Source organism: Pseudophryne corroboree, unplaced genomic scaffold (genome assembly GCF_028390025.1).
Source record: "Pseudophryne corroboree isolate aPseCor3 unplaced genomic scaffold, aPseCor3.hap2 scaffold_805, whole genome shotgun sequence".
NCBI lineage: Eukaryota > Metazoa > Chordata > Amphibia > Anura > Myobatrachidae > Pseudophryne > Pseudophryne corroboree.
The window spans coordinates 11,864-156,042 of NW_026970384.1; the positions used below are offsets into that span (position 1 = coordinate 11,864).

At 46.0% G+C, this 144,179-nt stretch overlaps 15 non-coding genes and 4 pseudogenes across 15 annotated transcripts; all 19 read left to right on the top strand.

Annotated features, from left to right (window-relative positions):
* The first annotated feature begins 42,334 nt into the window (after positions 1–42,334).
* Positions 42,335–42,497, top strand: LOC135041932 (U1 spliceosomal RNA). Its single transcript, XR_010235280.1, has one exon. It is a non-coding gene; the product is annotated as a U1 spliceosomal RNA (small nuclear RNA).
* A 152-nt stretch (positions 42,498–42,649) lies between these two features.
* Positions 42,650–42,791, top strand: LOC135041940 (U1 spliceosomal RNA; annotated as a pseudogene).
* Positions 42,792–43,483: 692 nt separating this feature from the next.
* On the top strand, positions 43,484–43,647 carry LOC135041925 (U1 spliceosomal RNA). Its single transcript, XR_010235274.1, has one exon. It is a non-coding gene; the product is annotated as a U1 spliceosomal RNA (small nuclear RNA).
* A 152-nt stretch (positions 43,648–43,799) lies between these two features.
* On the top strand, positions 43,800–43,935 carry LOC135041934 (U1 spliceosomal RNA; annotated as a pseudogene).
* A 698-nt stretch (positions 43,936–44,633) lies between these two features.
* LOC135041942 (U1 spliceosomal RNA) lies at positions 44,634–44,797 on the top strand. Its single transcript, XR_010235286.1, has one exon. It is a non-coding gene; the product is annotated as a U1 spliceosomal RNA (small nuclear RNA).
* A 152-nt stretch (positions 44,798–44,949) lies between these two features.
* On the top strand, positions 44,950–45,103 carry LOC135041939 (U1 spliceosomal RNA; annotated as a pseudogene).
* Positions 45,104–45,758: 655 nt separating this feature from the next.
* LOC135041926 (U1 spliceosomal RNA) lies at positions 45,759–45,922 on the top strand. Its single transcript, XR_010235275.1, has one exon. It is a non-coding gene; the product is annotated as a U1 spliceosomal RNA (small nuclear RNA).
* A 152-nt stretch (positions 45,923–46,074) lies between these two features.
* On the top strand, positions 46,075–46,237 carry LOC135041933 (U1 spliceosomal RNA). The gene has a single exon (XR_010235281.1). It is a non-coding gene; the product is annotated as a U1 spliceosomal RNA (small nuclear RNA).
* Positions 46,238–46,908: 671 nt separating this feature from the next.
* Positions 46,909–47,072, top strand: LOC135041927 (U1 spliceosomal RNA). The gene has a single exon (XR_010235276.1). It is a non-coding gene; the product is annotated as a U1 spliceosomal RNA (small nuclear RNA).
* Positions 47,073–59,664: 12,592 nt separating this feature from the next.
* Positions 59,665–59,821, top strand: LOC135041935 (U1 spliceosomal RNA). The gene has a single exon (XR_010235282.1). It is a non-coding gene; the product is annotated as a U1 spliceosomal RNA (small nuclear RNA).
* Positions 59,822–60,492: 671 nt separating this feature from the next.
* On the top strand, positions 60,493–60,656 carry LOC135041929 (U1 spliceosomal RNA). Its single transcript, XR_010235278.1, has one exon. It is a non-coding gene; the product is annotated as a U1 spliceosomal RNA (small nuclear RNA).
* A 152-nt stretch (positions 60,657–60,808) lies between these two features.
* Positions 60,809–60,950, top strand: LOC135041941 (U1 spliceosomal RNA; annotated as a pseudogene).
* A 692-nt stretch (positions 60,951–61,642) lies between these two features.
* LOC135041943 (U1 spliceosomal RNA) lies at positions 61,643–61,806 on the top strand. Its single transcript, XR_010235287.1, has one exon. It is a non-coding gene; the product is annotated as a U1 spliceosomal RNA (small nuclear RNA).
* Positions 61,807–61,958: 152 nt separating this feature from the next.
* On the top strand, positions 61,959–62,121 carry LOC135041937 (U1 spliceosomal RNA). Its single transcript, XR_010235284.1, has one exon. It is a non-coding gene; the product is annotated as a U1 spliceosomal RNA (small nuclear RNA).
* A 671-nt stretch (positions 62,122–62,792) lies between these two features.
* Positions 62,793–62,956, top strand: LOC135041928 (U1 spliceosomal RNA). The gene has a single exon (XR_010235277.1). It is a non-coding gene; the product is annotated as a U1 spliceosomal RNA (small nuclear RNA).
* A 12,587-nt stretch (positions 62,957–75,543) lies between these two features.
* Positions 75,544–75,700, top strand: LOC135041936 (U1 spliceosomal RNA). The gene has a single exon (XR_010235283.1). It is a non-coding gene; the product is annotated as a U1 spliceosomal RNA (small nuclear RNA).
* Positions 75,701–76,371: 671 nt separating this feature from the next.
* On the top strand, positions 76,372–76,535 carry LOC135041931 (U1 spliceosomal RNA). Its single transcript, XR_010235279.1, has one exon. It is a non-coding gene; the product is annotated as a U1 spliceosomal RNA (small nuclear RNA).
* A 152-nt stretch (positions 76,536–76,687) lies between these two features.
* On the top strand, positions 76,688–76,850 carry LOC135041938 (U1 spliceosomal RNA). The gene has a single exon (XR_010235285.1). It is a non-coding gene; the product is annotated as a U1 spliceosomal RNA (small nuclear RNA).
* Positions 76,851–77,493: 643 nt separating this feature from the next.
* Positions 77,494–77,657, top strand: LOC135041924 (U1 spliceosomal RNA). Its single transcript, XR_010235273.1, has one exon. It is a non-coding gene; the product is annotated as a U1 spliceosomal RNA (small nuclear RNA).
* The last annotated feature ends 66,522 nt before the right edge of the window (positions 77,658–144,179 follow it).

Sequence of the window (144,179 nt, forward strand, 5' to 3'; positions counted from 1 at the left end):
GCTATGTCGTGTAGATGATGGCCTAACAGGAGGCTTTAAAATTTTCTTTCTAGTGTCCTTCGTTTGGGAGAAAAATGCAAAGGTACAAGACAGCTTTTCCTTGCCAATATCTCTCTTTTGCAAAGAGCTGCGCATTGGAAAATTCAGGGATAAGTCGTGTAGATGATGGCATAACAGGAGGCTTTAAAATTTTAATTCTAGTGTCCTTCGTTTGGGAGAAAAATGCAAAGGTACAAGACAGCTTTTCCTTGCCAATATCTCTCTTTTGCAAAGAGCTGCGCATTGGAAAATTCAGGGCTATGTCGTGTAGATGATGGCATAACAGGAGGCTGTAAAATTTTAATTCTAGTGTCCTTCGTTTGGGAGAAAAATGCAAAGGTACAAGACAGCTTTTCCTTGCCAATATCTCTCTTTTGCAAAGAGCTGCGCATTGGAAAATTCAGGGCTATGTCGTGTAGATGATGGCCTAACAGGAGGCTTTAAAATTTTAATTCTAGTGTCCTTCGTTTGGGAGAAAAATGCAAAGGTACAAGACAGCTTTTCCTTGCCAATATCTCTCTTTTGCAAAGAGCTGCGCATTGGAAAATTCAGGGCTATGTCGTGTAGATGATGGCCTAACAGGAGGCTTTAAAATTTTCTTTCTAGTGTCCTTCGTTTGGGAGAAAAATGCAATGGTACAAGACAGCTTTTCCTTGCCAATATCTCTCTTTTGCAAAGAGCTGCGCATTGGAAAAATCAGGGCTATGTCGTGTAGATGATGGCCTAACAGGAGGCTTTAAAATTTTCTTTCTAGTGTCCTTCGTTTGGGAGAAAAATGCAAAGGTACAAGACAGCTTTTCCTTGCCAATATCTCTCTTTTGCAAAGAGCTACGCATTGGAAAATTCAGGGCTATGTCGTGTAGATGATGGCCTAACAGGAGGCTTTAAAATTTTCTTTCTAGTGTCCTTCGTTTGGGAGAAAAATGCAAAGGTACAAGACAGCTTTTCCTTGCCAATATCTCTCTTTTGCAAAGAGCTGCGCATTGGAAAATTCAGGGCTATGTCGTGTAGATGATGGCCTAACAGGAGGCTTTAAAATTTTCTTTCTAGTGTCCTTCGTTTGGGAGAAAAATGCAAAGGTACAAGACAGCTTTTCCTTGCCAATATCTCTCTTTTGCAAAGAGCTGCGCATTGGAAAATTCAGGGCTATGTCGTGTAGATGATGGCCTAACAGGAGGCTTTAAAATTTTCTTTCTAGTGTCCTTCGTTTGGGAGAAAAATGCAATGGTACAAGACAGCTTTTCCTTGCCAATATCTCTCTTTTGCAAAGAGCTGCGCATTGGAAAAATCAGGGCTATGTCGTGTAGATGATGGCCTAACAGGAGGCTTTAAAATTTTCTTTCTAGTGTCCTTCGTTTGGGAGAAAAATGCAAAGGTACAAGACAGCTTTTCCTTGCCAATATCTCTCTTTTGCAAAGAGCTGCGCATTGGAAAATTCAGGGCTATGTCGTGTAGATGATGGCCTAACAGGAGGCTTTAAAATTTTCTTTCTAGTGTCCTTCGTTTGGGAGAAAAATGCAATGGTACAAGACAGCTTTTCCTTGCCAATATCTCTCTTTTGCAAAGAGCTGCGCATTGGAAAATTCAGGGCCATGTCGTGTAGATGATGGCCTAACAGGAGGCTTTAAAATTTTAATTCTAGTGTCCTTCGTTTGGGAGAAAAATGCAAAGGTACAAGACAGCTTTTCCTTGCCAATATCTCTCTTTTGCAAAGAGCTGCGCATTGGAAAATTCAGGGCTATGTCGTGTAGATGATGGCATAACAGGAGGCTGTAAAATTTTAATTCTAGTGTCCTTCGTTTGGGAGAAAAATGCAAAGGTACAAGACAGCTTTTCCTTGCCAATATCTCTCTTTTGCAAAGAGCTGCGCATTGGAAAATTCAGGGCTATGTCGTGTAGATGATGGCCTAACAGGAGGCTTTAAAATTTTAATTCTAGTGTCCTTCGTTTGGGAGAAAAATGCAAAGGTACAAGACAGCTTTTCCTTGCCAATATCTCTCTTTTGCAAAGAGCTGCGCATTGGAAAATTCAGGGCTATGTCGTGTAGATGATGGCCTAACAGGAGGCTTTAAAATTTTCTTTCTAGTGTCCTTCGTTTGGGAGAAAAATGCAATGGTACAAGACAGCTTTTCCTTGCCAATATCTCTCTTTTGCAAAGAGCTGCGCATTGGAAAAATCAGGGCTATGTCGTGTAGATGATGGCCTAACAGGAGGCTTTAAAATTTTCTTTCTAGTGTCCTTCGTTTGGGAGAAAAATGCAAAGGTACAAGACAGCTTTTCCTTGCCAATATCTCTCTTTTGCAAAGAGCTACGCATTGGAAAATTCAGGGCTATGTCGTGTAGATGATGGCCTAACAGGAGGCTTTAAAATTTTCTTTCTAGTGTCCTTCGTTTGGGAGAAAAATGCAAAGGTACAAGACAGCTTTTCCTTGCCAATATCTCTCTTTTGCAAAGAGCTGCGCATTGGAAAATTCAGGGCTATGTCGTGTAGATGATGGCCTAACAGGAGGCTTTAAAATTTTCTTTCTAGTGTCCTTCGTTTGGGAGAAAAATGCAATGGTACAAGACAGCTTTTCCTTGCCAATATCTCTCTTTTGCAAAGAGCTGCGCATTGGAAAATTCAGGGCTATGTCGTGTAGATGATGGCCTAACAGGAGGCTTTAAAATTTTCTTTCTAGTGTCCTTCGTTTGGGAGAAAAATGCAATGGTACAAGACAGCTTTTCCTTGCCAATATCTCTCTTTTGCAAAGAGCTGCGCATTGGAAATATCAGGGCTATGTCGTGTAGATGATGGCCTAACAGGAGGCTTTAAAATTTTCTTTCTAGTGTCCTTCGTTTGGGAGAAAAATGCAAAGGTACAAGACAGCTTTTCCTTGCCAATATCTCTCTTTTGCAAAGAGCTACGCATTGGAAAATTCAGGGCTATGTCGTGTAGATGATGGCCTAACAGGAGGCTGTAAAATTTTCTTTCTAGTGTCCTTCGTTTGGGAGAAAAATGCAAAGGTACAAGACAGCTTTTCCTTGCCAATATCTCTCTTTTGCAAAGAGCTGCGCATTGGAAAATTCAGGGCTATGTCGTGTACATGATGGCCTAACAGGAGGCTTTAAAATTTTCTTTCTAGTGTACTTCGTTTGGGAGAAAAATGCAATGGTACAAGACAGCTTTTCCTTGCCAATATCTCTCTTTTGCAAAGAGCTGCGCATTGGAAAATTCAGGGCTATGTCGTGTAGATGATGGCCTAACAGGAGGCTTTAAAATTTTAATTCTAGTGTCCTTCGTTTGGGAGAAAAATGCAAAGGTACAAGATAGCTTTTCCTTGCCAATATCTCTCTTTTGCAAAGAGCTACGCATTGGAAAATTCAGGGCTATGTCGTGTAGATGATGGCCTAACAGGAGGCTTTAAAATTTTCTTTCTAGTGACCTTCGTTTGGGAGAAAAATGCAAAGGTACAAGACAGCTTTTCCTTGCCAATATCTCTCTTTTGCAAAGAGCTGCTCATTGGAAAATTCAGGGCTATGTCGTGTAGATGATGGCCTAACAGGAGGCTTTAAAATTTTAATTCTAGTGTCCTTCGTTTGGGAGAAAAATGCAAAGGTACCTGACAGCTTTTCCGTGCCAATATCTCTCTTTTGCAAAGAGCTGCGCATTGGAAAATTCAGGGCTATGTCGTGTAGATGATGGCCTAACAGGAGGCTTTAAAATTATCTTTCTAGTGTCCTTCGGTTGGGAGAAAAATGCAATGGTATAAGACAGCTTTTCCTTGCCAATATCTCTCTTTTGCAAAGAGCTGCACATTGGAAAATTCAGGGATATGTCGTGGAGATGATGGCCTAACAGGAGGCTTTAAAATTATCTTTCTAGTGTCCTTCGTTTGGGAGAAAAATGCAAAGGTACAAGACAGCTTTTCCTTGCCAATATCTCTCTTTTGCAAAGAGCTGCGCATTGGAAAATTCAGGGCTATACCGTGTAGATGAAGCACTAACAGGAGGCTTTAAAATTTTCATTCTAGTGTCCTTCGTTTGGGAGAAAAATGCAAAGGTACAAGACAGCTTTTCCTTGCCAATATCTCTCTTTTTGCAAAGAGCTGCGCATTGGAAAATTCAGGGCTATACCGTGTAGATGAAGCACTAACAGGAGGCTTTAAAATTTTCATTCTAGTGTCCTTTGTTTGGGAGAAAAATGCAAAGGTACAAGACAGCTTTTCCTTGCCAATATCTCTCTTTTTGCAAAGAGCTACGCATTGGAAAATTCAGGGCTATGTCGTGTAGATGATGGCCTAACAGGAGGGTTTAAAATTTTCTTTCTAGTGACCTTCGTTTGGGAGAAAAATGCAAAGGTACAAGACAGCTTTTCCTTGCCAATATCTCTCTTTTGCAAAGAGCTGCGCATTGGAAAATTCAGGGCTATGTCGTGTAGATGATGGCCTAACAGGAGGCTTTAAAATTTTCTTTCTAGTGTCCTTCGTTTGGGAGAAAAATGCAAAGGTACAAGACAGCTTTTCCTTGCCAATATCTCTCTTTTGCAAAGAGCTGCGCATTGGAAAATTCAGGGCTATGTCGTGTAGATGATGGCCTAACAGGAGGCTTTAAAATTTTCTTTCTAGTGTCCTTCGTTTGGGAGAAAAATGCAATGGTACAAGACAGCTTTTCCTTGCCAATATCTCTCTTTTGCAAAGAGCTGCGCATTGGAAAAATCAGGGCTATGTCGTGTAGATGATGGCCTAACAGGAGGCTTTAAAATTTTCTTTCTAGTGTCCTTCGTTTGGGAGAAAAATGCAAAGGTACAAGACAGCTTTTCCTTGCAAATATCTCTCTTTTGCAAAGAGCTACGCATTGGAAAATTCAGGGCTATGTCGTGTAGATGATGGCCTAACAGGAGGCTTTAAAATTTTCTTTCTAGTGTCCTTCGTTTGGGAGAAAAATGCAAAGGTACAAGACAGCTTTTCCTTGCCAATATCTCTCTTTTGCAAAGAGCTGCGCATTGGAAAATTCAGGGCTATGTCGTGTAGATGATGGCCTAACAGGAGGCTTTAAAATTTTCTTTCTAGTGTCCTTCGTTTGGGAGAAAAATGCAATGGTACAAGACAGCTTTTCCTTGCCAATATCTCTCTTTTGCAAAGAGCTGCGCATTGGAAAATTCAGGGCCATGTCGTGTAGATGATGGCCTAACAGGAGGCTTTAAAATTTTAATTCTAGTGTCCTTCGTTTGGGAGAAAAATGCAAAGGTACAAGACAGCTTTTCCTTGCCAATATCTCTCTTTTGCAAAGAGCTGCGCATTGGAAAATTCAGGGCTATGTCGTGTAGATGATGGCATAACAGGAGGCTGTAAAATTTTAATTCTAGTGTCCTTCGTTTGGGAGAAAAATGCAAAGGTACAAGACAGCTTTTCCTTGCCAATATCTCTCTTTTGCAAAGAGCTGCGCATTGGAAAATTCAGGGCTATGTCGTGTAGATGATGGCCTAACAGGAGGCTTTAAAATTTTAATTCTAGTGTCCTTCGTTTGGGAGAAAAATGCAAAGGTACAAGACAGCTTTTCCTTGCCAATATCTCTCTTTTGCAAAGAGCTGCGCATTGGAAAATTCAGGGCTATGTCGTGTAGATGATGGCCTAACAGGAGGCTTTAAAATTTTCTTTCTAGTGTCCTTCGTTTGGGAGAAAAATGCAATGGTACAAGACAGCTTTTCCTTGCCAATATCTCTCTTTTGCAAAGAGCTGCGCATTGGAAAAATCAGGGCTATGTCGTGTAGATGATGGCCTAACAGGAGGCTTTAAAATTTTCTTTCTAGTGTCCTTCGTTTGGGAGAAAAATGCAATGGTACAAGACAGCTTTTCCTTGCCAATATCTCTCTTTTGCAAAGAGCTGCGCATTGGAAAATTCAGGGCTATGTCGTGTAGATGATGGCCTAACAGGAGGCTTTAAAATTTTCTTTCTAGTGTCCTTCGTTTGGGAGAAAAATGCAATGGTACAAGACAGCTTTTCCTTGCCAATATCTCTCTTTTGCAAAGAGCTGCGCATTGGAAATATCAGGGCTATGTCGTGTAGATGATGGCCTAACAGGAGGCTTTAAAATTTTCTTTCTAGTGTCCTTCGTTTGGGAGAAAAATGCAAAGGTACAAGACAGCTTTTCCTTGCCAATATCTCTCTTTTGCAAAGAGCTACGCATTGGAAAATTCAGGGCTATGTCGTGTAGATGATGGCCTAACAGGAGGCTTTAAAATTTTCTTTCTAGTGTCCTTCGTTTGGGAGAAAAATGCAAAGGTACAAGACAGCTTTTCCTTGCCAATATCTCTCTTTTGCAAAGAGCTGCGCATTGGAAAATTCAGGGCTATGTCGTGTACATGATGGCCTAACAGGAGGCTTTAAAATTTTCTTTCTAGTGTACTTCGTTTGGGAGAAAAATGCAATGGTACAAGACAGCTTTTCCTTGCCAATATCTCTCTTTTGCAAAGAGCTGCGCATTGGAAAATTCAGGGCTATGTCGTGTAGATGATGGCCTAACAGGAGGCTTTAAAATTTTAATTCTAGTGTCCTTCGTTTGGGAGAAAAATGCAAAGGTACAAGATAGCTTTTCCTTGCCAATATCTCTCTTTTGCAAAGAGCTACGCATTGGAAAATTCAGGGCTATGTCGTGTAGATGATGGCCTAACAGGAGGCTTTAAAATTTTCTTTCTAGTGACCTTCGTTTGGGAGAAAAATGCAAAGGTACAAGACAGCTTTTCCTTGCCAATATCTCTCTTTTGCAAAGAGCTGCTCATTGGAAAATTCAGGGCTATGTCGTGTAGATGATGGCCTAACAGGAGGCTTTAAAATTTTAATTCTAGTGTCCTTCGTTTGGGAGAAAAATGCAAAGGTACCTGACAGCTTTTCCTTGCCAATATCTCTCTTTTGCAAAGAGCTGCGCATTGGAAAATTCAGGGATATGTCGTGTAGATGATGGCATAACAGGAGGCTTTAAAATTTTAATTCTAGTGTCCTTCGTTTGGGAGAAAAATGCAAAGGTACAAGACAGCTTTTCCGTGCCAATATCTCTCTTTTGCAAAGAGCTGCGCATTGGAAAATTCAGGGCTATGTCGTGTAGATGATGGCCTAACAGGAGGCTTTAAAATTATCTTTCTAGTGTCCTTCGGTTGGGAGAAAAATGCAATGGTATAAGACAGCTTTTCCTTGCCAATATCTCTCTTTTGCAAAGAGCTGCACATTGGAAAATTCAGGGATATGTCGTGGAGATGATGGCCTAACAGGAGGCTTTAAAATTATCTTTCTAGTGTCCTTCGTTTGGGAGAAAAATGCAAAGGTACAAGACAGCTTTTCCTTGCCAATATCTCTCTTTTGCAAAGAGCTGCGCATTGGAAAATTCAGGGCTATACCGTGTAGATGAAGCACTAACAGGAGGCTTTAAAATTTTCATTCTAGTGTCCTTCGTTTGGGAGAAAAATGCAAAGGTACAAGACAGCTTTTCCTTGCCAATATCTCTCTTTTTGCAAAGAGCTGCGCATTGGAAAATTCAGGGCTATACCGTGTAGATGAAGCACTAACAGGAGGCTTTAAAATTTTCATTCTAGTGTCCTTTGTTTGGGAGAAAAATGCAAAGGTACAAGACAGCTTTTCCTTGCCAATATCTCTCTTTTGCAAAGAGCTGCGCATTGGAAAATTCAGGGCTATGTCGTGTAGATGATGGCCTAACAGGAGGCTTTAAAATTTTCTTTCTAGTGTCCTTCGTTTGGGAGAAAAATGCAAAGGTACAAGACAGCTTTTCCTTGCCAATATCTCTCTTTTGCAAAGAGCTGCACATTGGAAAATTCAGGGCTATGTCGTGTAGATGATGGCCTAACAGGAGGCTTTAAAATTTTCTTTCTAGTGTCCTTCGTTTGGGAGAAAATGCAAAGGTACAAGACAGCTTTTCCTTGCCAATATCTCTCTTTTGCAAAGAGCTACGCATTGGAAAATTCAGGGCTATGTCGTGTAGATGATGGCCTAACAGGAGGCTTTAAAATTTTCTTTCTAGTGACCTTCGTTTGGGAGAAAAATGCAAAGGTACAAGACAGCTTTTCCTTGCCAATATCTCTCTTTTGCAAAGAGCTGCGCATTGGAAAATTCAGGGCTATGTCGTGTAGATGATGGCCTAACAGGAGGCTTTAAAATTTTCTTTCTAGTGTCCTTCGTTTGGGAGAAAAATGCAAAGGTACAAGACAGCTTTTCCTTGCCAATATCTCTCTTTTGCAAAGAGCTACGCATTGGAAAATTCAGGGCTATGTCGTGTAGATGATGGCTTAACAGGAGGCTTTAAAATTTTCTTTCTAGTGACCTTCGTTTGGGAGAAAAATGCAAAGGTACAAGACAGCTTTTCCTTGCCAATATCTCTCTTTTGCAAAGAGCTACGCATTGGAAAATTCAGGGCTCTGTCGTGTAGATGATGGCCTAACAGGAGGCTTTAAAATTTTCTTTCTAGTGTCCTTCGTTTGGGAGAAAAATGCAAAGGTACAAGACAGCTTTTCCTTGCCAATATCTCTCTTTTGCAAAGAGCTACGCATTGGAAAATTCAGGGCTATGTCGTGTAGATGATGGCCTAACAGGAGGCTTTAAAATTATCTTTCTAGTGTCCTTCGGTTGGGAGAAAAATGCAATGGTATAAGACAGCTTTTCCTTGCCAATATCTCTCTTTTGCAAAGAGCTGCACATTGGAAAATTCAGGGATATGTCGTGGAGATGATGGCCTAACAGGAGGCTTTAAAATTATCTTTCTAGTGTCCTTCGTTTGGGAGAAAAATGCAAAGGTACAAGACAGCTTTTCCTTGCCAATATCTCTCTTTTGCAAAGAGCTGCGCATTGGAAAATTCAGGGCTATACCGTGTAGATGAAGCACTAACAGGAGGCTTTAAAATTTTCATTCTAGTGTCCTTCGTTTGGGAGAAAAATGCAAAGGTACAAGACAGCTTTTCCTTGCCAATATCTCTCTTTTTGCAAAGAGCTGCGCATTGGAAAATTCAGGGCTATACCGTGTAGATGAAGCACTAACAGGAGGCTTTAAAATTTTCATTCTAGTGTCCTTTGTTTGGGAGAAAAATGCAAAGGTACAAGACAGCTTTTCCTTGCCAATATCTCTCTTTTTGCAAAGAGCTACGCATTGGAAAATTCAGGGCTATGTCGTGTAGATGATGGCCTAACAGGAGGGTTTAAAATTTTCTTTCTAGTGACCTTCGTTTGGGAGAAAAATGCAAAGGTACAAGACAGCTTTTCCTTGCCAATATCTCTCTTTTGCAAAGAGCTGCGCATTGGAAAATTCAGGGCTATGTCGTGTAGATGATGGCCTAACAGGAGGCTTTAAAATTTTCTTTCTAGTGTCCTTCGTTTGGGAGAAAAATGCAAAGGTACAAGACAGCTTTTCCTTGCCAATATCTCTCTTTTGCAAAGAGCTGCGCATTGGAAAATTCAGGGCTATGTCGTGTACATGATGGCCTAACAGGAGGCTTTAAAATTTTCTTTCTAGTGTCCTTCGTTTGGGAGAAAAATGCAAAGGTACAAGACAGCTTTTCCTTGCCAATATCTCTCTTTTGCAAAGAGCTGCGCATTGGAAAATTCAGGGCTATGTCGTGTAGATGATGGCCTAACAGGAGGCTTTAAAATTTTCTTTCTAGTGTCCTTCGTTTGGGAGAAAAATGCAAAGGTACAAGACAGCTTTTCCTTGCCAATATCTCTCTTTTGCAAAGAGCTGCGCATTGGAAAATTCAGGGCTATGTCGTGTAGATGATGGCCTAACAGGAGGCTTTAAAATTTTCTTTCTAGTGTCCTTCGTTTGGGAGAAAAATGCAAAGGTACAAGACAGCTTTTCCTTGCCAATATCTCTCTTTTGCAAAGAGCTACGCATTGGAAAATTCAGGGCTCTGTCGTGTAGATGATGGCCTAACAGGAGGCTTTAAAATTTTCTTTCTAGTGTCCTTCGTTTGGGAGAAAAATGCAAAGGTACAAGACAGCTTTTCCTTGCCAATATCTCTCTTTTGCAAAGAGCTACGCATTGGAAAATTCAGGGCTATGTCGTGTAGATGATGGCCTAACAGGAGGCTTTAAAATTATCTTTCTAGTGTCCTTCGGTTGGGAGAAAAATGCAATGGTATAAGACAGCTTTTCCTTGCCAATATCTCTCTTTTGCAAAGAGCTGCACATTGGAAAATTCAGGGATATGTCGTGGAGATGATGGCCTAACAGGAGGCTTTAAAATTATCTTTCTAGTGTCCTTCGTTTGGGAGAAAAATGCAAAGGTACAAGACAGCTTTTCCTTGCCAATATCTCTCTTTTGCAAAGAGCTGCGCATTGGAAAATTCAGGGCTATACCGTGTAGATGAAGCACTAACAGGAGGCTTTAAAATTTTCATTCTAGTGTCCTTCGTTTGGGAGAAAAATGCAAAGGTACAAGACAGCTTTTCCTTGCCAATATCTCTCTTTTTGCAAAGAGCTGCGCATTGGAAAATTCAGGGCTATACCGTGTAGATGAAGCACTAACAGGAGGCTTTAAAATTTTCATTCTAGTGTCCTTTGTTTGGGAGAAAAATGCAAAGGTACAAGACAGCATTTCCTTGCCAATATCTCTCTTTTTGCAAAGAGCTACGCATTGGAAAATTCAGGGCTATGTCGTGTAGATGATGGCCTAACAGGAGGGTTTAAAATTTTCTTTCTAGTGACCTTCGTTTGGGAGAAAAATGCAAAGGTACAAGACAGCTTTTCCTTGCCAATATCTCTCTTTTGCAAAGAGCTGCACATTGGAAAATTCAGGGCTATGTCGTGTAGATGATGGCCTAACAGGAGGCTTTAAAATTTTCTTTCTAGTGTCCTTCGTTTGGGAGAAAATGCAAAGGTACAAGACAGCTTTTCCTTGCCAATATCTCTCTTTTGCAAAGAGCTACGCATTGGAAAATTCAGGGCTATGTCGTGTAGATGATGGCCTAACAGGAGGCTTTAAAATTTTCTTTCTAGTGACCTTCGTTTGGGAGAAAAATGCAAAGGTACAAGACAGCTTTTCCTTGCCAATATCTCTCTTTTGCAAAGAGCTGCGCATTGGAAAATTCAGGGCTATGTCGTGTAGATGATGGCCTAACAGGAGGCTTTAAAATTTTCTTTCTAGTGTCCTTCGTTTGGGAGAAAAATGCAAAGGTACAAGACAGCTTTTCCTTGCCAATATCTCTCTTTTGCAAAGAGCTGCGCATTGGAAAATTCAGGGCTATGTCGTGTAGATGATGGCCTAACAGGAGGCTTTAAAATTTTCTTTCTAGTGTCCTTCGTTTGGGAGAAAAATGCAAAGGTACAAGACAGCTTTTCCTTGCCAATATCTCTCTTTTGCAAAGAGCTACGCATTGGAAAATTCAGGGCTATGTCGTGTAGATGATGGCTTAACAGGAGGCTTTAAAATTTTCTTTCTAGTGACCTTCGTTTGGGAGAAAAATGCAAAGGTACAAGACAGCTTTTCCTTGCCAATATCTCTCTTTTGCAAAGAGCTACGCATTGGAAAATTCAGGGCTCTGTCGTGTAGATGATGGCCTAACAGGAGGCTTTAAAATTTTCTTTCTAGTGTCCTTCGTTTGGGAGAAAAATGCAAAGGTACAAGACAGCTTTTCCTTGCCAATATCTCTCTTTTGCAAAGAGCTACGCATTGGAAAATTCAGGGCTATGTCGTGTAGATGATGGCCTAACAGGAGGCTTTAAAATTATCTTTCTAGTGTCCTTCGGTTGGGAGAAAAATGCAATGGTATAAGACAGCTTTTCCTTGCCAATATCTCTCTTTTGCAAAGAGCTGCACATTGGAAAATTCAGGGATATGTCGTGGAGATGATGGCCTAACAGGAGGCTTTAAAATTATCTTTCTAGTGTCCTTCGTTTGGGAGAAAAATGCAAAGGTACAAGACAGCTTTTCCTTGCCAATATCTCTCTTTTGCAAAGAGCTGCGCATTGGAAAATTCAGGGCTATACCGTGTAGATGAAGCACTAACAGGAGGCTTTAAAATTTTCATTCTAGTGTCCTTCGTTTGGGAGAAAAATGCAAAGGTACAAGACAGCTTTTCCTTGCCAATATCTCTCTTTTTGCAAAGAGCTGCGCATTGGAAAATTCAGGGCTATACCGTGTAGATGAAGCACTAACAGGAGGCTTTAAAATTTTCATTCTAGTGTCCTTTGTTTGGGAGAAAAATGCAAAGGTACAAGACAGCTTTTCCTTGCCAATATCTCTCTTTTTGCAAAGAGCTACGCATTGGAAAATTCAGGGCTATGTCGTGTAGATGATGGCCTAACAGGAGGGTTTAAAATTTTCTTTCTAGTGACCTTCGTTTGGGAGAAAAATGCAAAGGTACAAGACAGCTTTTCCTTGCCAATATCTCTCTTTTGCAAAGAGCTGCGCATTGGAAAATTCAGGGCTATGTCGTGTAGATGATGGCCTAACAGGAGGCTTTAAAATTTTCTTTCTAGTGTCCTTCGTTTGGGAGAAAAATGCAAAGGTACAAGACAGCTTTTCCTTGCCAATATCTCTCTTTTGCAAAGAGCTGCACATTGGAAAATTCAGGGCTATGTCGTGTAGATGATGGCCTAACAGGAGGCTTTAAAATTTTCTTTCTAGTGTCCTTCGTTTGGGAGAAAATGCAAAGGTACAAGACAGCTTTTCCTTGCCAATATCTCTCTTTTGCAAAGAGCTACGCATTGGAAAATTCAGGGCTATGTCGTGTAGATGATGGCCTAACAGGAGGCTTTAAAATTTTCTTTCTAGTGACCTTCGTTTGGGAGAAAAATGCAAAGGTACAAGACAGCTTTTCCTTGCCAATATCTCTCTTTTGCAAAGAGCTGCGCATTGGAAAATTCAGGGCTATGTCGTGTAGATGATGGCCTAACAGGAGGCTTTAAAATTTTCTTTCTAGTGTCCTTCGTTTGGGAGAAAAATGCAAAGGTACAAGACAGCTTTTCCTTGCCAATATCTCTCTTTTGCAAAGAGCTGCGCATTGGAAAATTCAGGGCTATGTCGTGTAGATGATGGCCTAACAGGAGGCTTTAAAATTTTCATTCTAGTGTCCTTCGTTTGGGAGAAAAATGCAAAGGAACAAGACAGCTTTTCCTTGCCAATATCTCTCTTTTGCAAAGAGCTGCGCTTTGGAAAATTCAGGGCTATGCCGTGTAGATGATGGCCTAACAGGAGGCTTTAAAATTTTCATTCTAGTGTCCTTCGTTTGGGAGAAAAATGCAAAGGTACAAGACAACTTTTCCTTGCCAATATCTCTCTTTTGCAAAGAGCTACGCATTGGAAAATTCAGGGCTATACCGTGTACATGAAGCACTAACAGGAGCCTTTAAAATTTTCATTCTAGTGTCCTTCGTTTGGGAGAAAAATGCAAAGGTACAAGACAGCTTTTCCTTGCCAATATCTCTCTTTTGCAAAGAGCTAAGCATTGGAAAAGTCAGGGCTATGTCGTGTAGATGATGCACTAACAGGAGGCTTTAAAATTTTCTTTCTAGTGTCCTTCGTTTTGGGAGAAAAATGCAAAGGTACAAGACAGCTTTTCCTTGCCAATATCTCTCTTTTGCAAAGAGCTACGCATTGGAAAATTCAGGGCTATGTCGTGTAGATGATGGCCTAACAGGAGGCTTTAAAATTTTCTTTCTAGTGTCCTTCGTTTGGGAGAAAAATGCAAAGGTACAAGACAGCTTTTCCTTGCCAATATCTCTCTTTTGCAAAGAGCTACGCATTGGAAAATTCAGGGCTATGTCGTGTAGATGATGGCCTAACAGGAGGCTTTAAAATTTTCTTTCTAGTGTCCTTCGTTTGGGAGAAAAATGCAATGGTACAAGACAGCTTTTCCTTGCCAATATCTCTCTTTTGCAAAGAGCTGCGCATTGGAAAATTCAGGGCTATGTCGTGTAGATGATGGCCTAACAGGAGGCTTTAAAATTTTCTTTCTAGTGTCCTTCGCTTGGGAGAAAAATGCAAAGGTACAAGACAGCTTTTCCTTGCCAATATCTCTCTTTTGCAAAGAGCTGCGCATTGGAAAATTCAGGGCTATGTCGTGTAGATGATGGCCTAACAGGAGGCTTTAAAATTTTCTTTCTAGTGTCCTTCGTTTGGGAGAAAAATGCAAAGGTACAAGACAGCTTTTCCTTGCCAATATCTCTCTTTTGCAAAGAGCTACGCATTGGAAAATTCAGGGCTATGTCGTGTAGATGATGGCCTAACAGGAGGCTTTAAAATTTTCTTTCTAGTGTCCTTCGTTTGGGAGAAAAATGCAATGGTACAAGACAGCTTTTCCTTGCCAATATCTCTCTTTTGCAAAGAGCTGCGCATTGGAAAATTCAGGGCTATGTCGTGTAGATGATGGCCTAACAGGAGGCTTTAAAATTTTCTTTCTAGTGTCCTTCGCTTGGGAGAAAAATGCAAAGGTACAAGACAGCTTTTCCTTGCCAATATCTCTCTTTTGCAAAGAGCTGCGCATTGGAAAATTCAGGGCTATGTCGTGTAGATGATGGCCTAACAGGAGGCTTTAAAATTTTCTTTCTAGTGTCCTTCGTTTGGGAGAAAAATGCAAAGGTACAAGACAGCTTTTCCTTGCCAATATCTCTCTTTTGCAAAGAGCTACGCATTGGAAAATTCAGGGCTATGTCGTGTAGATGATGGCTTAACAGGAGGCTTTAAAATTTTCTTTCTAGTGACCTTCGTTTGGGAGAAAAATGCAAAGGTACAAGACAGCTTTTCCTTGCCAATATCTCTCTTTTGCAAAGAGCTGCGCATTGGAAAATTCAGGGCTATGTCGTGTAGATGATGGCCTAACAGGAGGCTTTAAAATTTTCTTTCTAGTGTCCTTCGTTTGGGAGAAAAATGCAATGGTACAAGACAGCTTTTCCTTGCCAATATCTCTCTTTTGCAAAGAGCTGCGCATTGGAAAATTCAGGGCTATGTCGCGTAGATGATGGCCTAACAGGAGGCTTTAAAATTTTCTTTCTAGTGACCTTCGTTTGGGAGAAAAATGCAATGGTACAAGACAGCTTTTCCTTGCCAATATCTCTCTTTTGCAAAGAGCTGCGCATTGGAAAATTCAGGGCTATGTCGTGTAGATGATGGCCTAACATGAGGCTTTAAAATTTTCTTTCTAGTGTCCTTCGTTTGGGAGAAAAATGCAAAGGTACAAGACAGCTTTTCCTTGCCAATATCTCTCTTTTGCAAAGAGCTGCGCATTGGAAAATTCAGGGCTATGTCGTGTAGATGATGGCCTAACAGGAGGCTTTAAAAATTTCTTTCTAGTGTCCTTCGTTTGGGAGAAAAATGCAAAGGTACAAGACAGCTTTTCCTTGCCAATATCTCTCTTTTGCAAAGAGCTGCGCATTGGAAAATTCAGGGCTATGTCGTGTAGATGATGGCCTAACAGGAGGCTTTCAAATTTTCTTTCTAGTGTCCTTCGTTTGGGAGAAAAATGCAAAGGTACAAGACAGCTTTTCCTTGCCAATATCTCTCTTTTGCAAAGAGCTGCGCATTGGAAAATTCAGGGCTATGTCGTGTAGATGATAGCCTAACAGGCGGCTTTAAAATTTTCTTTCTAGTGTCCTTCGTTTGGGAGAAAAATGCAAAGGTACAAGACAGCTTTTCCTTGCCAATATCTCTCTTTTGCAAAGAGCTACGCATTGGAAAATTCAGGGCTATGTCGTGTAGATGATGGCTTAACAGGAGGCTTTAAAATTTTCTTTCTAGTGACCTTCGTTTGGGAGAAAAATGCAAAGGTACAAGACAGCTTTTCCTTGCCAATATCTCTCTTTTGCAAAGAGCTGCGCATTGGAAAATTCAGGGCTATGTCGTGTAGATGATGGCCTAACAGGAGGCTTTAAAATTTTCTTTCTAGTGTCCTTCGTTTGGGAGAAAAATGCAATGGTACAAGACAGCTTTTCCTTGCCAATATCTCTCTTTTGCAAAGAGCTGCGCATTGGAAAATTCAGGGCTATGTCGTGTAGATGATGGCCTAACAGGAGGCTTTAAAAATTTTTTTCTAGTGTCCTTCGTTTGGGAGAAAAATGCAATGGTACAAGACAGCTTTTCCTTGCCAATATCTCTCTTTTGCAAAGAGCTGCGCATTGGAAAATTCAGGGCTATGTCGTGTAGATGATGGCCTAACAGGAGGCTTTAAAATTTTCTTTCTAGTGTCCTTCGTTTGGGAGAAAAATGCAAAGGTACAAGACAGCTTTTCCTTGCCAATATCTCTCTTTTGCAAAGAGCTGCGCATTGGAAAATTCAGGGCTATGTCGTGTAGATGATGGCCTAACAGGAGGCTTTAAAATTTTCTTTCTAGTGTCCTTCGTTTGGGAGAAAAATGCAAAGGTACAAGACAGCTTTTCCTTGCCAATATCTCTCTTTTGCAAAGAGCTGCGCATTGGAAAATTCAGGGCTATGTCGTGTAGATGATGGCCTAACAGGAGGCTTTAAAATTTTCTTTCTAGTGTCCTTCGTTTGGGAGAAAAATGCAAAGGTACAAGACAGCTTTTCCTTGCCAATATCTCTCTTTTGCAAAGAGCTGCGCATTGGAAAATTCAGGGCTATGTCGTGTAGATGATGGCCTAACAGGAGGCTTTAAAATTTTCTTTCTAGTGTCCTTCGTTTGGTAGAAAAATGCAAAGGTACAAGACAGCTTTTCCTTGCCAATATCTCTCTTTTGCAAAGAGCTACGCATTGGAAAATTCAGGGCTATGTCGTGTAGATGATGGCTTAACAGGAGGCTTTAAAATTTTCTTTCTAGTGACCTTCGTTTGGGAGAAAAATGCAAAGGTACAAGACAGCTTTTCCTTGCCAATATCTCTCTTTTGCAAAGAGCTGCGCATTGGAAAATTCAGGGCTATGTCGTGTAGATGATGGCCTAACAGGAGGCTTTAACATTTTCTTTCTAGTGTCCTTCGTTTGGGAGAAAAATGCAAAGGTACAAGACAGGTTTTCCTTGCCAATATCTCTCTTTTGCAAAGAGCTGCACATTGGAAAATTCAGGGCTATGTCGTGTAGATGATGGACTAACAGGAGGCTTTAAAATTTTCTTTCTAGTGTCCTTCGTTTGGGAGAAAAATGCAAAGGTACAAGACAGCTTTTCCTTGCCAATATCTCTCTTTTGCAAAGAGCTGCGCATTGGAAAATTCAGGGCTATGTCGTGTAGATGATGGCCTAACAGGAGGCTTTAAAATTTTCTTTCTAGTGTCCTTCGTTTGGGAGAAAAATGCAAAGGTACAAGACAGCTTTTCCTTGCCAATATCTCTCTTTTGCAAAGAGCTACGCATTGGAAAATTCAGGGCTATGTCGTGTAGATGATGCACTAACAGCAGGCTTTAAAATTTTCATTCTAGTGTCCTTCGTTTGGGAGAAAAATGCAAAGGTACAAGACAGCTTTTCCTTGCCAATATCTCTCTTTTGCAAAGAGCTACGCATTGGAAAACTGACTCGCTGTTTATCCTCTACGCACCAAACAAGATGGGTGCTCCTGCTTCAAAGCAGACTATTGCTCGCTGGATATGTAGCACAATTCAGCTTGCACATTCTGCGGCGGGACTGCCGCATTGTAGATCAGTAAAAGCCCATTCCACGAGGAAGGTGGGCTCTTCTTGTGCGGCTGCCCGAGGGGTCTCTGCTTTACAACTTTGCCGAGATGCTACTTGGTCGGGGTCAAACACATTTGCAAGATTTTACAAGTTTGACACCCTGGCTGAGGAGGACCTGGAGTTCGCTCATTCGGTGCTGCAGAGTCATCCGCACTCTCCCTCCCGTTTGGGAGCTTTGATATAATCCCCATGGTCCTTACGGAGTCCCAGCATCCACTTAGGACGTCAGAGAAAATAAGATTTTACTCACCGGTAAATCTATTTCTCGTAGTCCGTAGTGGATGCTGGGCGCCCATCCCATGTACTTGTACATAGTTATTGTTAACAAAAGGGTTATTGTTGAGAGCCATCTGTGCAGAGGCTCCGTTGTTGTCATACTGTTAACTGGGTATAATATCACGAGTTGTACGGTGTGATTGGTGTGGCTGGTATGAGTCTTACCCGGGATTCAAAATCCTTCCTTAGTGTCAGCTCTTCCGGGCACAGTATCCTAACTGAGGTCTGGAGGAGGGTCATAGGGGGAGGAGCCAGTGCACACCAGGTAGTCCTAAAGCTCTCTTTAGTTGTGCCAAGTCTCCTGCGGAGCCGCTATTCCCCATGGTCCTTACGGAGTCCCAGCATCCACTACGGACTACGAGAAATAGATTTACCGGTGAGTAAAATCTTATTATATATATATATATATATATATATATGACTTGGGGTTTGTTTTATTAGATAGAGCATGTCCCTGTGAAGTGCCTTTTGGGGTTGTGGTTTTTCAGAAAGTTACAGGTTTTTTTTAATTAAGAGAAATATGCCCCATTATAGAGATCGGGCATTTCAATTTGTTGCGCCTGCGCAGTGGCCGCCAGCAGGGGGTGTACTAGAGTGCCTTCTCTTGAGAGCCGCAATATGGCCGCCTTCTCCCCGGTTATTCTGTAAATAGGAAAATAACCTCACAGGTTCACATAGGGCAGAGTTGCCACTACTAGTGCAGGGCTGTAACTTACAGTACTAAGGAAAAGCCATATACTAAAGCGGCACGGTGACCTCACCCCTCTCAGAGACACCAGGGCGCAGCACACTGGTACACACACCTGTTAGCTCAGGGCAGCACTATAGGACCCTCCTGTAATGCTGTGCTGGCGGCGTGTAGTGATCAGGGCACTGGGAGACTGGCTGGCTGGTCTCCGTCTCTGCTGCCTATAGAACTTCCACCTCTGTTATATATCAGGGCTGCTGTCCTGTTGTTATGATTCCAATACTCTGGTCTGGGGATATCTTATAGCAAGGACCTGAGTACTGGAACGTAATGCTTGGAAAGGGAGTGGGAACGGGAATAGCCCCTGGCGCCCTATCTCCGTTGTCTCGCCCGTGCTGTCAGAAATCTCTTGCGAGACTATGGTTGCTTGGGCCCATGGCAGCCGCGTTTGAAGGGCGGATTACGTCTGCCCAACTCCGATGCCCCCTCAGGTCTTAATGGGAGACAAAGAGAAATCCGAGACAGGGTGATAACAAGGGGCCCTCTACTAAACAACAAAGCCAGGGGCTCAAAACTAACTTTAAACTAGAGTATGTGCGGAAAACCGCCAGGGAAAAGGACAACCAAAATACCCACTTGTCCACTCTTCTACCCATCACCGGCGAGTTCCGGAGAGGAGTGTGGGAGAGTAAACCTCCGCAAATGCACCAACACAGAATACAAAATAAAGCGGCCTAGGCCGCAGCACGCGGCAGAGCCGCCACTCACGAAAACCACACGAGATCCTCTAGCGACTGTTGCGGGTAAATGAGGACTGGAAGACTCCTTTGGAAGAGATGACAACACTAAGATTCAGGAACTCTGAGGACAGGAATGACCGGACACAGCAGAACTGGAACAGACGTCAGCAAACCAAAGCAGCATGCAGGAAGCTATTACCGGCGTCTGTGTGAAGCACTGAGAAGGTATTTAGCAGGGAGTCCTTCAATCAGAAGTTCAGAGCCTGATTAGCACAATGCCGTGCAGCTGCCTTGCTGCACGACCAGAAGACAAGTGTGTGTAGTTCACTTGATTGACCCTGCAAGGGGAGCGCAGTCCGTCCGTGGCGTCCCCGTTGCTAGGGTCCAGGCGGCTCAGCGCGCCCGGCGTCCTAGCGTTGCTAGGGAGCCGGCGGCTAGCACGCTCGGCGTCCCTAGTTGCTAGGCGCCGGGCCGCGAGGACATCGCGGACCACGGCGCCTAACACCTGTGTGTTCTCTTCCTCTCCTACCTCACACTGGAACTGGCCGCCCAGAGAACGAGAGGGCAGCGGCTGACATCAGAGAGGGTGCAGCAATCTGTGTGGGCAGAGCCCCTCACAGCAAGGTGTCCTTATGCTGTGCCCCGTGTAATCACTGTGATCCATACAGACTCTCACCCTGGTATGCTCTCTGTTATTTATTTTTTTACACTGCGGCATGCTCGAGGGAAGGGAGCAGGCACCACCCCACCGCCACTACTCCTCCGCCAGCATCACTGCCGAGCCGGTCAGTGTTTCGGCGGCAATGAGCAGTAGGCAGCCACCAGCAACAACAGTCAGGAAGCTGTTACTCCCGGCAGCAGTAGCGTCAAGCTGCAATTCAGCCAGCGGCACGATGATCCGGGAGACAGTGGCAGCACAGGGAAGCAGTACCCCCTCCAATCGCAGCACCAACTAGGAGACTGAGGCAGCAACCTGCCCCCAGCAGCAGCACCACCCTGATGATAGGTAAGATGCATTTTGGTGTCACAAGAAGGTGGCCGGAGTAGTGGCTGGCTGTGGTCACACCCCGGGGAAAAGTGATAGTGATTTCAGTGTTCCCTTGCGCGGGGATTGGATGTGTAGATGTATGGAGGCTATGTATGTATAGATGTGAGCGGCAGTGTGCGGATGTATGAGAGCGGCAGTGTGCGGATGTATGAGAGCGGCAATGTACGGCTGTATAACTGCGTCGGTGTGCGGCTGTATGAGTGCGATGGTGTGCGGCTGTATGCGTGCGGCGGTGTGCTGCTGTAAGAGTGCGGCAGTGTGCGGCTGTAAGAGTACGGCTGTAAGAGTACGGCTGTAAGAGTGCGGCTGTAAGAGTGCGGGGTTGTACGGATGTATGAGAGCGGGGTTGTACGGATGTATGAGAGAGGGGTTGTACGGATGTATAAGAGCGGCAGTGTATGGATGTATGTGAGAGCAACAGTGTACAGTTGTGTGAGAGCGGCAGTGTGCGGATGTATATGAGTGGCGGTGTACGGATGTATGAGAGCGGCAGTGTATGGATGGCAGCGTCATAGGGAGGGATGTCGGAATGCTGTTATAGGGTTCCTAATACAAAATGCCACGTTGGGCTTGATGGGCAGGTAGTGCGGCAAGCACACCCAAATTGGCATCTGACGTCGCCTGCAGTCCACACTGTTGTGAGGAGTCAGAGTTAATTTTGACTGTGTAGTGTACTCACAGAGGACCTACCGCCTGTCCCCTCCTCGCATCTGAGCAGCAGGTCAGGCTCTTATTTTCTTTTTAATCAGGAGAGGCCGAGTGAACTGTGAGCAGGGGGGCAGAGCTACATGGGACCCAGAGGGGCTGCTGTGCTGTCAGAGAGGGAGAGGAAGAGAGAGATGAAGCTACTGCAGATCCCCAGCTGATTGTGAGGTGCCGGGTTGAAGGGTGATGTGATCACCCTTCTCCCTCGCTGCCGCTGGGGACCGCATCTAGGCTTCCTCCATCGAGGGCATGCGGCGCAGCAGTGGGCAGCGTGTAATGAGTTTGTCTGACTCATTATACTGCTGCCTGTTGTGGACACCTCCGTCCGTACGGACTGGTGTACATGCCCAGCACAGAGGTGACAGTGTTGGTGGAAGTGCTGCCCAGTTCTGACCCTGCAGGCTTCCCTCAACTGACTGCGGCCGCTGCTACTGCTGCGGCCCGAAACCCCTGCCGGTCCCCTCCATAGACTTCTGCCTGTCCAGCGCTGAGGTACTAGGGGTATCCCAGCTGCGGGAAGGGTATGTCTCTGGCTTTCTCTCCGGCAGGGGAAGGTGACAGCGGCGGAGGAAGTGTTGCCCACCTCAGACACTGCAGGCCTCCCCGATCCAGCTGCGGCCACAGCTGATGCTGCCAGAACCCCCTGCTGGTCTCCTTTGTTGACTGCCGCATGGCCAGTGCTGAAGTACTGGGGGTAGGCCAGCTACGGGAAGAGTGTCTCTGCCTCGGGCTCTCTCTCTCTGTCAGGGGAAGGAAGGGCTGATTCTCTGGCACAACAGGGAGGGCTAGGCTGCAGGAACACAGCACTGGAAGAAACAGGAGGCCGAACTCATGACCAAAAAGTGAGCAGTGCAGTGATCAGCCCCCTAGTCTTTCCCTCTCTCTGGGTGCAGAGCTGTATTCTACAGAGAGAGCTGGGATGGGAAGAAGGGGAACGGCACCTGACACACACATACACGCGCGGCACCTGACACACACATACACGCGCAACACCTGACACACACACATACACGTGCGGCACCTGACACACACACACGTAGCATCAGACACAATAAAATAAACATGCAGCACCTGACCCACACATACACGCGCAACACCTGACACACACACATACACGTGCGGCACCTGACACACACACACGTAGCATCAGACACAATAAAATAAACATGCAGCACCTGACCCACACATACACGCGCAACACCTGACACACACACATATACACGTGCGGCACCTGACACACACATGTACCATCAGACACAATAAAATAAACATGCAGCACCTGACACATGCATATACACGCAGCACCTGACACATGCATATACACGCAGCACCTGACACATGCATATACACGCAGCACCTGACACATGCATATACACGCAGCACCTGACACATGCATATACACGCAGCACCTGACACATGCATATACACGCAGCACCTGACACATGCATATACACGCAGCACCTGACACATACATATACACGCACACCATCAGACACACACATACACACGCAGTGCCTTACTCACACACACATAGACACGTGCAGCACCTGAGGCACACACATGTACACGCGCAGCACCTGACGCACACACATGTACACGCGCAGCACCTGACGCACACTCATGTACACACGCAGCACCTGACGCACACTCATGTACACGCGCAGCACCTAATGCACACTCATGTACACGTGCAGCACCTGACGCACACTCATGTACACGCGCATCACCTGACACAGACATACGTATTCATGCACAGCACCAGACATACACTTGTACACACGCGGAGCACCTGATACTCACACACATATACACCCGCAACACCTGACACACACACACACACACGTGCGGCAGCTGACGCATACACACGCACCATCAGACACACTCATATATACACGCAGCACCTGACACACACATACACACAGGAGCTGACACACACATACACAGGCAGCACCTGACACACACACACATATACACGCGCAGCACCTGACACCACGCACTCACACGTACAAGCAATGCATTTCACGCCTACCTCCAGCCTCAGTTACAGGCTGCTGCCGCCTACCCCCCTCCCTGCATCAGCTGCAAAGGCAGCAAAATATTTTGACCAAAGTCTAAAGGCCCGTACACATTAAACGATGTCGCTCTGTGAGCTACATCGTCTAATGTTTCCCCTCCCGGGCCGGCCGGCGGCCGACTGTACACACTGAGCGATATGACCGCTCATATCGCTCAGTGACGTCACGCCCCCGCCAGCCCTGCATGAAGGTCGTGGACGACAGTCCACATCCTTCCTGCATGCCCTACCGACAGCGAAGATTGTTGCCGACCCGCGGGGCCGCGCATCGTTTGTCGCTGGCTGCATACACACTTAACGATAAAATGAGCGACGTCGCTCATTAAATCGTTAAGTGTGTACGGACCTTAAACAATTTGGTTTGGTTAATAAAATAATTTTGCACAGAACAGTGATGTTATACGAACATTTTCATTAAACATTTAAAAAATCAAATGTTTATTCTTACAGTGAAATTTTACATTTCTGAATAAAAATTTTTTTTTTTTTAAAAAGCGATGAAATTCCATAGACAAAAAACCTTACGGTTTCACATGTCCCATTAAGGCTTCTTAGACATGATCGAAATTTCAGAAACCTGTTGTAACTCTTCCACTCAAACTCCAAAAAGCAATGAAATTCCGATCATTAAGGCTGACGCCTTAATGGACGTGTTCCTTGCGTAATACAGATATGGTATGCCTTCACAGCCTGTGGGTAAGTGCAGATTCAGCACTCTCACAGAGTGAGATTGCTGTCACTCACACAATGGTGGAGCTGCTAATTCACAGATTTGTGTGCTCATTGGAATACACACATGCAGTCTATGCAACTGAAGGTCTGAGCGGAAGACAAAGCTGCTCAGATGAGGTAAGAGTGTTGTTGATTGGAGGGAGGAGAGCGGTGTGGATGGGGGAACAGAAGTGTGTGGATAGAGGGAACACTAAGCAGCACTAATGGGGGGGACAGAGAAACACAGGGGGTAATTCAGACCGCAGCAGCAGCAGCGATTGCAGTCTGAATTAGTTTGTGAGGTGCGCACGTGCAATGGCCGCACTGCGCGTGCGTACCCCAGGAGCCCAGTGAGATGCTATCACCCTGCCTGATTGATAGGCAGAGGTGGTTGCGGGGAAGGAGGGGGGCGTGCAAACAGCGTTAGAATGCCATTGGCAGGGCATGGTCTGCACAACGGAGGCGTTTCCGGACCACTGGGGGGTGGGCTGTGGCGGTTATCCCCCTGCCAAGAGCGCAGGATCCACTAAATTTACCTTCAGGATGTCAGCTACATGAATAGGGTAAGAGTGGTGTGGATAGGGGGTAGATTAAGCAGCAAGTATGGGAAGGGAGACAGAGCGGTGCAGATGGGGGAAATGGTGCAGATGGGTTGAAAACACTGGCATGGATGGGTAGAAAACTGGTGCAGATGGGAGAGAAGACAGTGTGCCATGTACTGGAGGAGGCAGAGTGACGTTGAAGAAGGAAACACTGAGCAGCACAGAGAGAAGGAAACGGTGGTACAGACAATGCACAGGTGGGGAAAGACAGATGGTACAGATAAGTTAGTACAGACTAGCACAGATGGGAGAACACAGCAGTAGGGATTGGGGAAGACCGGGCAGCATGGGGGTGTATAGGGGACGTAAGTGTAGATGCATAGACCGTAGATGGGGTATTATAGTTTAGCAATTAACCAAGATGTTTGAGGGAGCTAAATGTGTATACTAAGTGAGATGGATGTATGGAGTTAGAAGGATGTTGTAACAAGGTGGCTTTGTTGTGTTGACTGAATGGGATGGTTGTGGGCACTGTGTGGGATGGGAGCACCACAAAACTGCTCAGACCTTCAGTTGCATAGACTGCATGTGTGTATTCCAATGAGCACACAAATCTGTGAATTAGCAGCTCCACCATTGTGTGAGTGACAGCAATCTCACTCTGTGAGAGTGCTGAATCTGCACTTACCCACAGGCTGTGATGGCATACCATATCTGTATTGCGCAAGGAACACGTCCATTAAGGCGTCAGCCTTAATGATCGGAATTTCATTGCTTTTTGGAGTTTGAGTGGAAGAGTTACAACAGGTTTCTGAAATTTCGATCATGTCTAAGAAGCCTTAATGGGACATGTGAAACCGTAAGGTTTTTTGTCTATGGAATATATATATGTATCACAAACATATATGATTCATACATATATCACACACACATACATGATACATACATGAGAAAGACCTGGGATGGTGATGAGGCCAGGGCCCCCTGCTGATGTTGCGTTGAGGAAGGCAGTGTTCCAGGGCGGATGCCAGTCGGGGAGAGCGCCGCGCAGCCCGGGAAAAATACTGCTGAGGAGCTACATCTGGAAGAGCCCCTGGGAGGGAGAGTGCCACATGCCCCATCCTGCGCGGCAGACTCTGCAAGCCTGCACATGGGAAGGGAGGTCTCTGGCCACACATACTCACCCTTCTGCTGAAGCCCAGCTGCTGTCCCCATCAGCGATCTCCAGCGGGGAGCGGGGCCAGGATGAACCTCAACCTGTGAGAACTATCTTCATGATCAAGAGATCTCATATGCAAGATAAGTATGTTTTGGGATAGGGCTGGGGAGGGCGGCTGCTCGGGCACAGCCCCGTCAAGTTAAGGAGATTTAACTGAGGAAGCACAAGGGAACTCTCGTCTGGGGACAACAACTGCAGGGAGACCACATCTTTTCAGATGAACATGGGAGGGCGGAAGGCTGCCTAATACTGAAGCACCCTCAGACATTAAACCATATGCAACAACTATTGCAAGCATTCCTGGGGGAAGGTCTGCAGCAGACGGATTTGCATACGGTGATGTCATCCAAGCAGTGGGCCAAAGTTGGCTGGAACCCTCATCTGTATATGAAAAGAGAAAAGGGGCATGCAGGGCATGGCGGCCTTTTGCGGCGATTGGATAACCCCAAGTTTGCATTAAACACCCCCACCCTCCTTCGGTGTGGGGCTCATGTTAGCCATGCCCAAGCCCCTGAAGCATTCAAGCTGATTTCTTGCAGCAGCTGGGCACTGTAACAGCTTCAGAGCTGCTCTACAAGACAAGTAAAAGGGTGTGGGCCCTGCAGCACCACCTGTAGTTTGCATACACACATATATAGGACAGCATCTCTTATATGCCCCAGGGTCAATAAAATAGTATCCTTGTCTAGGCTATCCATCCCCTCAGATAAGGTATTTGTCCATGCCGCTACAGCACTACACACCCAGGCCGACGCAATTGCCGGTCTGAGTAAGGTACCTGAATGTGTATAAATGGACTTCAGGGTAATCTCCTGTTTGCGGTCAGCACACTCTTTGAGGGTAGCCGTATCCTGGGACGGGAGGGCTACCTTCTTGGATAAGCGTGTTAATGCTTTGTCCACCCTAGGGGAGGATTCCCATCGTAACCTATCCGTTGATGGGAAAGGATACGCCATAAGAAGCTTTTTCACATAACTCGTTCAGCTCGTGTGAGGGGGGAAAGGTTACCTCAGGCTTCTTACCCTTGTACATATGTACCCTCTTGTCAGCGACAGGGGGTTCCTCTGTGATGTGCAAAACATCTTTTATTGCCATAATCATAAATCGAATGGATTTTGCCAATTTTGGCTGTAACTTTGCATCATCGTAATCGACACTGGAGTCAGAATCCGTGTCGGTATCTGTGTCAACAATCTGGGATAGTGGGCGCTTATGAGACCCTGACAGTCCCTGCAACATAGGATCAGGCATGGGTTTAAACCCTGACTGTCCCAAAGCTTCTGCCTTGTCTAATCTTTTGTGCAATGAGTTTACACTAGCATTTAAAACATTCCACATATCCATCCAATCAGCTGTCGGCGGAGACACCACATTCATTTGCTCCCGCTCCTCTCTAATATAGCCTTCTTCCTCAGACATGTCGACACACGTGTGTGTCACTACACACACAGGGAATGCTTTTTCTGAAGACAGTTGCCCCACAAGGCCCTTTGGAGAGACAGAGAGAGAGTATGCCAGCACACCCCCCAGCGCTATATAACCCAGGAATAAAACAGTAACTTAATGTTTGCCCAGTAGTGCTGCTGTATGTAATTTGCGAATTATGTGCCCCCCCCCTCTTTTCAACCCTCTTGTCTAACGTGGTATAAGCAGGGTAGAGTCCGGGGAGCTTCCTCTCAGCGGTGCTGTGGAGAAAAAATGGCGCTGGTGAGTGCTGAGGGAGAAGCCCCGCCCCCTCGGAGGCGGGCTTCTGTCCCGCTTAAACTGTAAAATTGGTGGGGGCTTATACATATATAAAGTGCCCAGGTGTATATATGTTATATTTTTGCGAAAGAGGTTTATATTGCTGCCCAGGGCGCCCCCCCTGCGCCCTGCACCCTTACAGTGACCGGAGTATGTGAGGTGTATGGGAGCAAAGGCGCACAGCTGCAGTGCTGTGCGTTACCTCAGTGAAGATCATGAAGTCTTCTGCCGCCTCTGAAGTCTTCTTTTCTTCTCATACTCACCCGGCTTCTATCTTCCGGCTCTGCGAGGGGGACGGCGGCGTGGCTCTGGGACGGACGGCGAGGGTGAGATCCTGCGTACCAATCCCACTGGAGCTAATGGTGTCCAGTAGCCTAAGAAGCAGGACCTTGCAACTCAGAGAGTAGGGCTGCTTCTCTCCCCTCAGTCCCTCGATGAGGGAGTCTGTTGCCAGCAGTGCTCCCTGAAAATTAAAAACCTAACAAAATACTTTCTGTCAGAAAGCTCAGGCGAGCTCCTGAAAAGCACCCAGTCTCCACTGGGTACAGTATCAAACTGAGGTCTGGAGGAGGGGCATAGAGGGAGGAGCCAGTGCACACCCAGAACTAAAGTCTTTCTTAAAGTGCCCATGTCTCCTGCGGAGCCCGTCTATCCCCATGGTCCTTACGGAGTCCCCAGCATCCTCTAGGACGTTAGAGAAAATAGGATTTTAATACCTACCGGTAAATCCTTTTCTCTTAGTCTGTAGAGGATGCTGGGCACCCGTCCCAGTGCGCACTGTGTCTGCAGTTATTAAATGGCCCTTAACTCCAGAACATTTATGTGGAGATGAAAACATCCAAGGAAGACTTGACCATCTTCCTTGGATGTTTTCCCCCTGTGTGACTGCTCTCCAGCCTCGGAGGGTTGCATCCGTGGTCCCTAGGATCCCGTCCTGGATCCCGAACCATCGCCCCTCTAGGTGGTGAGAACTGTGCAGCCACCAATGGAGTGAGATTCTGGTCTTGGAAGACAGGATTATCCTCCGGTGCATGTGTAGGTGGGATCCGGACCACTTGTCCAACAGGTCCCACTGGAACACTCTGGCATGGAACCTGCCAAACTGAATGGCCTCGTTGGCCGCAACCATCTTCCCCAGCAACTGAATGCATTGATGGATTAACACTCTTGCTGGTTTCAGAATTTGTTTGACCAGACTCTGGATCTCCAGAGCCTTTCCACTAGAAGAAAACCTCTTCTGTGTCCAGTATCACTCCCAAAAACAACAACCGCGTCATTGGGACCAACTGCGATTTTGGCAAGTTTAGGAGCCAACCATGTTGTTGAAGAACTGTCAGGGAGAGTAGATGTTTTGCACCAACTGGTCCCTGGATCTCGCCTTTATCAGGAGATCATCCAAGTACGGGATAATTGTGACTCCTTGCTTGCGAAGGAGGACCATCATTTCCGCCATCACCCTGGTGAAAATCCTCGGAGCCGTGGACAGACCAAACGGCAACGTCTGAAATTGGTAATGACAATCCTGAATTGCAAACCTCAGGTAGCTTGATGCAGTGGCTAAATGGGAACATATAAGTAGGCATCCTTTATGTCTACCAAAACCATGAAATCTCCTTTATTCCCCGGACTGGAGATCACTACCCTGAGAGATTCCATCTTGAAATTGAATTTCTTTAGGTAGAAATTAAGGGATTTCAGATTTAAGATTGGTCTGACTGAGCCGTCCGGCTTCGGGACCACGAAGAGGCTTGAATAAAAACCTTCTCCCTGCTGACTAAGGCTGATTTGAACAATCGGTGAGGGGGAACGTCTTGAAACCCCAGTTTGTACCCTTGGGACACTATTTGTAAAACCCACGAGTCCAGGTCCGAATGAATCTAGAACTGACAGAAGAGTTTTAGACGTGCCCCCCACTGGTGCGGGCTCCTGCAAGAGAGCCCCAGCGTCATGCAGTGGATTTGGCAGAAGCAGAGGACGATCTCTGCTCCTGCGATCTTGAAGAGGCTACAGACCTCTTCCCTCTTTTCCTTCCTCTACCTGCAAAGAAAGGGGAATCTTAACTTCTTGCATATCTATTGGGCCGAAATGACTGCGTCAGATAATGATGCGTCTTCATCCGTTGAGAGGGAACATAGGGCAAGAAGGATGACTTACTTGCGGGAGCTGCCGAGATCAAATTAACTAGGCCGTCGCCAAACAAGGCTTCACCTTCATAGGGAAGAGACTCCCTTTCTTCTTGGAGTCAGCATCAGCATTCCCTTGGTGAATCCACAATGCCCTCCTATCCGAGACTGCCATGAAATTGGCCCGTGAGCACTTGTGCCCGGTGTAGGATTTTTAAATATGTGTAGTTTACTGTATGCAAGGGTTTAAAACCTTTTAGGAACTGAGCTCTAAGGTGTATTACATGTAGTTTAAAAAAAACAAAAAAGGTTTATTTTATTGCAGTAGTTTCCAAACTGGGGTTCTTGCACTGGTAGCATAGTTTGGTGGTCCAGGACCAATTAAAATTATTTATACTTTATTAAATTGGCAAAACCATTCCCTCACAACATAACTGAACCTGAGGATGACATGCTATAAACACAATTTACTTAATTTTATATTTTTTTCTGAATTTCTCAATAAAAAAAACTTTGGCCTAGGGGTGCCGTGAAACAAATTTTGATACTCTAGGGCAGGGGTGTCAAACCCATGGGCCGCATGCCGCCCCCAATGCATCCTTTTGTGGCCCACAGGCCGGGGTCCGGCAGGGGTCCGACAGGGGTCCTTTTGTGGCCCGATCACCTTGCTTAGAGCGAGGGCAGGAGAGTGCAGCCAGAGTCTTTGCTTTCTATGTGCGGCACCATCTTCCCGAAGAGATCACCGGGAAGATAGTGCCCCTTCCACTGGCTACAGCACAGGTATACTGGGGTGGGGTAGCAAACTGGGGGCCCCAATGGGCCCCTCCAGCAGTCCCTCTACCAAAACACGTCTTTTGGTGGTTTTGCGGTGTTGTTATAACTACATGGTGACGATACTGTAGCACAGAGATTTTCAACCATTTACAACTCACGTCACACAGAACAAGATTTAAATATTGACAAGGCACACTGAAATATAATGGTGATGCATGGTGCAGTATCGTGTCCTAGGATGTCATGTCGCAGCTTCTCCATAGGTAACGCCTGAACAGGCCCGGTGACAGGGGGGACCAAGGGGACACTTGTTCAGGGCTCCAAGTATTAAGAACTGAAATAATGGGGCCACAGTGCCAATATTGCTTTTTAAAGTGTATCCACCAACTGCTCAATTTAAGCAGGAAAACAATTAACAGGCCAACTAAACCCTCCCCCCTCCTTTTACCCCATCACTTTGTCCAGTCCCTGTGGTCCATACTGTATTGCCATTATTATGCATGTTGCTGTGCTGGCCCTTTTCTGAATGTCCCTGCCACCGCCACCGAAGAGCTGGATAGCCCAGTATGAAAACCACCTGCCGGCCTCACTGACGGTCCGAGTCAAAGGCTCCATTTTTTTTTTAAAGATCCCTCTGCCAAGTTAAGGGGGGGTTGAGGGGGCCCCAGAGATATCAGTGTACTGGGCCCCGAGATTTCTGTTTCTGGCCCTGACCCTCAGGGGCGTATCTACCCCTTGGCCAGGATGGCACTTGCCAGGGGCACCATCCAGCTGTGCCAACCGTGGCTAAGGGATAGAGTTCTGCAGTCTCGAAAGGGCGCTATGGCAATCAGCGTGGGACTGACCAATTAGACGGTGAGGGAAGGATACTGAAATTGTCCCAACCCTGTTACAGTTTGAAACGCCCCTCAACTGCTGTCCACTGCTTCACTCCTAGCTCTGCCCCTTTGAAATTATTAATCCCTACCCCCCGGTAGGCGGAGTTCTCCAGGCCCATACTCAGGAGTCACCACTGCTGTACATTATGTGCCGGTTGTAGAGGCAGAGCGGGGAACATCAGAGAACGCCACAAATTACACAGTGGGCAAGGAAATGGCTGGAGACAGCTGCACAGCCATGCCTTGCAAGTTCGAGAGAGCTGTTGAATTTCAGCACTTCAAGTCAGAGCCTGCCCCCTGCTGCCCAAGCAGTCCGTGACAGTTAGTGTCGAGGAGGGGGGGATTTGTGCATGTGTGCTTTCAGTGTGTGTGTGTGGGGGGGGGGGGTGGGGGGGTGGAGGATGTGTGTGACTGTGAGGGAGCTGTCAGTGTCAGTGGGGAGAGGAGCAGGAGGGAGTTGTCAGTGTGTGGAAGTGATGAGAGTTGTCAGTACTGGGGAAATGTGTGTGTGTGTGTGTGTGTGTGTGTGTGTGCTAGATTTAGGAGTGTGTGTTTGTGAGAGGTTTCAGTTGGGGAATTAGAGTTCATACAGTAATTAAATGTTTTCATATTGAGAACTACATCTCCCAGCATATACAGTGTGCTGGGGATGCTAACAAGCTTTATTTAAAAGTTTAAAAAACATTGCTTTTATGACTGCAATGGTTAAAAAGGGAGAGCTATAAATCAATTTATCAGTGAATGATCGCAGTTTGAGCTGTTACATTTTACTGAACCACCTATCCCTCCACACTCACTACCTGTCCTCAGGATACATTTACCATCCCGGCAGACGGTATACCGGCGGTCATTTGACCGATGTTGGAATCCTGACACCACTTGGGAGACTGGTGCCGGCACACAGACAGCCAACATCCCGAAGGCGAGTATTGGAGGGAGGGTTAGGACCGGGGGAGGGGGTGTTAGGGAAGGCACTAGGAGGGGGGGGGGGTTAGTCCTAGCTGCCACCCCCTGAGGGTTAGCCCTATCCGCCACCCCCCCAGAGGGTTAGGATTAGGATTAGGTATCATGTGACTGCTGGAATCCCGAGCGCCGGATGCCATACCCAACCCCCTTTACTTTTTCAGGCATTTCTATCTCTCCTCTCTCTATGGTGTTCCGATTGCCCACTTTCCCTTGTGCTTTTCTCTCTCTCTCCTTTGTTTAGAGCATCAGTTTCTGTAGTCCACTTTATCCTTATTTTTTCCAGTGTTTCACTATCTCTCTGATGTAATGAGGATGTATGGTCTAGAGGGATCAGTAATGCATTGTACTGTATAGAGGCGTCAGGGATGTAGCGTAGGGTATAGAGGCGTCAGGGTTGTAGCGTAGGTTATAGAGGCATCAGGAATGTAGCGTAGGGAATAGAGGCATCAGGGATGTAGCGTAGGGTATAGAGGCGTCAGGGATGTAGCATAGGGAATAGAGGCATCAGGGATGTAGCGTAGGGAATAGAGGCGTCAGGGATTTAGCTTAGGGAATATAGGCATCAGGGATGTACTAGCAGGTATATAGAGGTCAGTGTACTGTATAGAGGGGTCAGTAATGCAGTGATGGTTATAGAAAGGTCAGTGATGTAGTGTAGGGTATAGAGGGGTCAGTTATGTAGTGTGGGGTAAAGAGGGGTCAGTAAAGATACTAAGCTGAAGTACTTAGAACACTTCTTGAATTAAGACACAACCTGCAAGAAAAAGTATGCAATATGGGTGAAAAGGCAAATGTCAGAGGTCTGATACAAGTGACCAGCTCCACACCTTGCACCACATAGCGTTATGTTAAACTGGGATATGTTCTTTTTTGGTGTGTGTGTGTGTGTGTGTGTGTGTGTGTATGTGTGTGTGTGGGGGGGGGGGTGCCAAAGGAAATTTTTGCCATTGGCTCCTTTGGTCTAGAACCAGCCCTGATCACAAAATATTTTTGTCTGAGCAGACTGGACACTGATCAGCGTTGGCTCATTCTCAGCCCCCCGCCCAGCCTCTGCTGCCAACAGACTGCTATTAGCTAGTTAACCTTCTGCCTTCCCTATCTATGACACAGACTGCTGCTAATGCTACCAGGATGTTCCCAGTGGCTTCACACCAACAGTGAATCCCAGCCGATGATGTAGGGCAGCGTGTGGGGGAGGGGGTCAGTTGCTGTGGCTCCAACATGGTAACCGCCAATGGACTGCAATGCTTTATCGAAAGGGGGGGCGCCAGTCCCTTACTTTGCCAGGGGCGCTTGGACCCCTAGCTACACCTCTGTTGACCCTAACCGATACCCCTAAACTAACCATAATTCCTGCAGTAAAAATCCATGTTTCTATGTATATAGGGGGTCATTCCGAGTTGATCGCTTGCTGCCGTTGTTCGCTGCGTAGCAATCAGTTGAAAAAAAATGGCTAATCTGTGCATGCGCATGCTCCGTAATGTGCATGCGCATCGTACGGGTACAAAGTCCATTGTGGTTTTGCACTAGTTCTAGCGATTATTCCAATCACAGAACAGGCCACAAGGAGATTGACAGAAAGAGGGCGTTTCTGGGTGTCAACTGACCGTTTTCAGGGAGTGCTTGGAAAAATGCAGGCGTGGCAGAAGAAATGCAGACGTGGCTGGGCATTCGCTGGATGGGTGTGTGACATCAAAAGCCGTCCCTCGGTTGTTAGAATCAACGCACACGAAGTGTAACTACAGTGCTGGTCTTATTTTGAAACGATTTTGCAGGCGCTCTGCTGCTCAAGTGTTCGCACTTCTCCAAAGTGAATATACACTCTCCAGTGGGCAGCGACAATGCGTTTGCATGGCTGCTAAAAACTGCTAGCGAGCAATCAACTCAGAATGACCCCCATAGTGTATTGCAAGAAAATATCTGTAAATCCAATGGTACCGTAAGTGCGGTATATACTCGCACTTCTTTGCGGGGTGAGAACATCTCCCCTAAGTGAAGTCAGCCCTATGAATAGAGTTTGTGTGATCCCTGTGCAGCAGTCACAGAAAGGGTTCATCTCTGCAGTTTGTCACTCAAATTACATTGCTGCATTTTTTCTAGAAGTGGATCTGAGAGCTGTTACCCGCAGACCAGCTACAATAATTATCCTGGGTACTCACTAGACCAGTGGTTCTCAAACTGCACCCTGGGGTGCCTCAGGACACTTGCAGGGGTGCCTTGGATTGGTGGTCCAGGACCAATTCAAAATATTTATAGTTAGTGTTATAGGCAAAACCAGTGCTGTTGGCTGGCAATCATAACATATGTGCACAAGCAGAAGCAAATCCTGTCCCCTACCAAAGGGCCAGTGCTAGGGTGTTTGGCGCCTCTCTGCAAACTATTAATTTGGGCCCTCTCTCCAATACTTAATAAAGGGACAGTGCGCTCCTTAAAAAAAGAAGGTGTGGTATCACAAGGAAGGGGCATGGCCACACAATAGCACCCCAAATCAAAATACGCCACACAGTAGCACTATCTTATTGTCATTACACCGCATGTAATAATAATAATAATAATAATAATAATACCCACAGTCGCAGTGCCCTTTATACACATAACCACCATATCAGTGCAGCTTACACACATAATGCCAACAGTAGCAGTGCCCCTTCTACACATGCCCACGGTGGCAATCCTTTACATGGCAAATATCAACCTGGTTTTGCCATGTAAAGGATTGCCACTTTAAAAAACAAACAATAAAAAAAAAAAAAAACAGGAAAAAACACAAAATCTCTCACTTTCTGATTCTCACACCCTATTACATTCCTCCCTATATATTTAAATGTTTCTATTACTGTATGTTCCCTCTTCCCTTCTCCAAACTATACACATCAACATTTTTTTGTATTTCCAGGTAAGTTTTGTGATGTAGGCCATGCACAATTTTAGTTGCCCTAATGTATTTACAGCCTTCTGGAGATATGGCTTCTGGAACTGAACACAGGATTCTAAATGTGGCTGTACCAAGGACCTATACAGTGGCATTACAGGTTGAGTATCCCTTATCCAAAATGCTTGGGACCAGAGGAATTTTGGATATCGGATTTTTCGGTATTTTGGAATAATTGCATACCATAACGAGATATTATGGTGATGGGACCTAAATCTAAGCACAGAATGCATTTATGTTTCATATACACCTTATACACACAGCCTGAAGGTCATTTTAGCCAATATTTTTTATAACTTTGTGCATTAAACAAAGTGTGTGTACATTCACAGAATTCATTCATGTGTCATATACACCTTATACACACAGTCTGAAGTTCATTTAATACAATATTTTTAATAACTTTGAGTATTAAACAAAGTTTGTGTACACTGAGCCATCAAAAAACAAAGGTTTCACTATCTCAGTCTCACTCAAAAAAGTCCGTATTTCGGAATATTCCGTATTTCGGAATATTTGGATATAGGATACTCAACCTGTATTACTTTTTTCTGCTACTGGTTCTTTAACCTATGCAAACAAGCATCTGACTTGCCTTTCCTATTGCTTTGTTACATTGCTCACCTGAAATAGTAATACTTAGATAGCTTTCCTCTTGCCATTATAATGCCCTTAATATTATAGTTAGCCTTTGCATTTTTGAGACGTGTATGATTTTGCATTTTTTGGCATTAAATGTTGCCATGTTCTTGACCATTCCTCTAGTCCAGGGGCAGAACTGCCAGAGACAACGGAGTCAGTTGCCGCCGGGCTCCAGCCCTGAAGGGGCTCCAGCCCTAAAGGGGCTTCCTCCATTGCCCCCCGGCTGTTACGTGCCCTTCCTACTAAATAGACAAAGGCGCTACCAGCAGGGTCTCGCAGTTTGTACATTCCATGCCGTAACACCCTTCTTTCCACCTTTTTCAAGACCCAGCCCAGCAGCCTCGCCGCTGCCACCACCGCTAGCTGCAGCACTGCCAGCGGTGGGGTGCCCCTGCTTCTTCTCACACCACAGATAGCTGGGCAGCACTGCAACTGCCTGCCTGATTGCTCCGCCCCCTTCCGGCTCCCAAGCACCTCTGCTGCCCAGTGATCCAGGAGCCTGCTGCTAGGAAGAAGTGGCCGAGCTTCAGCAAGCGAGTCTGGACACTGGCGGAGGAAGCCATGATAACCAGATAATGGGGAGTGGAGAGCCAGTTCCAAGGTAATACTTTATACAGCTGGTTGAGATCCTGGTCGGTGGATATGGATTCCAAGAAAACCCTGGAGGTGCTTCCTTTCAAGGGAGACACTCTCTTTGGAGAAGACCTCAATAAGATTGTAGCTGATCTGGCTACTGCTAAAACAGCTTGCCTACCTCGTATGACTCCTACCACGCAGAAGGCTAAAAGTACTTTCCCTTGGCCCTTTCATCCCTCAGGTAAAGCGTACCCAAGGTCAGGCATACCCAAAGCAAGCTCATGCTTCCAGACCTGCCAAGCCCAGACTGAAGCAAGCCTGGGCTGCCCATCAGCCTGCTTCCAAAACGGACAAGCCTGCCGCATGACGGTGCAGGCCTCCCTCTGGGGGATCCCAGGGTGGGGGGCCCGACTTCTAGGTTTGGCATAGAAAGGTATAATTCTAAGCTAGAGAATTCTGTTTGGAGCTCACCTTGTACTTTGTGAAGAAATAATCAGCATTGTGGCTGAGCAGATACATGTAGTGTGTGGCTGCAAACTGCATGGATCTGCTGCGTTGTAATGCTGATACTTTTTTTTTGCAAAGTACCAATAGCTTCATATAATGTTCACAATTTTTATGCAGGATCAAATAGCTCAATAGGTAGGGTGTTTGATTAGAATTCAACAGGTTATAGGTTTGAATCCTGGGTATGGTAGTTTGAGATGTGTTATTTAATAAAGTATGTTGTTCTGACTGCTGGGATATCATACTAAATAAATGGAGTTGATCAATTTTTTTTTTATTTTTTTTTTAAACTAGGGACAATTTCCAGATACTTTTCTTTATAACTGAGATTGCCCCCTGGAACTTCACATCAGTTGACAACTATGCATGAGTGGGCAGTGCTTGCTCTGGATCTGCCCACCCATTTATGTGCCGTCATAAAAGAAAGCACAACTGACAGTTATCCTGGGCGTACACTACACAATTATCTGTCAGGCTATCTATCCAGTCTGGATGGATGGAATGAAAATCTGGTAATGTATAGTAGCAAATGTCAATTAACCATTTGCTCCCAAACACTAGAAAAGTGGTCAAAAATGGTCATTACACAAATTGGTTAAACCCAAAATTTAACCAATTTGTTTAGGGGACCATGTTTGTCCATTTTCTAGTGTTTGAGAGTAAATCGTTGATGGTCATTTGCTCACATAGATAACCGGATTTCTATTCCAACCAGCCAGTGTTGGAGATATGGTCTGCCAGATTACATAATGCATACCAGAGCCATAACTAGACTTTTTGGTGCCCTGTGACAGAGAATTATATGCCCCCCCCCTCCCCTCCCCATTTTTGCAATATGGACAAAAGGCGCATGCCTTGTGGGGAAGGGGCATAACAAGATTGGTCTCAGAGAAAGCACATGAGATATGAAGATATATCTAGTATACTTGACACTCAATGGTTTGTGGTATTGCCGGGGTGCCCTCCTTAAATGCATATACAGTCACACATGGCGTGTTTGTGCAAATGGCATATCAGCAGTCAGCACTAACTGGTGACATGCCATTTGTACAAGTAAGCCATGTGTGACTAATATATAAACATACTTTATTAAATAACACCTCAAACTATCATACCCAGGATTCAAATCTATAACCTGTTGAATTCTAATCAAACACCCTACCCATTGAGCTACTTGATCCTGCATCTATTCTAACCTCCAAAAACAGATTCGGTTGCATTTTCCAGCGTGTTTTGTTTGCGCCTTTGCAAATGTCTTACATCGACAAACTTATTTAGTACTATTTTGCAAATAGGGTTACATTGTCGCAACATTGTGTTCCCTAATTGCTTGATTTTTTAAATGCAACAATTGATAAAGACACCTGATAATTGCTCTGTGGAGTGTTATTTTGTGTCTACTTCTTATCTACATTTAATTCCCTACCTCTAATCAAGGCATTTTTAAATGCTGGGGGCTGCCAGGACGTGAGGCCTACCTAGACTTTAGATCGGAATTTGAATGTACTTGTGAACTAACTTAATTTCCTACTTCTAAATTCATTCCTAAATTCACTACTTACATTAATCCTGTAGTTGGGCATTTTGAGCCTTCAATTGTGGGTATTGTTTTGTGTCCAGACCAGCAGCTGGTGGTGTGCATTTGCTGGAAAGGCATCGAAGACCTCCGATATGCTGCATCTCCTGATGTGTGTCTCCCTCAAGTGGCTGTCAGCAAATGCATGCTAGACACCCCATTCCAAGCTGATTGTGACATCACGGAACATGCATCATAGAACAGGCATGCTAGAATATGGGTCTTCAACCTGCGACCCTCCAGCTGCTGTGGAACTACATATACCAGCATGCCCTGCCTCAGTTTTAGCATACCTTAATAGCAAAACTGTGGCAGGGCATGCTGGGATGTGTAGTTTCACAGCAGCTGGAGGGCCACAGGATGAAGACCCATGTGCTAGAGCCAAGCCGCAGGTACATTGAATGCTAGCAAGCTGAATGTTTAAATCCTTTTTGTTCCGCAGCATTCCAATGCGGAAGATTCCATGGAACCAGAGATTATTCCATTGAGAAGGACATGCTGCCTGGATGACTGCACTGTGCAAATTAAATCACGGAGCCAGTTGGCTTGTGGGTGGCTCTGGTGACTGGGTGGTTGGGTGGGCGGTGTGTCAGAGGTGGAGCACATGCAAATGAATGTGTATCATCCTGCTAGTGAGAGTGAAAACTCATGCAGGAGTGTGCCTGCTTGTCAGTGGGTTATGCACCTTGCCAGGCGTCAAATCTACATGGAGCAGCTGGAGGGGACAAGAGCAGGTTTGCAAAATATAGATAGAAGAGCATATATGCTGGCGCATTCTCCATGATTGTGTCAGCTTATGTTTTGGTGCACTGCACTTTCCTCCACTAAGTTTTAGCCATTTTGGTTAAACGCAAGTGTAGTTGCTTCTCGCCCTTTTGGCTGTGATCTTGTATCGTGGTTGAAGAGTCTGCTGGAGGGATTGTTTTCTTCATTGACGAGAGACTGAAGATATTACAGGATGGAAGGCTTGGGAACACTATCTGTTTTTCAGTTGTGGAAGAGTTGAAAGACAGCTTTTCCTTGCCAATATCTCTCTTTTGCAAAGAGCTACGCATTGGAAAATTCAGGGCTATACTGTGTAGATGAAGCACTAACAGGAGGCTTTAAAATTTTCATTCTAGTTTCCTTCGTTTGGGAGAAAAATGCAAAGGTACAAGACAGCTTTTCCTTGCCAATATCTCTCTTTTGCAAAGAGCTGCACATTGGAAAATTCAGGGCTATGCCGTGTAGATGATGGCCTAACAGGAGGCTTTAAAATTTTCTTTCTAGTGTCCTTCGTTTGGGAGAAAAATGCAAAGGTACAAGACAGCTTTTCCTTGCCAATATCTCTCTTTTGCAAAGAGCTACGCATTGGAAAATTCAGGGCTATGCCGTGTAGATGATGGCCTAACAGGAGGCTTTAAAATTTTCTTTCTAGTGTCCTTCGTTTGGGAGAAAAATGCAAAGGTACAAGACAGCTTTTCCTTGCCAATATCTCTCTTTTGCAAAGAGCTACGCATTGGAAAATTCAGGGCTATACCGTGTAGATGAAGCACTAACAGGAGGCTTTAAAATTTTCATTCTAGTGTCCTTCGTTTGGGAGAAAAATGCAAAGGTAGCTTGTGCCATCGCCACTCTGCTCCTTGTGCCACCTTGGCGGTTTACATGAGCCACTGCGGTGACGTTGTCTGACTGGATCAGAACCGGTTGGTCGCAAAGTAAGGTCTCCGCTTGACGTAGGGCATTGTATATGGCCCCTAGTTTCAGGATGTTGATGTGAAGACAAGTCTCTTGACTTGACCAAAGACCTTGGAAATTTCTTCCCTGTGTGACTGCTCCCCAACCTTGGAGGCTTGCATCTGTGGTCACCAGGATCCAGTCCTGAATGCCGAATCTGCGTCACTCGAGAAGGTGAGCACTCTGCAGCCACCACAGGAGTGATACCCTGACCCTGGGGGACAGGGTGATCAACCAATGCATCTGTAAATGTGACCCAGACCACTTGTCCAGTAGGTCCCATTGGAAAGTCCTCGCATGGAACCTGCCGAATGGAATGGCTTTGTATGATGCCACCATCTTTCCCAGGACTCGAGTGCAGTGATGCACTGACACAAGTTTTGGTTTCAATAGGTTCCTGACAAGAGTCATGAGTTCCTGGGCCTTTTCTATCGGGAGATAAACCCTCTTCTGGTCTGTGTCCAGAATCATGCCCAAGAAAGACAGACGAGTCGTAGGAACCAACTGCGACTTTGGGATATTGAAAATCCAGCCGTGTTGCTGTAACACTTTCAGTGAAAGTGATACGCTGTTCAGCAACGGCTCTCTTGATCTCGCTTTTATGAGATCGCTCAAGTACGGGATAATTGTGACACATTGCTTGCGCAGGAGAACCATCATTTCCACCATTACCTTGGTGAAAATTCTCTGGGCCGTGGAGAGACCAAACAGCAACGTCTGAAATTGGCAATGACAGTCCTGTACCGCAAATCTGAGGTACGACTGATGAGATGGATAAATTTGGACATGAAGGTTTGCATCCTGTACACAAATGCGGACAACAGGTGTCAAGCCGTGTGTTGCCTTTGTCAAGCTGTAATAAGTAGGGGTAAGGACGTTAACCACCTCAGAACATCCTCCCTTATACGTCACCTGCAGCGCATTAATCATAAGTCAGTGACAAGTTCAAAAACTTTGGATGACAGCGGAAGCAGTCCACTGACCACTAAATCCCTTCCTCTTGTAACCAAGCTCCTGCAAACCACACCACCAACTCCCTCAGTGTCAATTTCCTCCTTAGACAGGAGAGCCAATAGTCCTGCAGGCCATGTCACTGGCAAGTCTGACGAGTCCTCTCCTGCCTGGGATTCCTCCGATGCATCCTTGAGTGTAACGCCTACTGCTGCTGGCGCTGCTGTTGTTGCTGCTGGGAGTCGATCGTCATCCCAGAGGGGAAGTCGGAAGACCACTTGTACTACTTCCAGTAGGCAATTGACTGTCCAGCAGTCCTTTGCGAGGAAGATGAAATATCACAGCAGTCATCCTGCTGCAAAGCGGATAACTCAGGTCTTGTCAGCCTGGGTGGTGAGAAACGTGGTTCCGGTATCCATCGTTAATTCAGAGGCAACTAGAGACTTGATTGAGGTACTGTGTCCCCGGTACCAAATGCCATCTAGGTTCCATTTCTCTAGGCAGGCGATACCGAAAATGTACACGCTTCTCCCAGGGCAAGGCTCACCCATTGCACTCTGGGTGTGCTGCTCCTGCGATTTCCCCAAATGTGGGACACTTGACTGCATAATTTGTGTTTCCTCTGGTCGGCTCTCGTATAATTCAGATCTCTTTGTCTCAGGTCTCTCTCCAGCCTAGTTTGCTGTCTGTTTCCACTTCTCTTTTCTTCAGCCGCTCCCTTCTATGCCCTTGCGCACTATCCTGACTTCTCCCGTCTGCTTACTTTGTGCCTTCCAACGCACAATGCGAACTACAGGTAGTGCTGCAGGGCCCACACCCTTTTAGTTGCCTTACAGAGCAGCTCTGGAGCTGTTACAGTGCCCAGCTGCTGCAAGAAATCAGCTGGAATGCTTCAGGTGCTGGGGCATAGCCAACATGAGCCCCACACCGAAGGAGGGTGGAGGTGTTTAATGCGAATTAGGGGTCATCCAAGGGCCGCAAAAGGCCGCCATGCCCTGCACATCCCTTTTTTCTTTTCATATGCAGACGAGGGTTGAAGCCAACTTTGACCCACTGCTTGGATGGCATCACCATATGCAAATCCATCTGCTGCAGGCCTTCCCCCAGGAATGCTAGCACTAGTTGTTGCATTTGGTTTGTTGTTTGGGGGTGCTTCAGTATTAGGCAGCCTTCTGCCCTCCCATGTTCATCTGAAAATATGTGTTCTCCCTGCAGTTGTTGTCCCCAGATGAGAGTTCCCTTGTGCTGCCTCAGTTGAATCGCCTTTACTTGACAGAGATGTGCCTGAGCAGCGGCCCTCCCCAGCCCTATCCCAAATCATACTTATTTTGCATAGGAGATATCATGGTCATGAAGATTGTTCTCCCAGGGTGAGGTTCATTCATTGCATTCTGGGTATGATGACCCCTGTGATTTCCCCAAATGTGGGAAACTCGACTGCATTATTTGTGGTAGTGGGGGACTGTGTTGTGCTTTCCTCTGGTCAGCTCTGGTAAAAGTCAGATTTCTTTGTCTCAGATCTTCCTCTAGCCTTGTTCTTCTTTCGAGAGTTCCCTTGTGCTGCCTCAGTTGGATCTCCTTCACTTGACAGGGGGGTGCCCGAGCAGCGACCCTCCCCAGCTCTAGCCCAACTCCTACTTACCTGCCAGGTGAGATACTATGATCATGTAGGTGCTTCTCCCAGGGCAAGCCTCACCCATTGCACTCTGGGTGTGCTGCCCCTTTGATTTCCCCAAATGTGGGAAACTTGACTGCATAATTTGTGTTTCCCCTGGTCGGCTCTCATATAATTCAGATCTCTTTGTCTCAGGTCTCTCTTCAGCCTAGTTTGCTGTCTGTTTCCACTTCTCTTTTCTTGAGCCGCTCCCTTCTATGCCCTTGCGCACTATCCTGACTTCTCCCATCTGCTTACTTTGTGCCTTCCAACGCACAATGCAAACTACAGGTAGTGCTGCAGGGCCCACACCCTTTTACTTGCCTTACAGAGCAGCTCTGGAGCTGTTACAGTGCCCAGCTGCTGCAAGAAATCAGCTTGAATGCTTCAGGGGCTGGGGCATAGCCAACATGAGCCCCACACCGAAGGAGGGTGGAGGTGTTTAATGCGAACTAGGGGTCATCCAAGCGCCGCAAAAGGCCGCCATGCCCTGCACGCCCCTTTTCTCTTTTCATATGCAGATGAGGGTTGAAGCCAACTTTGACCCACTGCTTGGATGACATCACCATATGCAAATCCATCTGCTGCAGGCCTTCCCCCAGGAATGCTTGTACTAGTAGTTGCATTTGGTTTGTTGTTTGGGGGTGCTTCAGTATTAGGCAGCCTTCTGCCCTCCCATGTTCATCTGAAAATATGTGTTCTCCCTGCAGTTGTTGTCCCCAGATGAGAGTTCCCTTGTGCTGCCTCAGTTGAATCTCCTTTACTTGACAGAGATGTGCCTGAGCAGCGGCCCTCCCCAGCCCTATCCCAAATCATACTTATTTTGCATAGGAGATACCATGGTCATGAAGATTGTTCTCCCAGGGTGAGGTTCATTCATTGCATTCTGGGTATGCTGACCCCTGTGATTTCCCCAAATGTGGGAAACTCTACTGCATTATTTGTGGTAGAGGGGGACTGTGTTTGTGCTTTCCTCTGGTCAGCTCTGGTAAAAGTCAGATTTCTTTGTCTCAGATCTTCCTCTAGCCTTGTTCCTCTTTCGAGAGTTCCCTTGTGCTGCCTCAGTTGGATCTCCTTCACTTGACAGGGGGGTGCCCGAGCAGCGACCCTCCCCAGCTCTAGCCCAACTCCTACTTACCTGCCAGGTGAGATACTATGATCATGAAGGTGCTTCTCCCAGGGCAAGGCTCACCCATTGCACTCTGGGTGTGCTGCTCCTGCAATTTCCCCAAATGTGGGACACTTGACTGCATAATTTGTGTTTCCCCTTGTCGGCTCTCGTATAATTCAGATCTCTTTGTCTCAGGTCTCTCTCCAGCCTAGTTTGCTGTCTGTTTCCACTTCTCTTTTCTTGAGCCGCTCCCTTCTATGCCCTTGCGCACTATCCTGACTTCTCCCGTCTGCTTACTTTGTGCCTTCCAATGCACAATGCAAACTACAGGTAGTGCTGCAGGGCCCACACCCTTTTACTTGCCTTACAGAGCAGCTCTGGAGCTGTTACAGTGCCCAGCTGCTGCAAGAAATCAGCTTGAATGCTTCAGGGGCTGGGGCATAGCCAACATGAGCCCCACACCGAAGGAGGGTGGAGGTGTTTAATGCGAACTAGGGGTCATCCAAGCGCCGCAAAAGGCCGCCATGCCCTGCACGCCCCTTTTCTTTTTTCATATGCAGACGAGGGTTGAAGCCAACTTTGACCCACTGCTTGGATGGCATTACCATATGCAAATCAATCTGCTGCAGGCCTTCCCCCAGGAATGCTTGCACTAGTTGTTGCATTTGGTTTGTTGTTTGGGGGTGCTTCAGTATTAGGCAGCCTTCTGCCCTCCCATGTTCATCTGAAAATATGTGTTCTCCCTGCAGTTGTTGTCCCCAGATGAGAGTTCCCTTGTGCTGCCTCAGTTGAATCTCCTTTACTTGACAGAGATGTGCCTGAGCAGCGGCCCTCCCCAGCCCTATCCCAAATCATACTTATTTTGCATAGGAGATACCATGGTCATGAAGATTGTTCTCCCAGGGTGAGGTTCATTCATTGCATTCTGGGTATGCTGACCCCTGTGATTTCCCCAAATGTGGGAAACTCGACTGCATTATTTGTGGTAGTGGGGGACTGTGTTTGTGCTTTCCTCTGGTCAGCTCTGGTAAAAGTCAGATTTCTTTGTCTCAGATCTTCCTCTAGCCTTGTTCTTCTTTCGAGAGTTCCCTTGTGCTGCCTCAGTTGGATCTCCTTCACTTGACAGGGGGGTGCACGAGCAGCGACCCTCCCCAGCTCTAGCCCAACTCCTATTTACCTGCCAGGTGAGATACTATGATCAGGAAGGTGCTTCTCCCAGGGCAAGGCTCACCCATTGCACTCTGGGTGTGCTGCTCCTGCGATTTCCCCAAATGTGGGACACTTGACTGCATAATTTGTGTTTCCTCTGGTCGGCTCTCATATAATTTAGATCTCTTTGTCTCAGGTCTTTCTCCAGCCTAGTTTGCTGTCTGTTTCCACTTCTCTTTTCTTGAGCCGCTCCCTTCTATGCCCTTGCGCACTATCCTGACCTCTCCTGTCTGCTTACTTTGTGCCTTCCAACGCACAATGCATACTACAGGTAGTGCTGCAGGGCCCACACCCTTTTACATGCTTTACAGAGCAACTCTGGAGCTGTTACAGTGCCCAGCTGCTGCAAGAAATCATCTTGAATGCTTCAGGGGCTGGGGCATAGCCAACATGAGCCCCACACCGAAGGAGGGTTCATCCAAGCGCCACAAAAGGACGCCATGCCCTGCACATCCCTTTTTTCTTTTCATATGCAGACGAGGGTTGAAGCCAACTTTGACCCACTGCTTGGATGACATCACCATATGCAAATCCATCTGCTGCAGGCCTTCCCCCAGGAATGCTTGCACTAGTTGTTGCATTTGGTTTGTTGTTTGGGGGTGCTTCAGTATTAGGCAGCCTTCTGCCCTCCCATGTTCATCTGAAAATATGTGTTCTCCCTGCAGTTGTTGTCCCCAGATGAGAGTTCCCTTGTGCTGCCTCAGTTGAATCTCCTTTACTTGACAGAGATGTGCCTGAGCAGCGGCCCTCCCCAGCCCTATCCCAAATCATACTTATTTTGCATAGGAGATACCATGGTCATGAAGATTGTTCTCCCAGGGTGAGGTTCATTCATTGCATTCTGGGTATGCTGACCCCTGTGATTTCCCCAAATGTGGGAAACTCGACTGCATTATTTGTGGTAGTGGGGGACTGTGTTTGTGCTTTCTTCTGGTCAACTCTGGTAAAAGTCAGATTTCTTTGTCTCAGATCTTCCTCTAGCCTTGTTCTTCTTTCGAGAGTTCCCTTGTGCTGCCTCAGTTGGATCTCCTTCACTTGACAGGGGGGTGCCCGAGCAGCGACCCTCCCCAGCTCTAGCCCAACTCCTACTTACCTGCCAGGTGAGATACTATGATCAGGAAGGTGCTTCTCCCAGGGCAAAGCTCACCCATTGCACTCTGGGTGTGCTGCTCCTGCGATTTCCCCAAATGTGGGACACTTGACTGCATAATTTGTGTTTCCTCTGGTCGGCTCTCGTATAATTCAGATCTCTTTGTCTCAGGTCTCTCTCCAGCCTAGTTTGCTGTCTGTTTCCACTTCTCTTTTCTTGAGCCGCTCCCTTCTATGCCCTTGCGCACTATCCTGACTTCTCCCGTCTGCTTACTTTGTGCCTTCCAACGCACAATGCGAACTACAGGTAGTGCTGCAGGGCCCACACCCTTTTACTTGCCTTACAGAGCAGCTCTGGAGCTGTTACAGTGCCCAGCTGCTGCAAGAAATCAGCTTGAATGCTTCAGGTGCTGGGGCATAGCCAACATGAGCCCCACACCTAAGGAGGGTGGAGGTGTTTAATGCGAATTAGGGGTCATGCAAGCGCCGCAAAAGGCCGCCATGCCCTGCACATCCCTTTTTTCTTTTCATATGCAGACGAGGGTTGAAGCCAACTTTGACCCACTGCTTGGATGACATCACCATATGCAAATCCATCTGCTGCAGGCCTTCCCCCAGGAATGCTTGCACTAGTTATTGCATTTGGTTTGTTGTTTGGGGGTGCTTCAGTATTAGGCAGCCTTCTGCCCTCCCATGTTCATCTGAAAATATGTGTTCTCCCTGCAGTTGTTGTCCCCAGATGAGAGTTCCCTTGTGCTGCCTCAGTTGAATCTCCTTTACTTGACAGAGATGTGCCTGAGCAGCGGCCCTCCCCAGCCCTATCCCAAATCATACTTATTTTGCATAGGAGATACCATGGTCATGAAGATTGTTCTCCCAGGGTGAGGTTCATTCATTGCATTCTGGGTATGCTGACCCCTGTGATTTCCCCAAATGTGGGAAACTCAACTGCATTATTTGTGGTAGTGGGGAACTGTGTTTGTGCTTTCTTCTGGTCAACTCTGGTAAAAATCAGATTTCTTTGTCTCAGATCTTCCTCTAGCCTTGTTCCTCTTTCGAGAGTTCCCTTGTGCTGCCTCAGTTGGATCTCCTTCACTTGACAGGGGGGTACCCGAGCAGCGACCTGATAAAGCTAAATATTTATCGTATATAAAACACTTTAAGAGGTCTAAGAACACTATACGCTATCTACGTAAGAAGTACCGTAAGGGTACGCAAGTTGTGTAGCGATCGCTCAACCGTAGTCGAGACGCTCAAGCGTCACGTTCGCTTACGGCCCAGTGATCACAGGCAGGCACGCTATTGGCTGCCGACTAACGTAATGATTCGCTATAGCGTAGCGTACGCTCGGGACCACGAGGAGATCACCAGCGGTGCAGACGCTTACAACGTTTAAACCTTTATCTCTATACCTTTAACGATGAGATACACAGTATACCTTAGTGTAGAGACAGAGTGTAAGTGCAACCTGGTGTAACCTGATTAACTACAAAGCTGCTTGAGCGTCACCGGCGCTCAGAGAATACTTAACACTATAAAGAATACACAGATACCTGGGCTTAGGGTCCGAAACCTATTATATGTATTATGACTATTATACTTGCAAAAAGAATCACAGTACAAAGCATACACTACAATATAACATAAACCAACTAACCAGATAAACTACACAGGAAATACAATACAATACAATACAATTAAAGGAAAATACGAGAGAAAGAGAAGAGAGAGAGAGATAGAGAGAGAGAGAGATGGCTCACAGTAAGACAATATGATTACGGAGAAAACTTACGCACAAGGGGAACGATCGCATGCGCCTCGATATCCAGCTCCCGATTATCAGCAATGAGAACCGTTGAAGAGAGAGAGAACTGGATACGGTCGGCCTGCCTATTTATGCCCCACACACAATACAATTCAATGGTCCCTACAATCTCATTGTTCATTGGACACAGGAATTCGGCTTCGCATTATAACAAAAGGTCATAGGTTGATTCATACAGGTGGGCTGTGACTATTTCCAACTGCTCAGGTGGGAGGGAAACTGGGTATCCCGCCGCATGGGTAATAAAGTGCAAATAAAGTAAATGTTCATAAACTTCTTATGTCCATAACTATTCGCACGAGCGATTGATCTGCTTCAAACCAACACCGGAATATTTCTAATTAAATATTCTTCCGATGGATACTAAACACCACTGTATTACTCCTGTCTGACCCTTCGTATCAAACAAAGAGGGATTCCTCTGTTCATAAACATTCTATATTAACCAAACTTTCAGAATCTATCAAAGGGACCATGATCTACAAAATACATTATTAGTGAAAATATGTTACGATTGAGTCGCACGCTACAACCACATAAACTCTACCGTAAATACGCATACCATGCGCCTGCGGGTGCCCGCGACTGTGAGTATGCGCACGTACGGGAGAGCGTACGCATGCGCAGCACGGACCTGGGTGAGGTGCAAATATGGTAGTGTGCATAGAGATATTTTTCTGACTTTGACAGTCCACCCTTTGGCAGTCAATAATAACTGCCACTTCCTGAAAACATTTCAAAAGGAGAAAAATATATGTTAGGGGTTAATTCATTTCCATGGTTGGGTAAGGGAGGAGAGAGGAGTAGGTGTGAAGAGGGTATGACCTAGTGAGATAGCAGAAGCATGTGTGTATGAATCCGTGTTTGGGGGGTCATGTATCATCGTGCCGTACGTGTTGTAAATCAAGCTTCGAGGTATTGCGAAGTATACATTTGAATTCCTTCTTATCCCGTGGTACGGGTCTGTGGATGGGCTGTCAAACTTTACCGAGCTCTTTTCGGATTTTGAACAAAATGGGGAGCACATTTTAGTTGATGATACATGAATGGGGGAATATGTGATTGCTGATATCTGTGCCTGTATTCCCTATACTATGTGTGTCATTACCTGAGGGTTGTAGAAATGAAGAAAAGACATAATTACGGTAAATGCGGTGGTATTCTATGTCAGGTTAATGTATATCTGTCGGTTGAAGTTTTGTTCGGTATCAGTTGAAAGTCGTCTTCTTTGCGCTGTGTTGCCCATTAGGGGTGAGCAAAAAGCTTAGTCAATGCCATTAGATTTACAAAAAATGTTGGGCTAGCGTAAGTTTAAGAATTCTAGGGAAACTGGGGATCCCTGGCAAAGTTCATCAAATGTCCATATCTCAAGTGGTCAAAACTTCTTCTTTGGTCTATCCGTTGTCTGTATAGCGTCTCGTCAACTTCCTCGTCCAAGTGGGTCTTTTTATCTTGGAGAAAAACCAGAAAAACAGGTGAAAGAAACGGACCGTAGAAATCGCATTTTCATCACATCATTGTTTCTATCATTGGGTCATAAATCAAATCCAGGTTAATTACAGTTTCCTCACTCCTCAAACTCATTACCTTAGTACGACGATTGCACCTCATTAAAGCCTGACCGCATCTAAATATCAAGCCAATGGTTATGATAACACCTAAGATACATAGGAGAAACTTCCCAACATCCATTATGACTCCTTGAGCCCAGTCTCCCAAACCGGAGAACCAATTTCGCGGGTTCAACCATGACACCCAACCAGTCAGCTCATTACCTACAGCAGCAAGAGTGAGATTGTGTTTTCGGCGAAATTCCCACTTCAATTGGAGAATATCGTCCATCTTTTGGTCTATGACCTCGACCGGATCCTCGGTGCTATTCGTGATATACGTGCAACACTTCACGCCGTACTGTGTTGCCAATGTAACACAATATCCGCCTGTCACTGCTGTGAGGTAATTAAGAACCATTCTATGCTGCACCAGTTCTGTTTTATAAGCTTGAAGTTCCCTTCCCGTATATCTAAATGTGTCATCATACATTTCAGTGATATTGTCTAACAAATTTGCGAGCGCCAATATGTATTTATAATTTAGCACTCCTCTAGCGGTGCGGGTGAAATCTAACGCGATTAAGAATTGAATCCCGGTGGATTCACTTATCAGATCAGAGGCCGGATGCTCTGTCTTCTCTATCAGGTGTCTTTTAACAACGTGCTCGTAGTGGGTGTGAGTATAAGGAGCTTGGGCACCACGATGTATGTCCTTCATTTTGTCATGTGTTACAGTCATTACTTCAGGCAATACTTTTCCAATATAACACAATCCTTCAGAGTTTGGGGCAAGCCACTTGTACGCCTTTCTCCCGCATATGAAATATGCATCATCGGGGAGAACATATGGGACGGAGAAGGACATAACCATATTACACACCTTCCAGGTGAAATCTCCTAACCCTAATTCTTCCATCTGCTTAATACACGTATCAGGTTGTACGATATGTGCACAGTATCCTGGTGATACTTCTCCAACTCTCGTAATCCTATTTCCTAAGGTGTACCTATACCGGAAAGATTTTCCTCTACTGGCTATGTGGCGTACAAGCTCTGTATCTGTAGGCATTCTATCTGCTCTATGCGAAAAGGTCATGGTGTGGTTACTCCATGACACTTCCCAATTTCCCGGCTTTCTGGGATTGGAGATGTTGAAACATAATAGGGACCTATCCACATGGTATTGGTGGAGCTTCAAACTAGGAGGGCTGGAGATATTAAACCTCCTGTCCACCGGTCTCCCACCATTTAACTCAAGTACCTCCCCTATCGTTAAAGGAAATGGTACTAGCCCTGATTTGCTATGACCTTGAGGTACTTGAGAGCATACCCAACAATCTGTTTTGTTTAACACATTACCCACTAAGGAGTGATAGTCACTCAATGGATGCCGGTCCATATGGATATTAAAACTGGATTGGCATTTCTTAATGCACCCATCTTCAATGACATTGTTACAGAGCCTACAGATACAGTTTTCTTCAGCTAACAATCCGTCACAATTTCTTCTATGGTCAATGCTATTGGATCGTTTTCTGATACTCGCCTTTGCTTGTTGGTTAGGTTGATCCTGGAAAACTACGCCTCCATCTTTATCATCAGAACCCATTCCAGAACCTCTATCGACCTCCATGGTACTCTCGCCGGAACAGACTGCTCTGGTCAACATCATGGTCAACAGGAAAATCCGGATCACAGTCTCTTGGGGCAAGTCCATCTTATAGGAGGAAATGGAGAAGAATGAGAAGGAGGAAAAAGAAATTTGAGGGAGAGGGGATGGGAAGTGGAGGAAAATAATAAAAGGGAGTGGGGAGTCGACAACAGCTCTCGGTCTTCAAGGCTCAGGTGCCGCCTCAGTCCTCCTGGAACAGACACTCCAGTGATACAACCTCTACCGTCTGTTTCTTATCACGGGACTTCTCTGGATCAGCAACCTTCTTGCAGTGGGATGAATGGACCCAAGTCTCTCTCTCAGCAACCTTCAATGCCGTAGTGCTAGTCAATAAGACCTGGTATGGTCCTTCCCATCTGTCAATAAGGCAACCTGAGCGTAGAAAATTCCGTATCATTACATAATCCCCAGGTTCAATGTCATGACAATTACTATCTGGTAAATCAGGAATCACTAACTTCAGATTATCATTTTGATTCCTCAACTGTTTACTCATGTTAATCAAGTACTTTACAGTTACTTCATTGTTACATTTCAAATCATCCTGAGGGTTAATCATGGCATGCGGTTGTCGACCAAACAAGATTTCAAAGGGAGACAGATTAAGAGGGGACCTGGGAGTGGTTCTGATACTGTACAATACAATGGGTAAAGCTTCTGGCCATGTCAATCCTGTCTCTGCCATCACTTTACTCAATTTATTTTTAATAGTGCTGTTCACTCTTTCGACCTTCGCACTCGCCTGTGGACGGTACGGAGTGTGCAGCTTGCTATCAATTCCCATCAACTTACACATTCCTTGAAAGACATCACCTGTAAAATGGGTACCCCTATCACTTTCGATTATTCTAGGGATACCATATCTACATACAAATTCCTGCACAATTTTCTTAGCAGTAAACATAGCGGTATTTGTTGTCGCTGGAAATGCTTCGACCCAATTTGAGAAAACATCTATACAAACAAGTACATATTTCAAATTCCGACAAGGGGGTAATTGTATAAAGTCAATTTGTATTACCTGGAAAGGGCCGCCGGCAGGTGGGATATGGGATGGTTCTGTAGGTATTGCCTTTCCAATATTCTTTCTCAAACAGGTAAGGCATGACATTGCTCTTTTACTCGCATGAGAGGAGAATCCTGGGGCGCACCAGTATGCTCTTACCAATTTGCACATTCCTTCCTTGCCTAGATGAGTCAGCCCGTGAGCTGCTTCAGCCAGACATGGAAGATATGCTCTGGGGGCCACTGGTTTACCATGTCCATCCGTCCAGAGTCCTGAGGACTCCTGGCCACATCCCTTTGCCTTCCAGACTGCCCTTTCCTGTGTGGAACACAAATTTTGCATTTCACACAACTTCTGTGTGTTAATGGTATTAAATACCATTAATTGTGTGGTGTCTGTCTGTATGGGGGTAGCAGCTGCTAACTTAGCAGCTTCGTCTGCTCGGCTGTTACCAAGTGATACCGGGTCTTGGCTATATGTGTGTGCTTTACATTTGATAACAGCCACTCTGTCGGGTTCCTGTATCGCTGTTAGAAGCCTTTTTATGTGAGCTGCATGCGCTACCGGTGTACCAGCGGCCGTCATGAAATTTCTGAGGCGCCATAGGGCTCCGAAATCATGGACTACCCCGAATGCGTATCTAGAATCGGTGTAGATATTGGCTGACTTACCCTTAGCCAATTCACATGCTCTGGTTAGGGCGACCAGTTCAGCAACCTGGGCTGAGTGAGGTGGGCCTAGCGGTTCCGCTTCTATGGTGTCTTGGTCATCTACGACTGCGTATCCAGTACACAAGTCTCCCGAGTCTGACTGTCTATGACAACTACCGTCCGTGTAGAACGTGAGTTCTGCATCTTCCAGTGGGTTGTCACTGATGTCAGGCCTTGCGGTAAAATTTTGGGTCAAATATTCCATACAATCATGTGTATCTTCCTTTGTATTAAATCCTCCTTCCCCATCACTCTCACCTTCCACCCTTTGTGCCTGACCAGGCACACCTGGGAGATACGTTGCAGGATTTAATGCACTGCATCTCCTTATGGTGATGTTTACGGGGGCCATTAGTGCCAATTCCCATCTTGTAAATCTCGCTGATGAGACGTGTCTGGTTTGGGCAGAATTCAATAAGGCTGATACTGCATGTGGCGTATGGATTGTGAGGTTGTGGCCTAGCACGACGTCTTCGCTTTTTGTCACTAGCAATGCTATTGCAGCAACGCTTCGCAAGCATGTGGGGAGGGATCGCGCTACCGTGTCTAGCTGAGCGCTGTAGTATGCAACTGGCCTACTGGCATCACCGTGTTTTTGGGTTAGTACACCTGCCGCGCAACCAGCACTTTCTGTTCCGTATAGTTCAAAGGGTTTCCCATAGTCTGGCATACCTAGTGCTGGTGCCTGCGTTAGGCACTGTTTGAGTCTCTCAAATGCTGTTTCGGACTCGTCTGTATGCGAAATCCTATCAGGTTTGTTTGAGGAGACCATTTCCTGCAAAGGTAACGCCAAAATGGAAAACCCTGGGATCCAATTACGGCAATACCCACACATTCCTAAAAACGTTCTGATCTGTTGCTGGGTTTGTGGCAGAGTCATGTCTCTAATTGCTTGGATTCTATCAGCGGTCAGGTGTCTCAGTCCTTGTGTTAGACAGTGTCCCAAATATTTTACCTTAGTTTGGCATAATTGTAACTTGTCTTTGGACACCTTGTGTCCGGTGTCTGAAAGATGAAACAGGAGCTGTTTCGTATCCTTCAGAGATGCTTCCAGTGAATCTGAACACAGTAATAAATCGTCCACATACTGTATCAATACTGATCCACTGTCTGGTTGCAAAGACTGTAAACAATCATGCAAAGCCTGAGAAAATATACTTGGACTATCTATGAAACCTTGGGGTAATCGAGTCCACGTGTATTGGACTCCTCTGTATGTGAATGCAAACAAATATTGGCTGTCAGGGTGCAGAGGTACCGAAAAGAAAGCGGAGCAGAGGTCAATAACAGTGAAAAATTTGGCAGTGGGAGGGATTTGCATTAGGATGACAGCTGGATTTGGCACTACGGGGAACTGACTCTCAACTATTTTGTTAATCCCCCTTAGATCCTGCACTAGTCTGTAACCCCTCCCCCCACTCTTTTTCACAGGGAAGATGGGACTATTAGCAGTGCTGGACGTTCTTACCAGAATGCCCTGTTGTAGCAAGCGCTCTATTACTGGGTAAACTCCTAACTCCACCTCTGGCTTCAGAGGGTACTGTGGGATTTTTGGAGCTATCCTACCATCTTTTACTTGTACAACTACTGGAGCTACGTTTGCCATTAATCCAGTGTCTTGTCCGTCTTTTGTCCAAAGTGACTCTGGTATCTGAGATGTCATCTCTTCTATTTGGGATGGATTCCTATTTGTCATAATGGTATGTGACATTAATTTTGATGGGGAGTCTAACATGTCTCGCACTTCCTGAGCGTGTTTCTCAGGTATGTCCAAGAATACACCTTCAGGAGTACAATAAATGACGCACCCCATTTTACACAGTAAGTCTCTTCCCAGGAGATTGGTTGGTGCCGATGCAGCCAGCAAAAAGGAATGCTTGGTATGCAAAGGCCCTATTGTAATCTCGGCTGGTTTGCTAACAGGGTAGTGCTGGACTACTCCTGTTACTCCCATGGCTGGAATTGTCCTACCAGTGGTTCTCATGCCCACTGTCGAATTTATCACTGACCTGTGTCTACAAGAAAGTTTAAAGTTTTACCAGCTACATTAATTGCGATCTCGGGTTCACTTCCAAGATTGGCAATTAATTTTACTGGCTGCAGATTACAGGTATGGCCACACCCCTATTGGGTATGGTGACCTCCCTGAATCCCGCTGGCAGCAACTACTTGTGAGGGAGATAGTTGGGAACTACCAGAGGCATGCCAGTCTCTGTTTGGGGGATATCTTTTTGTTTCCCCTGTATGTGGCTCATAACTCCGTTTCTGCAGACCTTGCTCCCAATGTCGTGTGTCGTGTCGTTGTCTAGGGGTTTGGTATGAGTTTCGTGGATTCTTTACTCTACAATCTCGTGCCATGTGTCCCTGTTTGTGACAAGAATAACAAGTAACCATACTTGACTTACCCACAGGATTTGGTGATACAAACAAAGGCTGCCTTGTGGTCAGAGCCTGTATACTTACTGACATTAATTTGTCACCTTGTTGTTCCCTGTGTCTGGTGATGTTTCTGTCGTGATCAATAGCAGCCTCTCTCAAAGTAGCCACAGACAGACCTCGCCAACATGGTTGCGTGGTCTGTACCCTAGTCTTCAATGACTCTTTTAAACCATCCATCAGTACCGATACTGCTACTTCCCGATGGTTTGTGTCTGTTTTAATGTCCTCTATGCCTGTGTATTTGGCATTTCTAATAATGCTCTGTGAAAATACTCTGCAGCTGTCTCTGACTCCTTCTGTTTAATGGAGAATATCTTATTCCATTTAGCTACTGCTGGGAAATACTCTTTTAACTGCAAGTTCATTCTTTTCACATTATCTTGGTTGTACACATCTGTAAGAGGTACATCATGACCTAGTCCGCAATCAGCTAAAAATTGAGTTGCGTCGACATTTGAGGGTAAACATGCTCTCAGCAATATCTGCCAGTCTTTATTGTTGGGCTCTACAGTGTTACCTAAGTCTCTGATGTATTTTTGACTGGCAACTAAGTCTTTTCTAGGGTCAGGAAATTCAGACACTATGGTCCTTAATTCCATTCGGGAAAATGGAGTGTACATGGCAATGTTCCTAATGGGAGTGGCTCCTGATGCGTCTGTTTTCCCATTTGGCACTGCTATTACTCTAACAGGTGTAATTCTAACAACCTCATTCTGTGTAGATTCTACAGGCTGTGGTGAAATAGTTTCAGCATAATGCATGGTGCCGTACTTACCAGTTGATACGACCTCACCTATCCCTCCGCTAGGGGCCTTTACTAATCTCGTGGGTGGAGCTGTGCCTACTGTGGTCTCTGCTATGGTGGCTGCTAGAGAGAGCGCTGAAATCGTTGCCGATTCGTCCTCTTGATCACACTCCTGAGGAAAGTTCAAAACAGGGTACAACTTGCACGGGTTAATACTTGCATGGGTTAATGGGTTAACATTATCATTAACATTTACACAGTTACTAAGTGATTTTGTGTTACACCTTAGTGCGTCTTTCTCCGCAATCAACTTCTCTCCTGATATGTATGGTGGCGGCGGGGCCGTGGCAATCAGTTTTCTGTTAGAGCCAGATCCCGCCGCCTGAGCCAAACCTCTCTGTATCTCACCTTCCTGTTGCCACAACTGTAAATAATCATAATGCTGGATTCGTCTCTTTGTTGATTTTATGAGACATATCCTCCTCCTTAAATTTTGTAACACTTCTGAGCTGAAGCTCCCTACTCTTGGGAATTTCTCCCCGTCATGTACAGTCATTCTCTCCCATTCATCACATAAAGTTTCTGTGTGACTTCCATATTTCTCACACATTATATACCTGGCCGACCCAATTGGCCGGACCACTGAATCAACCCGAACCGAGGTTGATCGCCCCCTACCTGAACAAGTGGCCCCCATAGTTCGAAAGTGTTGCTTTATTTAGCCAACCCTTTACGCAAAACCAAATGCCAACAATAGGCTGACGGTGGCGGTTTACCGAGTACCCCACTCACTCGCCCACGCCGACCAATACGACCTGATCACACCGATATGGTGCTGGCGTACTCGACCTAGGGCCCCTGCGACCTGAACCTCTATTTACTGGAACCTGCGAGGGTTATCCGAAGAACACTTACTCTTTCCAGTAACTATTGGTTGCTGGATAGTTCCTGAGTGAGCAGCGAACTTCCCTTAAAATAAAAAAATTACACAAATCACGTTAGAGTGTACAGATAGCGTTTGTGACCCCTTTACTCTAATGGTATTAGGTCAGATTACTAACTACTGCACACACTTACGTGCGGTCCAGTCGTTCAGTACACAAACAACTAAGCTTATGTACGGAAAGACCAATGGAATCGAAACTTACGACTGCGAATTCCTTCAGCCAGAGCTTATATGGCCTATATGGGTGTTGCACCAACCCTTTTCGGTGTTGTGCCTGTGAACTGTATAGCAGACTTCCTTGTCAGCTGTACCTGGACCTCCTGGTCTGTTATGACCTCCTGGTCTTGTTACAGTATGACCTCCTGGTCTGCTATACTCTAATGCTCAAAATTGTATATTTAACCAGAGATGCCTCCCTAGCCACCGTGCACGTCACTTACACGCATGTACCTCACGAGTACTCGACTTTTCTTGTGGTTCAACCTTTAAAAATTGTAAAAACACTCACTCATCACATGTACACTTTTGTTTCTATTTCTATTTCTGCGCAGAAATTTTTCTTCAGATCAGGTGTGTTACCAATTAGGAGCAGGATCTGTTAACTAAATTTCGGACACCCAAAAATAGACTTGCGTTATTTCTCGCCTCGCGTTATTTATCGCTTTGCGTTAAAAATCAACTTATCGTGACTTGAGCTACGTGGGCGTAACCGGACGCTCCGTTGCGTAACGTACGCTGCGTGCGTCGGCCTTTGGATTGCGTACGCAAGTCTTTGTTAGAGACACGTATACGCAAAGCAAAGATCCACCGTAACACAATTTATACTTTTATCAATGTAGATGATCCTTGATCATCTACCACACAAACACACTTACTTCGCCTTATCTCCCAGGCGAAACTGTGTGTTTGTCTATCTTTTAACTATATTACCTTTACTCTTAAACTATGAAATAACGGCAACTCTCTTTTTAGCACTTCTATCAACTATAAAAACTGGCAGACAGGAGAGTGATATACGAAAATGAAAAAGAAAAAGAAATGCAGATATATATATGTGTGCGTGCGTGTGTACGCAAGACAGAAAAATAAACAGTTTTAAAAGACACTAGCGTTTTGTTCTTACCTCCGGTTCCCGGATTCCTTCAGCACTCTTTACCTAAGTGAAGCAGACGCTTATCCTGTCAGCACTACGAGGGATACAACCTCCCGCCCTTTGCTGAGGGATAATGTCTGCTGATCTACCTAGTGCAGATATGTGAAGGACGGGCGAGCCGCCAATTGATAAAGCTGAATATTTATCGTATATAAAACACTTTAAGAGGTCTAAGAACACTATACGCTATCTACGTAAGAAGTACCGTAAGGGTACGCAAGTTGTGTAGCGATCGCTCAACCGTAGTCGAGACGCTCAAGCGTCACGTTCGCTTACGGCCCAGTGATCACAGGCAGGCACGCTATTGGCTGCCGACTAACGTAATGATTCGCTATAGCGTAGCGTACGCTCGGGACCACGAGGAGATCACCAGCGGTGCAGACGCTTACAACGTTTAAACCTTTATCTCTATACCTTTAACGATGAGATACACAGTATACCTTAGTGTAGAGACAGAGTGTAAGTGCAACCTGGTGTAACCTGATTAACTACAAAGCTGCTTGAGCGTCACCGGCGCTCAGAGAATACTTAACACTATAAAGAATACACAGATACCTGGGCTTAGGGTCCGAAACCTATTATATGTATTATGACTATTATACTTGCAAAAAGAATCACAGTACAAAGCATACACTACAATATAACATAAACCAACTAACCAGATAAACTACACAGGAAATACAATACAATACAATTAAAGGAAAATACGAGAGAAAGAGTAGAGAGAGAGAGATAGAGAGAGAGAGAGATGGCTCACAGTAAGACAATATGATTACGGAGAAAACTTACGCACTAGGGGAACGATCGCATGCGCCTCGATATCCAGCTCCCGATTATCAGCAATGAGAACCGTTGAAGAGAGAGAGAACTGGATACGGTCGGCCTGCCTATTTATGCCCCACACACAATACAATTCAATGGTCCCTACAATCTCATTGTTCATTGGACACAGGAATTCGGCTTCGCATTATAACAAAAGGTCATAGGTTGATTCATACAGGTGGGCTGTGACTATTTCCAACTGCTCAGGTGGGAGGGAAACTGGGTTTCCCGCCGCATGGGTAATAAAGTGCAAATAAAGTAAATGTTCATAAACTTCTTATGTCCATAACTATTCGCACGAGCGATTGATCTGCTTCAAACCAACACCGGAATATTTCTAATTAAATATTCTTCCGATGGATACTAAACACCACTGTATTACTCCTGTCTGACCCTTCGTATCAAACAAAGAGGGATTCCTCTGTTCATAAACATTCTATATTAACCAAACTTTCAGAATCTATCAAAGGGACCATGATCTACAAAATACATTATTAGTGAAAATATGTTACGATTGAGTCGCACGCTACAACCACATAAACTCTACCGTAAATACGCATACCATGCGCCTGCGGGTGCCCGCGACTGTGAGTATGCGCACGTACGGGAGAGCGTACGCATGCGCAGCACGGACCTGGGTGAGGTGCAAATATGGTAGTGTGCATAGAGATATTTTTCTGACTTTGACAGACCCTTCGCAGCTCTAGCCCAACTCCTACTTACCTGCCAGGTGAGATACTATGATCATGTAGGTGCTTCTCCCAGGGCAAGGCTCACCCATTGCACTCTGGGTGTGCTGCCCCTGTGATTTCCCCAAATGTGGGAAACTTGACTGCATAATTTGTGTTTCCCCTGGTCAGCTCTCGTCAGATCTCTTTGTCTCAGGTCTCTCTCCAGCCTAGTTTGCTGTCTGTTTCAACTTCTCTTTTCTTGAGCCGCTCCCTTCTATGCCCTTGCGCACTATCTTGACTTCTCCCATCTGCTTACTTTGTGCCTTCCAACGCACAATGCGAACTACAGGTAGTGCTGCAGGGCCCACACCCTTTTACTTGCCTTACAGAGCAGCTCTGGAGCTATTACAGTGCCCAGCTGCTGCAAGTAATCAGCTTGAATGCTTCAGGGGCTGGGGCATAGCCAACATGAGCCCCACACCGAAGTAGGGTGGAGGTGTTTAATGCGAACTAGGGGTCATCCAAGCGCCGCAAAAGGCCGCCATGCCCTGCACGCCCCTTTTCTCTTTTCATATGCAGACGAGGGTTGAAGCCAACTTTGACCCACTGCTTGGATGACATCACCATATGCAAATCCATCTGCTGCAGGCCTTCCCCCAGGAATGCTTGTACTAGTTGTTGCATTTGGTTTGTTGTTTGGGGGTGCTTCAGTATTAGGCAGCCTTCTGCCCTCCCATGTTCATCTGAAAATATGTGTTCTCCCTGCAGTTGTTGTCCCCAGATGAGAGTTCCCTTGTGCTGCCTCAGTTGAATCTCCTTTACTTGACAGAGATGTGCCTGAGCAGCGGCCCTCCCCAGCCCTATCCCAAATCATACTTATTTTGCATAGGAGATATCATGGTCATGAAGATTGTTCTCCCAGGGTGAGGTTCATTCATTGCATTCTGGGTATGATGACCCCTGTGATTTCCCCAAATGTGGGAAACTCGACTGCATTATTTGTGGTAGTGGGGGACTGTGTTTGTGCTTTCCTCTGGTCAGCTCTGGTAAAAGTCAGATTTCTTTGTCTCAGATCTTCCTCTAGCCTTGTTCTTCTTTCGAGAGTTTCCTTGTGCTGCCTCAGTTGGATCTCCTTCACTTGACAGGGGGGTGCCCGAGCAGCGACCCTCCCCAGCTCTAGCCCAACTCCTACTTACCTGCCAGGTGAGATACGATGATCATGTAGGTGCTTCTCCCAGGGCAAGCCTCACCCATTGCACTCTGGGTGTGCTGCCCCTTTGATTTCCCCAAATGTGGGAAACTTGACTGCATAATTTGTGTTTCCCCTGGTCGGCTCTCATATAATTCAGATCTCTTTGTCTCAGGTCTCTCTTCAGCCTAGTTTGCTGTCTGTTTCCACTTCTCTTTTCTTGAGCCGCTCCCTTCTATGCCCTTGCGCACTATCCTGACTTCTCCCATCTGCTTACTTTGTGCCTTCCAACGCACAATGCGAACTACAGGTAGTGCTGCAGGGCCCACACCCTTTTACTTGCCTTACAGAGCAGCTCTGGAGCTGTTACAGTGCCCAGCTGCTGCAAGAAATCAGCTTGAATGCTTCAGGGGCTGGGGCATAGCCAACATGAGCCCCACACCGAAGGAGGGTGGAGGTGTTTAATGCGAACTAGGGGTCATCCAAGCGCCGCAAAAGGCCGCCATGCCCTGCACGCCCCTTTTCTCTTTTCATATGCAGACGAGGGTTGAAGCCAACTTTGACCCACTGCTTGGATGGCATTACCATATGCAAATCAATCTGCTGCAGGCCTTCCCCCAGGAATGCTTGCACTAGTTGTTGCATTTGGTTTGTTGTTTGGGGGTGCTTCAGTATTAGGCAGCCTTCTGCCCTCCCATGTTCATCTGAAAATATGTGTTCTCCCTGCAGTTGTTGTCCCCAGATGAGAGTTCCCTTGTGCTGCCTCAGTTGAATCTCCTTTACTTGACAGAGATGTGCCTGAGCAGCGGCCCTCCCCAGCCCTATCCCAAATCATACTTATTTTGCATAGGAGATACCATGGTCATGAAGATTGTTCTCCCAGGGTGAGGTTCATTCATTGCATTCTGGGTATGCTGACCCCTGTGATTTCCCCAAATGTGGGAAACTCGACTGCATTATTTGTGGTAGTGGGGGACTGTGTTTGTGCTTTCCTCTGGTCAGCTCTGGTAAAAGTCAGATTTCTTTGTCTCAGATCTTCCTCTAGCCTTGTTCTTCTTTCGAGAGTTCCCTTGTGCTGCCTCAGTTGGATCTCCTTCACTTGACAGGGGGGTGCACGAGCAGCGACCCTCCCCAGCTCTAGCCCAACTCCTATTTACCTGCCAGGTGAGATACTATGATCAGGAAGGTGCTTCTCCCAGGGCAAGGCTCACCCATTGCACTCTGGGTGTGCTGCTCCTGCGATTTCCCCAAATGTGGGACACTTGACTGCATAATTTGTGTTTCCTCTGGTCGGCTCTCATATAATTCAGATCTCTTTGTCTCAGGTCTTTCTCCAGCCTAGTTTGCTGTCTGTTTCCACTTCTCTTTTCTTGAGCCGCTCCCTTCTATGCCCTTGCGCACTATCCTGACCTCTCCCGTCTGCTTACTTTGTGCCTTCCAACGCACAATGCGAACTACAGGTAGTGCTGCAGGGCCCACACCCTTTTACTTGCCTTACAGAGCAGCTCTGGAGCTGTTACAGTGCCCAGCTGCTGCAAGAAATCAGCTTGAATGCTTCAGGTGCTGGGGCATAGCCAACATGAGCCCCACACCTAAGGAGGGTGGAGGTGTTTAATGCGAATTAGGGGTCATGCAAGCGCCGCAAAAGGCCGCCATGCCCTGCACATCCCTTTTTTCTTTTCATATGCAGACAAGGGTTGAAGCCAACTTTGACCCACTGCTTGGATGACATCACCATATGCAAATCCATCTGCTGCAGGCCTTCCCCCAGGAATGCTTGCACTAGTTATTGCATTTGGTTTGTTGTTTGGGGGTGCTTCAGTATTAGGCAGCCTTCTGCCCTCCCATGTTCATCTGAAAATATGTGTTCTCCCTGCAGTTGTTGTCCCCAGATGAGAGTTCCCTTGTGCTGCCTCAGTTGAATCTCCTTTACTTGACAGAGATGTGCCTGAGCAGCGGCCCTCCCCAGCCCTATCCCAAATCATACTTATTTTGCATAGGAGATACCATGGTCATGAAGATTGTTCTCCCAGGGTGAGGTTCATTCATTGCATTCTGGGTATGCTGACCCCTGTGATTTCCCCAAATGTGGGAAACTCAACTGCATTATTTGTGGTAGTGGGGAACTGTGTTTGTGCTTTCTTCTGGTCAACTCTGGTAAAAATCAGATTTCTTTGTCTCAGATCTTCCTCTAGCCTTGTTCCTCTTTCGAGAGTTCCCTTGTGCTGCCTCAGTTGGATCTCCTTCACTTGACAGGGGGGTACCCGAGCAGCGACCTGATAAAGCTAAATATTTATCGTATATAAAACACTTTAAGAGGTCTAAGAACACTATACGCTATCTACGTAAGAAGTACCGTAAGGGTACGCAAGTTGTGTAGCGATCGCTCAACCGTAGTCGAGACGCTCAAGCGTCACGTTCGCTTACGGCCCAGTGATCACAGGCAGGCACGCTATTGGCTGCCGACTAACGTAATGATTCGCTATAGCGTAGCGTACGCTCGGGACCACGAGGAGATCACCAGCGGTGCAGACGCTTACAACGTTTAAACCTTTATCTCTATACCTTTAACGATGAGATACACAGTATACCTTAGTGTAGAGACAGAGTGTAAGTGCAACCTGGTGTAACCTGATTAACTACAAAGCTGCTTGAGCGTCACCGGCGCTCAGAGAATACTTAACACTATAAAGAATACACAGATACCTGGGCTTAGGGTCCGAAACCTATTATATGTATTATGACTATTATACTTGCAAAAAGAATCACAGTACAAAGCATACACTACAATATAACATAAACCAACTAACCAGATAAACTACACAGGAAATACAATACAATACAATTAAAGGAAAATACGAGAGAAAGAGAAGAGAGAGAGAGATAGAGAGAGAGAGAGATGGCTCACAGTAAGACAATATGATTACGGAGAAAACTTACGCACAAGGGGAACGATCGCATGCGCCTCGATATCCAGCTCCCGATTATCAGCAATGAGAACCGTTGAAGAGAGAGAGAACTGGATACGGTCGGCCTGCCTATTTATGCCCCACACACAATACAATTCAATGGTCCCTACAATCTCATTGTTCATTGGACACAGGAATTCGGCTTCGCATTATAACAAAAGGTCATAGGTTGATTCATACAGGTGGGCTGTGACTATTTCCAACTGCTCAGGTGGGAGGGAAACTGGGTATCCCGCCGCATGGGTAATAAAGTGCAAATAAAGTAAATGTTCATAAACTTCTTATGTCCATAACTATTCGCACGAGCGATTGATCTGCTTCAAACCAACACCGGAATATTTCTAATTAAATATTCTTCCGATGGATACTAAACACCACTGTATTACTCCTGTCTGACCCTTCGTATCAAACAAAGAGGGATTCCTCTGTTCATAAACATTCTATATTAACCAAACTTTCAGAATCTATCAAAGGGACCATGATCTACAAAATACATTATTAGTGAAAATATGTTACGATTGAGTCGCACGCTACAACCACATAAACTCTACCGTAAATACGCATACCATGCGCCTGCGGGTGCCCGCGACTGTGAGTATGCGCACGTACGGGAGAGCGTACGCATGCGCAGCACGGACCTGGGTGAGGTGCAAATATGGTAGTGTGCATAGAGATATTTTTCTGACTTTGACAGTCCACCCTTTGGCAGTCAATAATAACTGCCACTTCCTGAAAACATTTCAAAAGGAGAAAAATATATGTTAGGGGTTAATTCATTTCCATGGTTGGGTAAGGGAGGAGAGAGGAGTAGGTGTGAAGAGGGTATGACCTAGTGAGATAGCAGAAGCATGTGTGTATGAATCCGTGTTTGGGGGGTCATGTATCATCGTGCCGTACGTGTTGTAAATCAAGCTTCGAGGTATTGCGAAGTATACATTTGAATTCCTTCTTATCCCGTGGTACGGGTCTGTGGATGGGCTGTCAAACTTTACCGAGCTCTTTTCGGATTTTGAACAAAATGGGGAGCACATTTTAGTTGATGATACATGAATGGGGGAATATGTGATTGCTGATATCTGTGCCTGTATTCCCTATACTATGTGTGTCATTACCTGAGGGTTGTAGAAATGAAGAAAAGACATAATTACGGTAAATGCGGTGGTATTCTATGTCAGGTTAATGTATATCTGTCGGTTGAAGTTTTGTTCGGTATCAGTTGAAAGTCGTCTTCTTTGCGCTGTGTTGCCCATTAGGGGTGAGCAAAAAGCTTAGTCAATGCCATTAGATTTACAAAAAATGTTGGGCTAGCGTAAGTTTAAGAATTCTAGGGAAACTGGGGATCCCTGGCAAAGTTCATCAAATGTCCATATCTCAAGTGGTCAAAACTTCTTCTTTGGTCTATCCGTTGTCTGTATAGCGTCTCGTCAACTTCCTCGTCCAAGTGGGTCTTTTTATCTTGGAGAAAAACCAGAAAAACAGGTGAAAGAAACGGACCGTAGAAATCGCATTTTCATCACATCATTGTTTCTATCATTGGGTCATAAATCAAATCCAGGTTAATTACAGTTTCCTCACTCCTCAAACTCATTACCTTAGTACGACGATTGCACCTCATTAAAGCCTGACCGCATCTAAATATCAAGCCAATGGTTATGATAACACCTAAGATACATAGGAGAAACTTCCCAACATCCATTATGACTCCTTGAGCCCAGTCTCCCAAACCGGAGAACCAATTTCGCGGGTTCAACCATGACACCCAACCAGTCAGCTCATTACCTACAGCAGCAAGAGTGAGATTGTGTTTTCGGCGAAATTCCCACTTCAATTGGAGAATATCGTCCATCTTTTGGTCTATGACCTCGACCGGATCCTCGGTGCTATTCGTGATATACGTGCAACACTTCACGCCGTACTGTGTTGCCAATGTAACACAATATCCGCCTGTCACTGCTGTGAGGTAATTAAGAACCATTCTATGCTGCACCAGTTCTGTTTTATAAGCTTGAAGTTCCCTTCCCGTATATCTAAATGTGTCATCATACATTTCAGTGATATTGTCTAACAAATTTGCGAGCGCCAATATGTATTTATAATTTAGCACTCCTCTAGCGGTGCGGGTGAAATCTAACGCGATTAAGAATTGAATCCCGGTGGATTCACTTATCAGATCAGAGGCCGGATGCTCTGTCTTCTCTATCAGGTGTCTTTTAACAACGTGCTCGTAGTGGGTGTGAGTATAAGGAGCTTGGGCACCACGATGTATGTCCTTCATTTTGTCATGTGTTACAGTCATTACTTCAGGCAATACTTTTCCAATATAACACAATCCTTCAGAGTTTGGGGCAAGCCACTTGTACGCCTTTCTCCCGCATATGAAATATGCATCATCGGGGAGAACATATGGGACGGAGAAGGACATAACCATATTACACACCTTCCAGGTGAAATCTCCTAACCCTAATTCTTCCATCTGCTTAATACACGTATCAGGTTGTACGATATGTGCACAGTATCCTGGTGATACTTCTCCAACTCTCGTAATCCTATTTCCTAAGGTGTACCTATACCGGAAAGATTTTCCTCTACTGGCTATGTGGCGTACAAGCTCTGTATCTGTAGGCATTCTATCTGCTCTATGCGAAAAGGTCATGGTGTGGTTACTCCATGACACTTCCCAATTTCCCGGCTTTCTGGGATTGGAGATGTTGAAACATAATAGGGACCTATCCACATGGTATTGGTGGAGCTTCAAACTAGGAGGGCTGGAGATATTAAACCTCCTGTCCACCGGTCTCCCACCATTTAACTCAAGTACCTCCCCTATCGTTAAAGGAAATGGTACTAGCCCTGATTTGCTATGACCTTGAGGTACTTGAGAGCATACCCAACAATCTGTTTTGTTTAACACATTACCCACTAAGGAGTGATAGTCACTCAATGGATGCCGGTCCATATGGATATTAAAACTGGATTGGCATTTCTTAATGCACCCATCTTCAATGACATTGTTACAGAGCCTACAGATACAGTTTTCTTCAGCTAACAATCCGTCACAATTTCTTCTATGGTCAATGCTATCGGATCGTTTTCTGATACTCGCCTTTGCTTGTTGGTTAGGTTGATCCTGGAAAACTACGCCTCCATCTTTATCATCAGAACCCATTCCAGAACCTCTATCGACCTCCATGGTACTCTCGCCGGAACAGACTGCTCTGGTCAACATCATGGTCAACAGGAAAATCCGGATCACAGTCTCTTGGGGCAAGTCCATCTTATAGGAGGAAATGGAGAAGAATGAGAAGGAGGAAAAAGAAATTTGAGGGAGAGGGGATGGGAAGTGGAGGAAAATAATAAAAGGGAGTGGGGAGTCGACAACAGCTCTCGGTCTTCAAGGCTCAGGTGCCGCCTCAGTCCTCCTGGAACAGACACTCCAGTGATACAACCTCTACCGTCTGTTTCTTATCACGGGACTTCTCTGGATCAGCAACCTTCTTGCAGTGGGATGAATGGACCCAAGTCTCTCTCTCAGCAACCTTCAATGCCGTAGTGCTAGTCAATAAGACCTGGTATGGTCCTTCCCATCTGTCAATAAGGCAACCTGAGCGTAGAAAATTCCGTATCATTACATAATCCCCAGGTTCAATGTCATGACAATTACTATCTGGTAAATCAGGAATCACTAACTTCAGATTATCATTTTGATTCCTCAACTGTTTACTCATGTTAATCAAGTACTTTACAGTTACTTCATTGTTACATTTCAAATCATCCTGAGGGTTAATCATGGCATGCGGTTGTCGACCAAACAAGATTTCAAAGGGAGACAGATTAAGAGGGGACCTGGGAGTGGTTCTGATACTGTACAATACAATGGGTAAAGCTTCTGGCCATGTCAATCCTGTCTCTGCCATCACTTTACTCAATTTATTTTTAATAGTGCTGTTCACTCTTTCGACCTTCGCACTCGCCTGTGGACGGTACGGAGTGTGCAGCTTGCTATCAATTCCCATCAACTTACACATTCCTTGAAAGACATCACCTGTAAAATGGGTACCCCTATCACTTTCGATTATTCTAGGGATACCATATCTACATACAAATTCCTGCACAATTTTCTTAGCAGTAAACATAGCGGTATTTGTTGTCGCTGGAAATGCTTCGACCCAATTTGAGAAAACATCTATACAAACAAGTACATATTTCAAATTCCGACAAGGGGGTAATTGTATAAAGTCAATTTGTATTACCTGGAAAGGGCCGCCGGCAGGTGGGATATGGGATGGTTCTGTAGGTATTGCCTTTCCAATATTCTTTCTCAAACAGGTAAGGCATGACATTGCTCTTTTACTCGCATGAGAGGAGAATCCTGGGGCGCACCAGTATGCTCTTACCAATTTGCACATTCCTTCCTTGCCTAGATGAGTCAGCCCGTGAGCTGCTTCAGCCAGACATGGAAGATATGCTCTGGGGGCCACTGGTTTACCATGTCCATCCGTCCAGAGTCCTGAGGACTCCTGGCCACATCCCTTTGCCTTCCAGACTGCCCTTTCCTGTGTGGAACACAAATTTTGCATTTCACACAACTTCTGTGTGTTAATGGTATTAAATACCATTAATTGTGTGGTGTCTGTCTGTATGGGGGTAGCAGCTGCTAACTTAGCAGCTTCGTCTGCTCGGCTGTTACCAAGTGATACCGGGTCTTGGCTATATGTGTGTGCTTTACATTTGATAACAGCCACTCTGTCGGGTTCCTGTATCGCTGTTAGAAGCCTTTTTATGTGAGCTGCATGCGCTACCGGTGTACCAGCGGCCGTCATGAAATTTCTGAGGCGCCATAGGGCTCCGAAATCATGGACTACCCCGAATGCGTATCTAGAATCGGTGTAGATATTGGCTGACTTACCCTTAGCCAATTCACATGCTCTGGTTAGGGCGACCAGTTCAGCAACCTGGGCTGAGTGAGGTGGGCCTAGCGGTTCCGCTTCTATGGTGTCTTGGTCATCTACGACTGCGTATCCAGTACACAAGTCTCCCGAGTCTGACTGTCTATGACAACTACCGTCCGTGTAGAACGTGAGTTCTGCATCTTCCAGTGGGTTGTCACTGATGTCAGGCCTTGCGGTAAAATTTTGGGTCAAATATTCCATACAATCATGTGTATCTTCCTTTGTATTAAATCCTCCTTCCCCATCACTCTCACCTTCCACCCTTTGTGCCTGACCAGGCACACCTGGGAGATACGTTGCAGGATTTAATGCACTGCATCTCCTTATGGTGATGTTTACGGGGGCCATTAGTGCCAATTCCCATCTTGTAAATCTCGCTGATGAGACGTGTCTGGTTTGGGCAGAATTCAATAAGGCTGATACTGCATGTGGCGTATGGATTGTGAGGTTGTGGCCTAGCACGACGTCTTCGCTTTTTGTCACTAGCAATGCTATTGCAGCAACGCTTCGCAAGCATGTGGGGAGGGATCGCGCTACCGTGTCTAGCTGAGCGCTGTAGTATGCAACTGGCCTACTGGCATCACCGTGTTTTTGGGTTAGTACACCTGCCGCGCAACCAGCACTTTCTGTTCCGTATAGTTCAAAGGGTTTCCCATAGTCTGGCATACCTAGTGCTGGTGCCTGCGTTAGGCACTGTTTGAGTCTCTCAAATGCTGTTTCGGACTCGTCTGTATGCGAAATCCTATCAGGTTTGTTTGAGGAGACCATTTCCTGCAAAGGTAACGCCAAAATGGAAAACCCTGGGATCCAATTACGGCAATACCCACACATTCCTAAAAACGTTCTGATCTGTTGCTGGGTTTGTGGCAGAGTCATGTCTCTAATTGCTTGGATTCTATCAGCGGTCAGGTGTCTCAGTCCTTGTGTTAGACAGTGTCCCAAATATTTTACCTTAGTTTGGCATAATTGTAACTTGTCTTTGGACACCTTGTGTCCGGTGTCTGAAAGATGAAACAGGAGCTGTTTCGTATCCTTCAGAGATGCTTCCAGTGAATCTGAACACAGTAATAAATCGTCCACATACTGTATCAATACTGATCCACTGTCTGGTTGCAAAGACTGTAAACAATCATGCAAAGCCTGAGAAAATATACTTGGACTATCTATGAAACCTTGGGGTAATCGAGTCCACGTGTATTGGACTCCTCTGTATGTGAATGCAAACAAATATTGGCTGTCAGGGTGCAGAGGTACCGAAAAGAAAGCGGAGCAGAGGTCAATAACAGTGAAAAATTTGGCAGTGGGAGGGATTTGCATTAGGATGACAGCTGGATTTGGCACTACGGGGAACTGACTCTCAACTATTTTGTTAATCCCCCTTAGATCCTGCACTAGTCTGTAACCCCTCCCCCCACTCTTTTTCACAGGGAAGATGGGACTATTAGCAGTGCTGGACGTTCTTACCAGAATGCCCTGTTGTAGCAAGCGCTCTATTACTGGGTAAACTCCTAACTCCACCTCTGGCTTCAGAGGGTACTGTGGGATTTTTGGAGCTATCCTACCATCTTTTACTTGTACAACTACTGGAGCTACGTTTGCCATTAATCCAGTGTCTTGTCCGTCTTTTGTCCAAAGTGACTCTGGTATCTGAGATGTCATCTCTTCTATTTGGGATGGATTCCTATTTGTCATAATGGTATGTGACATTAATTTTGATGGGGAGTCTAACATGTCTCGCACTTCCTGAGCGTGTTTCTCAGGTATGTCCAAGAATACACCTTCAGGAGTACAATAAATGACGCACCCCATTTTACACAGTAAGTCTCTTCCCAGGAGATTGGTTGGTGCCGATGCAGCCAGCAAAAAGGAATGCTTGGTATGCAAAGGCCCTATTGTAATCTCGGCTGGTTTGCTAACAGGGTAGTGCTGGACTACTCCTGTTACTCCCATGGCTGGAATTGTCCTACCAGTGGTTCTCATGCCCACTGTCGAATTTATCACTGACCTGTGTCTACAAGAAAGTTTAAAGTTTTACCAGCTACATTAATTGCGATCTCGGGTTCACTTCCAAGATTGGCAATTAATTTTACTGGCTGCAGATTACAGGTATGGCCACACCCCTATTGGGTATGGTGACCTCCCTGAATCCCGCTGGCAGCAACTACTTGTGAGGGAGATAGTTGGGAACTACCAGAGGCATGCCAGTCTCTGTTTGGGGGATATCTTTTTGTTTCCCCTGTATGTGGCTCATAACTCCGTTTCTGCGGACCTTGCTCCCAATGTCGTGTGTCGTGTCGTTGTCTAGGGGTTTGGTATGAGTTTCGTGGATTCTTTACTCTACAATCTCGTGCCATGTGTCCCTGTTTGTGACAAGAATAACAAGTAACCATACTTGACTTACCCACAGGATTTGGTGATACAAACAAAGGCTGCCTTGTGGTCAGAGCCTGTATACTTACTGACATTAATTTGTCACCTTGTTGTTCCCTGTGTCTGGTGATGTTTCTGTCGTGATCAATAGCAGCCTCTCTCAAAGTAGCCACAGACAGACCTCGCCAACATGGTTGCGTGGTCTGTACCCTAGTCTTCAATGACTCTTTTAAACCATCCATCAGTACCGATACTGCTACTTCCCGATGGTTTGTGTCTGTTTTAATGTCCTCTATGCCTGTGTATTTGGCATTTCTAATAATGCTCTGTGAAAATACTCTGCAGCTGTCTCTGACTCCTTCTGTTTAATGGAGAATATCTTATTCCATTTAGCTACTGCTGGGAAATACTCTTTTAACGGCAAGTTTATTCTTTTCACATTATCTTGGTTGTACACATCTGTAAGAGGTACATCATGACCTAGTCCGCAATCAGCTAAAAATTGAGTTGCGTCGACATTTGAGGGTAAACATGCTCTCAGCAATATCTGCCAGTCTTTATTGTTGGGCTCTACAGTGTTACCTAAGTCTCTGATGTATTTTTGACTGGCAACTAAGTCTTTTCTAGGGTCAGGAAATTCAGACACTATGGTCCTTAATTCCATTCGGGAAAATGGAGTGTACATGGCAATGTTCCTAATGGGAGTGGCTCCTGATGCGTCTGTTTTCCCATTTGGCACTGCTATTACTCTAACAGGTGTAATTCTAACAACCTCATTCTGTGTAGATTCTACAGGCTGTGGTGAAATAGTTTCAGCATAATGCATGGTGCCGTACTTACCAGTTGATACGACCTCACCTATCCCTCCGCTAGGGGCCTTTACTAATCTCGTGGGTGGAGCTGTGCCTACTGTGGTCTCTGCTATGGTGGCTGCTAGAGAGAGCGCTGAAATCGTTGCCGATTCGTCCTCTTGATCACACTCCTGAGGAAAGTTCAAAACAGGGTACAACTTGCACGGGTTAATACTTGCATGGGTTAATGGGTTAACATTATCATTAACATTTACACAGTTACTAAGTGATTTTGTGTTACACCTTAGTGCGTCTTTCTCCGCAATCAACTTCTCTCCTGATATGTATGGTGGCGGCGGGGCCGTGGCAATCAGTTTTCTGTTAGAGCCAGATCCCGCCGCCTGAGCCAAACCTCTCTGTATCTCACCTTCCTGTTGCCACAACTGTAAATAATCATAATGCTGGATTCGTCTCTTTGTTGATTTTATGAGACATATCCTCCTCCTTAAATTTTGTAACACTTCTGAGCTGAAGCTCCCTACTCTTGGGAATTTCTCCCCGTCATGTACAGTCATTCTCTCCCATTCATCACATAAAGTTTCTGTGTGACTTCCATATTTCTCACACATTATATACCTGGCCGACCCAATTGGCCGGACCACTGAATCAACCCGAACCGAGGTTGATCGCCCCCTACCTGAACAAGTGGCCCCCATAGTTCGAAAGTGTTGCTTTATTTAGCCAACCCTTTACGCAAAACCAAATGCCAACAATAGGCTGACGGTGGCGGTTTACCGAGTACCCCACTCACTCGCCCACGCCGACCAATACGACCTGATCACACCGATATGGTGCTGGCGTACTCGACCTAGGGCCCCTGCGACCTGAACCTCTATTTACTGGAACCTGCGAGGGTTATCCGAAGAACACTTACTCTTTCCAGTAACTATTGGTTGCTGGATAGTTCCTGAGTGAGCAGCGAACTTCCCTTAAAATAAAAAAATTACACAAATCACGTTAGAGTGTACAGATAGCGTTTGTGACCCCTTTACTCTAATGGTATTAGGTCAGATTACTAACTACTGCACACACTTACGTGCGGTCCAGTCGTTCAGTACACAAACAACTAAGCTTATGTACGGAAAGACCAATGGAATCGAAACTTACGACTGCGAATTCCTTCAGCCAGAGCTTATATGGCCTATATGGGTGTTGCACCAACCCTTTTCGGTGTTGTGCCTGTGAACTGTATAGCAGACTTCCTTGTCAGCTGTACCTGGACCTCCTGGTCTGTTATGACCTCCTGGTCTTGTTACAGTATGACCTCCTGGTCTGCTATACTCTAATGCTCAAAATTGTATATTTAACCAGAGATGCCTCCCTAGCCACCGTGCACGTCACTTACACGCATGTACCTCACGAGTACTCGACTTTTCTTGTGGTTCAACCTTTAAAAATTGTAAAAACACTCACTCATCACATGTACACTTTTGTTTCTATTTCTATTTCTGCGCAGAAATTTTTCTTCAGATCAGGTGTGTTACCAATTAGGAGCAGGATCTGTTAACTAAATTTCGGACACCCAAAAATAGACTTGCGTTATTTCTCGCCTCGCGTTATTTATCGCTTTGCGTTAAAAATCAACTTATCGTGACTTGAGCTACGTGGGCGTAACCGGACGCTCCGTTGCGTAACGTACGCTGCGTGCGTCGGCCTTTGGATTGCGTACGCAAGTCTTTGTTAGAGACACGTATACGCAAAGCAAAGATCCACCGTAACACAATTTATACTTTTATCAATGTAGATGATCCTTGATCATCTACCACACAAACACACTTACTTCGCCTTATCTCCCAGGCGAAACTGTGTGTTTGTCTATCTTTTAACTATATTACCTTTACTCTTAAACTATGAAATAACGGCAACTCTCTTTTTAGCACTTCTATCAACTATAAAAACTGGCAGACAGGAGAGTGATATACGAAAATGAAAAAGAAAAAGAAATGCAGATATATATATGTGTGCGTGCGTGTGTACGCAAGACAGAAAAATAAACAGTTTTAAAAGACACTAGCGTTTTGTTCTTACCTCCGGTTCCCGGATTCCTTCAGCACTCTTTACCTAAGTGAAGCAGACGCTTATCCTGTCAGCACTACGAGGGATACAACCTCCCGCCCTTTGCTGAGGGATAATGTCTGCTGATCTACCTAGTGCAGATATGTGAAGGACGGGCGAGCCGCCAATTGATAAAGCTGAATATTTATCGTATATAAAACACTTTAAGAGGTCTAAGAACACTATACGCTATCTACGTAAGAAGTACCGTAAGGGTACGCAAGTTGTGTAGCGATCGCTCAACCGTAGTCGAGACGCTCAAGCGTCACGTTCGCTTACGGCCCAGTGATCACAGGCAGGCACGCTATTGGCTGCCGACTAACGTAATGATTCGCTATAGCGTAGCGTACGCTCGGGACCACGAGGAGATCACCAGCGGTGCAGACGCTTACAACGTTTAAACCTTTATCTCTATACCTTTAACGATGAGATACACAGTATACCTTAGTGTAGAGACAGAGTGTAAGTGCAACCTGGTGTAACCTGATTAACTACAAAGCTGCTTGAGCGTCACCGGCGCTCAGAGAATACTTAACACTATAAAGAATACACAGATACCTGGGCTTAGGGTCCGAAACCTATTATATGTATTATGACTATTATACTTGCAAAAAGAATCACAGTACAAAGCATACACTACAATATAACATAAACCAACTAACCAGATAAACTACACAGGAAATACAATACAATACAATTAAAGGAAAATACGAGAGAAAGAGTAGAGAGAGAGAGATAGAGAGAGAGAGAGATGGCTCACAGTAAGACAATATGATTACGGAGAAAACTTACGCACTAGGGGAACGATCGCATGCGCCTCGATATCCAGCTCCCGATTATCAGCAATGAGAACCGTTGAAGAGAGAGAGAACTGGATACGGTCGGCCTGCCTATTTATGCCCCACACACAATACAATTCAATGGTCCCTACAATCTCATTGTTCATTGGACACAGGAATTCGGCTTCGCATTATAACAAAAGGTCATAGGTTGATTCATACAGGTGGGCTGTGACTATTTCCAACTGCTCAGGTGGGAGGGAAACTGGGTTTCCCGCCGCATGGGTAATAAAGTGCAAATAAAGTAAATGTTCATAAACTTCTTATGTCCATAACTATTCGCACGAGCGATTGATCTGCTTCAAACCAACACAGGAATATTTCTAATTAAATATTCTTCCGATGGATACTAAACACCACTGTATTACTCCTGTCTGACCCTTCGTATCAAACAAAGAGGGATTCCTCTGTTCATAAACATTCTATATTAACCAAACTTTCAGAATCTATCAAAGGGACCATGATCTACAAAATACATTATTAGTGAAAATATGTTACGATTGAGTCGCACGCTACAACCACATAAACTCTACCGTAAATACGCATACCATGCGCCTGCGGGTGCCCGCGACTGTGAGTATGCGCACGTACGGGAGAGCGTACGCATGCGCAGCACGGACCTGGGTGAGGTGCAAATATGGTAGTGTGCATAGAGATATTTTTCTGACTTTGACAGACCCTTCGCAGCTCTAGCCCAACTCCTACTTACCTGCCAGGTGAGATACTATGATCATGTAGGTGCTTCTCCCAGGGCAAGGCTCACCCATTGCACTCTGGGTGTGCTGCCCCTGTGATTTCCCCAAATGTGGGAAACTTGACTGCATAATTTGTGTTTCCCCTGGTCAGCTCTCGTCAGATCTCTTTGTCTCAGGTCTCTCTCCAGCCTAGTTTGCTGTCTGTTTCAACTTCTCTTTTCTTGAGCCGCTCCCTTCTATGCCCTTGCGCACTATCTTGACTTCTCCCATCTGCTTACTTTGTGCCTTCCAACGCACAATGCGAACTACAGGTAGTGCTGCAGGGCCCACACCCTTTTACTTGCCTTACAGAGCAGCTCTGGAGCTATTACAGTGCCCAGCTGCTGCAAGTAATCAGCTTGAATGCTTCAGGGGCTGGGGCATAGCCAACATGAGCCCCACACCGAAGTAGGGTGGAGGTGTTTAATGCGAACTAGGGGTCATCCAAGCGCCGCAAAAGGCCGCCATGCCCTGCACGCCCCTTTTCTCTTTTCATATGCAGACGAGGGTTGAAGCCAACTTTGACCCACTGCTTGGATGACATCACCATATGCAAATCCATCTGCTGCAGGCCTTCCCCCAGGAATGCTTGTACTAGTTGTTGCATTTGGTTTGTTGTTTGGGGGTGCTTCAGTATTAGGCAGCCTTCTGCCCTCCCATGTTCATCTGAAAATATGTGTTCTCCCTGCAGTTGTTGTCCCCAGATGAGAGTTCCCTTGTGCTGCCTCAGTTGAATCTCCTTTACTTGACAGAGATGTGCCTGAGCAGCGGCCCTCCCCAGCCCTATCCCAAATCATACTTATTTTGCATAGGAGATATCATGGTCATGAAGATTGTTCTCCCAGGGTGAGGTTCATTCATTGCATTCTGGGTATGATGACCCCTGTGATTTCCCCAAATGTGGGAAACTCGACTGCATTATTTGTGGTAGTGGGGGACTGTGTTTGTGCTTTCCTCTGGTCAGCTCTGGTAAAAGTCAGATTTCTTTGTCTCAGATCTTCCTCTAGCCTTGTTCTTCTTTCGAGAGTTCCCTTGTGCTGCCTCAGTTGGATCTCCTTCACTTGACAGGGGGGTGCACGAGCAGCGACCCTCCCCAGCTCTAGCCCAACTCCTATTTACCTGCCAGGTGAGATACTATGATCAGGAAGGTGCTTCTCCCAGGGCAAGGCTCACCCATTGCACTCTGGGTGTGCTGCTCCTGCGATTTCCCCAAATGTGGGACACTTGACTGCATAATTTGTGTTTCCTCTGGTCGGCTCTCATATAATTCAGATCTCTTTGTCTCAGGTCTTTCTCCAGCCTAGTTTGCTGTCTGTTTCCACTTCTCTTTTCTTGAGCCACTCCCTTCTATGCCCTTGCGCACTATCCTGACCTCTCCCGTCTGCTTACTTTGTGCCTTCCAACGCACAATGCATACTACAGGTAGTGCTGCAGGGCCCACACCCTTTTACATGCTTTACAGAGCAACTCTGGAGCTGTTACAGTGCCCAGCTGCTGCAAGAAATCATCTTGAATGCTTCAGGGGCTGGGGCATAGCCAACATGAGCCCCACACCGAAGGAGGGTTCATCCAAGCGCCACAAAAGGACGCCATGCCCTGCACATCCCTTTTTTCTTTTCATATGCAGACGAGGGTTGAAGCCAACTTTGACCCACTGCTTGGATGACATCATATGCAAATCCATCTGCTGCAGGCCTTCCCCCAGGAATGCTTGCACTAGTTGTTGCATTTGGTTTGTTGTTTGGGGGTGCTTCAGTATTAGGCAGCCTTCTGCCCTCCCATGTTCATCTGAAAATATGTGTTCTCCCTGCAGTTGTTGTCCCCAGATGAGAGTTCCCTTGTGCTGCCTCAGTTGAATCTCCTTTACTTGACAGAGATGTGCCTGAGCAGCGGCCCTCCCCAGCCCTATCCCAAATCATACTTATTTTGCATAGGAGATACCATGGTCATGAAGATTGTTCTCCCAGGGTGAGGTTCATTCATTGCATTCTGGGTATGCTGACCCCTGTGATTTCCCCAAATGTGGGAAACTCGACTGCATTATTTGTGGTAGAGGGGGACTGTGTTTGTGCTTTCCTCTGGTCAGCTCTGGTAAAAGTCAGATTTCTTTGTCTCAGATCTTCCTCTTGCCTTGTTCCTCTTTCGAGAGTTCCCTTGTGCTGCCTCAGTTGGATCTCCTTCACTTGACTTTTTAAAGTTTTTCTAGGAAACGTTCTAGATGAATGCTTATTAGCCTTTGTCAGTATGTACTTTTTGCAAAGTGTCTCTGTGGCGCAATTGGTTAGTGTGTACGGCTATTAACCAAAAGGTTGGTGGTTAAATCCTACCCAGGGACGTAATTGACCTTGTGATCAGATTTTGGTGATATTTAAGTAGACAAGTCAAAATTTCAAACCCCCTCTTATTGTGTAGGGTACCTAGCCTTCTCTGATGTAATCAGAGTTAGATTTGATTCAGTGATTTTATAAAAACAGCTAGGAAGCACAATTTAGCAGTGGGTTGCAGAGAAAAAGAAATATGCTGGCAAAAAAATCCAATTGAGTGATTAAACAGCTCTTCATTTCTGGCTTTATTTTTATGCTAACAAATTTGTTCTCTGAAAAGTGTCCACAAAGCCAAGTCTCTGATTAACACCTTTGTAGGGATGGTTTTTCACATATTACTAAATTAAACTTGCTTCATTGTAAAGGCAGCAAGATGCATCCTCATTTCAATGTCTACTGAAATAATACAAGTTGACACCAGGAAACATTAACGCCACTGCATCCTTGCTGCTTTCTCATGTGGAAGTCTGTTTAATGTGAAAACAAGGTGATATCTAATTAGCACACAAGTAAGGAATTAAGAAAATCTTTATTTAAGGGTGAAGATGTTTCTCACAAAATCGTTGCCCCAATGCATCATTGAAATTCAAGCTGGAAAGATGATTTTAATATATCACTTGTACATTTTGTATTGCTCTTCTGGTGACAATGTAGTTTGTTTTTGTCAATTACCATTTTAATAATAGGGTAAAGAAAATTAAGTGGATTTTTGAAAGAAAACAATACTGTCAATATACTATTAAAACAAATTAAAATGGTAAAAGAAATTGTACTTTAAGTAAAAATAAAAGAGGCAAAATATCAATCCCAGTTTTGGATTACTTTAATTAACAAAAAAAAAAATGCATATAGCAGAGGATAGTTTCAATCTGCCTATCTCTGGGTTATGGGCCCAGCATGCTTCCATTGCTGTACTCTGCTGCACATGTAAGTGCAAGAGATCCTGAAGCACTCACTCATCATGGGAAAGTACCAATGTGTTTCTTCGTTGGTTGATGGAAGAAACATCTTACAAAAACTCTCCAGATTATTGACTTTTTAAAGTTTTTCTAGGAAACGTTTTAGATGAATGCTTATTAGCCTTTGTCAGTATTTACTTCTGCAAAGTGTCTCTGTGGCGCAATCAGTTAGTGTGTACGGCTACTAACCAAAAGGTTGGTGGTTCAATCACACCCAGGGACGTAATTGACTTTGTGATCAGATTTTGGTGATCTTTAAGTAGACAAGTCAAAATTTCAAACCCCCTGTTATGGTGTAGGGTACCTGGCCTTCTCTGATGTAATCAGAGTTAGATTTGATTCAGTGATTTTATAAAAACAGCTAGGAAGCACAATTTAGCAGTGGGTTGCAGAGAAAAAGAAATATGCTGGCAAAAAAATCCAATTGAGTGATTAAACAGCTCTTCATTTTCTGGCTTTATTTTAATGCTAACAAATTTGTTCTCTGAAAAGTGTCCACAAAGCCAAGTCTCTGATTAACACCTTTGTAGGGATGGTTTTTCACCTATTACTAAATTAAACTTGCTTCATTGGAAAGGTAGCAAGATGCATCCTCATTTCAATGTCTACTGAAATAATACAGGTTGACACCAGGAAACATTAACGCCACTGCATCCTTGCTGCTTTCTCATGTGGAAGTCTGTTTAATGTGAAAACAAGGTGATATCTAATTAGCACACAGGTAAGGAATTAAGAAAATCTTTATTTAAGGGTGAAGATGTTTCTCACAAAATCGTTGCCCCAATGCATCATTGAAATTCAAGCTGGAAAGATGATTTTAATATATCACTTGTACATTTTGTATTGCTCTTCTGGTGACAATGTAGTTTGTTTTTGTCAATTACCATTTTAATAATAGGGTAAAGAAAATTAAGTGGATTTTTGAAAGAAAACAATACTGTCAATATACTATTAAAACAAATTAAAATGGTAAAAGTTATTGTACTTTAAGTAAAAATAAAAGAGCAAAAATATCAATCCCAGTTTTGGATTACTTTAATTAACAAAAAAAAATGCATATAGCAAAGGATAGTTTCAATCTGCCTACCTCTGGGTTATGGGCCCAGCATGCTTCCATTGCAGTACTCTGCTGCACATGTAAGTGCAAGAGATCCTGAAGCACTCACTCATCATGGGAAAGTACCAATGTGTTTATTCGTTGGTTGATGGAAGAAACATCTTACAAAAACTCTCCAGATTATTGACTTTTTAAAGTTTTTCTAGGAAACGTTTTAGATGAATGCTTATTAGCCTTTGTCAGTATTTACTTCTGCAAAGTGTCTCTGTGGCGCAATCAGTTAGTGTGTACAGCTACTAACCAAAAGGTTGGTGGTTCAATCACACCAAGGGACGTAATTGACCTTGTGATCAGATTTTGGTGATCTTTAAGTAGACAAGTCAAAATTTCAAACCCCCTCTTATTGTGTAGGGTACCTGGCCTTCTCTGATGTAATCAGAGTTAGATTTGATTCAGTGATTTTATAAAAAACAGCTAGGAAGCACAATTTAGCAGTGGGTTGCAGAGAAAAAGAAATATGCTGGCAAAAAAATCCAATTGAGTGATTAAACAGCTCTTCATTTTCTGGCTTTATTTTTATGCTAACAAATTTGTTCTCTGAAAAGTGTCCACAAAGCCAAGTCTCTGATTAACACCTTTGTAGGGATGGTTTTTCACCTATTACTAAATTAAACTTGCTTCATTGGAAAGGCAGCAAGATGCATCCTCATTTCAATGTCTACTGAAATAATACAAGTTGACACCAGGAAACATTAACGCCACTGCACCCTTGCTGCTTTCTCATGTGGAAGTCTGTTTAATGTGAAAACAAGGTGATATCTAATTAGCACACAGGTAAGGAATTAAGAAAATCTTTATTTAAGGGTGAAGATGTTTCTCACAAAATCGTTGCCCCAATGCATCATTGAAATTCAAGCTGGAAAGATGATTTTAATATATCACTTGTACATTTTGTATTGCTCTTCTGGTGACAATGTAGTTTGTTTTTGTCAATTACCATTTTAATAATAGGGTAAAGAAAATTAAGTGGATTTTTGAAAGAAAACAATACTGTCAATATACTATTAAAACAAATTAAAATGGTAAAAGTTATTGTACTTTAAGTAAAAATAAAAGAGCAAAAATATCAATCCCAGTTTTGGATTACTTTAATTAACAAAAAAAATGCATATAGCAAAGGATAGTTTCAATCTGCCTATCTCTGGGTTATGGGCCCAGCATGCTTCCATTGCAGTACTCTGCTGCACATGTAAGTGCAAGAGATCCTGAAGCACTCACTCATCATGGGAAAGTACCAATGTGTTTCTTCATTGGTTGATGGAAGAAACATCTTACAAAAACTCTCCAGATTATTGACTTTTTAAAGTTTTTCTAGGAAACGTTCTTGATGAATGCTTATTAGCCTTTGTCAGTATGTACTTTTTGCAAAGTGTCTCTGTGGTGCAATTGGTTAGTGTGTAAGGCTATTAACCAAAAGGTTGGTGGTTCAAACCCACCCAGGAACGTAATTGACCTTGTGATCAGATTTTGGTGATATTTAAGTAGACAAGTCAAAATTTCAAACCCCCTCTTATTGTGTAGGGTACCTGGCCTTCTCTGATGTAATCAGAGTTAGATTTGATTCAGTGATTTTATAAAAAACAGCTAGGAAGCACAATTTAGCAGTGGGTTGCAGAGAAAAAAAATATGCTGGCAAAAAAAATCCAATTGAGTGATTAAACAGCTCTTTATTTTCTGGCTTTATTTTTATGCTAACAAATTTGTTCTCTGAAAAGTGTCCACAAAGCCAAGTCTCTGATTAACACCTTTGTAGGGATGGTTTTTCACCTATTACTAAATTAAACTTGCTTCATTGGAAAGGCAGCAAGATGCATCCTCATTTCAATGTCTACTGAAATAATACAAGTTGACACCAGGAAACATTAACGCCACTGCATCCTTGCTGCTTTCTCATGTGGAAGTCTGTTTAATGTGAAAACAAGGTGATATCTAATTAGCACACAGGTAAGGAATTAAGAAAATCTTTATTTAAGGGTGAAGATGTTTCTCACAAAATCGTTGCCCCAATGCATCATTGAAATTCAAGCTGGAAAGATGATTTTAATATATCACTTGTACATTTTGTATTGCTCTTCTGGTGACAATGTAGTTTGTTTTTGTCAATTACCATTTTAATAATAGGGTAAAGAAATTTAAGTTGATTTTTGAAAGAAAACAATACTGTCAATATACTATTAAAACAAATTAAAATGGTAAAAGTTATTGTACTTTAAGTAAAAATAAAAGAGCCAAAATATCAATCCCAGTTTTGGATTACTTTAATAAAAAAAAAAAGCATACAGCAGAGGATAGTTTCAATCTGCCTACCTCTGGGTTATGAGCCCAGCATGCTTCCATTGCTGTACTCTGCTGCACATGTAAGTGCAAGAGATCCTGAAGCACTCACTCATCATGGGAAAGTACCAATGTGTTTCTTCGTTGGTTGATGGAAGAAACATCTTACAAAAACTCTCCAGATTATTGACTTTTTAAAGTTTTTCTAGGAAACGTTTTAGATGAATGCTTATTAGCCTTTGTCAGTATGCACTTTCGCAAAGTGTCTCTGTGGCGCAATCAGTTAGTGTGTACGGCTATTAACTAAAAGGTTGATGGTTCAATCCCACCCAGGGATGTAATTGACCTTGTTATCAGATTTTGGTGATCTTTAAGTAGGCAAGTCAAAATTTCAAACCCCCTCTTATGGTGTAGGGTACCTGGCCTTCTCTGATGTAATCAGAGTTAGATTTGATTCATTGATTTTATAAAAACAGCTAGGAAGCACAATTTAGCAGTGGTTTGCAGAGAAAAAAATATGCTGGCAGAAAAATCCAATTGAGTGATTAAACAGCTCTTCATTTTCTGGCTTTATTTTTATGCTAACAAATTTGTTCTCTGAAAAGTGTCCACAAAGCCAAGTCTCTGATTAACACCTTTGTAAGGATGGTTTTTCACCTATTACTAAATTAAACTTGCTTCATTGGAAAGGTAGCAAGATGCATCCTCATTTCAATGTCTCGTGAAATAATACAAGTTGACACCAGGAAACATTAACGCCACTGCATCCTTGCTGCTTTCTCATGTGGAAGTCTGTTTAATGCGAAAACAAGGTGATATCTAATTATCACACAGGTAAGGAATTAAGAAAATCTTTATTTAAGGGTGAAGATGTTTCTCACAAAATCATTGCCCCAATGCATCATTGAAATTCAAGCTGGAAAGATGATTTTAATATATCACTTGTACATTTTGTATTGCTCTTCTGGTGACAATGTAGTTTGTTTTTGTCAATTACCATTTTAATAATAGGGTAAAGAAAATTAAGTGGATTTTTGAAAGAAATCAATACTGTCAATATACTATTAATACAAATTAAAATGGTAAAAGTTATTGTACTTTAAGTAAAAATAAAAGAGCCAAAATATCAATCCCAGTTTTGGATTACTTTAATTAACAAAAAAAAAGCATATAGCAGAGGATAGTTTCAATCTGCCTACCTCTTGGTTATGGGCCCAGCATGCTTCCATTGCTGTACTCTGCTGCACATGTAAGTGCAAGAGATCCTGAAGCACTCACTCATCATGGGAAAGTACCAATGTGTTTATTCGTTGGTTGATGGAAGAAACATCTTACAAAAACTCTCCAGATTATTGATTTTTTAATGTTTTTCTAGGAAACGTTCTAGATGTATGCTTATTAGCCTTTGTCAGTATGTACTTTTTGCAAAGTGTCTCTGTGGCGCAATCGGTTAGTGTGTTCGGCTATTAACCAAAAGGTTGGTGGTTCAATCCCACCCAGGGACTTAATTGACCTTGTGATCAGATTTTGGTGATATTTAAGTAGACAAGTCAAAATTTCAAACCCCCTCTTATTGTGTAGGGTACCTGGCCTTCTCTGATGTAATCAGAGTTAGATTTGATTCAGTGATTTTATAAAAACAGCTAGGAAGCACAATTTAGCAGTGGGTTGCAGAGAAAAAAAATATGCTGGCAGAAAAATCCAATTGAGTGATTAAACAGCTCTTTATTTTCTGGCTTTATTTTTATGCTAACAAATTTGTTCTCTGAAAAGTGTCCACAAAGCCAAGTCTCTGATTAACACCTTTGTAAGGATGGTTTTTCACCTATTACTAAATTAAACTTGCTTCATTGGAAAGGCAGCAAGATGCATCCTCATTTCAATGTCTACTGAAATAATACAGGTTGACACCAGGAAACATTAACGCCACTGCATCCTTGCTGCTTTCTCATGTGGAAGTCTGTTTAATGTGAAAACAAGGTGATATATAATTAGCACACAGGTAAGGAATTAAGAAAATCTTTATTTAAGGGTGAAGATGTTTCTCACAAAATCGTTGCCCCAATGCATCATTGAAATTCAAGCTGGAAAGATGATTTTAATATATCACTTGTACATTTTGTATTGCTCTTCTGGTGACAATGTAGTTTGTTTTTGTCAATTACCATTTTAATAATAGGGTAAAGAAAATTAAGTGGATTTTTGAAAGAAAACAATACTGTCAATATACTATTAAAACAAATTAAAATGGTAAAAGTTATTGTACTTTAAGTAAAAATAAAAGAGCCAAAATATCAATCCCAGTTTTGGATTACTTTAATTAAAAAAAAAGCATACAGCAGAGGATAGTTACAATCTGCCTACCTCTGGGTTATGAGCCCAGCATGCTTCCATTGCTGTACTCTGCTGCACATGTAAGTGCAAGAGATCCTGAAGCACTCACTCATCATGGGAAAGTACCAATGTGTTTCTTCATTGGTTGATGGAAGAAACATCTTACAAAAACTCTCCAGATTATTGACTTTTTAAAGTTTTTCTAGGAAACGTTTTAGATGAATGCTTATTAGCGTTTGTCAGTATGCACTTTCGCAAAGTGTCTCTGTGGCGCAATCAGTTAGTGTGTACGGTTATTAACTAGAAGGTTGGTGATTCAATCCCACCCAGGGATGTAATTGACCTTGTTATCAGATTTTGGTGATCTTTAAGTAGACAAGTCAAAATTTCAAACCCCCTGTTATGGTGTAGGGTACCTGGCCTTCTCTGATGTAATCAGAGTTAGATTTGATTCATTGATTTTATAAAAACAGCTAGGAAGCACAATTTAGCAGTGGTTTGCAGAGAAAAAAAATATGCTGGCAGAAAAATCCAATTGAGTGATTAAACAGCTCTTCATTTTCTGGCTTTATTTTTATGCTAACAAATTTGTTCTCTGAAAAGTGTCCACAAAGCCAAGTCTCTGATTAACACCTTTGTAGGGATGGTTTTTCACCTATTACTAAATTAAACTTGCTTCATTGGAAAGGCAGCAAGATGCATCCTCATTTCAATGTCTCGTGAAATAATACAAGTTGACACCAGGAAACATTAACGCCACTGCATCCTTGCTGCTTTCTCATGTGGAAGTATGTTTAATGCGAAAACAAGGTGATATCTAATTATCACACAGGTAAGGAATTAAGAAAATCTTTATTTAAGGGTGAAGATGTTTCTCACAAAATCATTGCCCCAATGCATCATTGAAATTCAAGCTGGAAAGATGATTTTAATATATCACTTGTACATTTTGTATTGCTCTTCTGGTGACAATGTAGTTTGTTTTTGTCAATTACCATTTTAATAATAGGGTAAAGAAAATTAAGTGGATTTTTGAAAGAAATCAATACTGTCAATATACTATTAAAACAAATTAAAATGGTAAAAGTTATTGTACTTTAAGTAAAAATAAAAGAGCCAAAATATCAATCCCAGTTTTGGATTACTTTAATTAACAAAAAAAAAGCATATAGCAGAGGATAGTTTCAATCTGCCTACCTCTGGGTTATGGGCCCAGCATGCTTCCATTGCTGTACTCTGCTGCACATGTAAGTGCAAGAGATCCTGAAACACTCACTCATCATGGGAAAGTACCAATGTGTTTATTCGTTGGTTGATGGAAGAAACATCTTACAAAAACTCTCCAGATTATTGACTTTTTAAAGTTTTTCTAGGAAACGTTTTAGATGAATGCTTATTAGACCTTGTCAGTATATACTTTTGCAATGTGTCTCTGTGGCGCAATCAGTTAGTGTGTACGGCTATTAACCAAAAGGTTGGTGGATCAATCCCACCCAGGTACGTAATTGACCTTGTTATCAGATTTTGGTGATCTTTAAGTAGACAAGTCAAAATTTCAAACCCCCTGTTATGGTGTAGGGTACCTGGTCTTCTCTGATGTAATCAGAGTTAGATTTGATTCAGTGATTTTATAAAAACAGCTAGGAAGCACAATTTAGCAGTGGGTTGCAGAGAAAAAAAATATGCTGGCAGAAAAATCCAATTGAGTGATTAAACAGCTCTTTATTTTCTGGCTTTATTTTTATGCTAACAAATTTGTTCTCTGAAAAGTGTCCACAAAGCCAAGTCTCTGATTAACACCTTTGTAAGGATGGTTTTTCACCTATTACTAAATTAAACTTGCTTCATTGGAAAGGCAGCAAGATGCATCCTCATTTCAATGTCTACTGAAATAATACAGGTTGACACCAGGAAACATTAACGCCACTGCATCCTTGCTGCTTTCTCATGTGGAAGTCTGTTTAATGTGAAAACAAGGTGATATCTAATTAGCACACAGGTAAGGAATTAAGAAAATCTTTATTTAAGGGTGAAGATGTTTCTCACAAAATCGTTGCCCCAATGCATCATTGAAATTCAAGCTGGAAAGATGATTTTAATATATCACTTGTACATTTTGTATTGCTCTTCTGGTGACAATGTAGTTTGTTTTTGTCAATTACCATTTTAATAATAGGGTAAAGAAAATTAAGTGGATTTTTGAAAGAAAACAATACTGTCAATATACTATAAAAACAAATTAAAATGGTAAAAGTTATTGTACTTTAAGTAAAAATAAAAGAGCCAAAATATCAATCCCAGTTTTGCAGTGGCAAACGCAGGATTTGCATGGGGGGGTTTCCAGAACTGGGCGGAGCCAATCACGGGGGTGGGGACTGAGGTGACCCAGTATATGCTGGGTCCGTAAAACTAGTGTGTCTGTGTGTGTGTATATATATATATATATATATATATATGTACACATATATATATATATATATATACACATATATCTACACACACACACACATATATATATATATATATATATACACACACATACACACACACATACATATACATATACACGGGTGGTCTTCAGTATGCCGGCGGTCGGGCTCCCGGCGACCAGCATACCGGCGCCGGGAGCCTGACCGCCGGCATACCGACACTTATTCTACCTCGTGGGGGTCCACGACCCCCCTGGAGGGAGAATAGAATAGTGTGGCGCACGTAGCATGGCGAGCGCAGCGAGCCCGCAAGGGTCTCATTTGCGCTCGCCACACTGTTGGTAAGCCGGCCTCCCGGCACCGGTATGCTGGTCGCCGGGAGGCCGGGAGATCATAGTGAATCCATATACACATATACATAGCATATTAAACATGCATACATATATATATATATATATATATACACACACATACAGTACACATATATATACACATGTATATATATATATATCATATGTGTGTGTGTGTGTGTGTTTATATGTATGTATGTACGTACGTACGTACGTACGTACGTACGTACGTATGTATATACATGTGTATATATGTAGGCACATGGATATATATGTACTATAATTAAAAAAAAGTAAACTTTTATTGCACTTGCAAGTGCCACCAGGAAGACAGCAGGCTGCAGAGGACGCTAGACAGTCATTAATAATACTCATGCATTTAAAACCCCCCCTGGGTGCGCCACTGTTTTGGATTACTTTAATTAACAAACAAAAAAATGCATATAGCAGAGGATAGTTTCAATCTGCCTACCTCTGGGTTATGGGCCCAGCATGCTTCCATTGCTGTACTCTGCTGCACATGTAAGTGCAAGAGATCCTGAAGCACTCAATCATCATGGGAAAGTACCAATGTGTTTCTTCGTTGGTTGATAGAAGAAACATCTTACAAAAACTCTCCAGATTATTGACTTTTTTAAGTTTTTCTAGGAAACGTTTTAGATGAATGCTTATTAGCCTTTGTCAGTATGGACTTTTGCAAAGTGTCTCAATCAATTAGTGTGTACGGCTATTAACCAAAAGGTTGGTGGTTCAATCCCACCCAGGGATGTAATTGACCTTGTTATCAGATTTTGGTGATCTTTAAGTAGACAAGTCAAATTTCATACCCCCTGTTATGGTGTAGGGTACCTGGCCTTCTCTGATGTAATCAGAGTTAGATTTGATTCAGTGATTTTATAAAAACATCTAGGAAGCACAATTTAGCAGTGGGTTGCAGAGAAAAAGAAATATGCTGGCAAAAAAATCAAATTGCGTGATTAAACAGCTCTTCATTTTCTGGCTTTATTTTTATGCTAACAAATTTGTTCTCTGAAAAGTGTCCACAAAGCCAAGTCTCTGATTAACACCTTTGTAGGGATGGTTTTTCACCTATTACTAAATTAAACTTGCTTCATTGGAAAGGCAGCAAGATGCATCCTCATTTCAATGGTAAGTCAACCTTCTTGCCCTATGTTCCCTCTCAACGGATGAAGACGCATCATTATCTACCGCAGTCATTTTGGCCCAATAGATATGCAAGAAGTTAAGATTCCCCTTTCTTTGCAGGTAGAGGAAGGAAAAGGAAGAGGTCTGTAGCCTCTTCAAGATCGCAGGACCAGAGATTGTCCTCTGCTTCTGCCAAATCCACTGCATGACACTGGGGCTTTCTTGCAGGAGCCCACACCAGTGGGGGCACGTCTAAAACTCTTCAGTCAGTTCTGGATTCATTCGGACCTGGACTCGTGGGTTTTACAAATAGTGTCCCAAGGGTACAAACTGGGGTTTCAAGACGTTCCCCCTCACCGATTGTTCAAATTGGCCTTAGTCAGCAGGGAGAAGGTGTCACAACTGAGGGCCTGAGCTGACGGGAGGCAGCCTCAGTTGTAGGGGCTGAGATGTACCGGAACCCGGGAGGTTGTATCAGACCCCTGGACATGTAAGTAACATGAATAATAACTGCCCGAAGGCGTGACCACGACAACTTGGATAAAAGTCAATGATGTTTATTATGACAACTCCGCAACACAGCAGCAGTAAAAGAAAACATAAAAGTCAGCAAAGAATAAATACAGTTCCTGGGTACTACAGGGTGGCAGGAGCCACAGGGCACTGGTAGTGTGAGATAGTTCTTATAATCTTCTAGATGGAAAGTCCTTACCAGGCCCGACTGTAGCAATGGAGATAACCCAGGATAGTACCAGCTGGTGTTCCAGGAAAAGCTGGGTTGCTGAAGATAAAACAGCTGCTGTGGATACTGGCTGGAACCAGACTGTTGTTAACACGGAGTGGATACTGGCTGGAACCAGTTAAATAATAAATGAAGCTTGAGAGCGATGCAATATGAGTAAAATGTAGAGTTTGAGAGCGGAGAAATAATAATACCGGTGGAGAGTGGTAAAGTGTAGAAAGGACACCGGCCCTTTAAGAGAAGCTGTACTCTGCTGGAAGCTGAGCTGGAAGCAGGTAATGTTGAAGCTGGAAACAGATGAATCCACAATGGATCAGAGAGTCAGGCTACACCGCAGGTGGAATGCTGGTGCGGGTCTCTATGGTGGAAGTCTTGAGACAGGAGCTGGAACCTGGAAGACAATCACAGGAGAGAGACAAACAGGAACTAGGTTTGACAACCAAAGCACTGACGCCTTCCTTGCTCAGGCACAGTGTATTTATACCTGCAGCAAGGAAGGGATTGGCTAGGCAATTATGCAGATTAACAATACTGACAACAGATTGGAGGAAATGATCAGCTGACAGAGTCCAAGATGGCTGCGCCCATGCAGACACTTGGAGGGAAGTTTGGTTTGTAATCCATGTGGTAATGAAAACAGTAATGGCGGCGCCGGCCACTGGAGACAGGAGACGCCCGGCTGACAAGTGCACATCCAACCACGCGGACACAGCGGAGACCGCGGCTGACGTAATCGCCACTCTGACACTCTGCATGCAGAAGCTCAGGGACGGCGGCGGAGGCCGCGGGAGACGCCATGCCAGATGTAATAAGGCGTTACTGTGACAGCGTCTCAGAGAGACAGGAGAGGATGCAGGAATGTGAACATTAGGATAACAGATGGGATCCGGTCCTGGAGCGCTGAGCCAGCCTTAGGAGGCATCTGATGGGTAAGAAATGGTGTCCAGATACCCGGATCGTGACAGAAGGTTTTTATTCAAGCCTCTTCGTGGTCCCGAAGCCGGACGGCTCAGTCAGACCAATCTTAAATCTGAAATCCCTCAATTTCTTCCTAAAGAAATTCAATTTCAAGATGGAATTTCTCAGGGCAGTGATCTCCAGTCCGGAGGACGGAGATTTCATGGTTTTGGTAGAGATGAGCGGGTTCGGTTTCTTTGAATCCGAACCCGCACGAACTTCACTTTTTTTTTCACGGGTCCGAGCGACTCGGATCTTCCCGCCTTGCTCGGTTAACCCGAGCGCGCCCGAACGTCATCATGACGCTGTCGGATTCTCGCGAGGCTCGGATTCTATCGCGAGACTCGGATTCTATATAAGGAGCCGCGCGTCGCCGCTATTTTCACACGTGCATTGAGATTGATAGGGAGAGGACGTGGCTGGCGTCCTCTCCATTTAGATTAGATTTAGAAGAGAGAGAGAGAGAGAGATTGCTGTGATACTGTAGATTAGAAGAGAGTGCAGACAGAGTTTAGTGACTGACGACCACAGTGACCAGTGACCACCAGAGACAGTGCAGTTGTTTGTTTTATTTAATATATCCGTTCTCTGCCTGAAAAAAACGATACACAGTCACACAGTGACTCAGTCTGTGTGCACTGCTCAGCCCAGTGTGCTGCACATCAATGTATTGTATATAAAGCTTATAATTGTGGGGGAGACTGGGGAGCACTGCAGGTTGTTATAGCAGGAGCCAGGAGTACATGATAAATAATATTATATTAAAATTAAACAGTGCACACTTTTGCTGCAGGAGTGCCACTGCCAGTGTGACTAGTGGTGACCAGTGCCTGACCACCAGTATATTAGTAGTATTGTATACTATCTCTTTATCAACCAGTCTATATTAGCAGCAGACACAGTACAGTGCGGTAGTTCACGGCTGTGTCGGCACTCGGCAGGCAGTCCGTCCATCCATAATTGTATTATAATATATACCACCTAACCGTGGTTTTTTTTTCATTCTTTATACCGTCGTCATACTAGTTGTTACGAGTATACTACTATCTCTTTATCAACCAGTGTACAGTGCGGTAGTTCACGGCTGTGGCTACCTCTGTGTCGGCACTCGGCAGGCAGTCCGTCCAACCATAATTGTATTATAATATATACCACCTAACCGTGGTTTTTTTTTCATTCTTTATACCGTCGTCATACTAGTTGTTACGAGTATACTACTATCTCTTTATCAACCAGTGTACAGTGCGGTAGTTCACGGCTGTGGCTACCTCTGTGTCGGCACTCGGCAGGCAGTCCGTCCATCCATAATTGTATTATAATATATACCACCTAACCGTGGTTTTTTTTTCATTCTTTATACCGTCGTCATACTAGTTGTTACGAGTATACTACTATCTCTTTATCAACCAGTGTACAGTGCGGTAGTTCACGGCTGTGGCTACCTCTGTGTCGGCACTCGGCAGGCAGTCCGTCCAACCATAATTGTATTATAATATATACCACCTAACCGTGGGTTTTTTTTTCATTCTTTATACCGTCGTCATACTAGTTGTTACGAGTATACTACTATCTCTTTATCAACCAGTGTACAGTGCGGTAGTTCACGGCTGTGGCTACCTCTGTGTCGGCACTCGGCAGGCAGTCCGTCCAACCATAATTGTATTATATACCACCTATCCGTGGTTTTTTTTTCATTCTTTATACCGTCGTCATACTAGTTGTTACGAGTATACTACTATCTCTTTATCAACCAGTGTACAGTGCGGTAGTTCACGGCTGTGGCTACCTCTGTGTCGGCACTCGGCAGGCAGTCCGTCCAACCATAATTGTATTATAATATATACCACCTAACCGTGTTTTTTTTTTCATTCTTTATACCGTCGTCATACTAGTTGTTACGAGTATACTACTATCTCTTTATCAACCAGTGTACAGTGCGGTAGTTCACGGCTGTGGCTACCTCTGTGTCGGCACTCGGCAGGCAGTCCGTCCATCCATAATTGTATTATAATATATACCACCTAACCGTGGTTTTTTTTTCATTCTTTATACCGTCGTCATACTAGTTGTTACGAGTATACTACTATCTCTTTATCAACCAGTGTACAGTGCGGTAGTTCACGGCTGTGGCTACCTCTGTGTCGGCACTCGGCAGGCAGTCCGTCCAACCATAATTGTATTATAATATATACCACCTAACCGTGGTTTTTTTTTCATTCTTTATACCGTCGTCATACTAGTTGTTACGAGTATACTACTATCTCTTTATCAACCAGTGTACAGTGCGGTAGTTCACGGCTGTGGCTACCTCTGTGTCGGCACTCGGCAGGCAGTCCGTCCAACCATAATTGTATTATAATATATACCACCTAACCGTGGTTTTTTTTTCATTCTTTATACCGTCGTCATACTAGTTGTTACGAGTATACTACTATCTCTTTATCAACCAGTGTACAGTGCGGTAGTTCACGGCTGTGGCTACCTCTGTGTCGGCACTCGGCAGGCAGTCCGTCCATCCATAATTGTATTATATACCACCTAACCGTGGTTTTTTTATACCACCTAACCGTGGCAGTCCGTCCATAATTGTATACTAGTATCCAATCCATCCATCTCCATTGTTTACCTGAGGTGCCTTTTAGTTCTGCCTATAAAATATGGAGAACAAAAAAGTTGAGGTTCCAAAATTAGGGAAAGATCAAGATCCACTTCCACCTCGTGCTGAAGCTGCTGCCACTAGTCATGGCCGAGACGATGAAATGCCAGCAACGTCGTCTGCCAAGGCCGATGCCCAATGTCATAGTACAGAGCATGTCAAATCCAAAACACCAAATATCAGAAAAAAAAGGACTCCAAAACCTAAAATAAAATTGTCGGAGGAGAAGCGTAAACTTGCCAATATGCCATTTACCACACGGAGTGGCAAGGAACGGCTGAGGCCCTGGCCTATGTTCATGGCTAGTGGTTCAGCTTCACATGAGGATGGAAGCACTCAGCCTCTCGCTAGAAAACTGAAAAGACTCAAGCTGGCAAAAGCACCGCAAAGAACTGTGCGTTCTTTGAAATCCCAAATCCACAAGGAGAGTCCAATTGTGTCGGTTGCGATGCCTGACCTTCCCAACACTGGACGTGAAGAGCATGCGCCTTCCACCATTTGCATGCCCCCTGCAAGTGCTGGAAGGAGCACCCGCAGTCCAGTTCCTGATAGTCAGATTGAAGATGTCAGTGTTGAAGTACACCAGGATGAGGAGGATATGGGTGTTGCTGGCGCTGGGGAGGAAATTGACCAGGAGGATTCTGATGGTGAGGTGGTTTGTTTAAGTCAGGCACCCGGGGAGACACCTGTTGTCCGTGGGAGGAATATGGCCGTTGACATGCCAGGTGAAAATACCAAAAAAATCAGCTCTTCGGTGTGGAGGTATTTCACCAGAAATGCGGACAACAGGTGTCAAGCCGTGTGTTCCCTTTGTCAAGCTGTAATAAGTAGGGGTAAGGACGTTAACCACCTCGGAACATCCTCCCTTATACGTCACCTGCAGCGCATTCATAATAAGTCAGTGACAAGTTCAAAAACTTTGGGTGACAGCGGAAGCAGTCCACTGACCAGTAAATCCCTTCCTCTTGTAACCAAGCTCACGCAAACCACCCCACCAACTCCCTCAGTGTCAATTTCCTCCTTCCCCAGGAATGCCAATAGTCCTGCAGGCCATGTCACTGGCAAGTCTGACGAGTCCTCTCCTGCCTGGGATTCCTCCGATGCATCCTTGCGTGTAACGCCTACTGCTGCTGGCGCTGCTGTTGTTGCCGCTGGGAGTCGATGGTCATCCCAGAGGGGAAGTCGTAAGCCCACTTGTACTACTTCCAGTAAGCAATTGACTGTTCAACAGTCCTTTGCGAGGAAGATGAAATATCACAGCAGTCATCCTACTGCAAAGCGGATAACTGAGTCCTTGACAACTATGTTGGTGTTAGACGTGCGTCCGGTATCCGCCGTTAGTTCACAGGGAACTAGACAATTTATTGAGGCAGTGTGCCCCCGTTACCAAATACCATCTAGGTTCCACTTCTCTAGGCAGGCGATACCGAGAATGTACACGGACGTCAGAAAAAGACTCACCAGTGTCCTAAAAAATGCAGTTGTACCCAATGTCCACTTAACCACGGACATGTGGACAAGTGGAGCAGGGCAGGGTCAGGACTATATGACTGTGACAGCCCACTGGGTAGATGTATGGACTCCCGCCGCAAGAACAGCAGCGGCGGCACCAGTAGCAGCATCTCGCAAACGCCAACTCTTTCCTAGGCAGGCTACGCTTTGTATCACCGCTTTCCAGAATACGCACACAGCTGAAAACCTCTTACGGCAACTGAGGAAGATCATCGCGGAATGGCTTACCCCAATTGGACTCTCCTGTGGATTTGTGGCATCGGACAACGCCAGCAATATTGTGTGTGCATTAAATATGGGCAAATTCCAGCACGTCCCATGTTTTGCACATACCTTGAATTTGGTGGTGCAGAATTTTTTAAAAAACGACAGGGGCGTGCAAGAGATGCTGTCGGTGGCCAGAAAAATTGCGGGACACTTTCGGCGTACAGGCACCACGTACAGAAGACTGGAGCACCACCAAAAACTACTGAACCTGCCCTGCCATCATCTGAAGCAAGAAGTGGTAACGAGGTGGAATTCAACCCTCTATATGCTTCAGAGGTTGGAGGAGCAGCAAAAGGCCATTCAAGCCTATACAATTGAGCACGATATAGGAGATGGAATGCACCTGTCTCAAGTGCAGTGGAGAATGATTTCAACGTTGTGCAAGGTTCTGATGCCCTTTGAACTTGCCACACGTGAAGTCAGTTCAGACACTGCCAGCCTGAGTCAGGTCATTCCCCTCATCAGGCTTTTGCAGAAGAAGCTGGAGGCATTGACGAAGGAGCTAACACGGAGCGATTCCGCTAGGCATGTGGGACTTGTGGATGCAGCCCTTAATTCGCTTAACAAGGATTCACGGGTGGTCAATCTGTTGAAATCAGAGCACTACATTTTGGCCACCGTGCTCGATCCTAGATTTAAAGCCTACCTTGGATCTCTCTTTCCGGCAGACACAGGTCTGCTGGGGTTGAAAGACCTGCTGGTGACAAAATTGTCAAGTCAAGCGGAACGCGACCTGTCAACATCTCCTCCTTCACATTCTCCCGCAACTGGGGGTGCGAGGAAAAGGCTCAGAATTCCGAGCCCACCCGCTGGCGGTGATGCAGGGCAGTCTGGAGCGACTGCTGATGCTGACATCTGGTCCGGACTGAAGGACCTGACAACGATTACGGACATGTCGTCTACTGTCACTGCATATGATTCTCTCAACATTGATAGAATGGTGGAGGATTATATGAGTGACCGCATCCAAGTAGGCACGTCACACAGTCCGTACTTATACTGGCAGGAAAAAGAGGCAATTTGGAGGCCCTTGCACAAACTGGCTTTATTCTACCTAAGTTGCCCTCCCACAAGTGTGTACTCCGAAAGAGTGTTTAGTGCCGCCGCTCACCTTGTCAGCAATCGGCGTACGAGGTTACATCCAGAAAATGTGGAGAAGATGATGTTCATTAAAATGAATTATAATCAATTCCTCCGCGGAGACATTGACCAGCAGCAATTGCCTCCACAAAGTACACAGGGAGCTGAGATGGTGGATTCCAGTGGGGACGAATTGATAATCTGTGAGGAGGGGGATGTACACGGTGATATATCGGAGGGTGAAGATGAGGTGGACATCTTGCCTCTGTAGAGCCAGTTTGTGCAAGGAGAGATTAATTGCTTCTTTTTTTGGGGGGGTCCAAACCAACCCGTCATATCAGTCACAGTCGTGTGGCAGACCCTGTCACTGAAATGATGGGTTGGTTAAAGTGTGCATGTCCTGTTTTGTTTATACAACATAAGGGTGGGTGGGAGGGCCCAAGGATAATTCCATCTTGCACCTCTTTTTTCTTTTCTTTTTCTTTGCATCATGTGCTGATTGGGGAGGTTTTTTTGGAAGGGACATCCTGCGTGACACTGCAGTGCCACTCCTAGATGGGCCCGGTGTTTGTGTCGGCCACTAGGGTCGCTAATCTTACTCACACAGCTACCTCATTGCGCCTCTTTTTTTCTTTGCGTCATGTGCTGTTTGGGGAGGGTTTTTTGGAAGGGACATCCTGCGTGACACTGCAGTGCCACTCCTAGATGTGCCCGGTGTTTGTGTCGGCCACTAGGGTCGCTAATCTTACTCACACAGCTATCTCATTGCGCCTCTTTTTTTCTTTGCGTCATGTGCTGTTTGGGGAGGGTTTTTTGGAAGGGACATCCTGCGTGACACTGCAGTGCCACTCCTAGATGTGCCCGGTGTTTGTGTCGGCCACTAGGGTCGCTAATCTTACTCACACAGTCAGCTACCTCATTGCGCCTCTTTTTTTCTTTGCGTCATGTGCTGTTTGGGGAGGGTTTTTTGGAAGGGCCATCCTGCGTGACACTGCAGTGCCACTCCTAGATGGGCCCGGTGTTTGTGTCGGCCACTAGGGTCGCTAATCTTACTCACACAGCTACCTCATTGCGCCTCTTTTTTTCTTTGCGTCATGTGCTGTTTGGGGAGGGTTTTTTGGAAGGGACATCCTGCGTGACACTGCAGTGCCACTCTTAGATGGGCCCGGTGTTTGTGTCGGCCACTAGGGTCGCTTATCTTACTCACACAGCGACCTCGGTGCAAATTTTAGGACTAAAAATAATATTGTGAGGTGTGAGGTATTCAGAATAGACTGAAAATGAGTGTAAATTATGGTTTTTGAGGTTAATAATACTTTGGGATCAAAATGACCCCCAAATTCTATGATTTAAGCTGTTTTTTAGTGTTTTTGGAAAAAAACACCCGAATCCAAAACACACCCGAATCCGACAAAAATAATTCGGTGAGGTTTTGCCAAAACGCGTTCGAACCCAAAACACGGCCGCGGAACCGAACCCAAAACCAAAACACAAAACCCGAAAAATTTCAGGCGCTCATCTCTAGGTTTTGGTAGACATAAAGGATGCCTACTTACATGTTCCCATTTAGCCACTGCCTCAAGCTACCTAAGGTTTGCAATTCAGGATTGTCATTACCAATTTCAGACATTGCCGTTTGGTCTGTCCACGGCTCCGAGGATTTTCACCAGGGTGATGGCGGAAATTATGGTTCTCCTTCGCAAGCAAGGAGTCACAATTATCCCGTACTTGGATGATCTCCTGATAAAGGCGAGATCCAGGGACCAGTTGGTGCAAAACATTGCACTCTCCCTGACAGTTTTTCAACAACATGGTTGGCTCCTAAACTTGCCAAAATCGCAGTTGGTCCCAATGACGCGGTTGTTGTTTTTGGGAGTCATACTGTTAGGCGCCGGGGTCCGCTTGATGGTCTGCGCGGCCCGGCGCCTAGCAACTAGAGACGCCGTGCACGTACAGCCGCCGGCTCCCTAGCAACGCTAGACGCCGGGCGCGCTGAGCCGCACGGACCCTAGCAACGGGGACGCCACTGGCGGACCGCGTTCCCCGTTGCTAGGCTTTAGGAAATTAAGATATTCACCTGCTCTCTGGCCGTGCAGCAAGGCAGCTGCACGGCATTTATTCTAATCAGCCATTAGCAGCTGATTGGAGGACTCCTTGTTAAATACACTCCCAGGGCTTCTCACAGACGCCGGTAATAGCTTCCTGCATGCTGCCTTTGTTTGCCGAGAGTCTGTTTCCAGTCCTGCTGTATCCGGTCATTCCAGTCCGCAGAAGTCCGGTATTCGGGAGTTGTCATCTCATCCCAAGAGGTCGTTTGGTTCCCTGGAGTCCTGACTGATCACCGTTTTATATCCAGTGGTGTTCGTGAGTTGCGGCTCTGCCGTGTGTTGCGGCTCAGCCGCTTTACCTTTTATATTTTGTGTTTGGAGCATTTGCGGAGGGTTCCGCTTCCACAAGTCCTCTCTGGTACTTGGCGGTGCCGGGTAGGAGAATTGGACAAGTGGATATTTTGGTTGTCCTTTTTCCTGGCGGTTTCTCCGCACATATTATAGTTTTGAGTTTGCTTAGCCCCTGGCCTGGTTGTTTAGTTAGAGGGCCTCTTGTTATCACCCTGTCTCGGGTTTCCCTTTGTCTCTCATTAAGACCGGGGGGCATCGAAGTTGGGCAGACATAATCCGCCCTTCAAAAGCGGCTGCCAAGGGCTCAAGAAACCATAGTCTCGCAGGGGATTTCTGACAACACGGGTGAGACAACAGAGTTAGGGTGCCAGGGGCTATTTTCCTGTCCTGCTCCCTTCCCCAGCATTCAGTTCCAGTGCTCCAGTCCTTGCCATAAGATCTTCTCTGACCAGAGTGCTGGAATCATAACATTATTACCGGCCATACCAAAACTTAAAATTAAACGGGGTTTAATTTTTTCTCATTCAGTTTTGTGAGAGTTTATCGGCCTCATGAATCCAACAGGTTTAGGGCCAAATCCTGGTCAGCTCTTAGTCAGCCAGATTCAAGAACTTACTCAGATGGTTCAGGATCTTTCTCTTCGGGTGAAGTCGCAGGAAGATCTTTTGCGAGCTTCCCCAAGGGTAGTCCCTGAACCAAAGATGCATTTGCCTGACCGTTTTTCTGGTGATAGAAAAGAGTTTTTTAATTTTAAAGAATCCTGTAAACTTTATTTTCGTTTAAGACCGACTTCCTCGGGTACTGAATCTCAGCGGGTAGGGTTTATTATTTCTTTGCTCCAGGGAGATCCTCAGACCTGGGCATTTGGTTTAAGAGCAGAGGATCCGGCATTGTTGTCAGTTGACGCTTTTTTGAGTCTTTAGGGCTCTTGTATGATGACCCTGATAGAGAGGCGTCCGCTGAAAGTCAGTTGCGCGCTCTCAGACAGGGTAGAAATCCTGCAGAGGTTTATTGTACGGAGTTTCGCCGTTGGTCGAACGACTGTGGCTGGAATGACCCAGCCCTGCGCAGTCAGTTTCGCCTCGGCTTCAGTTCTTCGGTGTCGGCTTTTGTTGACAGTGGAGCTGCAGGAAACTTTATGGATTTAACTTGGGCTAAGGCCTTAGGCATTCCTCAGTTACCTTTGGGTAGGTGTGTCACCATGCATGGCTTAGATGGGAGTCCGCTGTCTAATGGGATTATTTCTCTCCGTACACCCCCTGTACTACTTACAGTAGGAGCTCTACATTCCGAGAAAATCGAGTTCTTTCTTACACATTGCCCAGCAGTTCCAGTTGTTCTGGGTCACCCTTGGCTGGCCTTTCATAATCCCACCATTGATTGGCGGTCGGGGGAGATTTCACATTGGGGTACTTTTTGTGATAAGGAATGTATCACGTTTCCAGTCAGAGCAGCAGCTATCATTCCAGAACTCATTCCGGTGGAATACCAGGAGTTTGCTGATGTTTTCTCCAAAGGCAATGCGGACATTCTGCCTCCCCATCGGCCTTATGATTGTGCTATTGAGTTAATTCCTGGTGCCGCATTGCCAAAGGGAAGATTATATGCATTATCCGGGCCAGAAACTGCGGCTATGAATGATTATGTAAAGGAGAGCCTTGAGAAAGGATTTATTAGACCATCAAAATCTCCTTAAAGTGCAGGCTTCTTCTTTGTGGAGAAAAAGGATGGCTCGCTTAGACCTTGCATTGATTTTAGAGCCCTGAATAAGATCTCAGTTAAAAACACCTATCCTTTGCCGTTGATTTCTGTACTCTTTGATCAGTTACGTTCTGCTGTGATTTTTTCTAAAATTGACCTTAGAGGAGCGTACAACCTCATCCGAATTAAATCTGGAGATGAGTGGAAAACGGCCTTCAGTACTCAGTCGGGTCACTACGAATACCTGGTGATGCCGTTCGGCCTGTCCAATGCTCCGGCAGTTTTTCAAGACCTCATTAACGATGTGCTCCGTGACTTCCTAGGGAAATTCGTGGTCGTTTACTTAGACGACATCCTGATTTTTTCTAAATCAATGGAACAACATGTTACCCAGGTGCGTCTGGTTCTTCAAAAGTTATGTGTGAATCATTTATATGCCAAGCTGGAGAAGTGTGAGTTTCATGTCACGGAAGTATCTTTTTTAGGGTACATAATTTCCCCTCAGGGATTTTCCATGGAACCAAAGAAACTCCAGGCCATCCTTAGTTGGGCGCAACCCACCAATTAAAAGCAATTAAGCGTTTTTTAGGGTTTGCAAATTATTATAGGAGGTTCATTCATTCTTTTTCTGACCTGGTTGCTCCCATTGTAGCTCTGACAAAGAAAGGAGCGGATCCTACCAACTGGTCGCGTGAAGCTGAGTTGTCCTTCCGGGCCTTGAAACAAGCCTTTGTCTCGGCTCCAGTCCTCAGACATCCTAATCCGGAATTGCCCTTTGTGGTGGAGGTTGATGCCTCGGAGGTTGGAGTGGGGGCTATCCTTTCTCAAAAGGATCCGGAGTCTCTGGAGTTACATCCTTGTGCCTTTATGTCCAGAAAATTCTCCTCCGCTGAATCCAACTATGACGTTGGTAATCGGGAGTTACTGGCGGTAAAATGGGCTTTCGAGGAGTGGAGGCATTGGCTGGAGGGAGCAAAACATACTATTTCGGTATTGACTGACCATAAGAACCTGCAATACATTGAATCGGCTAAGCGGCTTAATGCCCGGCAGGCACGTTGGGCATTATTTTTTACGCGTTTCAAATTTATAATCACTTTCAGGCCTGGTTCCAAGAATACTAAGGCTGATGCCCTGTCACATAGCTTTCTTCCGGTTCACAATAACAATCCTGTTACCCCCATACTTCCATCTTCGGTCATCTGGGCGGGCCTCACACAAGATTTATTTACCCAGTTAAAACAGCTTCAACACCAAGCTCCTAGAATTACTCCTGCTGGTCGTCTTTACGTCCCTGAGTTTTTGAGAGTTACTGTTTTAACGGAATTCCATGATAACAAAGTTTCAGGGCATCCAGGAGTCTCTAAGACATTGGAGTTAGTCTCTCGCTCAGTATGGTGGCCTGGTCTTTCTAAAGACGTCAAGGAATTTGTTTATTAATGTCAGGTTTGTGCACAGCATAAGGTTCATCGGGCAACTTATGCCCTTAAATGTTCCTCTCAGGCCGTGGTCTCATATTTCCATGGATTTTGTGGTTGACCTTCCCCTTTCAGCCGGATTCCGAGTCATATGGGTGGTAGTGGACCGTTTTAGTAAAATGGCTCATTTTATTGCTCTTCCCCGATTGCCTTCTGCCCAAGGGTTGGCAGTTTTGTTTCTCCGCCATGTATTCAGGCTTCATGGGTTGCCTACTGATATTGTTTCTGATCGGGGTCCACAATTCATCGCACAATTCTGGAAATGTTTTTGTGCCTCATTGAAGATGAAATTGTCGTTAACATCCGGTTACCACCCACAATCCAACGGGCAAACCGAACGAGTTAATCAATCATTGAAACAATATTTGCGCTTGTATTCAGCCAAACTCCAGAATGATTGGTCCGAGTTTCTTCCGTTGGCTGAATTTGCTTACAATAATTCTTGTCATTCCTCCACTAAAGAGTCTCCATTCTTTTCAGTTTTTGGTTTTCACCCCAGAGCTAATTCTTTTTTTCATCATTCCTCAGTCTCCTCGCTTACCTTAACCTCCCATCTCAGAGCCATTTGGAAAAAGGTGCACCTTGCTCTCAGAAAAGCGGCCTTTCGAGAGAAGAAATTTTCTGACAGGCTCCGACGTCCTTGCACTTTTAAGGTGGGAGATAGGGTGTGGTTGTCGACTCGCAACATCAGACTTCGACAATCCTCAGCTAGACTGGGACCCAAATTTATTGGGCCATTTCTTATTATTAAAAGAGTCAACCCAGTTGCCTTTCGGTTACGTTTACCAAGATCTCTCAGGATTGGAAATACGTTTCATTGTTCCCTGTTGAAACAATACGTTTCTTCCAGTAGATTTCCTCGGAAGATCTCTCAGGGTAGATCTCCAGTGGATGTACAGGGACAACAGGAGTTCTTGGTAGAGAAGGTTCTCGATTCCAAATTGTCCTGGGATCGGCTGTATTTTCTGGTTCACTGGAAAGGCTATGGTCCGGAGGAAAGGTCTTGGGTCCTGGATAAGGATCTTCATGCCCCGAGGCTCAAGAGGGCATTTTTTCGGGAATTTCCTCAGAAACCTGGCTTTAGGGGTTCCTTGACCCCTCCTCAAGGGGGGGGTACTGTTAGGCGCCGGGGTCCGCTTGATGGTCTGCGCGGCCCGGCGCCTAGCAACTAGAGATGCCGTGCACGTACAGCCGCCGGCTCCCTAGCAACGCTAGACGCCGGGCGCGCTGAGCCGCACGGACCCTAGCAACGGGGACGCCACTGGCGGACCGCGTTCCCCGTTGCTAGGCTTTAGGAAATTAAGATATTCACCTGCTCTCTGGCCGTGCAGCAAGGCAGCTGCACGGCATTTATTCTAATCAGCCATTAGCAGCTGATTGGAGGACTCCTTGTTAAATACACTCCCAGGGCTTCTCACAGATGCCGGTAATAGCTTCCTGCATGCTGCCTTTGTTTGCTGAGAGTCTGTTTCCAGTCCTGCTGTATCCGGTCATTCCAGTCCGCAGAAGTCCGGTATTCGGGAGTTGTCATCTCATCCCAAGAGGTCGTTTGGTTCCCTGGAGTCCTGACTGATCACCGTTTTATATCCAGTGGTGTTCGTGAGTTGCGGCTCTGCCGTGTGTTGCGGCTCAGCCGCTTTACCTTTTATATTTTGTGTTTGGAGCATTTGCGGAGGGTTCCGCTTCCACAAGTCCTCTCTGGTACTCGGCGGTGCCGGGTAGGAGAATTGGACAAGTGGATATTTTGGTTGTCCTTTTTCCTGGCGGTTTCTCCGCACATATTATAGTTTTGAGTATGCTTATCCCCTGGCCTGGTTGTTTAGTTAGAGGGCCTCTTGTTATCACCCTGTCTCGGGTTTCCCTTTGTCTCTCATTAAGACCGGGGGGCATCGAAGTTGGGCAGACATAATCCGCCCTTCAGACGCGGCTGCCAAGGGCTCAAGAAACCATAGTCTCGCAGGGGATTTCTGACAACACGGGTGAGACAACAGAGTTAGGGCGCCAGGGGCTATTTTCCTGTCCTGCTCCCTTCCCCAGCATTCCGTTCCAGTGCTCCGGTCCTTGCCATAAGATCTTCTCTGACCAGAGTGCTGGAATCATAACACATACTGGACACAGAAGAGGTTTTCTTCCAGTGGAAAGGCTATGGAGATCCAGAGTCTGGTCAAACAAATTCTGAAACCAGCAAGAGTGTTAATCCATCAATGCATTCAGTTGCTGGGGAAGATGGTTGTGGCCTACGAGGCCATTCAGTTTGGCAGGTTCCATGCCAGAGTGTTCCAGTGGGACCTGTTGGACAATTGGTCCGGATCCCACCTACACATGCACCGGAGGATAATCCTGTCTTCCAAGACCAGAATCTCACTCCATTGGTGGCTGCACAGTTCTCACCTCCTAGAGGGGCGATGGTTCGGGATCCAGGACTGGATCCTAGGGACCACAGATGCAACCCTCCGAGGCTGAGGAGCAGTCACACAGGGGTAAAAAAACGTCCAAGGAAGATGGTCAAGTCAGGAAAGTTGTCTCCACATAAATGTTCTGGAGTTAAGGGCCATTTAATAACTGCAGACACAGTACACACTGGGACGGGTGCCCAGCATCCTCAACAGACTAAGAGAAAAGGATTTACCGGTAGGTATTAAAATCCTAGTTTCTCTAACGTCCTAGAGGATGCTGGGGACTCCGTAAGGACCATGGGGATAGACGGGCTCCACAGAGTTCATGATCTTCACTGAGGTAGCGTACAGCACTGCAGCTCTGCGCCATTGCTCCCATACACCTCACATACTCCGGTCACTGTAAGGGTGCAGGGCGCAGGGGAGGCGCCCTGGGCAGCAATATAAACCTCTTTTTGGCAAAAATATAACATATATACAGCTGGGCACTGTATATATGTATGAGCCCCCACCAATTTTACAGTTTAAGCGGGACAGAAGCCCGCCGCCGAGGGGGCGGGGCTTCTCCCTCAGCACTCACCAGCGCCATTTTTTCTCCACAGCACCGCTGAGAGGAAGCTCCCCGGACTCTCCCCTGCTTATACCACGGTAGAGAAGAGGGTTGAAAAGAGAGGGGGGACACATAATTCGGCGCAAATTACATACAGCAGCGCTACTGGACAAACATTAAGTTACTGTGTTATTCCTGGGTTATATAGCGCTGGGGAGTGTGCTGGCATACTCTCTCTCTGTCTCTCCAAAGGGCCTTGTGGGGAAACTGTCTTCAGAAAAAGTATTCCCTGTGTGTGTGGTGTGTCGGTACACGTGTGTCGACATGTCTGAGGAAGAAGGCTATATTAGAGAGGAGCGGGAGCAAATGAATGTGGTGTCTCCGCTGACACCTGATTGGATGGATATGTGGAATGTTTTAAATGCTAGTGTAAACTCATTGTACAAAAGATTAGACAAGGCTGAAGCTTTGGGACAGTCAGGGACTCAACCCATGCCTGATCCTATGTTGCAGGGACTGTCAGGGTCTCATAAGCGCCCACTATCCCAGATTGTTGACACAGATACCGACACGGATTCTGACTCCAGTGTCGATTACGATGATGCAAAGTTACAGCCAAAATTGGCAAAATCCATTCGATATATGATTATGGCAATAAAAGATGTTTTGCACATCACACAGGAACCCCCTGTCCCTGACAAGAGGGTACATATGTACAAGGGAAAGAAGCCTGAGGTAACCTTTGAGGGGGTCACACGAGCTGAACGAGTTATGTGAAAAAGCTTGGGAATCTCCAGATAAAAGACTGCAGATTTCCAAAAGGATTCTTATGGCGTATCCTTTTCCATCAACGGATAGGTTACGATGGAAATCCTCCCGTAGGATGGACAAAGCATTAACACGCACAGCTACAGTTGGAAAATCAAATTTTTTACCTTATGTTCCCTCACAGCATAAGAAAGCTCCGCATTATCAAATGCAGTCCTTTCGGTCACAAAGAAACAAGAAAGTGCGAGGTGCGTACTTTCTTGCCAGAGGTAGGAGCAGAGGAATAAAGCTGCACAACACAGCTAGTTCCCAGGAACAGAAGTCCTCCCCGGCCTCTACAAAATCTACCTCATGACGCTGGGGCTCCACTGGCAGAGTCCGGCCCATGTGATGTCATGCAGCTGCTCTGACCACGCCTCCTGTTTCTCCGTTGCCGACCCCATTTTGAAACCGTGCCCCCGCACCGCTCCATCTCCGACTTGGAAATGGAGTGTTGTTGACCCCCCTCCCCCCCCCCCCCTTCACCGATTCACAGGAAGAGGTGATCGCATTATCTGCGGGGTGCCGCAGAAAATGCAGGCGTATGCTCTTAGCAGTTTTTGCAGTTGGATTGCGATCCAACCTGAATCAGGCCCCATTACCTATCACAATGCACTGCGGGTAGTACAAAATGGGGTTAATATAGGAGAAAAACCCCCAGAGCTGTGCTCCTTAACTGTCCCTGGTGGCTAGTGGAGCGGCTGCCCAGTAATCAGTGTCCACGCCAGTGCGCACACGGCCCGCCCCCATCAGCGGCCTCGTGATCCCGGAGGGCGGTGTGTGTGTGACTGACCTTAGGAAGAAACCGGAGCCTCCGCTGCAGTGACCCAGCAACCGGGGCACGGGAGTATACTGCGCCACTGGGAGTGATGGAGCTGCAGTAAAGAGGTCTATTAGACCTAGCCTGCTGCAGCCCTTGTAGATTCTTATAAAAAAAGTTCTTCTTTTCTTGCCAAAATTAATAGCTAAGAATAGGCTGCCTGAGGCAGCCCCCTGTTAAGTGGCCTGCTACTGAAGGCACCAACTACAAACAGAGCTCCCTGTTCATGGAAGCGAGGTTATAGAGGAGGGGGCGCTGAGCATCTTGGGAACAGTCAAAAGCTTTGAGCCTGTTGGTGCCTCAGATCAAGATCCTACTCTGGTGTACATATACAATGTGAATCCTTGTGGAGTCCAGTGTACCCCACAGAAGAAATGAATGCGTCACACCCATTGGCAGCAACATTAGAATAGCTGCTGATGGGCACAATTGAGAAAGGAAGGGGGGAAAACATTTGAATCCAGCACATATATGTAATTTGAATATGTAATTTGTACCTTCCTACTTTAAAATGTAATGGATGAACCTCACCCTGTGAGAACTATCTTCATGATCAAGAGATCTCATATGCAAGATAAGTATGTGTTGGGATAGGGCTGTGGAGGGCGGCTGCTCGGGCACACCCCTGTCAAGTTAAGGAGATTCAACTGAGGAAGCACAAGGGAACTCTCATCTGGGAACAACAACTGCAGGGAGAACACATTTTCAGACGAATGTGGGAGGGCAGAAGGCTGCCTAATACTGAAGCACCCCCAAACAACAAACCAAATGCAACAACTACTGCAAGCATTCCTGGGGGAAGGCCTGCAGCAGATGGATTTGCATATAGTGATGTCATCCAAGCAGTGGGCATAGTTGGCTGCAACCCTCGTCTGCATATGAAAAGAGAAAAGGGTCACGCAGGGCATGGCGGCCTTTGTGGGGTTGCGCTTGGATGACCCCTAAATCGCTTTATACACCCCCACCCCCCATCAGTGTGGGCTCATGTTGGCCATGCCCCAGCCCCTGAAGCATTCAAGCTGATTTCTTGCAGCAGCTGGACCCAGAAACAGCTCCAGAGTTGCTCTACAAGACAAGTAAAAGGGTGTGAGCCCTGCAGCACCACCTGTAGTTTGCATACACACATATATAGGACAGCATCTCTTATATGCCCCAGGGTCAATAAAATAGTATCCTTATCTAGGGTATCCATCCCCTCAGATAAGGTATCCGTCCATGCTTCTACAGCACTACACACCCAGGCCGACGCAATTGCCGGTCTGAGTAAGGTACCTGAATGTGTATAAATGGACTTCAGGGTAATCTCCTGTTTGCGGTCAGCAGACTCTTTGAGGGTAGCCGTATACTGGGACGGGAGGGCTACCTTCTTGGATATGCGTGTTAATGCTTTGTCCACCCTAGGGGAGGATTCCCATCGTAACCTATCCATTGATGGGAAAGGATACGCCATAAGAATCCTTTTGGAAATCTGCAGTCTTTTATCTGGAGATTCCCAAGCTTTTTCACATAACTCGTTCAGCTCGTGTGACCCCCTCAAAGGTTACCTCAGGCTTTTTCACCTTGTACATATGTACCCTCTTGTCAGGGACAGGGGGTTCCTCTCTGATGTGCAAAACATCTTTTATTGCCATAATCATATATCGAATGGATTTTGCCAATTTTGGCTGTAACTTTGCATCATCGTAATCGACACTGGAGTCAGAATCCGTGTCTGTAACTGTGTCAACAATCTGGGATAGTGGGCGCTTAGGAGACCCTGACAGTCCCTGCAACATAGGATCAGGCATGGGTTGAGACCCTGACTGTCCCAAAGCTTCAGCCTTGTCTAATCTTTTGTGCAATGAGTTTACACTAGCATTTAAAACATTCCACATATCCATCCAATCAGCTGTCGGCGGAGACACCACATTCATTTGCTCCTGCTCCTCTCTAATATAGCCTTCTTCCTCAGACATGTCGACACACGTGTACCGACACACCACACACACAGGGAATGCTTTTTCTGAAGACAGTTTCCCCACAAGGCCCTTTGGAGAGACAGAGAGAGAGTATGCCAGCACACACCCCAGCGCTATATAACCCAGGAATACACAGTAACTTAATGTTTGCCCAGTAGTACTGCTGTATGTAATTTGCGCCAAATTATGTGCCCCCCCCCTCTTTTCAACTCTCTTGTCTACCGTGGTATAAGCAGGGGAGAGTCCGGGGAGCTTCCTCTCAGCGGTGCTGTGAAGAAAAAATGGCGCTGGTGAGTGCTGAGGGAGAAGCCCCGCACCCTCGGCGGCAGGCTTCTGTCCCGCTTTAACTGTAAAATTGGCGGGGGCTCATACATATATACAGTGCCCCGCTGTATATGTGTTATATTTTTGCCAAAAAGAGGTTTATATTGCTGCCCAGGGTGCCCCCCCTGCGCCCTGCACCCTTACAGTGACCGGAGTGTGAGAGGTGTATGGGAGCAATGGCGCACAGCTGCAGTGCTGTGCGTTACTTCAGTGAAGATCATGAAGTCTTCTGCCGCCTCTGAAGTCTTCTTTTCTTCTCATACTCACCCGGCTTCTATCTTCCGGCTCTGCAAGGGGGACGGAGGCGCGGCTCTGGGACGGACGGCGAGGGTGAGATCCTGCGTACCAATCCCTCTGGAGCTAATGGTGTCCAGTAGCCTAAGAAGCTGGACCTTGCAACTCAGAGAGTAGGGCTGCTTCTCTCCCCTCAGTCCCTCGATGAGGGAGTCTGTTGCCAGCAGTGCTCCCTGAAAATTAAAAACCTAACAAAATACTTTCTGTCAGAAAGCTCAGGAGAGCTCCTGAAAAGCACCCAGTCTCCACTGGGCACAGTATCAAACTGAGGTCTGGAGGAGGGGCATAGAGGGAGGAGCCAGTGCACACCCAGAACTAAAGTCTTTCTTAAAGTACCCATGTCTCCTGCGGAGCCTATCTATCCCCATGGTCCTTACGGAGTCCCCAGCATCCTCTAGGACGTTAGAGAAAATAGGATTTTAATACCTACCGGTAAATCCTTTTCTCTTAGTCCGTAGAGGATGCTGGGCACCCGTCCCAGTGTGTACTGTGTCTGCAGTTATTAAATGGCCCTTAACTCCAGAACATTTATGTGGAGAAAACTTTCCTGACTTGACCATCTTCCTTGGATGTTTTCCCCCTGTGTGACTGCTCCCCAGCCTCGGAGGGTTGCATCCATGGTCCCTAGGATCCAGTCCTGGATCCCGAACCATCGCCCCTCTAGGAGGTGAGAACTGTGCAGCCACCAATGGAGTAAGATTCTGGTCTTGGAAGACAGGATTATCCTCCGGTGCATGTGTAGGTGGGATCCGGACCACTTGTCCAACAGGTCCCACTGGAACACTCTGGCATGGAACCTGCCAAACTGAATGGCCTCGTAGGCCGCAACCATCTTCCCCAGCAACAGAATGCATTGATGGATTAACACTCTTGCTGGTTTCAGAATTTGTTTGACCAGACTCTGGAACTCCATAGCCTTTCCACTGGAAGAAAGCCTCTTCTGTGTCCAGTATGACTCCCAGAAACAACAACCGCGTCATTGGGACCAACTGCAATTTTGGCAAGTTTAGGAGCCAACCATGTTGTTGAAGAACTGTCAGGGAGAGTAGATGTTTTGCACCAACTGGTCCCTGGATCTCGCCTTTATCAGGAGATCATCCAAGTACGGCATAATTGTGACTCCTTGCTTGCAAAGGAGAACCATCATTTCCACCATCACCCTGGTGAAAATCCTCGGAGCCGTGGACAGACCAAACGGCAACGTCTGAAATTGGTAATGACAATCCTGAATTGCAAACCTCAGGTAGCTTGATGCAGTGGCTAAACGGGAACATGTAATTAGGCATCCTTATGTCTACCAAAACCATGAAATCTCCTTCCTCCGGACTGGAGATCCCTACCCTGAGAGATTCCATCTTGAAATTGAATTTCTTTAGGTAGAAATTGAGGGATTTCAGATTTAAGATTGGTCTGACTGAGCCGTCCGGCTTCGGGAGCACGAAGAGGCTTGAATAAAAACCTTCTCCCTGCTGACTAAGGCCGATTTGAACAATCGGTGAGGGGGAACGTCTTGAAACCCCAGTTTGTACCCTTGTGACACTATTTGTAAAACCCACGAGTCCAGGTCCAAATTAATCCAGGACTGACTGAAGTGTTTTAGACGTGCCCCCACTGGTGTGGGCTCCTGCAAGAGAGCCCCAGCGTCATGCAGTGGATTTGGCAGAAGCAGAGGACGATCTCTGCTCCTGCGATCTTGAAGAGGCTACAGACCTCTTCCCTCTTCTCCTTCCTCTACCTGCAAAGAAAGGGGAATCTTAACTTCTTGCATATCTATTGGGACAAAATGACTGCGTTAGACAATGATGCGTCTTCATCCGTTGAGAGGGAACATAGGGCAAGAAGGTTGATTTACCTGCGGGAGCTGCCGAGATCAAATTAACTAGGCCGTTGCCAAACAAGGCCTCACCTTCATAGGGAAGAGACTCCCTTTCTTCTTGGAGTCAGCATCAGCATTCCCTTGGTGAATCCACAATGCCCTCCTATCCGAGACTGCCATGAAATTGGCCCGTGAACTCAAGAGTCCTATATCCCTTGCAGTCGTAAGTATGCTGCAGTGTCCTTGATATGATCCAACGTAAGGAGTATCCCATCTCTCCAAGATATCTATATCGGAAGACAAGGTATTCGACCAATTCTTGAATACTACTACTCACCCATGCGCATGTAATGTCAGGTCTAAGTAATATACCCGTGGTTACATAACTAGAAATAATGTAGCTTCCTGCATACGATCCGCTGGATTTGTGACAGGGCCCCGTGCAGAACAGGGGGTGACTCCCACTTTATTCTGTCCGCAGCAGTAAATGAATAAACAATCGGAAACCTTTTGGGGATTTGAAACCATCTTGTCGAGCTGGCCCAGACTTTCTCAAACAGAGATGGAGGAACGTTACATCAGCTTTCATTATATATCTATATATACATACATATAGACCCCTTTGTCAGGAACAGCAGGGTCCTCAGTGATGTTAATATGTCCTTAATATCCACAATCATGTACTGAATGCTCCTTGCCAATATTGGATCTAATCAGGAAATATTATGGTCGACATAGGAATCAGTATCCGAGTCAGTATCAGTGTGTAGTAACATTTTTGCGGGCCTGAGGGAAAAGAAGCATAGCCATGAACATCACATCTATTCTCTACGTCTGTGTCTGGGACACAGATTTATCCAACCTCACTCTGATATTATTGAAACTTTCACCCAGTCAGTTATTGGTGGTGCCAACAGGGCCACCATCATATGTCTGCATTCCTAATATAGTTTCCTCTTGGGAAAAACATTCAGCCACCGACATGTTGACACACATGTACCAAGTACCCACAGACACATCGGCTTATGGGGGATAGACCTACAGTAAATCTGTCAGAGGGACAGAGAGGATTTTTCAGCTCACAACCCAGCGCCAAAAGTACACAGTCTGGGAAATAATAAACTCTATAGTGATAGACTATAGATGTGCTGGTGAGGTGAGGAAGAAGCCCCGCCGCTGTAATGGCACGCTTCTGTCCCGCTCAGAAACAAATAATTAATTACGCTGGCGGGGTAAGGACAGTGCCCAGGCACTAATGTCCACTTTTGCCAGCCTTTTGTGAGGAATTTATGCTGCCCAGGGTGCCCCCCCCCCCACCCACATGCCCTGCACCCTGCAGTGCCTGTGTTTGTGTGGAAGCATGGCGCACAGCATTCCGCTCGCTGCGTGGTACCTCAGAATGCCGTCACTGGAGAAGAAGTCTTCTGTTCTTCTGCTACTCGCCTGTCTTCTGACTTCTGGCTCTGTAAGGGGGTGATGGCAGGCTACGGGAGTGGGCATCTAGGCGTATCCAGCGATCAGCACCCTCAGGAGCTAATGGTGTCCTGTCAGCCAGAAGCAGAGCCATTGAACTCACTAGAAGTTGGTCATACTTCTCTCCCCTAAGTTCCACGAAGCAGGGAGACTGTTGCCAGCAGCCTCCCTGAAAATAAGAAAAACTAACATAAGTCTTTTCAGAGAAACTCAGTAGAGCTCCCCTGTAGTGCATCCAGTCTCACTGGGCACAATTCTAAAACTGGAGTCTGGAGGAGGGGCATAGAGGGAGGAGACAGTTCACACCCTTTGAAAGTCTTAAAGTGCCCATGTCTCCTGCGGATCCCGTCTATACCCCATGGTTCTTAATGTGATCCCAGCATCCTCTAGGACGTATGAGAAAACAAATAACGCACACACGAGGAGGAGAGAACAAAGGAAGCTATAAGGAGGGGAGGGGAGGGGGGGGGGGGGGTAAGGTAGTAAAGGGATATTGGATAAACTACAACCTTATACATATTCATTAATGTACCAGTAGTTAGAAGTAGAAGAGCTCTAACAGAAACCACAAAGCTTATCTAAAGCCACACCACACTGGATATGCCCAATCTCATTTGATCTTTGAAGCAAAGCAGTATTGGACTTTGTTACTACCAAGCAGTCTCCCATCCATGTATTATCAGATTCTTTAGGTGTTTTTAAACTACCAACACCCTTTTCTTGGTACTGTACATTTAATTTTTACACATATTCTTTTATGTACCAGAAGTTAGAAGTAGAAGAGCTCTAACAGAAACCATGAGCTCATCTACAGCCACAGCACACTGGATTTGCCCAATCTCTCCTGATCATGGAAGCTGAGCAGTGTTGGTCCTGGTTTTAGTACTTGGATGGGAGACCACCAGGAAATACCAGGAGCTGTGTGTATTTTTACAATACCAATAACGTTCTCTTGATGCATTCCATTTTGAAACATTGGGGCAGATCTATTAAGCCTGGTGAACTGATAAAGTGCAAGGTGATAAAGTACCAGCCAGTCAGCTCCTAACTGTCATTTTTCAAACCCAGCCTGTGACATGGCAATTAGGAGCTGATTGGCTGGTACTTTATCACCATGCAAATTATCATTTCACCAGGTTTAATAAATCGTCCGCTTATTCATTTATGTACGAGTAGTTAGAAGTAGAAGAACTCTAACAGAAACCACTAAGCTCATCTACAGCCACACCACACTGTATATGCCCAATATCACCTGATCTTAGGCCTGGTTTGTTCTTGGATGTGAGACCACCTGGGAATACCAGGTGCTGTAGGTAGTTTTATACTACCAACACCGTTCTCTTGATGCATTCTATTTTGAAACTTATTCATTGATGTAGAAGTTAGAAACAGCAAAAATCATCTACAGCCGCATCACACTGGATATGTCCAATCCAGTGGCGTAACTAGAAATTTTTCTCCCCCAAGCCAAGAAATTCTTTGGCGCCCCCCCCCCCCCCCCCCCCCCTTCATGCTCCATAATTGGGAGCAAGAAAGGGATAAATATGCGCGCGCCTAAATAAAAAAAGGGGCGTGGTTTTGTCGGAGTGGGCGTGGTTTCGCATAAAGGGGCGTGGCATTGCAGGAAAAGACTACCTTATACCCCAGTTTTGCAACCTGCACGCCCATACGTTGGCCACCACAGGAAAGAAAAATAATCCTGATTCATGCCCCTTACATTATTTGTCATTTTTCCTCCTTATAGTAATGCCCAGTATACATTATGCCACATACTGCAATGGCCCTTAGACATTATGCCGCACACAATAATGCACGACACAATATGCACACACTGTAATGCCCCCGACACATTATGCCACACACCGTAATGTCTGTGACACATTATGCCACACACCGTAATGCTTGTGACACATTATGACAGGAATCGCAATGCCCGTTATACATTATGCTACACACTGCAATGCCCCTGATACATTATAGCACATACAATGTCTGTGACACATTATGACACACACCGCAATGTCCGTGATACATTATGCCACACACTGCAATGCCCGATACATTATAGCACATACAATGCCTGTGACACATTATGCCACACACTGCAATGACCTTGAGACATTATACCACAATGCCCGTGATATAGTATACCATACACCGTAATGCCTGTGACACATACCGCAATGCCCTGCCCGTTATACCCTATGCCACACATCGCAATGCCCGTTATGTATTATGCCACACTGCAATGACCCTGAGACATTATACCACATACCACAATGCCCGTGATATAGTATACCACACACCGTAATGCCTGACACATTATGACACACACCGCAATGTCCGTGATACATTATGCCACACACTGCAATGACCCTGAGACATTATACCACATATCACAATGCCCGCGATATAGTATACCATACACCGTAATGCCTGCGACACATTATGACACACACCGCAATGTCCGTGATACATTATGCCACACACCGTAATGCCCATTACACATTAAGTCCTACAGTAAGGCTTCTAATTACTTTTCAATTACCTGCTCGTTGTCAGGGGTTTCATGCACTGGGTGTCATGCTCGTTGCCAGGGGTTTCATGCTCTTGGTTCCATGCACGGTGCCAGGGGTTTTCATGCTCAGGGTGTCATGCTCGTTGCCAGGGGTTTCATGCACTGGGTGTCATGCTCGTTGCCAGGTGTTTCATGCACTGGGTGTCATGCTCGTTGCCAGATGTTTCATGCACTGGGTGTCATGCTCGTTGCTAGGATGTAGTCCTTGTTGCTAGGGCTGTGCTCCCAGTGCCACATATGTCCCCAGTGCCAGATATTCCCCCACGGTGCCAGGTACTTACATGCCCCAGTGCCAAATATAGTCGTCCCCCCCATGTGCCAGGTACACATATGCCCCCAGTGCCAGATATTCCCCCCCAGTGCCATATATGCCCCCAGTGCCAGATATTCCCCCCAGTGCCATATATGCCCCCCGTGCCATATATGCCCCCAGTGCCAGATACCCCCCCCAGTGCCATATATGCCCCCAGTGCCAGATATTCCCCCCCAGTGCCATATATGCCCCAGTGCCAGATATCCCCCCCAGTGCCAGATATGCCCCCAGTGCCAGATATTCCCCCCAGTGCCAGAAATGCCCCAGTGCCAGATATTCCTCCCTCCCCCCCCGTGCCATATATGCCCCCAGTGCCAGATATTTACCCCCCCCCCCGCCGTCGCTTTTTGGAGGGACACGGAGGGCACAGCTCGTCTCTCCTGTGTCCCTCCTGCTGCATCATCTCCGGCGGCCGCGGGTCTAATAGGGGGAAGTGCCGGTTCGTGAGCCAATTAGAGCTCACGGACGGCACTTCCCCCTATTAGACCCGCGGCCGCCGGAGATGATGCAGCAGGAGGGACACAGGGAGGCGCGCTGTGTGCCCTCCGTGTCCCTCCAAAAAGCGGCGGAGGGAAGGAGACTGCAGACTGACATGCGGACGCTCATCCGCATGTCAGTCTGCTGTAAATCAGTGGCGCCCCCGCAGCCCCTCGCCCCCAAGCCACCGCGAGGACTGCGGGGGCAGTAGTTACGCCACTGGTCCAATCTCATCTGATGATGGAAGCTAAGCAGTGTTGTGCCTGGTTTGTTTTTGGATTTCAAGTCCTGCCTTCTGGTTTGGCCACGGCACCTCGGATATTCACCAAGGTCATGGCCGTGATGACGACCCTTCACCATCAGAGAATCAGGATCCTGCCAAATCTGGACGACTTGCTGATCCTGGTGAACTCCCAAGAGGTTCTCCACAGTTATCTGGAACTGGCGGTCCAATTCCTAAAAGTCCACGGGTGGCTCATCAACTGAAAAAAGTCCTCGCTGGTCCCTGCTCGGAACATTGTGCACCTAGGGGCACTGCTGGACACACACAGCCAACAATTGTTTCTGTCTCCAGAGAAAGTCCTGAAAATTCAGGACAGTATCGTCCTCTCTCGCCCAAGAGTGTTGATACACACGGCGACGCAAGTACTAGACCTCATGGTGTCGGCTTTCGATATGGTAGAGTACGCTCAATTTCATTACCGCCCTCTGCAGAGGTTAATCCTCTCCAAGTGGGACGGCCTGCCTCATCGGATGATGTCTCAAATGATCTCCTTGTCTCCGGAGGTTCGTCTGACACTGAGCTGGTGGCTACAGGACCAACAGTTGAGCAGGGGCCATCCCTTCTGGATCTCCAACTGTGTCCTCCTGACAATGGATGCCAGTCTTTTGGGCTGGGCCATGGTGTTGGAGCAACACTTTCTCCAGGGTCGGTGGACCAGGGAGGAATCTCTCCTCCTGATATACATTCTGGAATTGCAGGCAGTGTTCAATTAATTGACACTGGCCCTGCCTCTAGTACAGAACAGGCCTGTTCAAGTACAATCTGACAACGCCACCACGGTAGTGTACACAAATCATCAAGGCGGCACTCGAAACTGCATGGCAAAGCTGGAAGTATCAAAAATCCTCCGTTGGGTAGAAAGTCATCTGACAGCAATATCGGCAGTGTTCATTCCCGGAGTCCTCAACTAGGAAGCGGATTTCCTCAGTCGTCAGGACGTTCACGCTGGAGAGTGGAGAGGCCGCAGCAGAAATGTCTGCACTGGTGTCAGTAGGTGACTGAGGCAGGGATGACTGGGAGATAGTGGGTGACTGAAGCATGTATGAGTGGGAGATAGTGGGTGACTGAGGCCGGGGTGACTGGGAGATAGTGGGTGACAGGGAGATAGTGGGTTACTGAGGGAGGGGTGATAGGAAGGGGTTGGGTAAGTATGGGAAGAAAGTGGGTGACAGGTATAATAAATGACTAAGGCAGGGGTGATAGGGAGATAGTGGATGACTGTGGCAGGGGTGACAGGGACAGTAAGAGACTGAGGCAGGGGTGACAGGGATAGTGGCTGACTGAGGCAGGGGTGACTGGGAGATAGTGGGTGACTGAGGCAGGGTTGACAGGGATAGTGGGTGACTGAAGCAGGGGTGATAGGGTGACAGTGGGTGACTAAAGCAGGGGTGACTGGTATAGTGGGTGACTGAGGCAGGGATCGCAGATATAGTGGTTGACTGAGGCAGCGGTGACTGGGAGATAGTGGGTAACTGAGGCAGGGGTGACAGGGAAAGTGTGTGACTCAGGCAGGGGTGATAGGGAGATAGTGGGCTGCATATCTCTGCCTCACTGCAGCAGCACATTCCTGCTTCAATGACAGCAGCACATCCCTACCTCACTTATAGCAGCACATCCCTGCCTCGCTGACAGCAGCACATCCCTGCCTCGCTGACAGCAGCACATCCCTGCCTCGCTGACAGCAGCACATCCCTGCTTCGCTGACAGCAGCACATCCCTGCTTCGCTGACAGCAGCACATCCCTGCCTCGCTGACAGCAGCACATCCCTGCCTCGCTGACAGCAGCACATCCCTGTCTCGCTGACAGCAGCACAGCACTGCTTCGCTGACAGCAGCACATCACTGCTTCACTACCAGCAGCACATCCCTGCCTCACTGGCAGCAGCACATCCCTGCCTTACTGACAGCTGTATATAGGGCCTAATTCAGACCTGATCCCTGCTGTGCATATTCACACAACAGGAGATCAGGTCTGAAGTGCGTGTGTGCTGGTGCCGCAGTGCACCGGCACATGCCAGAGATGCGATCAGCATCTCTGCCCAGTGAGCGCCTCTGCCTGATTGACAGGCAGAGGCGGTCACTGGGCAGGAGGAGTCGGGCCAGCGGCGTTGTGCCGCCATTTTGGGGGCACAGTCAGGACAACGCAGACATGACCAGACCGTATGGGGGCGGGCCGTGACGGCTGCGTGACCCGGACAGCAACGGGCCTTATTTACTAAAATCTCAGATAAATTTTATGGCATTTATGTGCAGTCTAGTTTGCACAGTTGATAGAGTGTTGATCTTGCACTATCAATGTAAGCCTCACATAGGTTTGATACACATGTAAGTTTGTTTTTATTTTACTACATTGTGGTTTGTGGCTCTATACCATGTAATGCATGTCTTTTAACAGTAGTCAAGTCTTCCAATGTGCTTGTTAGTGAAACCCAATAGATAGCTTTATTTTATTTTGTTTCTTCAAATATTGAATGCATATGTCTTATAACTTTTTTTTTTTTCAATATACAGGTTGAGTATCTGTATATACATTTTTATTATAAGATTTTCAATGACACAAGTACATCCAAGTTGCAGATTATGGATTGTGAAGGACAAATCAACCATATAAACAATTTAAGCAATTTAAATTGCATGCAGGTAGTAGAATATCAAACTCCTTGGATGAGAGTTGGTCGTAATAAACTAGGATAGAAAAGAATAAAGTAGAAAATAAGATTTTAAACCTACCGGTAAATCTTTTTCTCGTAGTCCGTAGAGGATGCTGGGGACTCCGTAAGGACCATGGGGATAGACGGGCTCCACAGGAGACATGGGCACTTTAAGAAAGACTTTAGTTCTGGGTGTGCACTTGCTCCTCCCTCTATGCCACAGTTAGAGAAACTGTGCCCAGAGGAGACGGACAGTATGAGGAAAGGATTTTGTTAATCCAGGGCAAGATTCATACCAGCCACACCAATCACACCGTATAACTTGTGATAAACTACAAAGTTATCAGTATGAAAAAACAACATAGCATCAGTGCAGGACCGATGCAACTATAACATAACCCTTATTGAAGCAATAACTATATACAAGTATTGCAGAAGTAGTCCGCACTTGGGACGGGCGCCCAGCATCCTCTACGGACTACGAGAAAAAGATTTACCAGTAGGTTTAAAATCTTATTTTCTCTAACGTCCTAGAGGATGCTGGGGACTCCGTAAGGACCATGGGGATTATACCAATGCTCCAAAACGGGCGGGAGAGTGCGGATGACTCTGCAGCACCGATTGAGCAAACATGAGTTCCTCCTCAGCCAGGGTATCAAACTTATAGTATTTTGCAAAGGTGTGTGAACCCGACCAAGTAGCAGCTTGACACAGCTGTAGTGCCGAGACCCCTCGGGCAGCCGCCCAAGAAGAGCCCACTTTCCTCGTGGAATGGGCCTTGACCGATTTCAGTAACTGCAATCCAGCCATAGAATGCGCTTGCTGAATCGTGTTACAAATCCGGCGAGCAATAGCCTGCTTTGAAGCAGGGGCACCAATCTTGTTGGTTGCATACAGGACAAACAGCGCTTCAGTTTTCCTGACTCTAGCCGTCCTGGCCACGTAAATTTTCAAAGCCCTAACCACATCAAGTAACTCGGAATCCTCCAAGTCACGCGTAGCCACAGGCACCACAATAGGTTGGTTCATATGAAAAGATGAGACCACTTTTGGTAGGAATTGAGGACGGGTCTGCAATTCCGCTCTATCCACATGGAATACCAAATATGGGCTTTTATGTGACAAAGCCGCTAATTCCGACACTCGCCTAGCCGAAGCCAAGGCTAATAACATGACCACCTTCCATGTGAGATATTTTAACTCCACTGTTTTAAGTGGTTCAAACCAGTGTAATTTTAGAAAACTTAACACCACGTTAAGGTCCCAAGGTGCCACCGGAGGCACAAAAGGAGGCTGAATATGCAGCACTCCTTTTACAAAAGTCTGAACTTCTGGAAGAGAAGCCAATTCTTTTTGAAAGAAAATGGATAAGGCCGAAATCTGGACCTTAATAGAGCCTAATTTTAGGCCCAAATTCACTCCAGTTTGTAGGAAGTGAAGGAAACGGCCCAGATGGAATTCTTCCGTAGGAGCATTCCTGGCCTCACACCAAGAAACATAATTTCGCCATATACGGTGTAATGTTTTAACGTTACATCCTTCCTAGCCTTTATCAGCGTAGGGATGACCTCAACCGGAATGCTAGGATCCGGCATTCAACCGCCATGCCGTCAAACGCAGCCGCGGTAAGTCTTGGAACAGACAGGGCCCCTGATGCAACAGGTCCTGTCTTAGAGGGAGAGGCCACAGATCTTCTGTGAGCATTTCCTGCAGATCCGGATACCAGGTCCTCCGTGGCCAATCTGGAACAATGAGGATTGTTCTCACTCCTCTTTGTCTTATTATCCTCAACACCTTGGGTATGAGAGGAAGAGGAGGAAATACATAGACCGACCGGAACACCCACGGTGTCACTAGGGCGTCTACAGCTACTGCCTGAGGGTCTCTTGACCTTGCGCAATACCTCTGTAGCTTTTTGTTGAGCCGGGACGGCATCATGTCTATCTGTGGCAGTTCCCACCGACTTGTAATCTGTGCAAAGACTTCCTGATGAAGTCCCCACTCTCCCGGATGTAGGTCGTGTCTGCTGAGGATGTCTGCTTCCCAGTTGTCCACTCCCGGAATGAACACTGCTGACAGTGCGCTTGCGTGATTCTCCACCCAGCAAAGAATTCTGGTGGCTTGTGCCATCGCCACTCTGCTTCTTGTGCCGCCTTGGCGGTTTACATGAGCCACTGCGGTGACGTTGTCTGACTGGATCAGAACCGGTTGGTCGCAAAGTAAGGTCTCCGCTTGACGTAGGGCATTGTATATGGCCCTTAGTTCCAGGATGTTGATGTGAAGACAAGTCTCTTGACTTGACCAAAGACCTTGGAAATTTCTTCCCTGTGTGACTGCTCCCCAACCTTGGAGGCTTGCGTCTGTGGTCACCAGGATCCAGCCCTGAATGCTGAATCTGCGTCCCTCGAGAAGGTGAGCACTCTGCAGCCACCACAAGAGTGATACCCTGACCCTGGGGGACAGGGTGATCAACCAATGCATCTGTAAATGTGACCCGGACCACTTGTCCAGTAGGTCCCATTGGAAAGTCCTCGCATGGAACCTGCCGAATGGAATGGCCTCGTATGATGCCACCATCTTTCCCAGGACTCGAGTGCAGTGATGCACTGACACCTGTTTTGGTTTCAATAGGTTCCTGACAAGAGTCATGAGTTCCTGGGCCTTTTCTATCAGGAGATAAACCCTCTTCTGGTCTGTGTCCAGAATCATGCCCAAGAAAGACAGACGAGTAGTAGGAATCAACTGCGACTTCGGGATATTGAGAATCCAGCCGTGTTGCTGTAACACTTTCAGTGAAAGTGATACGCTGTTCAGCAACTGCTCTCTTGATCTCGCTTTTATGAGATCGCCCAAGTACGGGATAATTGTGACACCTTGCTTGCACAGGAGCACCATCATTTCCGCCATTACCTTGGTGAAAATTCTCAGGGCCATGGAGAGACCAAACAGCAACGTCTGAAATTGGCAATGACAGTCCTGTACCGCAAATCTGAGTTACGCCTGATGAGGTGGATAAATGGGGACATGAAGGTATGCATCCTGTACACAAATGCGGACAACAGGTGTCAAGCCGTGTGTTGCCTTTGTCAAGCTGTAATAAGTAGGGCTAAGGACGTTAAACACCTCGGAACATCCTCCCTTATACGTCACCTGCAGCGCATTCATCATAAGTCAGTGACAAGTTCAAAAACTTTGGATGACAGCGGAAGCAGTCCACTAACCACTAAATCCCTTCCTCTTGTAACAAAGCTCCTGCAAACCACACCACCAACTCCCTCAGTGTCAATTTCCTCCTTAGACAGGAGAGCCAATAGTCCTGCAGGCCATGTCACTGGCAAGTCTGACGAGTCCTCTCCTGCCTGGGATTCCTCCGATGCATCCTTAAGTGTAACGCCTACTGCTGCTGGCGCTGCTGTTGTTGCTGCTGGGAGTCGATCGTCATCCCAGAGGGGAAGTCGGAAGACCACTTGTACTTCTTCCAGTAAGCAATTGACTGTCCAACAGTCCTTTGCGAGGAAGATGAAATATCACAGCAGTCATCCTGCTGCAAAGCGGATAACTCAGGTCTGGGTGGTGAGAAACGTGGTTCCGGTATCCATCGTTAATTTAGAGGCAACTAGAGACTTGATTGAGGTACTGTGTCCCCGGTACCAAATACCCTCTAGGTTCCATTTCTCTAGGCAGGCGATACCGAAAATGTACACAGACCTCAGAAAAAGAGTCACCAGTGTCCTAAAAAATGCAGTTGTACCCAATGTCCACTTGTCTGTGGTTAAGTGGAGCAGGGCAGACTCAGGACTATATGACTGTGACAGCCCACTGGGTAGATGTATTGCCTCCCGCAGCAAGAACAGCAGCGGCGGCACCAGTAGCAGCATCTCGCAATTGCCAACTCGTTCCTAGGCAGGCTACGCTTTGTATCACCGCTTTCCATAAGAGGCACACAGCTGACAACCTCTTACGGAAACTGAGGAACATCATCGCAGAATGGCTTACCCCAATTGAACTCTCCTGGGGATTTGTGACATCGGACAACGCCACCAATATTGTGCGTGCATTACATCTGGGCAAATTCCAGCATGTCCCATGTTTTGCACATACATTGAACTTGGTGGTGCAGAATTATTTAAAAAACGACAGGGGCGTGCAAGAGATGCTGTCGGTGGCCCGAAGAATTGCGGGCCACTTTCTGCCTTCAGCCACCGCATGCCGAAGACTGGAGCACCACCAAACATTCCTGAACCTGCCCTGCCATCATCTGAAGCAAGAGGTGGTAACGAGGTGGAATTCAACCCTCTATATGCTTCAGAGGATGGAGGAGCAGCAAAAGGCCATTCAAGCCTATACATCTGCCCACGATATAGGCAAAGGAGGGGGAATGCACCTGACTCAAGCGCAGTGGAGAATGATTTCAACGTTGTGCAAGGTTCTGCAACCCTTTGAACTTTCCACACGTGAAGTCAGTTCAGACACTGCCAGCCTGAGTCAGGTCATTCCCCTCATCAGGCTTTTGCAGAAGAAGCTGGAGACATTGAAGGAGGAGCTAAAACAGAGCGATTCAACTAGGCATGTGGGACTTGTGGATGGAGCCCTTAATTTGCTTAACCAGGATTCAATCTGTTGAAATCAGAGCACTACATTTTGGCCGCCGTGCTCGATCCTAGATTTAAAACCTACATTGTATCTCTCTTTCCGGCAGACACAAGTCTGCAGAGGTTCAAAGACCTGCTGGTGAGAAAATTGTCAAGTCAAGCGGAACGTGACCCGTCAACAGCTCCTCCTTCACATTCTCCCGCAACTGGGGGTGCGAGGAAAAGGCTAAGAATTCCGAGCCCACCCGCTGGCGGTGATGCAGGGCAGTCTGGAGTGAGTGCTGACATCTGGTCCAGACTGAAGGACCTGGCAACGATTACTGACATGTCGTCTACTGTCACTGCATATGATTCTGTCACCTTTGAAAGAATGGTGGAGAAAAAGAGGCAATTTGGAGGCCCTTGCACAAACTGGCTTTATTCTACCTAAGTTGCCCTCCCTCCAGTGTGTACTCCGAAAGAGTGTTTAGTGCGGCCGCTCACCTTGTCAGCAATCGGCGTACAAGGTTGCTTCCAGAAAATGTGGAGAAGATGATGATCATCAAAATTAATTATAATCAATTCCTCCGTGGAGACATTCACCAGCAATTGCCTCCAGAAAGTACACAGGGATCTGAGATGGTGGATTCCAGTGGGGACGAATTAATAATCTGTGAGGAGGGGGATGTACACAGTGAAAGGGGTGAGGAATCGGAGGATGATGAGGTGGACATCTTGCCTCTGTAGAGCCAGTTTGTGCAAGGAGAGATTGATTGATTCTTTTTTGGTGGGGGCCCAAACCAACCAGTCATTTCAGTCAGTCGTGTGGCAGACCCTGTCGCTGAAATGATGGGTTCGTCAATGTTTTTCTTTTCAATCTAAGCCCCTGCAGTTTTCTGTAAGCATCTGCTTCGCTATGATGATCAACAAGTCACAAGGGAAAACACTCAGGGCTGGAGGCGTAGATCTTAGGACCAGCTGCTACAAGCATGGCAGAGGTGTCACTATCACTGGTGACACCCAGAGAGGCGGCGAGGGAGATTGTAATGCAGTGCGCGCAGATAAGCAGCGCAATGGTAAAAAGGAGGCATGGTCTCATAGGTAGGGGTGTGGCCTGAATCACCATTTTGTTGCTGCGGGTATCCCGGGGGTTGGGGGCTGTACCCGGGGACTAGTGTGTGAGTGGTGCTGGCTCCTGCACAGTGACAGAAACTGGGTGTTGCACGTAATGTCACAGTGAAACACCCATATTCTGTCACTGAAGAAGAGCCGGCACTTTGGTGTCACCCCCCTTGGCGGGTGACACTCGGGTGTGTGCCGCAACCCCGTTGTGATGCCACTGACCCATGGGAAGCTTTACGTGGCTTACCCATGTGTTAGTAGCCCCAAGCATCTTTTGTGTTAGTCCCTGAAGAAAAACTTCAAATATTGTTTACAATTTTGTAATCAATGGTCTAATTCAGTATGGATTGCAAATTCTGCTAAGTAACAGAATTTGCAATCCTTTGGTTCGCATGCTGGGGCCACCCATCACAGGGCATGGCCACCCAGCATGCCGCCTCCCTTCTTGACCACGCTGAAATTGCAGTCTCAGTGCAGTTCAGCGTGATCATAAAAAATGGGTTAGCCTGCTGTTGGTGCAGACTGTACGTGTGCGCAGGAAGCCGCCACCATTTCTGTGATCGCAACGGCTGCATGTGATGTCATGCAGCCGCTCTGACCACGCCTCCTGTTTCTCCGTTGAAGCCCTGCCCCCGCACCGCTCCATCTCCGACTTTGAAATGGAGTGTTGCTGACCCCCCCCCCCCCGCACCGATTGACAGTCACAGAAAATGCAGGCGCATGCGTATGCTCTTAGCAATTTTTGCAGTTGGATTGCTTATTGTGATTGCAATCCAACCTGAATCAGGCTCTATTACCTATCACAATGCACTGCAGGTAGTACAAAATGGGGTTAATATAGGAGAAAACCCCCCAGAGCTGTGCTCCTTAACTGTCCCTGGTGGCTAGTGGAGCGGCTGCCCAGTAATCAGTGTCCACGCCAGTGCGCACACGGCCCGCCCCCTACTGCCACGCTGGATCACGGTATAGTGTGGGCACAGAAGCCCCTTACCTCCCTTTCATCAGCGGCCTCGTGATCCCGGAGGGCGGTGTGTGTGTGACTGACCTTAGGAAGAAACCGGAGCCTCCGCTGCAGTGACCCAGCAACCAGGGCACGGGAGTATACTGCGCCGCTGGGAGTGATGGAGCTGCAGTAAAGATGTCTATTAGACCTAGCCTGCTGCAGCCCTTGTACATTCTTATAAAAAAAGTTCTTCTTTTCTTGTCAAAATTAATAGCTAAGTATAGGCTGCCTGAGGCAGCCCCCTGTTAAGTGTCCAGCTCCTGAAGGCACCAACTACAAACTGAGCTCCCTGTTCATGGAAGCAAGGTTATAGAGCAGGGGGCGCTGAGCATCTTGGGAACAGTCAAAAGCTTTGAGCCTGTTGGTGCCTCAGATCAAGATCCTACTCTACACCCCAATGTGAATCCTTGTGGAGTCCAGTGTACCCCACAGAAGAAATGAATGTGTCACACCCATTGGCAGCAACATTAGAATAGCTGCTGATGGGCACAATTGAGAAAGGAAGGGGGGAAAACATTTGAATCCAGCACATATATGTAATTTGAATATGTAATTTGTACCTTCCTACTTTAAAATGTAATGGATGAACCTCACCCTGTGAGAACTATCTTCATGATCAAGAGATCTCATATGCAAGATAAGTATGTGTTGGCAGAGGCGCTCACTGGGCAGAGATGCTGATCGCATCTCTGGCATGTGCCGGTGCACTGCGGCACCAGCACACACACACACACACACACACTTCAGACCTGATCTCCTGTTGTGTGAATATGCACAGCAGAGATCAGGTCTGAATTAGGCCCTATATACAGCTGTCAGTAAGGCAGGGATCTGCTGCTGCCAGTGAGGCAGGGATGTGCTGCTGTCAGTGAAGCAGTGATCTGCTGCTGCCAGTGAGGCAGGGATCTGCTGCTGCCAGTGAGGCAGGGATGTGCTGCTATAAGTGAGGCAGGTATGTGCTGCTGTCAATGAGGCAGGGATGTGCTGCTGTCAGTGAAGCAGGGATGTGCTGCTGTCAGCGAGGCAGTGATCTGCTGCCCACTATCTCCCTATCACCCCTGCCTGAGTCACACACTTTCCCTGTCACCCCTGCCCCAGTTACCCACTATCTCCCAGTCACCGCTGCCTCAGTTAACCACTATACCTGCGACCCCTGCCTCAGTCACCCACTATACCAGTCACCCCTGCTTTAGTCACCCACTATCTCTGAGGTGTAGCTAGGGGTCCAAGCGCCCCTGGCAAAGTAAGGGACTGGCGCCCCCCCTTTCGATAAAGCATTGCAGTCGATTGGCGGTTACCATGTTGGAGCCACAGCAACTGACCCCCTCCCCCACACGCTGCCCTACATCATCGGCTGGGATTCACTGTTGGTGTGAAGCCACTGGGAACATTCTGGTAGCATTAGCAGCAGTCTGTGTCATAGATAGGGAAGGCAGAAGGTTAACTAGCTAATAGCAGTCTGTTGGCAGCAGAGGCTGGGCGGGGGGCTGAGAATGAGGCAACGCTGATCAGTGTCCAGTCTGCTCAGACAAAAATATTTTGTGATCAGGGCTGGTTCTAGACCAAAGGAGCCAATGGCAAAAATTTCCTTTGGCACCCCCCCCCCCCCCCACATACACACACACATACACACACACACACACACACACACACACACACACACACCAAAAAAGAACATATCCCAGTTTAACATAACGCTATGTGGTGCAAGGTGTGGAGCTGGTCACTTGTATCAGACCTCTGACATTTGCCTTTTCACCCATGTTGCATACTTTTTCTTGTAGGTTGTGTATTAATTCAAGAAGTGTTCTAAGTACTTCAGCTTAGTATCTTTACTGACCCCTCTTTACCCCACACTACATAACTGACCCCTCTATACCCTACACTACATCACTGACCTTTCTATAACCATCACTGCATTACTGACCCCTTTAGAGATGTGCACTTGAAATTTTTCGGGTTTTGTGTTTTGGTTTTGGGTTCGGTTCCGCGGCCGTGTTTTGGGTTCGACCGCGTTTTGGCAAAACCTCACCGAATTTTTTTTGTCGGATTCGGGTGTGTTTTGGATTCGGGTGTTTTTTTCAAAAAACACTAAAAAACAGCTTAAATCATAGAATTTGGGGGTCATTTTGATCCCAAAGTATTATTAACCTCAAAAACCATAATTTCCACTCATTTTCAGTCTATTCTGAACGCCTCACACCTCACAATATTATTTTTAGTCCTAAAATTTGCACCGAGGTCGCTGGATGACTAAGCTAAGCGACCCTAGTGGCCGACACAAACACCTGGCCCATCTAGGAGTGGCACTGCAGTGTCACGCAGGATGGCCCTTCCAAAAAACACTCCCCAAACAGCACATGATGCAAAGAAAAAAAGAGGCGCAATGAGGTAGCTGTGTGAGTAAGCTAAGCGACCCTAGCGGCCGACACAAACACCTGGCCCATCTAGGAGTGGCACTGCAGTGTCACGCAGGATGGCCCTTCCAAAAAACACTCCCCAAACAGCACATGACGCAAAGAAAAAAAGAGGCGCAATGAGGTAGCTGTGTGAGTAAGATAAGCGACCCTAGTGGCCGACACAAACACCTGGCCCATCTAGGAGTGGCACTGCAGTGTCACGCAGGATGGCCCTTCCAAAAAACACTCCCCAAACAGCACATGACGCAAAGAAAAAAAGAGGCGCAATGAGGTAGCTGTGTGAGTAAGATAAGCGACCCTAGTGGCCGACACAAACACCTGGCCCATCTAGGAGTGGCACTGCAGTGTCACGCAGGATGGCCCTTCAAAAAAATACTCCCCAAACAGCACATGACGCAAAGAAAAATGAAAGAAAAAAGAGGTGCAAGATGGAATTGTCCTTGGGCCCTCCCACTTACCCTTATGTTGTATAAACAGGACATGCACACTTTAACCAACCCATCATTTCAGTGACAGGGTCTGCCACACGACTGTGACTGAAATGACGGGTTGGTTTGGACCCCCACCAAAAAAGAAGCAATTAATCTCTCCTTGCACAAACTGGCTCTACAGAGGCAAGATGTCCACCTCATCATCATCCTCCGATATATCACCGTGTACATCCCCCTCCTCACAGATTATCAATTCGTCCCCACTGGAATCCACCATCTCAGCTCCCTGTGTACTTTGTGGAGGCAATTGCTGCTGGTCAATGTCTCCACGGAGGAATTGATTATAATTCATTTTAATGAACATCATCTTCTCCACATTTTCTGGAAGTAACCTCGTACGCCGATTGCTGACAAGGTGAGCGGCGGCACTAAACACTCTTTCGGAGTACACACTTGTGGGAGGGCAACTTAGGTAGAATAAAGCCAGTTTGTGCAAGGGCCTCCAAATTGCCTCTTTTTCCTGCCAGTATAAGTACGGACTGTCTGACGTGCCTACTTGGATGCGGTCACTCATATAATCCTCCACCATTCTTTCAATGGGGAGAGAATCATATGCAGTGCCAGTAGACGACATGTCCGACTCCGTAATCGTTGTCAGGTCCTTCAGTCCGGACCAGATGTCAGCATCAGCAGTCGCTCCAGACTGCCCTGCATCACCGCCAGCGGGTGGGCTCGGAATTCTGAGCCTTTTCCTCGCACCCCCAGTTGCAGGAGAATGTGAAGGAGGAGATGTTGACAGGTCGCGTTCCGCTTGACTTGACAATTTTCTCACCAGCAGGTCTTTGAACCCCAGCAGACTTGTGTGTGCCGGAAAGAGAGATCCAAGGTAGGTTTTAAATCTAGGATCGAGCACGGTGGCCAAAATGTAGTGCTCTGATTTCAACGGATTGACCACCCGTGAATCCTTGTTAAGCGAATTAAGGGCTCCATCCACAAGTCCCACATGCCTAGCGGAATCGCTCTGTGTTAGCTCCTCCTTCAATGTCTCCAGCTTCTTCTGCAAAAGCCTGATGAGGGGAATGACCTGACTCAGGCTGGCAGTGTCCGAACTGACTTCACGTGTGGCAAGTTCAAAGGGCAGCAGAACCTTGCACAACGTTGAAATCATTCTCCACTGCGCTTGAGACAGGTGCATTCCACCTCCTATATCGTGCTCAATTGTATAGGCTTGAATGGCCTTTTGCTGCTCCTCCAACCTCTGAAGCATATATAGGGTTGAATTCCACCTCGTTACCACTTCTTGCTTCAGATGATGGCAGGGCAGGTTCAGGCGTTTTTGGTGTTGCTCCAGTCTTCTGTACGTGGTGCCTGTACGCCGAAAGTGTCCCGCAATTCTTCTGGCCACCGACAGCATCTCTTGCACGCCCCTCTCGTTTTTTAAATAATTCTGCACCACCAAATTCAAGGTATGTGCAAAACATGGGACGTGCTGGAATTTGCCCATATTTAATGCACACACAATATTGCTGGCGTTGTCCGATGCCACAAATCCACAGGAGAGTCCAATTGGGGTAAGCCATTCCGCGATGATCTTCCTCAGTTGCCGTAAGAGGTTTTCAGCTGTGTGCGTATTCTGGAAACCGGTGATACAAAGCGTAGCCTGCCTAGGAAAGAGTTGGCGTTTGCGAGATGCTGCTACTGGTGCCGCCGCTGCTGTTCTTGCGGCGGGAGTCCATACATCTACCCAGTGGGCTGTCACAGTCATATAGTCCTGACCCTGCCCTGCTCCACTTGTCCACATGTCCGTGGTTAAGTGGACATTGGGTACAACTGCATTTTTTAGGACACTGGTGAGTCTTTTTCTGACGTCCGTGTACATTCTCGGTATCGCCTGCCTAGAGAAGTGGAACCTAGATGGTATTTGGTAACGGGGGCACACTACCTCAAGAAATTGTCTAGTTCCCTGTGAACTAACGGCGGATACCGGACGCACGTCTAACACCAACATAGTTGTCAAGGCCTCAGTTATCCGCTTTGCAACAGGATGACTGCTGTGATATTTAATCTTCCTCGCAAAGGACTGTTGGACAGTCAATTGCTTGGTGGAAGTAGTAAAAGTGGGCTTACGACTTCCCCTCTGGGATGACCATCGACTCCCAGCAGCAACAACAGCAGCGCCAGCAGCAGTAGGCGTTACACGCAAGGATGCATCGGAGGAATCCCAGGCAGGAGAGGACTCGTCAGAATTGCCAGTGACATGGCCTGCAGGACTATTGGCATTCCTGGGGAAGGAGGAAATTGACACTGAGGGAGTTGGTGGGGTGGTTTGCGTGAGCTTGGTTACAAGAGGAAGGGATTTACTGGTCAGTGGACTGCTTCCGCTGTCGCCCAAAGTTTTTGAACTTGTCACTGACTTATTATGAATGCGCTGCAGGTGACGTATAAGGGAGGATGTTCCGAGGTGGTTAACGTCCTTACCCCTACTTATTACAGCTTGACAAAGGCAACACACGGCTTGACACCTGTTGTCCGCATTTCTGTTGAAATACTTCCACACCGAAGAGCTGATTTTTTTGGTATTTTCACCAGGCATGTCAATGGCCATATTCCTCCCACGGACAACAGGTGTCTCCCCGGGTGCCTGACTTAAACAAACCACCTCACCATCAGAATCCTCCTGGTCAATTTCCTCCCCAGCGCCAGCAACACCCATATCCTCCTCATCCTGGTGTACTTCAACACTGACATCTTCAATCTGACTATCAGGAACTGGACTGCGGGTGCTCCTTCCAGCACTTGCAGGGGGCGTGCAAATGGTGGAAGGCGCATGCTCTTCACGTCCAGTGTTGGGAAGGTCAGGCATCGCAACCGACACAATTGGACTCTCCTTGTGGATTTGGGATTTCGAAGAACGCACAGTTCTTTGCTGTGCTTTTGCCAGCTTGAGTCTTTTCATTTTTCTAGCGAGAGGCTGAGTGCTTCCATCCTCATGTGAAGCTGAACCACTAGCCATGAACATAGGCCAGGGCCTCAGCCGTTCCTTGCCACTCCGTGTGGTAAATGGCATATTGGCAAGTTTACGCTTCTCCTCCGACAATTTTATTTTAGATTTTTGAGTCCTTTTTTTACTGATATTTGGTGTTTTGGATTTTACATGCTCTGTACTATGACATTGGGCATCGGCCTTGGCAGACAACGTTGCTGGCATTTCATCGTCTCGGCCATGACTAGTGGCAGCAGCTTCAGCACGAGGTGGAAGTCGATCTTGATCTTTCCCTATTTTTGGAACCTCAACATTTTTGTTCTCCATATTTTAATAGGCACAACTAAAAGGCACCTCAGGTAAACAATGGAGATGGATGGATACTAGTATACTTATGGATGACGAGCGACTGCCGACACAGAGGTAGCTACAGCCGTGGACTACCGTACTGTGTCTGCTGCTAATATAGACTGGATGATAATGAGATAAAATTAATATATATATATATATCACACTAGTACTGCAGCCGGACAGGTATATATTATGTAATGACGGACCTGCTGGACACTGTCTGTCAGCACTGCAGACTCCTAAAGTAAGCTACTAGTATCAAGAAGATAGAAAAAAAAAAAACCACGGGTAGGTGGTATACAATTATGGATGGACGAGCGACTGCCGACACAGAGGTAACTACAGCCGTGGACTACCGTACTGTGTCTGCTGCTAATATAGACTGGATGATAATGAGATAAAATTAAAATATATATATATATCACACTAGTACTGCAGCCGGACAGGTATATATTATGTAATGACGGACCTGCTGGACACTGTCTGTCAGCACTGCAGACTCCTAAAGTAAGCTACTAGTATCAAGAAGATAGAAAAAAAAAAAACCACGGGTAGGTGGTATACAATTATGGATGGACGAGCGACTGCCGACACAGAGGTAGCTACAGCCGTGGACTACCGTACTGTGTCTGCTGCTAATATAGACTGGATGATAATGAGATAAAATTAAAATATATATATATATATATATCACACTAGTACTGCAGCCGGACAGGTATATATTATGTAATGACGGACCTGCTGGACACTGTCTGTCAGCACTGCAGACTCCTAAAGTAAGCTACTAGTATCAAGAAGATATAAAAAAAAAAACCACGGGTAGGTGGTATACAATTATGGATGGACGAGCGACTGCCGACACAGAGGTAGCTACAGCCGTGGACTACCGTACTGTGTCTGCTGCTAATATAGACTGGATGATAATGAGATAAAATTAAAATATATATATATTATATATCACACTAGTACTGCAGCCGGACAGGTATATATTATGTAATGACGGACCTGCTGGACACTGTCTGTCAGACTCAGCACTGCAGACTCCTAAAGTAAGCTACTAGTATCAAGAAGATAGAAAAAAAAAAAACCACGGGTAGGTGGTATACAATTATGGATGGACGAGCGACTGCCGACACAGAGGTAGCTACAGCCGTGGACTACCGTACTGTGTCTGCTGCTAATATAGACTGGATGATAATGAGATAAAATTAAAATATATATATATATATCACACTAGTACTGCAGCCGGACAGGTATATATTATGTAATGACGGACCTGCTGGACACTGTCTGCAGAATGCGTTTATAAAAACACCACACGACGAGTGTTTAACTTTTTCAGGCAGACAATCACAATATACTGGTGGTCAGCAGACAATCACAATACTGGTGGTCAGTGGTCACTGGTCAGTCACACTGGCAGTGGCACTCTGGCAGCAAAAGTGTGCACTGTACTTAAAATATGTACTCCTGCTATAACTGCTCCCCAGTCTCCCCCACAATTAAGCTGTGTGAGCAGTGAGCACTCAGCACAGTCAGATAATGATATACAGTATTATATATAATGCAGCACACTGGGCTGAGCACAGATATGGTATGTGACTGTGTCACACTGTGTATCGTTTTTTTTCAGGCAGAGAACGGATTAATTAAACTGGTGGTCACTGGTCACACTATCAGCAGCAAGTAGTACTCCTCCTAATAATATGCTCCCCAAAATTTGTGTCTCTCTCTAGTACTCTAGTCTAAACGGAGAGGACGCCAGCCACGTCCTCTCCCTATCAATCTCAATGCACGTGTGAAAATGGCGGCGACGCGCGGCTCCTTATATAGAATCCGAGTCTCGCGATAGAATACGAGCCTCGCGAGAATCCAACAGCGGGATGATGACGTTCGGGCGCGCTCGGGTTAACCGAGCAAGGCGGGAAGATCCGAGTCGCTCGGCCCCGTGTAAAAAAACCTGAAGTTCGGGCGGGTTCGGATTCCGAGGAACCGAACCCGCTCATCTCTACCCTCTATACAGTACACTGACCTCTATATACCTGCTAGTACATCCCTGATGCCTATATTCCCTAAGCTAAATCCCTGACGCCTCTATTCCCTACGCTACATCCCTGACGCCTCTATTCCCTATGCTACATCCCTGACGCCTCTATACCCTACGCTACATCCCTGATGCCTCTATTCCCTACGCTACATTCCTGATGCCTCTATAACCTACGCTACATCCCTGACGCCTCTATACCCTACGCTACATCCCTGACGCCTCTATACAGTACAATGCATTACTGATCCCTCTAGACCATACATCCTCATTACATCAGAGAGATAGTGAAACACTGGAAAAAATAAGGATAAAGTGGACTACAGAAACTGATGCTCTAAACAAAGGAGAGAGAGAGAGAGAGAAAAGCACAAGGGAAAGTGGGCAATCGGAACACCATAGAGAGAGGAGAGATAGAAATGCCTGAAAAAGTAAAGGGGGTTGGGTATGGCATCCGGCGCTCGGGATTCCAGCAGTCACATGATACCTAATCCTAACCCTCTGGGGGGGTGGCGGATAGGGCTAACCCTCAGGGGGTGGCAGCTAGGACTAACCCCCCCCCCCCTCCTAGTGCCTTCCCTAACACCCCCTCCCCCGGTCCTAACCCTCCCTCCAATACTCGCCTTCGGGATGTTGGCTGTCTGTGTGCTGGCACCAGTCTCCCAAGTGGTGTCAGGATTCCAACATCGGTCAAATGACCGCCGGTATACCGTCTGCCGGGATGGTAAATGTATCCTGAGGACAGGTAGTGAGTGTGGAGGGATAGGTGGTTCAGTAAAATGTAACAGCTCAAACTGCGATCATTCACTGATAAATTGATTTATAGCTCTCCCTTTTTAACCATTGCAGTCATAAAAGCAATGTTTTTTAAACTTTTAAATAAAGCTTGTTAGCATCCCCAGCACACTGTATATGCTGGGAGATGTAGTTCTCAATATGAAAACATTTAATTACTGTATGAACTCTAATTCCCCAACTGAAACCTCTCACAAACACACACTCCTAAATCTAGTACACACACACACACATTTCCCCAGTACTGACAACTCTCATCACTTCCACACACTGACAACTCCCTCCTGCTCCTCTCCCCACTGACACTGACAGCTCCCTCACAGTCACACACATCCTCCACCCCCCCACACACACACTGATAGCACACATGCACAAATCCCCCCCTCCTCGACACTAACTGTCACGGACTGCTTGGGCAGCAGGGGGCAGGCTCTGACTTGAAGTGCTGAAATTCAACAGCTCTCTCGAACTTGCAAGGCATGGCTGTGCAGCTGTCTCCAGCCATCTCCTTGCCCACTGTGTAATTTGTGGCGTTCTCTGATGTTCCCCGCTCTGCCTCTACAACCGGCACATAATGTACAGCAGTGGTGACTCCTGAGTATGGGCCTGGAGAACTCCGCCTACCGGGGGGTAGGGATTAATAATTTCAAAGGGGCAGAGCTAGGAGTGAAGCAGTGGACAGCAGTTGAGGGGCGTTTCAAACTGTAACAGGGTTGGGACAATTTCAGTATCCTTCCCTCACCGTCTAATTGGTCAGTCCCACGCTGATTGCCATAGCGCCCTTTCGAGACTGCAGAACTCTATCCCTTAGCCACGGTTGGCACAGCTGGATGGTGCCCCTGGCAAGTGCCATCCTGGCCAAGGGGTAGATACGCCCCTGAGGGTCAGGGCCAGCAACAGAAATCTCGGGGCCCAGTACACTGATATCTCTGGGGCCCCCTCAACCCCCCCTTAACTTGGCAGAGGGATCTTTAAAAAAAAATGGAGCCTTTGACTCGGACCGTCAGTGAGGCCGGCAGGTGGTTTTCATACTGGGCTATCCAGCTCTTCGGTGGCGGTGGCAGGGACATTCAGAAAAGGGCCAGCACAGCAACATGCATAATAATGGCAATACAGTATGGACCACAGGGACTGGACAAAGTGATGGGGTAAAAGGAGGGGGGAGGGTTTAGTTGGCCTGTTAATTGTTTTCCTGCTTAAATTGAGCAGTTGGTGGATACACTTTAAAAAGCAATATTGGCACTGTGGCCCCATTATTTCTGTTCTTAATACTTGGAGCCCTGAACAAGTGTCCCCTTTGTCCCCCCTGTCACCGGGCCTGTTCAGGCGTTACCTATGGAGAAGCTGCGACATGACATCCTAGGACACGATACTGCACCATGCATCACCATTATATTTCAGTGTGCCTTGTCAATATTTAAATCTTGTTCTGTGTGACGTGAGTTGTAAATGGTTGAAAATCTCTGTGCTACAGTATCGTCACCATGTAGTTATAACAACACCGCAAAACCACCAAAAGACGTGTTTTGGTAGAGGGACTGCTGGAGGGGCCCATTGGGGCCCCCAGTTTGCTACCCCACCCCAGTATACCTGTGCTGTAGCCAGTGGAAGGGGCACTATCTTCCCGGTGATCTCTTCGGGAAGATGGTGCCGCACATAGAAAGCAAAGACTCTGGCTGCACTCTCCTGCCCTCGCTCTAAGCAAGGTGATCGGGCCACAAAAGGACCCCTGTCGGACCCCGGCCTGTGGGCCACAAAAGGATGCATTGGGGGCGGCATGCGGCCCATGGGTTTGACACCCCTGCCCTAGAGTATCAAAATTTGTTTCACGGCACCCCTAGGCCAAAGTTTTTTTTATTGAGAAATTCAGAAAAAAATATAAAATTAAGTAAATTGTGTTTATAGCATGTCATCCTCAGGTTCAGTTATGTTGTGAGGGAATGGTTTTGCCAATTTAATAAAGTATAAATAATTTTAATTGGTCCTGGACCACCAAACTATGCTACCAGTGCAAGAACCCCAGTTTGGAAACTACTGCCATAAAATAAACCTTTTTTGTTTTTTTTAAACTACATGTAATACACCTTAGATCTCAGTTCCTAAAAGGTTTTAAACCTTTGCATACAGTAAACTACACATATTTAAAAATCCTACACCGGGCCAATTTCATGGCAGTCTCGGATAGGAGGGCATTGTGGATTCACCAAGGGAATGCTGATGCTGACTCCAAGAAGAAAGGGAGTCTCTTCCCTATGAAGGTGAAGCCTTGTTTGGCGACGGCCTAGTTGATTTGATCTCGGCAGCTCCCGCAGGTAAGTCATCCTTCTTGCCCTATGTTCCCTCTCAACGGATGAAGACGCATCATTATCTGACGCAGTCATTTTGGCCCAATAGATATGCAAGAAGTTAAGATTCCCCTTTCTTTGCAGGTAGAGGAAGGAAAAGAGGGAAGAGGTCTGTAGCCTCTTCAAGATCGCAGGAGCAGAGATCGTCCTCTGCTTTTGCCAAATCCACTGCATGACGCTGGGGCTCTCTTGCAGGAGCCCGCACCAGTGGGGGGCACGTCTAAAACTCTTCAGTCAGTTCTGGATTCATTCGGACCTGGACTCGTGGGTTTTACAAATAGTGTCCCAAGGGTACAAACTGGGGTTTCAAGACGTTCCCCCTCACCGATTGTTCAAATCAGCCTTAGTCAGCAGGGAGAAGGTTTTTATTCAAGCCTCTTCGTGGTCCCGAAGCCGGACGGCTCAGTCAGACCAATCTGAAATCTGAAATCCCTTAATTTCTACCTAAAGAAATTCAATTTCAAGATGGAATCTCTCAGGGTAGTGATCTCCAGTCCGGGGGATAAAGGAGATTTCATGGTTTTGGTAGACATAAAGGATGCCTACTTATATGTTCCCATTTAGCCACTGCATCAAGCTACCTGAGGTTTGCAATTCAGGATTGTCATTACCAATTTCAGACGTTGCCGTTTGGTCTGTCCACGGCTCCGAGGATTTTCACCAGGGTGATGGCGGAAATGATGGTTCTCCTTCGCAAGCAAGGAGTCACAATTATCCCGTACTTGGATGATCTCCTGATAAAGGCGAGATCCAGGGACCAGTTGGTGCAAAACATCTACTCTCCCTGACAGTTCTTCAACAACATGGTTGGCTCCTAAACTTGCCAAAATCGCAGTTGGTCCCAATGACGCGGTTGTTGTTTTTGGGAGTGATACTGGACACAGAAGAGGTTTTCTTCTAGTGGAAAGGCTCTGGAGATCCAGAGTCTGGTCAAACAAATTCTGAAACCAGCAAGAGTGTTAATCCATCATTGCATTCAGTTGCTGGGGAAGATGGTTGCGGCCTACGAGGCCATTCAGTTTGGCAGGTTCCATGCCAGAGTGTTCCAGTGGGACCTGTTGGACAAGTGGTCCGGATCCCACCTACACATGCACCGGAGGATAATCCTGTCTTCCAAGACCAGAATCTCACTCCATTGGTGGCTGCACAGTTCTCACCACCTAGAGGGGCGATGGTTCGGGATCCAGGACGGGATCCTAGGGACCACGGATGCAACCCTCTGAGGCTGAAGAGCAGTCACACAGGGGGAAAACATCCAAGGAAGATGGTCAAGTCTTCCTTGGATGTTTTCATCTCCACATAAATGTTCTGGAGTTAAGGGCCATTTAATAACTGCAGACACAGTACGCACTGGGACGGGTGCCCAGCATCCTCTACGGACTAAGAGAAAAGGATTTACCGGTAGGTATTAAAATCCTATTTTCTCTAACGTCCTAGAGGATGCTGGGGACTCCGTAAGGACCATGGGGATAGACGGGCTCCGCAGGAGACATGGGCACTTTAAGAAAGACTTTAGTTCTGGGTGTGCACTGGCTCCTCCCTCTATGCCCCTCCTCCAGACCTCAGTTTGATACTGTACCCAGTGGAGACTGGGTGCTTTTCAGGAGCTCTCCTGAGCTTTCTGACAGAAAGTATTTTGTTAGGTTTTTCATTTTCAGGGAGCACTGCTGGCAACAGACTCCCTCATCGAGGGACTGAGGGGAGAGAAGCAGCCCTACTCTCTGAGTTGCAAGGTCCTGCTTCTTAGGCTACTGGACACCATTAGCTCCAGTGGGATTGGTACGCAGGATCTCACCCTCGCCGTCCGTCCCAGAGCCGCGCCGCCGTCCCCCTCGCAGAGCCGGAAGATAGAAGCCGGGTGAGTATGAGAAGAAAAGAAGACTTCAGAGGCGGCAGAAGACTTCATGATCTTCACTGAGGTAACGCACAGCACTGCAGCTGTGCGCCTTTGCTCCCATACACCTCACATACTCCGGTCACTGTAAGGGTGCAGGGCGCAGGGGGGGCGCCCTGGGCAGCAATATAAACCTCTTTCGCAAAAATATAACATATATACAGCTGGGCACTTTATATATGTATAAGCCCCCACCAATTTTACAGTTTAAGCGGGACAGAAGCCCGCCTCCGAGGGGGCGGGGCTTCTCCCTCAGCACTCACCAGCGCCATTTTTTCTCCACAGCACCGCTGAAAGGAAGCTCCCCGGACTCTACCCTGCTTATACCACGTTAGACAAGAGGGTTGAAAAGAGGGGTGGGGGGGGGCACATAATTCGCAAATTACATACAGCAGCACTACTGGGCAAACATTAAGTTACTGTTTTATTCCTGGGTTATATAGCGCTGGGGGGTGTGCTGGCATACTCTCTCTCTGTCTCTCCAAAGGGCCTTGTGGGGAAACTGTCTTCAGAAAAAGCATCCCCTGTGTGTGTAGTGTGTCGGTACACGTGTCGACATGTCTGAGGAAGAAGGTTATATTAGAGAGGAGCGGGAGCAAATGAATGTGGTGTCTCCGCCGACAGCTGATTGGATGGATATGTGGAATGTTTTAAATGCTAGTGTAAACTCATTGCACAAAAGATTAGACAAGGCAGAAGCTTTGGGACAGTCAGGGTTTAAACCCATGCCTGATCCTATGTTGCAGGGACTGTCAGGGTCTCATAAGCGCCCACTATCCCAGATTGTTGACACAGATACCGACACGGATTCTGACTCCAGTGTCGATTACGATGATGCAAAGTTACAGCCAAAATTGGCAAAATCCATTCGATTTATGATTATGGCAATAAAAGATGTTTTGCACATCACAGAGGAACCCCCTGTAGCTGACAAGAGGGTACATATGTACAAGGGAAAGAAGCCTGAGGTAACCTTTCCCCCCTCACACGAGCTGAACGAGTTATGTGAAAAAGCTTGGGAATCTCCAGATAAAAGACTGCAGATTTCCAAAAGAATTCTTATGGCGTATCCTTTCCCATCAACGGATAGGTTACGATGGGAATCCTCCCCTAGGGTGGACAAAGCATTAACACGCTTATCCAAGAAGGTAGCCCTCCCGTCCCAGGATACGGCTACCCTCAAAGAGTGTGCTGACCGCAAACAGGAGATTACCCTGAAGTCCATTTATACACATTCAGGTACCTTACTCAGACCGGCAATTGCGTCGGCCTGGGTGTGTAGTGCTGTAGCGGCATGGACAAATACCTTATCTGAGGGGATGGATAGCCTAGACAAGGATACTATTTTATTGACCATGGGGCATATAAGAGATGCTGTCCTATATATGTGTGTATGCAAACTACAGGTGGTGCTGCAATATTGGCAAGGAAAAGCTGTCAGGTACCTTTGCATTTTTCTCCCAAACGAGAAAATGCAAAGTTTGAAAAGACTGTGTCTTTTTCTGCTGATGTGAAGTGACCTGGGGTAAAAAGGTGGATTTCCCAGCCGTTGCCGTGGCCACCAGGTCCGATAGACCAGCCCCAAATAACTCCTCCCCTTTATACGGCAATACTTCCATGTGCCGTTTGGAATCTGCATCCCCTGACCACTGTCGCGTCCATAATGCTCTTCTGGCAGAGATGGACATTGCACTTACTCTTGATGCCAGGGTGCAAATATCCCTCTGTGCATCACGCATATATAGCAATGCATCCTTTAAATGTTCTATAGTTAACAAAATATTGTCCCTATCCAGGGTATCAATATTCTCAGTCAGGGAATCCGCCCATGCGACTCCAGCACTGCACATCCAGGCTGAGGCGATTGCTGGTCGCAGTATAACACCAGTATGTGTGTATATACTTTTTAGGATATTTTTCAGCCTCCTATCAGCTGGTTCTTTGAGGGTGGCCGTATCAGGGGACGATAACGCTACTTGTTTAGATAAACGTGTGAGCGCCTTATCTACCCTAGGGGGTGTTTCCCACCGCGCCCTAACCTCTGGCGGGAAAGGATATAGTGCTAATAATTTATTAGAAATTAGCTGTTTTTTATCGGGGGAAACCCACGCTTTATCACACACCTCATTAATTTCATCTGACTCAGGAAAAACTATTGGCAGTTTTTTCACACCCCACATAATACCCTTCTTTGTGGTACTTGTAGTGTCAGAAAGGTTCAATGCCTCTTTCATTGCCGTGATCATGTAACGTGTGGCCCTACTGGACATTACGTTTGTCTCGTCACCGTCGACACTAGACTCAGTATCTGTGTCTGGGTCTGTGTCGACCCACTGAGGTAACGGCCGTTTTAGGGCCCCTGACGGTGTCTGAAACGCCTGAACAGGCACTAATTGATTTGCCGGCTGTCTCATGTCGTCAACAGTTTTTTGCAAATTGCTGACATTATCACTTAATTGTTTAAACACAATCATCCAGTCAGGTGTCGACTCCCTAGGGGGTGACATCACTAACCCAGGCAACTGCTCCGCCTCCACTTCATTTTCCTCCTCATACATGTCGACACACGCGTACCGACACACAGCACACACACCGGGAATGCTCTGATAGAGGACAGGACCCCACTTAGCCCTTTGGAGAGACAGAGGGAGAGTCTGCCAGCACACACCCAGCGCTATATATATATATATACAGGGATAACCTTATATAAGTGTTATTCCCTTATAGCTGCCGTTATTATCGTTATTTGCTGCCAAAAATGCCCCCCCTTCTCTTTTTTACCCTGATTCTGAAGCAGGACTGCAGGGGAGAGTCAGGGAGCCGTCCTTCCAGCGGAGCTGTGAGGGAAAATGGCGCTTGTGTGCTGAGGAGATAGGCTCCGCCCCTTCACGACGTCCTTATCTCCCGCTTTTTAGTGTAAAAATGGCAGGGGTTAAAATACATCCATATAGCCCAGGAGCTATATGTGATGTATTCTTTTTGCCACCTAAGGTATATATAGAGATGAGCGGGTTCGGTTTCTCTGAATCCGAACCCGCCCGAACTTCATGTTTTTTTTCACGGGTCCGAGCGACTCGGATCTTCCCGCCTTGCTCGGTTAACCCGAGCGCGCCCGAACGTCATCATGACGCTGTCGGATTCTCGCGAGGCTCGGATTCTATATAAGGAGCCGCGCGTCGCCGCCATTTTCACACGTGCATTGAGATTGATAGGGAGAGGACGTGGCTGGCGTCCTCTCCATTTAGATTAGGGTTGAGAGAGAGAGAGAGAGATTGACCTGAGGCTGTGATACTGTAGAAGAGAGTGCAGAGTTTAGTGACTGACGACCACAGTGACCACCAGACACAGACAGTGCAGTTGTTTGTTTTATTTAATATATCCGTTCTCTGCCTGAAAAAAACGATACACACAGTGACTCAGTCACATACCATATCTGTGTGCACTGCTCAGCCCAGTGTGCTGCATCAATGTATATATATATCTGACTGTGCTCAGCTCACACAGCTTATAATTGTGGGGGAGACTGGGGAGCACTGCAGTGCCAGTTATAGGTTATAGCAGGAGCCAGGAGTACATAATATTATATTAAAATTAAACAGTGCACACTTTTGCTGCAGGAGTGCCACTGCCAGTGTGACTAGTGACCAGTGACCTGACCACCAGTATATATAATATTAGTAGTATACTATCTCTTTATCAACCAGTCTATATTAGCAGCAGACACAGTACAGTGCGGTAGTTCACGTCTGTGGCTACCTCTGTGTCGGCACTCGGCAGCCCGTCCATAATTGTATATACCACCTAACCGTGGTTTTTTTTTCTTTCTTTATACATACATACTAGTTACGAGTATACTATCTCTTTATCAACCAGTCTATATATTAGCAGCAGACACAGTACAGTGCGGTAGTTCATGGCTGTGGCTACCTCTGTGTCGGCACTCGGCAGCCCGTCCATAATTGTATATACCACCTAACCGTGGTTTTTTTTTCTTTCTTTATACATACATACTAGTTACGAGTATACTATCTCTTTATCAACCAGTCTATATATTAGCAGCAGACACAGTACAGTGCGGTAGTTCACGGCTGTGGCTACCTCTGTGTCGGCACTCGGCAGCCCGTCCATAATTGTATATACCACCTAACCGTGGTTTTTTTTTCTTTCTTTATACATACATACTAGTTACGAGTATACTATCTCTTTATCAACCAGTCTATATTAGCAGCAGACACAGTACAGTGCGGTAGTTCACGGCTGTGGCTACCTCTGTGTCGGCACTCGGCAGCCCGTCCATAATTGTATATACCACCTAACCGTGGTTTTTTTTTCTTTCTTTATACATACATACTAGTTACGAGTATACTATCTCTTTATCAACCAGTCTATATATTAGCAGCAGACACAGTACAGTGCGGTAGTTCACGGCTGTGGCTACCTCTGTGTCGGCACTCGGCAGCCCGTCCATAATTGTATATACCACCTAACCGTGGTTTTTTTTTCTTTCTTTATACATACATACTAGTTACGAGTATACTATCTCTTTATCAACCAGTCTATATATTAGCAGCAGACACAGTACAGTGCGGTAGTTCACGGCTGTGGCTACCTCTGTGTCGGCACTCGGCAGCCCGTCCATAATTGTATATACCACCTAACCGTGGTTTTTTTTTCTTTCTTTATACATACATACTAGTTACGAGTATACTATCTCTTTATCAACCAGTCTATATATTAGCAGCAGACACAGTACAGTGCGGTAGTTCACGGCTGTGGCTACCTCTGTGTCGGCACTCGGCAGCCCGTCCATAATTGTATATACCACCTAACCGTGGTTTTTTTTTCTTTCTTTATAGTCATACTAGTTACGAGTATACTATCTCTTTATCAACCAGTCTATATTAGCAGCAGACACAGTACAGTGCGGTAGTTCACGGCTGTGGCTACCTCTGTGTCGGCACTCGGCAGCCCGTCCATAATTGTATATACCACCTAACCGTGGTTTTTTTTTCTTTCTTTATACATACATACTAGTTACGAGTATACTATCTCTTTATCAACCAGTCTATATTAGCAGCAGACACAGTACAGTGCGGTAGTTCACGGCTGTGGCTACCTCTGTGTCGGCACTCGGCAGCCCGTCCATAATTGTATATACCACCTAACCGTGGTTTTTTTTTCTTTCTTTATACATACATACTAGTTACGAGTATACTATCTCTTTATCAACCAGTCTATATATTAGCAGCAGACACAGTACAGTGCGGTAGTTCACGGCTGTGGCTACCTCTGTGTCGGCACTCGGCAGCCCGTCCATAATTGTATATACCACCTAACCGTGGTTTTTTTTTCTTTCTTTATACATACATACTAGTTACGAGTATACTATCTCTTTATCAACCAGTCTATATATTAGCAGCAGACACAGTACAGTGCGGTAGTTCACGGCTGTGGCTACCTCTGTGTCGGCACTCGGCAGGCAGACCGTCCATAATTGTATACCACCTAACCGTGGTTTTTTTTTCTTTCTTCTTTATACATACATAGTTACATAGACATCACTTTATCAACCAGTCTATATTAGCAGCAGACACAGTACAGTACGGTAGTTCACGGCTGTGGCTACCTCTGTGTCTGCACTCGGCAGGCAGTCCATAATTGTATACTAGTATCCATCTCCATTGTTTACCTGAGGTGCCTTTTAGTTGTGCCTATTAAAATATGGAGAACAAAAATGTTGAGGTTCCAAAATTAGGGAAAGATCAAGATCCACTTCCACCTCGTGCTGAAGCTGCTGCCACTAGTCATGGCCGAGACGATGAAATGCCAGCAACGTCGTCTGCCAAGGCTGATGCCCAATGTCATAGTACAGAGCATGTCAAATCCAAAACACCAAATATCAGAAAAAAAAGGACTCCAAAACCTAAAATAAAATTGTCGGAGGAGAAGCGTAAACTTGCCAATATGCCATTTACCACACGGAGTGGCAAGGAACGGCTGAGGCCCTGGCCTATGTTCATGGCTAGTGGTTCAGCTTCACATGAGGATGGAAGCACTCAGCCTCTCGCTAGAAAAATGAAAAGACTCAAGCTGGCAAAAGCAGCACAGCAAAGAACTGTGCATTCTTCGAAATCCCAAATCCACAAGGAGAGTCCAATTGTGTCGGTTGCGATGCCTGA